Here is a 143464-nt window from a genome sequence, read left to right as displayed (position 1 = left end):
TCTGCAACATCAATAACCTCAACTGTTGGTACGACAACTGGAAGAGATCCAACTAAGACCACTGGAACCTCTGTGATTACTCCATTGGTCACTGCCACTCAACGACCATCTACTACTCAACATGTGACAACATCAGAAATGACTACAGATACACCACACGTGAGTCTGTCTACAGTTTTCGCCGAGATATCCTCTCTGTCTTCTGTACCTGCAACTGAGGATATGCATCCTACAATAACCACCATAGCTGCAGTCAACACAACGGAAATGCCTTCTGTTTCTCTCCCCGATGGTATGGTTTTTCATTATTCACTCATATTTTTATGTCCAGTCAAATTACTTGATTATACTAAGGATATATATATTTGATTTGAATGTATTTGCTTGTCAAATGAGTTGCTGTGACATAGTAACATGTTCGTGCTTCTTTCTTCCACAGGAGAACAATGGAAGATTCCTGTTATTGTTTTGGGTGTTTTCCTGGGCATCTCGATTTTAGCTCTTTCTGTTTTTATGGCAGTGAAGTTCTCATCTTCTATCTGCTCATCATATGATATTTATTGGACTGAACACAATAATAGAGACGTTTTGGGTCGAAGTCCTGGTCGGTATTTTGTTTTTGATGCCTAGTTTTTGACCTCCCCATTCATTGAAATACGTTACAATATTTTCATAGTGCTGCTGTATTCCCTCATTTCCTTCGCTCAACTGATTCAGGAGTATTTCATAGGCTTATTTCAGAGCTTTTTTTAAATTTCTGTGCAATTTTTGAGTTTTGCAATTTATTAAGAGGAAACTATTATTTTTAAAAGATATTTCTTATTTACAAATTGAATATATGTATTATTTCCTTTGAATATATCTTAAAATGAAACTCTTGGTAGTCGTAAGTTATTTATCATTTTACTTTGTTGCAGTGAAACTCTCACTTTCCATGATGAAATTGTCTGAAGCCACTCCCTGAGATAAAGGGTTTTCTTACCGTGGTTTGTTAATTTCCTGAAATATGCAATTTTTTTCCAATCACACCTTTTGTTTTAATTACTTCTGATGACGGTGTGTTCTGATCACTTCACAAAAAATGGAAACAGCTAAACTTACCATATCTGGATTACCAATTAATCTGCCCTTCCAGGTCCATGAAATTTTTGCTTGACGTATGCCGGGAACCCCTAAAATAGATCCATCTCACTTGTCATGGAATACAATAACACAATGGTTGATGTAAAGTAAAGAATGGTGATGTATTTTTTTTCTTTCTTTAAGGGAATTCTGAGGGAATCTGCTGTAATATTTGCAGGGTGCGGCTAGAGATCTTGGACCACAGAAATGCATATCCTACTGGGCCAACCAACCCAGAACAATCATATTATGCCACTTGTAATCATTCTGACTTCCCCCCTTTATTGTGCCCCTTGATGTTTGTCGTGCTAGATGCACTTAGAGTATTAAGAACTAAACAAGTTACTGATCATGGCAGAAGGCAATGCTTGGAAAGCAGTATAGTAGTTTGAATAAAAAATAATAGTTTTCTTTTGTATATGAATATCCAGATATTTTCACTGTTTACATACATAATGTTGTGTGTATTGTTTGTATGCACATGTATGTAAATAAAAACATCATTATTTTCCCAAAACTGCCTGTATTAACCTTTGTACACTAAATAGACAAAAGAATTGGGACACACCTCTTATTGTTCAGTTCAGGTGTTTCATTCAGACCCATTGCCACAGGTGTATAAAATCAATCACCTCGCCATGCAGTCAGGTCTACAGACATTTATGAAAGGATGGGTCATTCTGAACAGCTCAGTAAATTCAAGTGTCATACTGTCATAGGATGCCACCTTTGCAATGTCATGAAATTTCTTCCTTGCTAGATATTCAATGGTCAACTGTAAGTGCTATTATTGCAAAGTGGAAGTTTTTGGGAACAACCGAAACTCAGCCATGAAGTGGCAGACCGTGTAAAGTAACAGAGCTGGGTCACAGAATGCTGAGGCGCATAGTGTGTATGTCACCACTGCTCTGACTCAGTAACTGCAGAGATGCAAACGTCATCTTGGCCTTTACTGCAGCACAAACAATTGCGCACTGGGAGCTTCATGAAATGGGCTTCAGTGGCCGAGCAGCTACAGGCAAGCTGGATATAGCCAAGCGCAATGTCAAGCGTCAGATGGAGAGCTGCAAAGCACACCGCCACTGGATTCTGGAGCAGTGGAAATGAGAACTGTGGAGTGGTGAATCCGGCTTCTCTCGCTAGCAGTCTGATGGATGAGTCTGGGATGCCAGGAGAATGTTACCTGTCTGAATTGTGCCAACTGCGTTGTATATGTATTACAGAATTCCCTGTTTGTACTGTATCCAATTACTGACAGGCCTTTCAAAATCACATTCTACATGGGAAGTTACAACAAATGGCTGTTTGTTGACGATGTTCCTCATGGGACTGGGAGTGCCATCTGTGTGGGTTAGAGCCCCCATTAACAAATATCCATCCATCCACACCACCTGGGAGTAGATGCCATATCTCCATGGAAACAACACTGGACTCATAAACGTACTGTTGAAGATCTGGATCACATAATAATTTACAGATTAGTAGCAGGATAAACAAGAGAAAGCGAAATTATCTCCGTAACAACCGGTTATTTTAGTAAATAATTGCAAATTAGAATTCAAATGTAACATCCTGGTTTTCATTCTAGGAGTATTTTAAATACGGTTTTGACGGACATTGTGATGAAGATGCAACTTTTGCTACGGACATGGTATTTAAAAACATAGCCAACAATCTTTACCACGGATACTTATATCTGTGTACAGTTGATGATTCCTGTATTTCAGTGGCCATGCATCATACATAGGTTTCACTTTAGGAAGCACAGCTCAGTCAGTGGGGGTTGTGTCACATGATCCACCCCCCCCCCCCCTTCTGTGCCATGTGAATTGGCAAGAGTGGCACTTATCATGCTGAAACACCCAGGTCCTATAAAAACACCTCTGTTTATTCAGTTCATTGTTAATTTATGCTCCCATTCTCTTACTCTCCTTCCAGGCATCCTAAATTTATACGGCTCTCTGGTGTGTTTTTCGAGACCGTGTAAGTGCTGTGTCTCTGTCTGAGTCAAGAAACACAGATAGTTTACCTCATGTCACCGCAGCCCCTGGAGAGTCCAATTAGGCATCGTCGGCAATTAGAGCATTTGACAGTTTTTTTCAGGTATTTAATTTTTTTTTTTAAAAAGCAAAAAGGGCCACAGCCCTGGACAGCAGTCAAGCAATATTAATTATAATATCACAACATAAAGAGCCGAGGAACTTCAACCAGTCAAGAGCCGCAGACTGTAAATCATCCAAATGGCTGGCTTGAACACATGAAAGCACTATCAGTCAGAGATGTTACTGCAAGGGAAGTGAGGGCAAACTAACAGGGATTAATTCATTACTGACACTGCTCCTCAGCTACAGTTTGGAACCACGCTGGTGTTGCCCAAGGTTCTAACAGAGATTTTCCTTCAGTTAGGTTGCATGCGATTGGATTGGATTTTCTAATCAGATTACTGAAGACTTCCTGAAAAGCAAAACTAACCAAAACCACAGCGAACAATAATTTCACCCACTTTGTAAGAAGCATCAGACTCACACATTGAAGTTTCATTTTGTGTCATATGGTATCTTCTGCGAATATGGAAGCATGAAATATATGTAAATTATTTATTTTTAGAATAGTGAGGGCATCGTGGGAGAGTTATGCTTGCTCACTCTCCTGAGGTAATTCAGATGAAAGCCAAATGTAAATCATCTGAAAACTATCCCGTTGGCTAGTAAAAAAATTATTTGTCAGATTACATTTTTTACTGAACTAGCCCTGTTGGCCGGTAGCAAAAATTCTTGCGTTGGCCCAGTCTGTCACATTATTGCTTCACATCTCCAAGGTTGGGGCTTTGGGAATCGTGCCCCAGCTGCTGTTGCCTGGGTTTCCTCCTGTCACACAGAGGCATAATTACATGAGCTGCTGTCACTAAATTTGCATGCTTTGTGATATCAGTCAAGGGAGTTCCTCAATGCTGCCCCCTGGCTGGAAGTAGAACATAAAACAGATAGAACATAAAAAAGAACCTCCCAAGCATGTACAATACTCAGCCTAGATTTATTTGCAATTGCAGGTCGCGCTATACAGTATATAGTTAAAGAAGCACTTAATGGGTTTAGCGTTTGTAAAATGAACAATATAATGCATATATGTAGCTGATATGGATGCACGCATCATTAATGAAACATAGCACCTTTTCTCTTGGTAGTGGAGATTTCAAACCACTTCCTAATCCAGCTGAAGCATGCGTACGCGGGTTTGGTCGCATCCCTTTTCACGTATCTCAGTCTGTCAGCCCCCCCCCCTTGAGGAGCGCCTCTGTGTGCAGACATATTTACAAGCCACTTGTCCCGTGTTCCAGGCCCGCAGCGGAAGCGGTCGCCTGTTAGCGACCGAGGGGCAGGACGCCGGCGTGTTCCGTGGCGTGTTTCGCGGCGTGTCTATTTCACGTCAGGTGCAAAGCGCACGACTCCACCCCCCCGGCGTGGCTCGGCTCTCTCCACCAGTTGTTCTGGCTCTCCTCCAGAGGCACCCGGGGGATGATGACTGGATCCACAAGCCTCAACTTTGGGGTCTCTATAAAGCAGCCACAAAGTTAAATACAAAAGACAAAAGAGGCAGAAGGTGAAGCATCTTCACATTACTGCATGGTACCATACACAGCACGGCGGTCCGTGTTGAACACCCTGTGGCTTGTCTTCTTCTGCTTGGTGTCCTGAGACGGTGTCCCTCAAGGCCATGCACCGAAGCCATGCTGTCTTGCTCAGACATTTTCAAATCCAGTCATATTAATAAATACGCCTGCATGGGAATGTGAACCCGGTTGACAGATTAAACATGGATGGAATCAGAAAAAAAATGTATCTCAACCCATTCCTCGAGGATGCCCAAACAGTCCACACTTTAATTCCTTCCCAGCTCGCTGCACACCTGAACCAAATAAACAAGCAATGAAAAACAACAAATACCTGGTCATAGGTGCGCTAGGAGCTGGGAGGGAGCAAAAATGTGGACTGTCTGGGGGACCTCGAGGAATGGGCTGAGAAACACTGATCGAAATGAACAAATCTTCAGAGTCTTATTTTAAGTCGTAAATCATCAAAATTAAGTCTGGTTGCCGTGTAGCTGACAGTATTTAACAGGCACAAGGTGTTCAAGACAACACAACCAAATTTAAATGCAGGTGAATTTAACCTGAAATTAGTAACGTTATTGAAGGTAAGTCACCATAATCAAGAAATACCCACTACAAACTAGTCCCAAATATCACAAACAAAACACCGTCCCAACCCCAAACTGTCATCGCTGTTACATTCTCTTCAGCTTCCGTCGCTTTCACTCTCCACCTTATTCCTCCCCTTGGTGTTTTAAATGAATCACTGTCATTTTCAGATTACATTCACAATCTGCATTTATGCAGTACAATGGGCCATAAAACGGCTTGTGGCTCGTTAATATATAATTGAACATATGACAGTTAGTTTAAAAGAAAAAAGATTTATAATTCCCTGGGATGTTTGAAGTTCAGACAGATTTTACTTAATAAACCTGTCCCGAAAAAAAAAAAGAAAAACGATTATACATCCATGCTGCATATTCCTGTTATTTTAGTACAGTAATGAAAGGCATAATCTCTGAATTACACACACACACACACACACCCTGGGAGCGCAGCTATGCAGCAGGAGTTACACAACAGCAGTGCCAGTGTTCGTGTGAGGTCCTATCGCAAGCCCACCCACCCACCCGCATCCACGTTGACTGCTGCAGTAACTAAACCCAGCAGAAGTTCAATCCCGTGCCTCATTAGAGAGAGGGATTCTTCATGTATGTATAGCAAGTGCCCAAACTGCCATTTACCTCCCTTCAGTTTCCATATGGAAGAGAATTACATAATGTCAATGCATCTGCGAGATGTTCCTCTTTGTATATGTATGTGTTTGGGCGTAAGATGGACACACACACTCATAGACGTGACATTGCACAGGACGGGAAGGTCACATGTGGCGGGAGCCTGGAGGCTGTGATTACCTTGCTTTGGCTAGGGCACAACGCCACAGATGCTGGCTTAGCGTCTGAACCCAAACAATATCTTGGATTGGCTGACAGAGCTGTATGTAGTGGTACTGTTTTAGCACAAACCTTCAAAACGAATCAGAACGTCACTCATTAAAGAAAGGTCGATTCTCACGGCATTGTGCAAAAAAAATGAAGAAATCAAATCAAATAGGTGAAACAGTCAGATGCCAATTTATGCGGTAGAATTGACAAGAACCAAACGTCAAAACAGTTGCATCACAGATGTAGAAAATGTCTAGAAAGCGAAATCCTAGAAGTGCATCAGGTTATGGAAATGAGTTAAACCTCAACAGTCGCCTGACCAGTGCATTGACCTAGATTCTGTGTTTTAAATTTCCCCCAACATTGTGCAGTATGTGATAAATTATGGTGAATTCAGTAAATTTGCATGTAGCAGATGTAGCTCTCCATGAGTGCCCAAATAATTTAAATAATTTTGATATTATAGCACAAAGCACTGAATTCTGGAATCGACCCCCAAGCCTCCTTTAATGTTCATATTGCATCGCTCTCCAGTAAAAACATGAAATATATTTAAGACAGTGCAAACAATATATTTCTCTGCTCTCACTGAGAAACAATATGAACATTTCCAAAGGGCGTAAGGACGTATGCCAGAATGTTCCACCAGCAGACCATTCTAGATGTTCTCTTCCATGTGGACTTCCCAGCGTAGAAGACAAGGAGATTATACTCCCCACCAGGCATGAAGCATAGAAGTTATCTGCCTATTTTATTACCCCTCCTTAAAAAAATAACAAAGACAGTCTTTGTTCTGCGTTTGCATTTATTTAATAATTCCAATAAATACGAGCAAGCAGATAACACAAGCACGTCACAGTAAGTGTATCTGGATTACATGACTTTTTGTCGCTTTTTTTTTTCTTCTTCTCCCAACCCCATCCCCCCCCCCCCATCCCACCCCCCCTCCTTTGTGTTTGATCATCCTCAGGCCGGAAGCACGGTCTGGAGACAGCCGCCCAGGTATGCGGAGTGCGGTGGGCCCGCCAGCCCAGTGATACGCGGCAAGCTCAAGGCTGCAAAAATGGTAATGAGGCGGCCCTCACCCTCCCGGGGGGTCCATACCCGGTCAGGGGGGAGGGGGCGCACGGCGTGGCTGGGAGGGTTCGGATATACACCAGACAATGAGACACACACTCCTGAACTCAGCATGGAGAGGCTGCCTACCGAAGCGGATGGGATTAAGGGACAAGGAGGCGGAACCAGGGTTGCCGAGCAACTAGAACACAATAGGCTCTTCACAGGAAATTCTGCTGTTCTGTCCAATCGCGTTTCAGTTCCATGATAAAGGCTTTTTTTTTAACCCTAAGCAGCTGTTTCTTAAGCTGACCGGCCTCTAATGGCCTTTAGCAAAGTAAGAGTTGACTGTACAAATGTAGGCAATCTTAAGAGGACTTTAACCATAACTTCACTACACTTGATCTGATCTTCTGATTTTCTCCCCATATATAGGATATCATAAATATACACATAAGCCCTACAATTAATGCAATTTCAACAGCTACAGCTATCTTATACAGAGCATTATGAAGGACACCAAATTAGCTGTGTGTACAACAGGTATTAAACACATATGATGCCGTGCCAGTGAATCGTGTTAGTAAGCCAGAATTTAGGTGCCTCTCTTCTTATAGAGGTGAAATTGAAGCGCCATCTCATTGCACATGCGGTTCCAACAAGATTAAGAAGGATCTGACCCCTTCGAGACACAGAGACATAAGGAGCTAGCAAAACAAACACAAAAAAAAACAAGGTGATTAAACAGAGGAAAAATTCGTACCATACTGGCAAAAATGAACTTACCCCCTTACAATACCTTCACTGGTCTTGGTAAAGTATAACACAAAGCATTAAGAAAATCAATTCACAGTTTGCCATAAACAGTCTGAACAAAAAATAATAATAATAAATTATGCATAAGAAAAGTAAATCTGTACAACTCGAGAGCTTCCAGCCTTATTAATCTGATTTCTCATGGCACGGTCCCCTATCTGCCTGTCTCATCATGCCCCATGGGACGTTCACGTGATCTGGTTGGTGTAAGCCAATCTCTCCTTCCAATGTCTTCTGCTCATGACATGGTTTTCTACCATCAACCAACATCTAACTCAGATCTAATTTGTCTACCTTCTGAAATTTTTATCAAAATTTTGAGCTTGGATATGAAAAATGGATTAAGCTGTGCATTTTCAATATTTCCTCCTTCAAATATATTGCAACATATTTTATTATACCCATCCTAACTGCAAAGTACTCTTGAATTTCAAGTCATGCTCACATCAGCATCTACTGGCTTGCTTTGCCATCATCATCCAGAGGTAATCGCATTACCGAATCTCCATTGTTTCCCTAGCAACCAAATTGATGAAACCAGATATCCGCAATTACATCTAACCACAGAGCGACCTTCAGAAAAGTTAATTAAGCACTTGTCCTGCCAGGGGTAGCTATGTAACGGATGTTTGGATAAATGTCATTTGAGTACTTCGCATCTATACCTGACAATTTAATGGTGAACATTCTTCTCAAACAGCTCCACATACTTTTTAGTGATAACGCCCACCTCCCTCAAGTACAAGGCGTTTAGCAGAAGCAATTCAGGCCATACAACCAAACTGAGTTCAGTATGGTCTAAGACAGGGTTCCCCAATTCCGGTACTGGTGGGCCAGTATCCAACACAGTTTATGGATTTACAAAACACACCTACTAATGATGATGAAATTATCTGACTAAGATGTATTTGAGCAGGGAAATCTGCAAACTGTGTTGGATTCTGGCCCTCCAGGACTGGAATTGGGTAACTGTGGTCTTGGATAATGAGCTATCAAGGTTTTTCCGCTGTTGTTCACACACGGTTGACCAATCACAGACATACTAAAACATAACCAGCCAAGTTGGCTGCAGTGTTGGTTCAACTTTACTGCGAAAACCTTGATAAGCACAACAAAACCAATCTGAGCAGAGGCACTTCTCAGATTGATTTCTCTTTAGCTCCAAGCAACAAGACTCACACAGCAGGAGGAGCTGCAGGCTAAAAGAGCAGCCGCAAGCCATGGGTGGTATGATAGAGGCTGTGATGGGTACAGGAGCGAGCCGGTGTCATGGCGGACATATAGAGCCCCTCATTACACCTTCGTGGATATGTGGTCATGAACATTGAGCTCTAACGTTTATCGATACATACTCATCAATCCAAGTCGCGGCAATGGGATAGAAGGGGGGAGGGGGAAAGAGAGACAAAGGGACCAAGACACTGGACAAGGCGATGAGAACCCTCTAATCAATTTTGCAGCCTTCGTTCCCCCAACAAAGAAAAATAAAAGTTCAGTGATTTTACTCTTTCGCTTCAGCCAGTTTGTTGTTCAGCTCTTTACTTTTCTCCTTGCCCCCTTCCTCCGGTTTGGTCTCCGGCTCGTTCTCCGACGCCCGCTTTTTGGTCGCCCGCACACCTGACGCTGCTTGCTTCTCCTTGACCTTCTTCACTGGCTTCACGCCACCTGCCGGCGTCTTTTTCGGCTTCCGTGGCGGAGGGATAGGCTTCTCCACCTGCTGGGATTTGGGGGGGAGCGCCATGGACACTTTAATTATCATCATTATAAAAGCAGTTTTAAAAATCAAAATACGCGAATCCCATTAAAGATTCTGCTGATTCATCTTGCTGATTAATCAACTGACAGTGACAAAGTAAGCAATTTACTTTTAAAAAATGAAGCTCCAAACCTTATTTTACAGTTTTTCTCGATTGCTAAAACACGAAACCCTATTGTCTGAACCAAATTCTCAGTTGCCTGAACCCACTTATTGAATCAGTCACTCTTTTGGCAAAACCATAAGCACTTTTCACCTGTTTAGACACATCTTGTCAACACATTGTCATTGTGATGCACCTGTGTTGCATAATGGTGAGCACAGGTGGCAAAAGTCAAACACAATTAAAGCTCAGGTGTCACCGGTTGAACACAACAACTCAAAATTTATCACACTTGCGGCTAATGATGTGAGGTACATATAAGCCAGAGCACTGGTTTGTGCGGCACTACAATGGATAGGAATCTAAGAAGAGGAGTTCGTGTGAGAGAAGGTCGAGCAGGTGAAGGTGGTCGAGGTGGTCAGCGAGGACAAAGAACAGTAATATCTGATGAAATCAGAGCTACTGTGATTGACCATGTTCTTGTCCATGGTATGACAATGAAGGAGGCCGGACTAAGGGTACAACCAAACATCAGTAGATTCACTGTGTCCACCATAATCCGAAGATTTAGAGAAGAGAACAGGTAGTTACCTTTTTTGACATTATCGTATGTAAATGTTGACAACAATTACATATGTACTATATACTGTACCACAGTAAACATGTTTCAGTACATCACTGTGCCAGTGTACTGTAGTATTGTAATGGAGGGTTAGTCTGACTGTTTGTAGGCCTATTCCATGTGTGTATTTTTGTAAGTGCATGTTCTCTTTTTGTAGAATTGAAAGCCTTGGGGGTGGTAAGACATCTATGTTCTCCCCACACCAAGAGACCATAATTGTTGACATGGTCCGTGAGAACAACACCATTAAACTGCGTGAAATTCAGCTGAGGATCATTGAGGACCATGTGCATTTTGAGGGTATCGACAGTGTCAGCCTCTCTACTGTTGACCGTGTCCTCAAGCGCAACAGAAACAGTTGTACAGAGTGCCCTTTGAATGCAACTCTGATAGAGTCAAAGAGCAAAGATGCCAGTATGTACAGGTTGGTATATATCCAGACACATAAATGTTGGTTACTGTAAGTAGTGATTTACTGTAGTTGGACTACATCACTTACAAAAATATATATCTATTTCTACAGAGAGTTTTTGAACTGGATGCAATGGAAAAACTCCATGAATACATCTACATGGATGAAGCTGGGTTTAATCTCACAAAAAGGAGAAGGAGAGGCCGTAGTGTGATTGGCCAACGGGCCATTGTTGGTGTCCCTGGGCAGCGTGGTGGCAATGTCACATTGTGTGCTGCCATCAGCAATCATGGTGTTGTCCACCATCATGCCAACCTAGGGCCCTACAACACTCACCAGCTCCTCATTTTCCTCAGTCACATGCGAGATGCTCTGTTAGGGCAGCAGGATGAGCAGCTCATCTATGTTGTTGTTTGGGACAATGTGAGTTTTCACAGAGACCTCCAGGTTAGAGAGTGGTTCAATATGAATCTTTGCCTTCCACCGTACTCCCCTTTCATGAACCCCATTGAAGAATTCTTCTCCTCATGGCGGTGGAAGGTATATGAACGCCAACTTTACACCAGGGTAAATCTCCTGCAAGCCATGGAACTGGCCTGTGGTGACATGGGTGTGGAGGCATGTCAAGCCTGGATACAGCATGCCAGGGGTTTTTTCCCCCGTTGCCTGGCCAGAGAAAATGTGGCCTGTGATGTAGATGAAGTCCTGTGGCCTGACCCAGTACGGAGAAATGATGCTGTGGCGGAGTAACGCACTTCTTTTCTTTATACATCATTTGTATATTTTTGTGCTTTATTTTTACGTACAAGTCCTACATATAAATGCACAGGATTTTTGTTTTTTTGCAAATTCTTTTTTCTATGTACAAGTGTTAAAAATGCCCAGGTATTTAGTTTTGCAACATGCATTTAGCCTAAATAAACATTTATTTCTACCGCTTCATGTCCTGAGCATTGTGTTTTCCTTTTTTCTATGTAGTGTTTAGTGACTACTCAGTAAAGTATTTAATTTAGATTGATTTGAGGCATGATTTGACAGCATAGTTCAGTTTTGAGCACAGATTGAACTGTTTTGGGGTGAAAGCTTGGTTTTGCAAGAAGAGTCAGAGGTTTTGTGAATGTAGCTTGAAAATTGGGTTTTGTGTTCACAGTTTAGGGAAAAGGAGAGCAGCTTTCCAGGAATGTTTCTTAGCAATCGAGGAAAAACTGTAATGCCTGGTAGGGAAACTGAAAATATGCATATACTTGCTTATACCAGGTGATGTAGAAAACAAATAGTGGACTGATTGTCACCAATATAAAACATCACACTTATTTTTTAGTAAAACATTTTAGCAAATTATCAATGGAAAAAACTGGAAGAGGAAAAGGAAATTTATATCTTATACATTTGGAATTCATTGCTAAACTCTTTTGGTGATGCTGTGTGTGTTTTAACATATGATACAAATCTAACATGACAGGACTCCTTAGGTTGCCGTAGAAGAAGCTAGACTTAAATATTAATGCCAGTCGGATAATACAAGCTGACAAGGAATGAGTAAATGGATTAAACCAGCGTTTAACAATGAGGACACAAGCAAAACACATTTATGGATGATTAATTCTGCAGATTACTGAAGTCTTCCACATAATCAGCATTTGTATCTGACAGTTATTTCCTAATTGGAATAGGAAGCAGTTTTCATAGCTCTGACAGCATTTACTTCATGCAAACAGATGGTATGATTCTCAAGCCTTAACCCATCGTATTCCAGATTTATCTATATTACTATTACCAATGTTACGTGCCGCAAGTTTCCCGTTCCCTGCTTGTCTCGTCTTCCCCTCTCCCTCTCCTCTACCTTTCTGGCGATTCCCAACCCTAGACTGGGCATCGTAACACCAGCCACACTTGCATTCAGTCTGGTCTTCAGTTTCTTGTTCTGCCACGTTTTTTAAACCTGCTCTGTGTATCCAGAATCCAGGTGAAAGCCCTGCCATTCAAATCTGTCCCCGCATACCATCCTGTGAAATATTCCATTATTACTTTTTCCAATATATTTGCGAAGACCAGTGCAGTATTTGGGCTAACGACATTAGAGTTTCCTTGAATTTAGATTAGTTACGCACGACATTTGCGAACCAAATGTAAGAACTATGCATACTTACGTATTTCCATATCCATGACTAAACTACAACTGTAGCTGAGCGAGCAGTGAAGTACATTATGCTGTCCCAGCACAACTTAAATATAGCTATGTGAACAAATGTCCCATCAGAGTTATAAACAGATTAATACCACAAACACCAATGAAAGTCCAAGTGAAAGTCACAGGACGACTCAGACTGCAGTAAAACGAGGATCACAACAACATATCCAAGCATTTCGGTTCGGATTGTAAAAAAGTGAGAACTGACAGTTTTGCTGCCTCAGGGTGATATTTATGACTATTCAATTTCAGATGATGCGTACACATCTGTTGTGTGCCTGCATGGTGGGAACTATCTTCATTTTGATGGGGTTGTTCCAAAAAAACTGAAAATACTGTCAGCATTAGGATTCACAAGTTATCTCACAGTATTTTTATTTGTACAGCTAACTTTTTCCAAACTGCCTTTCAAAAAGCCACAAGAGTAATATTTCACCTACAGTACTAACACTCTCTGTTTAATTCTGTGATTAATATGAAATGAACATGAGCTTCACAGCATCTAATATGAATTTAGTCAGGATAAGGAATATATTTTTAGTCACTACCTGTGACTGGCGAGTCCATGTATCTTCTGAGGAAAATAGGTGAGACAGCATGTAGGCAGGAACTATGCATGAATACTGAATTACACTCTGAAGGTTGTTGGTTTAAGTCCCAAGAGGGTCTTGAGTTCCTGGGGCAACTCAGCTGCTCAGAAAAGTATCCAGCAGTATCAGCGAGCAAAACCACATATGCCTTTTGGGTAGAATCATCAGCTAAGAACAAATAACAACTGTTATCATATTAGAGGAAGTTGAACTTTCATATTGTTGTACCTGAGAGAAGAGGAATTTTGGTTTCCAGACTACAGAACGGTAACATTCTGAGTGCCTGAGGCAAGCATTTCTAAACCCAGTCCTCAGGGATCCACAGCCAGTCCATGTTTTTGCTCCCTCCCAGCTCCCAGCCCACCTCAGCCAACCAATCAGGAACACCGAATACCTGATAGAGGTGTGTTGGAGCTGGAAGGGAGCAAAAATGTGGACTGTCTAGGGTCCCTGAGAAATGCATTGAGAAACACTGTCCTGGGTTCAAACCAGCAGAAACGGTGGCACCAAAATCATGGCCTATCTTACCTTACTGGGCTCCCTGTAGGGTTCACTGTACAGACTACGTATCCTCCTGCGCTCCAGGGCCTTGTTGTCTGATGACTGGTATAGGCCTTGCTCACCCCTGTAGGTAGCACTATAGCTGGTCTCCAGGCTGGTCTTCTCATCAGGCGGTTGGTACTGGGACTTAGCTCGGATGGCCTTGACTGGCTTGACGTCTGTGTAGGCTTTGAATTCGTTCCTGCACCAAAAAATGATAAACAGCCACACAAGCTGTGTCAGAAAACTAACATTTTGTAAGCCCTGATGATCATCTTGCACCTTTAGCACAAATTTTTAACCATACAAGTATTCCCTCAAATGTCAACATCCATTTTCCAAGTGCTTACCCTGGTTGGGATCGTGGGGGAACGCCTGGAACCTATCCCAGGCAGTACAGTGCACAAGGCAATAGTTCAACCTGGATGATATACCAGTGCATTGAAGAAATATCGATATAATTTACAGATATGAACTAAATATCTAGAATGACTGTAGGTGGGTTGTAAATCATTAACTGTTGCAGCCAGTCTTGTTTGTAATTCGTTGGTTACTGTGTGAAGGCACTGGGTAACACTTTGCTGGTGAAGACTTGCACACCACATCTTATCGATTTAGAACTGAAGTCTGTGCTATGATGAGGCTGAGAGGGGTGGCGGGGGGGGGGGGCATACATGCTTGTGGGGTGCTCTAAACCTATTATTAGCAAAGTCATCTCCCCAGGAGTGCCCTGGTGTGTACAGGCACCTGAGCAGTTAAAATAGCATCAGATAAAAATGTTCAAGTTCCTCAAAAAGTTTAAAATGAAATCTTTCTAAAAAAAACACAATTTTGTTGGTATCAGCAATGATAACACTTCCCAGAATCCCTATGTTTACAATCTGCATAATTTATACCAAACTGGTAACGGAATTCATATGCTCATTTATGTCATTTTTGGCAATGTGTAAATCTCCTTTTCATGGCCTTGCCTCTCCTAGGTCAGATCAAATGGCAAGTTTTAGAAAATTCATTGAATGCTCTCTTCAAATGTGAATGGGGTCATGCAGTGTTTATGCAGGAATCAGCGGCCTTTTCTGTGTGTGAAGTTGATATGTACCATCACATGGTATTACACGGTTAGACAGAAGCCATTGCTGAAAAAGATCAACTCATTTTGGATAGACTTCCCAAGAAAACCCTACTATAAAGAAGTGATAAAATATTTTCTAGTTTGAAGCGATAAAATTGAGCCTTTTTTGGGGTAGAGACCCAAGACAACCCATCTTCTATAAGCTCAAGTAAGGTCTTGCGACACAACAAGAAAATAGATGTTAATATTGGCTCTGTGATCTATCATCCTGCCACAGACTGATTTTAACTGATTTCCCATTAATGAAGGGAAATGACCCAGCAGAACAGAGCGGAGGGACCTGCTGAATAATGTAATACGGAGCAGGCCCTGTCATCTGCAGGCCCTGTCAGGTAGAGCAAGGAAAATGCAATACTGTGCACATCGCACTTCACTGCCATATTACCCATTTAAGCAATTTCGTTAATTTGATATGTATTCCAATAAACAAGCACCTTGGCAGGTCCTAGTTACAGGGTATGGCTACTTTGATGTTCTGTGAGTGCCTTTGCTTTGCGTTATGGTGTCTAGTCTTGTTACATGTCACAAGTCTGCACTAAAACCTGTGATTAAGTATCATTTTTCTGTGCGTGTTGGTGCCCACAGCACATCCTTGTCAGCAGTCTGAAGGTAAATAAAGCCTTGGAGGTGATAGGACCAAAATAAAGGCTTTGGTTGGCAGCTACAATGCAACACCGACATTATAAACCCTATACAACTCTCGAGTTTTAGTGTCTATTTTTATTTTTACTGTCTCTTTTGCATTTTATTTTGATTGTTATTTTATTCTTATTTTTATTTTGTTTCCTTTTGTATTACATAGTTTCTTTAGCACAAGCAGGTGGGGAAGCATTTCACTACACAGTAGTACAGTGTATGCTTGTGTGTGTGAGAAAACTTGCAATGTGAAAGTATTGATATAAAACTTGAAATTTAATTTTATTACTCCAAAAAATTATGCATATCATAATTTTCCAAAACAAGTTAGGAGTGAGAAATATGAACATATTTAAAAGCAATTCACAAACTGAACGTACTGTTTACAGGTTACTAATTGATGCCTTTATATGGAAATGTATCCATTTAATCTTGGGGAGACATCTTGCTGGAGGAATGGAGGTTGAATGCCTTTCTGAAGAGTTCAACAATCAAACTGGCAACCTTCATATTACGAGTGCCTGTCTTTAACTGTCACGCCCCCTGCTGACTGTGAGTTTGTGGTACATGTGAATGCTATGGGGGGGAGGAGGGGGGTTAATGCTGGTGTTATATAATTTGACCAAAGTCTGGCAGTTAGCTGCAGCGCAGCGCATAGGCACAGCTCATCATACACATATATATGCAACCTTTAGTGTTAGTTACACACATGTTGAAATGAGCAACGGGACTGTGTTAATTCCCATCCATCTTCAGCCTGGCTCAGAGGAACTCTAATTACACTTTACATACATTCGAATAATTTCTAATTACTATGCTTTTTCAGTTGCAGGCTCTCAAAACTCAACAAGGGACTATAAAAAGAGAACAAAAATGACTGAAAATGCAAAGCAAACTGAATATGCCCTAAGAAGTACATGGGTACGCTTTTCCTTAAAGACTTGATCTACCAGAGGTCCTTTACAACCTTCACAAGCATCTACAACACCACATTTTCACAGAAAAGGATTCGTTGTGGAAATGGCCGGCTGGAAGGTTTCAGAGCTCTGATGAGCTCTGCTCCCAGATTACCGTTACTGTTGCATAACCAGGACCAGAGTGGAATGTACCATCTCGCTCAGAATTCAGGGGTGAGTGAACACACAAATCACTAAAGGACATCCCATTAGACTCCATTTCCTGTAGCTCAATGTGAGGCTTCTATTATAAAGAACAACTAAAGGTCAGACAACCAGAAGACAAATAGAATCACGAAGTGAATTAGACTGATAATCGATGTTAGTACAGTTCTGTAGCTTTTGGAACAGTGAGCGTTTTGTGTAGGAAACACCTTCATCTTCTCCTCTTAGAGAAAACAGGCTGGTTTCCAGTTTTATTATCATGTGTTTTCAGGGAATACAATGAGAATCTTGTGCTACAGAGTCCCCCCTAGTATAACAGTGTTGTTGGAAGAGGCCTGGGGGCAGGGCGGTGGTGCAGCTTGGGACAGTGCAGTACTGCAGCATCAAGGCAACACAACGCACATAAAAATGCAATACATTAGTATAAATGTAATTTATGTTCTATACTTTTTACTTATACCCTATGTCACTGTATATGACATTTCAATACAAAGCAATACATATACTCAGAAGTCAGGCTGTATTGGGTGTGAACCATTTCATTAGCTTGCATAAATGCTTCAAGGATAAAGGAAGTTGTTCCTTTATAAGAGTCTGCTCTTAAAATGAAGTTTTTGATTTGCACAAGTACAGTGTAACGTCTCTTTTCGCATGTCCCATCTTACTCTCCATTTTCTTTAAGGCATACACACATAAACAGAAGTGAAAAAACAAGGTCGGCCATTTGTCCAGCACCCCAGCAACATTTTTAGTCAGTTATGGGCTCAGCGGTGATGTAGCTACTCCGCCAAACACAGGTTTCAAACCAATCCGATCACAGGCACAATGACCTAACCAAGTGAACCACACAGCAACCACAGCACACTACTACTGACCCCGTCTGTGTGTCGTACGTATTCAGCTGCAGCCTCATGAGTTGCTGATTCCCCGTCTACGTTAAGGTGCAGGTTAAAAGACTGGCCCTGAGTGAATGGCTACATTTTAATAAATGAAATAGTTCACACATAGCCTAAAACAATGGTTCTCAACCTTTTTTGCACCGCAACCAAATTCTCACTATGCCAGCTCAGTCACGACCCTATACCACGTATAGGTTTGAGTTAAGGATATGATCAAGCACACAGTGCACTCTGCAATGTATGCCAATCAATGCCTATCACACAAATCTGATTGGATGTACCACAGAATTTTTAATTAAGCATCTGTGGTTTGGCTTCTTGGATTGGCTGAGTGTTCACTAATTCTGTGCTAAGCATTTGCAGTTCCGAGACCTGTTTATAGAGGTTAATTCGAGGATTTGAGCTGGGAAATCGGATCATGGATCAGCATATAAGCTTGCTGGTTTTAAAATGCTTACATTTCCAACTCTGCCTCAAAACCCTTTCAGAACTTGCCGTGTCCTGTGACCCTTGGGTTGAGAATCACTGGCCTAAAAGAAACCCTAATTAAAGCACATTGTTTCCATCCATTTTCCAAACCACTTATCCTTCTGGGTCACGGGGGGTCCAGAGCTTATCCTGGAAGCTACAGGCACGAGGCAGGGAACAACCCGGGATAGGGGGACCAGGCCAGCGCAGGTCATACTCACACACCATTCACTCACACATATGGCCAATTTAATAACCCCAATTATCCTCAGCATGTCTTTGGACTATGGGAGGGAAAATAGAGTACCCAGAGAAAACCCCCACGACAACATGGGGAGAACACGCAAACTCTACACACGTAACCCAGGCCGAGACTCGAACCTGGGTCCCGGAGGTGTGAGATAACAGTGCTAACCACTGCACCACCATGCCACCCCACACTACTTCCACTGGTAACATTTCTCGGAGGCGGACTACCATTTCAAAATCTTTGGCAACATGGCAAAAAAACATCTATTTGTCATATGGGGATCAGGAGGGGTTCAGGTATTGCGGGGTGAATGCTTACTTTTTCGTTCGTATCCTTGTGACTTTGTTGCGGGAGCCCGGACTACTGGGGATTTATTAATTGTCTTGGCAATGGCCGCACCTGAACTAGGTATTTCAAACTGTGTATGGAGTTAATTTTGTGCCAAAAGTATTAATCAAAAATTTGAAAACTGCAAGCAAATCATTAAGTATCAGAATGAAAATGTTTTCCAAATATCAAAAAAGTCGAATAAAATCATTTTTTCCCTTCTTCTTCTCTAATTTGTTTTGCTTCTGGAATGTTTTTCTTTGCTTTTGATGTTTTTTTTGCTTTTGGAATGCTTTTTTGTTTCTGACTTTTGGTACTGTTTTGACGGGTGGGCGGGCCTTAGCAGCTTACACGTCTATTGGTCAGCTGGAATTTGGAGTGAACATGCCTTTAACCATCTGAGCACGCCCACTCCATGACGCTTCAGAACATCGCAACATGGCGGGAAGCTCTGGAGGCAGTTTACAGCATGGAATTGCATCTTTGTAGTTCTATAATAGTGTACTTTTATTAGGAATCGGTGTATGCAACACATGTTTCGCGTTCATAAAATGTCACCAACCCATCCAGTTCAGTAATTTTCGCTATTCCACCAACGCGCTTACCAGGGAAGTTTCTAGCTAAAGCTTCTAGCTTCCAGTTGAAGTTTGCCTTGATCAGGGGAACCTGGGGGACAATGCACACCCCTTACATTTTCAGAATAACTTTCCCTCTAACAGTTATTAATTAGTATGCTGTATCCATATTACATGCTATTGTGGCAACACACTAAAGCTTAATGCTAATGTATTAAATGTGACGAAACACGTAATCAAGCAATTCAGCTGCGGTACATTTGCTTTGTCCCACGGTGCACTGCCTTAATCACACTTTACAACTTATTTATGGATTAATATGTGTTATCTCTATTATATCCATGGGCGTCAGAAGCATTTTGAATGTGGGGGGACACACTGGCATAAAACTAATATTTTATGTTAAATGTGGGGGGGAGTCCAAATGAATAATTATGGAATGTGAGGGGGACACGTCCCCTTCAGATTTAATGGCGGCGACGCCCATGATTATATCGGGTATCGACCATAGAGAAGGAAAAAATGATTTTATTCGACTTATTTGATATTTGGAAAACATATTTTCATTCTGATACTTAATGATTTGCTTGCGGTTTTTCAAAATTTTGATTAATACTTTTGGCACAAAATTAACTCCATATGTCATGGTGCCCTACTTTTACATCAGGTGGCGTAGTCGAGGCAGATGACGATTATCGGGGCAACGTGTCCTTCTTTTGGGGGGGGGTAACTAGTGTGTATATGTGTTTAGGTCGCATATTGGTTTAATAACGTCTTGTATTGCCCCTTTTCCTTACGTGTGACGTTCGTCACATACGTGATGTAGTCGTGACATATTCAACCAGTCAATCATATTATAATCCAACAGCTTGGTAACTCGCCCCCACCCTCTGTGCATGGGTTATGGAATATTGCTGGTTAACGACACTGATAAGTTACATTACATAGTCATTTTGTAGACGATCTTATAAATCTCCAACATAGGTCGGCATTTAGTTGGTGGGGGCAACGACGCATGTCTCTCCTTCCTCTCTTATTCCTTATTCACACACGCACGGAAACCCGCTTATATATCTCTATTTCCCCATTATGGCGTCATTTGAGAATGGGAACAAAACTCCAGTGTAAATGCGAAACCCAAACAGATTACCGTGTTTGACAAGAGAGGGGGGCTTCTCCTCCTTTATTCACCACATTGATATCAGCTGAGAGTACATGACACCTGTTACTCACTTCCCACAACAAACCCGCTAAATTAGACTGAGTCACATGCAGTTATGCTGTGTGCAGTGCACGTAGGCTGTGCTGACATTGTTGAGTGAAACACAAGAGACAGGCAAACTACAGAGGACCTAAGGCTACGTTCGCACTAATACGTTTTCGTTTAGAAAAGCAAAAGTTTTCTTCCGATTTAGCCTTCCGTAACACAGATCTTTTTCTCTCAGAAGCAGAGGACATTTTCAACGCTGTCCATCAATTGATCTTTCTATCAACGCATCAGTGCGGACGCTCCTAAACGTAAAAAAAATTGTTGCCTACAGTGAGCTCCGATTGGTGCATACGTAGTTCGTGACCCTTTCCTGATTTGCTCTTCGTTTTGAAGTCTTTTCCTGACTGGTTATTCTTCACAGGAATGAAGAATGTTTCCCCTTAGTTTTCACGTGGAGGACAGGACGTACAGGATTTTCGCTACCTGGCAAAGGTTCTTTTGCTTACTTAAATGCAGTTAAATCGTGTGTTTTGTACATCATATTCTGTTTACAAGCAAAGAAAACTAAGAATTTACCAATCGCTGCTTAATGCAATTAAGAGTAAGACAAGAGACTGAAGAGTGCAGTGAAACTGAGCGGAAGAAAGTGAGACGTGTAGTGACAAAATTTCTGGATCTATGATATATTTTACTGATTACTGTGTTGTTGCTGCTGTGATTTTGATAACCGACATGGATCCTTTTTTTTGTACGACTTTGTGTTTGCGAAGATATAGTATTGTGATATTTCGATTTTACTAAAATACGTGCATTTACTTTAAACACATGGATGTGTGTGAGTAATCAACAGCCAGAAACGGAAGTTTATTACAAATCAAAGTCAAAATAAATCATTCAAAATATACAGCTCGCCACTTCCAGGATTATAAAAAACAGCAACCGCTAAAAAACAGTTATATCTGTCACTGAATACCCTATATGCATTCATATAGTTATTAGGTGTTTAACCTGCATAGACAAAGAGCGAAAATAATGTTATTACACCCCCTCCACACACACACACATACACCCACCCACACACACACACACTGCCCCCACGCCAAACCTCTTGATCCATGGGAAATATGTAAAAGTATAGCAGATGTAATATAATAAAATGACAGCAAACAGTAGAGCCCCAAATGAGATGTAGTTATGTGAAATATGACGCATAATGCACTGGGCCAATGAAAAGGTATTAAGTGACATGTCACATCATACTCCACATCCTGTCTTTGTAGCAGTTCTCCTAAAGCCACCAGTGGGTGACAGTACCATTCCATCCTTTCCTCAGCTGGGAAATCCTTCTGTTTCCCTTCCTTTTCAGGAGTCGCAGAAACCACTCTGATGTAAACATGACTCTACTGCCTTTTAATTTCACTGTGAAAGATTTTGGCTGTTCACCTCTGAGACATCAATTCAGGATGGAGAGTCTCAAAGACATGTGAGCAGTCTATACTTAGAAAGTGAGAAATTAATTATGTGGCTGACTCTTCTTACTAGGTATATGCCAGGGAGATATTAAAGCATTTTATTTCGGATATGTTAGGGAGATGTTATACAGTGTCAGAAAAAAAGAGTACAGCCCTGGTACAGTTTTGTACCTCAATGTACAAACAACAATAAAGTACCCCCTGAGGTACAAAAATGTTCCTCAGGGTCCATTTCTCTACCTTAAAAGGTACATTTACCAACACCTAGGGTACAATTGGCAGACCATTGAGGGTACCCCCCAGTGAAAAATAACTGTCCTCTCAAAGGCAGAACTTAATACTTTTTTCTGATGGCATACCCTTCTTACTTGGAAGGTATTTTACAGTTCTTCTTAGGGATTTGAACTTGTGACCTTTAATCACATACCCCACATGCCAACCTGCTACACCACACACCACCCCTGTATTTACTAGCAACACAGTAAAGTTTGCAATGACATTAAAAAGGTCATTCCAAATTTGCATGTGTACCTAGCTGTCATTAGAAAGCTTGAATAGATATTTACAGATGTCTCTGTGTATTTGAGCTGTGGTGAGTCGTTGGTGAGATATTTGTTATGGTCCTACACTGTACGTAACATGAAATGACATACTTATTACTGTTATTATATATTTTTAATTCTCCATTTGATTTGGGAAAAGTCAAATGAGGACCAGTTAGCTTTTGCAATAAAAGTTAACCAGAATGGCCTTGGATGAAGTCCAAACTAACCCAAGAATATAATTTATGTTCTGGTCTGGTGTGGAAGAATTATGTAAAAAAAAATCAATGTGATTTAGAGGGATTACACCAGCCCCTTCACCTGCATGGCCAACACAAAATTGTTGAGATTAGAAATTGAGCTTCATTTTCTCCCTGCTAGCACTGGGAACTAAAGGGCCAATTAATATAATTGCAGTGAAATAAGAATGACAGAAAAACCATCACGTGATTTCAGCCTCAGAAATGCCGTATTTCCTCGAGACAATGCTTGCTTTATTCCTGCGTCAGACGCCATGGCTGGAACAATCACACTGCTCACTCAACGCAAACAATAGCCACAGAGACGCCGGTGCACGCATCTTCATGCAGGGCCTTTCTCACGATAAAGCAGTATCCAAAGAAACAAAGAGCAGAGGCGACAGATGTACGACAAGCCGTCAGGATGGCGGAGAAGCTTCCCTTGGGCTCACTGACTGGAGCGGGAGCAGATTTCAAAACCACGGTGTGCAAAAGGGGAGGAAGAACAACTAAAGCACAATAGTGAACAATCCTAATGATCACAACTGTGGTACGGTGTAAGCGAAGGAACTAAATCATCACAGCATACACAGATCATTCAAATTATCACCAATTCATACATATAATAAGGCTTATAATAATAATACTAATAATAATAATAATAACAGATATAATTATGCACCACATATTATTATAAATAATTTTCATCAATGTATGTAAAGACTTCTTTTTGCAGCATGTGTTTTTAGTGGTTTTAAGTTATTGATTTCGCAAAATAAATTTTGCATGAGGGTGAATCTCCACCTTTCTTTGTCCTGACTCAGTCCACCTTCTTTTACTGTCTTTCATTTCAGGAATTATTTCATGAATTTCTACAAGATTTATACAGGGGTCCTCCATCTTGAAAAGTTGCAAAACACGTGTTTCTGACTAAAAATCAGAACAACTGACACGTATCTCATCAGTGGAAATATCACATTTTCATGAATGATTTGACTCTTTAAGCAGTTCCTTTTGATACAAAACAAAGGCTTGATAACAATTAATAACAATTTTGTTGCTAGTAAAATTAAAATTAAAAATAAAAAAAATAAATATTTAACATTCTTTATGGGCAACCAGCTCATTGCTTCCCAGACCTTTGGAATGAGACTTCTTCTACAGTGGGTCTAACTGAAAACCAAGTAAAGCAACCTGCTATTTATTTAATATATTTCAAAACATTTTCCACTTGTAAAACTGTTGATTTGTATTTTATTTGCTTTTCATTTATTTTTGCAGTCAATTTGGTATTTTTATTTGTGTGTTTTCACAAAGGCTACTAAGAACATTACGTGAAATAAATTTCCCATTTAAAGTGACTGGACTTTTATTGGGTAGTAATATCATAACTATGATCAGTACATCACTGTAAAACAGCATATTATGTAGATATAATAGCAAGCCATATTCAACTCAAGAAATCAGTTTGTTCTACATCTATTTAATTTATTTTTGCACTTCATTTTTAAATAAAACCACACTGAACTGTTCTGATACTTACTAATACAACAACCAGAAGACAATCAGTTTAATATAAGTGAATGTGTCAGATGTGGGCCCTAATGAAACCTCATCTGGCACGATTGCTGGCGTAGATCCAATCAGAACATCAATCAGCATGTATTGTACTCATCTGCAGGGGCGCTGCTAGAGATTTTGGGCCTCCATGTCACACTGGACTCCCAACCCAGACCCATCCGATTATGTTCCAGTCCCCCCCCGCCCCTTCTTTCAGCATGAAAGAGTTCAATTTGGATTAGGCTATTTTCCATATATAGCCCATAATGTATTGTTTAATGTGGATTGTACATTATACTAGGAACATTTTTAAGTATCAAGCAGCTTCCACATCGGGCCACCAAAACGCTGGTCCAAACTGACTATAAACAATTCACTGTTAAACAGGGTCTCATAGAGACACCATATGAGACTTTACTTAGCAAAGAAAATGGAGGGGTTCTATGTTGTGGAAAAAACAGCATTCTTGAAAAAGACACAAGTATTTGACAAGCAGTAGGAATTGCCAGGGCGAGCGTTCGGCCCCTAAAGCAGGTAGCCATCATGGATGAAAAACAGCTGAGAGCAGGCTGGCGGAATACCTGCAGGGGAAACCTTGCATACATCAGCAGATACAGACGACTCCCGATGAAAGCCACGCTTGGATGAATGTCTAAGCATCTGCACAACAATTATCACTTCAGGGACACTGCAACATCTCAAGAACTAGTTACAGCAAATAAGGTGAAGATATACTGCCAAAGAGGAAAAGGATGTTGACTCCTTCGCACGATATGGCTCATTATTCATCTCTGTCTAGATGTTCAAGCCACATCTTCCGCTTTAATGTATGCTGGTTCACGATGCATAAAAGACTGTCTCCATTGTAGAGGTATTTCCTTGTGGTTTTCTTCTCTGTGCATGGGGTTCAAAGACTACAAAAACCACGAAAACCAAGCCCGTATTCCAATAAACTAAGAACATGTCATAATAGCATGCATGTCCACTCAGTGTTGTTTAACATTTAAAAATTTCTGCTTGTCTTCCCTTCCAGAATAATCACAAGAAATCATGACCTAAACGATGTTAATAACATTGTTGATAGCCCTGGTACTGGTCATGGGGCAAACAGGCTCAATCTCCACCACTGCCTGTAAGCTGAGACTGATGCTTGTCTCTGGCTATTCGGGGGTGAGTTATAAGGGCCTGGGAAATCCTCTGAATGTGGTCCTTTATCTGGACTGCAGGGGTGGAGCTGGGGCTGCCCCCCCTCCACACGCTCATGCACCCCAATCTGCACCATTTGCACAGAAGCCCTGTGCCAAGTGTCAAATGCTGAGAGGTATTAACCTACAGCTGACCTGCTTTCTCAGTCTCTGCATGTGGAGCACGACACAATGGTCTGCTCTCCATAGTCTCCAAGTGCATCGTGACAGCTGGATGGAACCTGTTGCCCCCCTCCCCCCAAAGGCTTAAAAGTTCTTTGAACGTGTGGCAAAAAACACGGCTAAAGTTTGGCTGCTCATTGGACGCATGAAAAGCCTTGAATCATGGCTGATGGATTCACTCAACTTGCGTCTTTGTCATAATTGTTAAACTTATCCGAGGAGCAGTCTACTGACGTGAATTCAGACCGGAACTGACATTCAACTTTTCTGACGGGAGAATTGTTAAGGCAATGATGTAGTAATGTTTGGTCATCACATTACTAAAGTTGAAGGGGGACTTGTACCTCATGAAGTTGTCTGGGTATTTGCTGAATCATTCCTTATTTTGGGGGCCAGTGATCCACATTGTATGTCTGAGATTTTACAGACACAGGCATGTATCAGAGTAAATTCTTACCATGAATGTATAGTACTGGTTCAACTTAAATGTGTTACAAAGGTCTCATGATTAGTAGTTACATATAGTGTATATATGATTATACAGAAAGTGTAATAAACACAATGTACAGCACACACATGTGACAATAGCACTCTTCTTCAAAACCCCAGCAAACAAATTACTGAGTTAATTAAACACATTATCAAACTTGTTTTATATCCATCCATCCATCTATCGAACAATCTTACAACTGCTTGGTCTGGATTGTGGAGTAAAGTTAGCTTTGCCAAATCCAATTTAGCTTAAAATAACGACTGAATTATTAATGTGACTGATGCTCTTCAACATCTGTCCTCATGTAATGTAGTCTCATATTTTGGGACTGGTCCACTGTCCCATACAAAATCTAAAAGCCTAATATGTTACACAGACTAATTCAGCACATATAGAGTATATAAATCATACCTTAAAGATCGATTCTAGCTTAACTTAAAAAAGGAAGCATTCAAATATTAAAATGCTTTTGCAGATGTTAAACATTTTTTTTGATGAGTAGTCCTGTCACATCTGTCTAGTGACTGCACTAGCCCTGACAGCAAATGAAAATGGCCCCTACCTATAGGAACTTCCGGTGACGACCTCCTGTCTGATCTGCCTGTTCAATGCATCCACGGCCGCCCTCCCTTTGTCCTCTGCGAAGACATCGCTTGTCCGTCCCTCTGGTTGGAGGCTTGCTTTTTTATCTGAAACTTTTTCTGACACTCTCTTCTTTTTCCTCTCGCTCAGCAGGATTTCCTTCTCTGTCACCTTGTCTGCAATTTCACTTTTTTCCACTCCACTTTCGACCTCTGTGGATGCATGGAGGTGCCTGGGACCGTTAGTGACTTGGCCCTCTGGCCCGGTGACTGTGGGGATCGGTTTGGGGATCCAGGGGTGATCTCCTCTCTTTGCGATAGGCCATGGTTTGAAATCCTTCTGGTACTGTGTCTCATTGTTAAACGGGGTGTCAGAGACTTGATACTCGTTCTTGGGCTTGCAGCTTGGCTCAGGACGCACTTTCCAGGGTTTGAAGTCCTGGCGCATTACAGATGCCCCTGAACTCTCCTCCGCTGCAGCAGCAGCTGATGCTGCGGTCGGCTGCTTGGCGACGGACTCCGGCTCGGGCTGCGTTTCTATGGCGACTGGATTCGCTCGCGACTGGAGACTGGCTTTTTGCTGGGGCTGAACATGGAGATGCTGCATTTCGGCCACGTCCGAATATTTGGTGAACACCAAAGGCACCGCAATGTCAGCTTTGTCCAGCTGATTCCAGAAGCGGGCCATGCAGCAAGCCCTGGAGATACAGGGCCATGCCATGATTATGGCGAGTACCGGACCAATTAACCGCAGACGCTCGTATGTATTTTATATGTGAATAACAGGCCTACGTGCCGCGTCCAACCTGTCAATTAAAAAAACTCAAATACCTTATCCGCGCTATTTCTCCAGGCATTGAATCCTCGCGAAAACTGGAAAAAATCCGTCCGTATGTATCTTCAAAACTGATGATTTTTGTGATGCTCCGCGACGATAGAGGACTAATCCATACTGCAGGAGACCGACGCTCCGTCCGCCTTTTACTAATTATAATGTATTCAGGGTTTCCGAACAGGCACTATGGTTCACCGATGTCTGATCTACACTGCGAGAAAAAGCAGACAGTACTGCTAAAAGCGACCCCGCCCGCTCCGCATCCCGTATGGAGCCGCTGTGGGTCTGACGGCTGGTCGATCACCTGGCTCCGTCATCGTAACGTAGATCCTGCAGAGGGAGGAGGCACCGCCAGCCTCTCAGTGCAACTCAACGACCTGATCGAGCAAAATGGCTTTATCGGACCAAAGTGCCCTTTAAAATCTCTTGCAATTGAAGAAAAAAAACATTCAAACCTCTTCATTTTAAGGGGATATTTAACGACTAGCAATATATAAGCTCTATCATTCTTACACTCTATAGACGTTTTATTGCGGCAAATATTGAATTTCTGTGTAAAACATTATATTTTGCAAATATTTTCTGTTTCCATCAGTTGCGTTGCCGTTGTACTGTAGATGGGGAGTCCATGATGCTCATAAGGGGAACAAACGTTTTCGCATCGTTTTATTAATACGGTATATTTTATATATTTTAACAGCATATTTTACCCGTTTACCGTTTTTCTCCGAATTGCCGCCCAGTAAATCTAGGATAATGTGCCTTTTAAATGAATGTCTCTAGGTCGGTCTGTGCTCGGAATGTGGTAAAATTGATCTTTCCCGTAGAGTCCTGCGGGAATTGTTTGGCCATTTGGACAGATGGAGGTCGGCTTTCTATTCCAAGAAGAGGAATGCATGAGCAGATGGGGTGAAGGAGAGATACTGTGAGCAAATCTAACATATTACTGTGCATGGGAACTGGGGTAAATTGTGCTGGATAGTTCTACGACCCTGACAAAGATGGATGGTTTTGAAAATTAAAATATAGAGGCAAAAAGAAACACTGTGCATTTGTTCCTAGTCCCATGTTTTGGTTTTTGACTATTAAATTTACACAGTTTTGGGGCTTGTTATGAAATCCTGAGTTAGATGCTTATTTGCTGAAAAACAGAGCATGGATTTGCTCATGGAAAATGTGCTGAGAAAATCACAACATATATAAACTGAAGACTTTTGAGTGGTTTAAACCATTAATCTTAAGGTTTTTGGACAGTGGACACTGGTTTGTGTCTTCAGTTGACAACCTTCACGTTACATGGGATACTACCTGTTATCCTGCCTACTGTGTAGTTATTTTGAATACATTCAATAACAATGTGGGTTCACTTAAATAGTAATTAGGGTCCCTCTGCTGGTTTAAGAAGATGGATTTATGAATATACACCCTGCGTCACACAGCTCACGTCCCTGCAGTGGATAAGCTTCTGGAAGATGGATGGATGGATAGATGGATGGATGTTCTCCTAAATTGAGGCTACAACTTTGCTCAAAAGCTGGTGTATAACACATTGTATTTAGTGTCAAATCGGCCTGCTGAACCAACATAAATTAGTTGCAGGGGTCCTTACAGGGGCGGGGCCAAAGGCACACTGGCCCAGCTGAAAGCTGATTGGTCCCTGGAGTGCCCCCTCCCCTGTCACTCACCAGTTCAATACATATTATTTGCTAATGATAAGGTTGCCCCTCTGTATGAATCATACACACTGTTAGGCCCCCAACCTTAAATTATCATAGAATTGCCCATGTTGAGTTCTAGCCATCCTGGAAAACGCATCAGGCCAGCATTCATCAGGCTAATAATAAAAATCAGCTTGAAATAATTGGTCAAAATCAAATCGATCGTGAAATGCAATACCTTACTTCAAGAGTTAAAATGAGAATATATATGTTTATATGTTTCTTACCAAGCCCTTCCTCAAGTAATCTCTGCAAAATAGTCAGAGGTGTCAAGGAAGTTCAAATCTTAGTCAACACTGAGGTGATAGCTTAAATACAGCAGGAAAAATAGGACCACATGCATTTTTCTCTTGACCTTAAATAGGAGAGGAGAGAGTGGTGACATTTTAATAAATGCTATTTCACTGGGGTGAAAGTCTGCCGGGTGATAAAGGTGCTCATGGGCAAGATCTCACGATAAGACGCTCAGAGGAGGACGGCCAGCAGACTTTGGACGGTGGACTCCGGCTCAGCTCACCATCTTGGTCCTCTGCTTTGCGTGACAATTTGCCATGAAGGTTGAGTTTGCTCCGTTGGACGTCCCCCTCACTCGGAGGCTGCAGACGGCATCTGTACTCTTCTGGGTGTTTTGCTTCCTTGGCCTGGGTGAGTGTTGCTGGCAGACACGCCTGGGGCTTGTCCGGGCTCTCTGCTGCAGCGCAGGCTCCTGTTCCGTAGCTCTCCAGGGGTGTGTCCTCCAGCACGGCTCCTGATGGATTGCAGCTCTGTCTTTCTCTTTACCTGGGTGATTTTTAAGTGTGATGTAGGGGTGTCTCGGGTTCCCCAGGTTTGGAACAGGTTTGCTTCAGGCCAGGACACAGCAAACAAGTCAGTTTGGGTGAAGAGGAAAAGCTTAAGGAAAAGAAAAAGAATTATTTCATGTTTTTTTTTTAAACTTGCCTTAGGTATGTGCAAAACATGGCCATGATACCATGAATAAGTAATTTCTAACAAATAAAAAAATGCCTTTACATATGGTGTTAGGAGATTTTATGCTTCAGCTTGCACTGGTCTTGTTAAACACACGAACCTGTTGAAATGTCTCTTTTCACCCGTAATGCTATGGGTCCCTGCACAGGAATTATGATTTTGACACAGAGAATAGAACTGAGGTATTAGCAGGGCTATCTCTCTCTCTCTCTATCTCTCTCTCTCTCGCCCTCTCTCTCTCTCTCTCTCTCTCTCTCCCTCTCTCTCTCTCTCCCTCTTTCTCCCCCCTTTGCTGCCAGGAACAGGCAGTGAGAGGGCCAGTGAGGGCACCATCTCGTTACCCTCTCACTGTGTCAGCAGGAAGGGAGGCATCTAAACTCCTAAACCTGCTTAGTCATCCTAGCCTCTAACCCCACCCCCCCACCCCTTTTGGAACTGATGACAATGGAAATGGAATTATATCTCATAAACTGTCTGAGAGAAAGACATCAATGGAAAGGGAATAGGTCTGTGCCACAGAATGAGCAGAAATAGATCTTGATTTTAGGGGTACAGATTTCGTTTGTGACTAACGGCAGATATTGCCCATGTACGGCACTGTGGGCCCCCTGTCCTCCTTGTGGTTTCCATGGCTCTCCTGGGTGATGCCGGTGCTTGTCCTTGCAGCGCCGGGCAGTGCCGTACTTTTCTTTGTCCTCCTTTTCACTCGCTGCTGGCTGATCAGCGTGCTCTACGCCTGCTGGTGGTTCGTCGACTGGAGGACGCCGGCTCATGGCGGCAGGAGGATTAAGCTCATCTGCAGGCTGCCCCTATGGAGACACATGCGAGACTACTTTCCCATCCGGGTGAGTGATTGCAACACCCAGTCCCCAACGTCGTGAGCAACAGCGGAAATTTCATCATGCTTCCCTGCACAGGGCAATTCAGGATACATATGGGTTATGAGGCTTCATGCATGTGCTGTTGTTTAGATGCAGCTTTTATGCAAAGTATGTATCAATTTCTAGTCATACGGCTGGATATTTTACAAAAGATATTCGAGATAAGCTTGTATGCCTCCAGGGGACTTGAACTAATAACCTCTGGGTTATTACTCAATGCTCGCCACATTATCCACCACCCAACATGCAGCACACAAAATACATCCATTTTGCATACCCCCCTGCTGATAAAAACAGTACAGACTGGCATAACTGGTTACCAGCATGACCAGCATAAAGCGTGCTTGGCATGCTAGCATATGTTGTTTTTTGCTGCTGGTGGGCTATAGCTTCATGTGCAGGTAGACTAGTACAGTTCCAGGTACAGTGTTTACCAGCTACACCAGCATGGAAATCATGCTGGTCTGTGCTGTTTTTTTTTCAGAAAGGCCCATATCCTATGCTGGGTCACAGAGGTCTGGAGCTTATCCCAGAAGCTACAGGCAGGGAAAAATGCAGGAGGGGGTGCCAACACATTATAGAGCATACTCACACCCCATTCACTCACACCCCATTCACTCACACCCCATTCACACCGACTGACAAAACTCCGGTTCACCTCAACATGTTTTTGGACTATGTGGGGAAACCGGAGTACCCGGAGGAACATGCAAACTCCACACACATGGAACCCTGGTGGAGGCTTAAGCCCTGGTCTCCGGTGGTATGAGGCGACTGTGCTAGGTATGGTGCCATCCCCAGCATACAACATGAATTAGCAATGTTTTTCTGCTACAGACATATATACCAAGATAGGCTGGGCAAGTCTTCTTATATGTCCTTCTGGGTTTTATTGGTGGTATGTGGGAAATATCCCCAGGGGGAATTGTTCTTGAATGTATCATATCATTCAAAGCTGCAGAGAGAATAATCAATTTCTGCATATAAAAGCTTATATAAAGATGTTAGGCATGAGCTGATTTATTTTATTATTTGCTAAGGTTCCCTGCATTCTGGATAACTACATCAGGGGAAATGTGGTTTTATCCTCAGGGATTTGTTGTCACGTGGTCTTGCAGTTCTCTGCCGAGTTCATTGGGTGCACTGATGCTGTGTCTCCTCCGCGGGATTTGCATCCGACATTTTTGTCCTCGCGCTTCTGCTGTGTCATGCTCCCCGGCTCCGGGAGGTGTGGCTCGCGGCTCTTCTTCATTGCGAACATGAACAAAAATACCGAAAATATCGGCGAAAATCGCCTTAAAATAAATAATCTGCATATATATTATATTTAACGACTGCTGATAACTGCTGATAAACGCTAAAACTAAGCTGAAATAATTTATTTAATGTCCTCATTATTTTTAAAATGATTGACTATTGTGTGCTATAGTGCATTGTGCTCTTTGCTGTAAAAAACGTCTACAGTGGGGATTGTTAACTTGTGAGTATTTCTCTGAGGCTGCCTGAGGTCAAGGTCAGCTTGGCACGGGCGATATCGCGCCAGATGGTAAATATTCTCTCGGTGGAACATCAGGGACCTTTGTAGTTTGGACTGTACTGCAGACTTTGGGTGTGTCTGGGTCTTTTTTTCAGTGGCTCCCCAGCTGTGCCTGATGTGTTTGTGTCTGTGAATGTGCCACTGACCAAACAGCAAAGAAGGACACTGAACGCTGTGAAACGACACTGCTCTATATACTTATTTATTCTATACTTGCTTTATATATTTGACTACTTTTGGTTCCCACAATGTGGTAAATACAACCCCCACCGCCATAGTCCAAGTTTTCATATCTTTATGGGGACTCTCCATTCCATTTCTATGGGCATAAACCTAATCCCAACCATGACAACTTTAACCCCTACCCAGCCCCAACTTAACCATAAGTGACCAAACAAAATACAAGACTTTTGGCATTTTTTAAAATTACATTTACAGTTTTTTTTATATATATATTAAATCGATGTTATCCATGTGGGGACTGAAAGAATGTCAAGATAAAAAGTTTTTATCACATTGTGGGGAAATCTATTCCCCACAATATAACAATTACGAAAACGCACACACTCACTAGTAGAACATTTATACTTTTATATAATTAAATATGACATTTTGAGCGGCTTTACATTTTACTAACTTTACTAACCAGAGAATGGTTTTCGGTCCGATGTGCCTTTGCGCTGTAGCACAATACTACCCTCTAGTGGTCATAATAATAATTGCTAGTGTAATAAGATAAATCCTCTTCAGGTCTCGCTTTGAATGACTTGCGGGGTTTTCTTGCGATCTGTTTTCCCTGTATGATCCGTTTTGCTCCTGAAAGGAAATGGCGAATCACAATGTGCGAACTTGAATGTTTTTTTTTACGTGTTTTGCGTGTCGTACGATGAATAGGTGTGTTTTCTAGCGAACACTTTGTCGCGTACCTTGTACTTACAGTATGAATGTCGTTATACCCTTAACGAGATTAATTAATACTATCAAAAGATGGATGCATTTTAAGATATGTTTTTTTTTTATTTATGTGAAAATGTAAGTGGTGTTTCAGCTGTATTACATAAACAATCAGTGTCTTATGAAAGGAAATATTTCGGTTTATCTCATTTTTAGTAGTTTAGATCAATGCATAACATTTACCCACAATACACTGAGCTCGATAATTGTTCTTGGGGGAGAAACTGCTTTGAAGCCAGAGATATGTAGAGTTATGACGAAATGTAAAATATGGGGTACATTTAACGTGGAATTATGTGTGTTGGAGACAAGACATGATGAGAAATGTATCATATCATTCAATCACTTGGGGAAATCAGCAAAGTTAAAATAATGCGTGGCTTTACCTGTTCTGTTGGCTGTCAACCAGTAAAGGAAATAATTTATCCCTTTGTGATTTATGTTTAGTGAGGGGGAAGCAGGCGTGATATTGTTGGCACTGATCGATACTTACTTAACTTCCATAAGATGGCCTTCAATTGCAGGTACTTTTAAAAACATTTTAAAGGCTTAACCTTTTAACATATCCAGCCACTGAAATGATATGTTGGTATGTTGCTTCTGGCAAAGTAATAATTCCAAATTTGAAATTTGTTTGAAAATTAGATTTCACTTTTTCTTCATGCTCAGTTCAGTATTAGTCAAAAACGTAAAGCCTGGATCTTATCTCAGGCAACATCAGGCACAACTTGGTGGTACAGCCTGGATGGGAAGTCAGTGTTTATGTTCCTGGATGAGTATTTTAATTGGTAGAACTGTGATATTTTGGGACTGGGAGACAGAGCTAAGTTTGATGCATCACTGGGCACACCACAGCAATGCAGGCTGTTTGCACACCAGACTGCAGTGTACCTCATCCAAGATGACTCTTATTTTGACATAATTCAGGAGTAAGTCAAACACGAGGCACAGTTATATTGAGCCCCACAGAGTTCAATGACTTTAGGCTCTTCCACCCATTTTCCAAAAAAAAAAATTCAATTACAACTTTTTTTTTGTCGAGAGTTTCTTTCTAATTCAGCACGTTTATATACATGGCATCTATGTATTGTACACACGACATCAATATAACAGTAAAATATTAATCTATCTGAATTGTGTTTCAAAGCTGAATTGCAGGATGGATTAAAAGCTGTATACAACACCTGCATACAATGTTTCAGCACCAGTACAAAAGGAGGATAAATTTTAGTTGTGACTCAGTTTCACCTGGCCATTTAAAAATATTTTACCCCTTGGCAGGGAGAAGTCCCAGGAATCATTGTAAATAACATGGTAAATAATATGGAAAGAAAGTGACCAAAGGACTCAAACATGAATTTCTTCTGAGTGCTCATCCCAGTACGAGGTGCAGCATTTTTGCTGACCTGTCTTAAAAATTACATGCTTTTTCTAGTGATTAGTATGAACTATATTTCTTATAGCGACGTTTCCCAATCCGGTCCTTGGGGACTCACAGTCGGTCCACGTTTTTTGCTCCCTCTCAGCTCCCACAAAAACATGGACTGTACGTGGGTCCCCAAACACCGGATAGGGAAACACATGTGGGTAATTCTGGTTACAGCCAGCTGATATGAAAGCAGCTGCGGAAGAGGAGACCCGCACTGTGTTTGCAAACACTGGGCTCCAACCTGTGGAAAAACAGCAGAGAATAATTAACTTGGGACATTTGGGCTGTGGGGTGGGGGGACGTGAAGACAAGTGCCATCTGTAACAGTTGCTGCTCGATCTCTGTCATTCGTGGAAGTCTTAAGCTGGGTGTCACTTTCCTCCACTCAGTCAGGGGGGGCTATAATATATTATCTAAATGGTGGCTGTAAGGGAATGTAGGTCAGCGGTAGAGCACATGCTTTGCATGTACAGTATTAAGTCCTGGGTTACAATCCTTGGCATCTCTAACGTGACATGCTCCTCAATATGCCACCCCCCAATCAGCCTGACTGATTGGGGGGTGGCGTGTACCTCAGCTGGTTAGGTCTTTGTGAGCAGAAGGTTGCTGGTTCAAATCCTGTTCTTTGCAGAGTTGTGTCCTTGAGCAAAGCCCTTAACCTCTCAAAAAATGCTTCAATGGACGGCTGACCCTGCGATCAGACCCCCGGCATCGCTCTCACCTCACAGAGGAGTCAATGTCAGGGCAGGAGCAGCTTCAGAAGGCTGTTCAGATATAGTGACATGGCAGCTAACAGCTATCATATGAATGATAGAGATTTGGGCCTTTTTTGCTGCTTGGGATGTCAGGACCAGGGTGATGGCTGGGAGGAATTGGGATATAAGAAATAAGTATGTAATCGGGGCTCTGTGTTTTGAATCAGTTGCAGTTGTCTGTCAGCACGTGCAGGAAGGCTGACAAAAAGAGCTTTATCACCCTCGAACAACAACACCAAACAAACACGCTTTATTTTCCATTTGCACAAGTGTGGGTAAATCGAGATGCTTCTATGCTTCTCCTTGCTGACCCCATCTTGCTCTCTGTAGCTTGGGGGTCACAGCGCAGGGTCAGCTAACATGCAGCCCCCCTGGTGCTGGGGGTTAATGGCCTTGCTCAGTGGCCCGTGGACGTGTGAGTGTTCTGCTGAGGCTGGGGCTTGAACTGGCCATCTTCTGGTCGCAGGCACTGAACCACCCACTGGCCCTTTTAATTGGTTAAATGTTTACGAGTTGGGTAGGTATTGTCAGGTTTTTATACCCAAACATATGAGGATGTGCCCAGGTACTCATGTACAGTAAGACACATAACGTACACATTCCCCATGGGAGCGGAACTCAGCGTCCTGCTCCGACCCCCAACTCCATTGTTTATCATCATCCTGTTCCATTAAACGCCATATAAGGAACACTGAAAAACAACATGGGGGGAGGGGGGACAGAAAAGCAGAAAACTCTGCAGACTTTTCATTGGACACCTGCCCAGGGGGTGGAGATCCACAATGTTGTGTGGCTTTTTTTAACTGTGGAAATGGTTCACCTGCAGGGGGCGTGTGGCTGCTGCGGCTGCGGTACTGATTGCTCTTTACTGGCCCCTCCCCCCTCCAGCTGATAAAGACGGCCGATTTTGACCCCAAGCAGAACTACGTGCTCGGCTTCCACCCGCACGGCATCATGGTGGCCGGTGCCTTCACCAGCTTCTCCAGCTGCACCACGGGATTCTGGGAGCTCTACCCCGGGCTGAGGCCACACCTCCTCATGCTGCCCCTCTGGTTCCGGATCCCCTTCTTCCGGGACCTGCTCCTGTCTGGAGGTGGGGGGTGGAGGGGATTTGCATCACGGTTAACATATCCAGCCACAGTTCAGGATCAGACCCGGAATCACTTATTTCACGCATATATGTCAGAGGAATTTGTTTTGGTGCACATGAAACCGAGAAAAACTGACATATAATAAAATAAAAAAATAAAAAAAATTATATATATATATATATATATATATATATATGCAGATATTTACACGATAAACACATAACCTGTCCAGCAACAGACAACAAAAAAGTGAGCCAATACCTTTGAAGTTACACCATAATCTAAGTCCATCCCAGAAGCCAAAAGACACTATAGTATAACTTACTTATGTACACCCAATACACACAAAGATGTTCGGCTACACTGTAATATTTAGAAGTTTTATATTTCGACGTGCCAAAACTATACCGTAGGTCTGGTCTCCTCGCACAAGGACAGCGCGAGGTACTTGCTGCAGCAGCCAGGGGGCGGTAATGTGCTGGTAATCGCGGTGGGAGGAGCCCCAGAGGCCTTGGATGCACATCCTGGCTCCTACACCGTGCAGCTAGCCAATAAGAAGGGTTTCATCAAACTGGCAATGGAGAATGGGTAAGGACAGATGGGCTGGGCCTTAGGGTTAAGCACTGGGTTAGGGTTAGGTCTTGTCCAAGCTTATATCTCTCTATTCTGTGCCCTTCCACCATCTTTTTTGACCTTTCTTGCATCTCGGTCTGTCGGCTGACCGTTTCCCCTACAGGGCTCATCTGGTGCCTGTCTTCTCCTTTGGGGAGAACGAGGTTTACGATCAGGTGGAGAACCAGAGGGGGACCTGGCTTCGCTCATTGCAGGAGTGCCTACAGAGGGTGATGGGAATTTCCCTGCCCCTCTTCCACGCCCGCGGAATCTTCCAGTACAGCTTTGGTGTCATTCCGTACAGGAGACCAATCAACACTGTGGGTGAGCAAAAACGTGGACTGTCTGGCATTGAGCTGGGAGGGAGCAAAAACGTGGAACGGCTGTGGGTCTCAGAGGACCGAATTTGGAAACACTGCTCTAGGTCACTCCCTGCTAAGCTCCATAAATGTTTTTTTTTTTTAAATATTCAAAATGAGATGTCGCTTCACTTAGAGTAAGACTATTTGAGTATATTCTTTGTATGTGCTGGTTTTGAAAGAAGACTTTTGCCACAAGGTGGCTCAGCACGCTAAGTTTCTGTGTCTGACTTCAGAAGGTCACCGGGTCGAGCCTCAGTCTTGGCAGTAGTCACATGTCTGTGTGCCCTTCAACAAAGGCCCTTAACCCCCAGCTCCAGGGGTGCTGCACATTGGCTGACCCTGTGCTGTGAGCCCCCCCCCCCCCAAAGCTTGCTCTCACCCATATATGTGTCTCATGCAGAACAAGCTGGGGGAGGCAAAAAGACAATTTTCCCCACATGGTCTAATAAAGTATCTCTATTCTGTAACTCCTTCATTTTGATATAATTGCAAAGCTCCATCTGTGAGTAAAGCAGTCTGCAGAATCACAACATTTTCATTATAGCAAACAGTAGAGAGGGTGATGACTTACCAGGAACCAAGTTTACCTTGGAACAGCTTTCTCATGCACGTCTTATCACTTTAAATGTTTCAGAACACAGCTGAATCTGCAGTACCTTTTAGCAGCAAATATATCTGTTGCCACTTATAAAACCATAACAGTTTTTCTGACATTTTGCATATACGTCATACAACAGGAGATGTTGCTTTACAGAAAGATCTGATCCTCAGATGATGATCAAGAGTGGCATGAAATAGTTTAACATAGTGTTTCCCAATCTGGTCCTTGGGAAGCCACAGTTGGTCCATGTTTTTGCTCCCTGCCAGACAGTCTATATTTTTGCTGCCTCCTGCTAGCAAAAATGTGGACTGTTTGTGGGTCCCCAAGCACCAGATTGGGAAACACTGGTTTAACACATAGTCCCTTGAATGTGAGTGTTACGTACAAAATTATCTCAGATTTTAGATCAGAGTGGTGTGGCTGTGTAGGTCCTGTGCTCAAGGCTGGCGGAGTGTTAGGCTGGTGGGGAAGACCCTTAACCCCAACCACTCCTGGAACCGACTGACCCTGCTGTCTGAATTGTACATTGCTCTGAATGCCAAGCTCTAGCTAAATAAGTAAATGTAAATGTAACGCGAACATCCTTCGCAAGCTGCTAAAGACGATCTTCTGCTGTGCCGGTGTGAACAAAAAGTGACCACATGTTCCATCCGCAGTCGGGAAGCCGATAAAGGTGGAGAAGAACCTCAGGCCCACGGATGAGGAGCTGGAAGGCCTGCATGAGCTCTACACCGAACAGTTGTACCAGCTGTTTGAGGACCACAAGGAAAAGTATGGAATTCCTAAGGAGAAGCACCTCACTATCATCTGAGTGGGGCCCTCCTTGAGCCGCAAGGGGCGGGGTCAGACTCTTACTGCACCCCTGTTGTTGTATCAATGGCTAATTATTTCAATTTAGGCCAATCCGGTCCTTGGGGACTCACAGTCGGCCCACGTTTTTGCTCCCTCCCAGCTCCCTGCCAGGCTACAGAGGGAGCGAAAACGTGGACTGTCTGTGGGTCCAGATTGGGAAATGCTGATTTAAGCAACACCAGCATCTTTTAAATATCAAGGCTGGACACCACACGCCAGCTTTACATTGTTTTGTGTTAAAACCTTTGTCCATTTTTATATGTATGAAACGTATCTCAGGAAGAATGACATATGTGATTAGCAGTGCGGCCATAATGAACGTGACTCTTTGCATGGCTGATACGTGTGAAATTTAACCTGGAATACAAGGACATTCACATGGGTTTAAAGACGTAAAAAGTGACACGAGGGTTATGTGTGACTCATGGCCCCAGTTTCTTAACAGAATCTTTCGGAAGGAGCCATCTTGGGGACAAGGTCTTGCAAAATGATATTAAAGTACTGAAAAAAATTAAGCCTCATCTCATCATGCACTCGAATGATTGTAAAATTCCATCTACCCGCCTTACGTCAGCGCTAACCCAATATAGGGTAATGGTGAGCCTACAGCCTGTCTCTGGAAGCACGGCAGACAGAATCATAATCATTATCTGAATCCTTTTATTTGCCATGTAGAAAAAGTACAAGGCTCAGGTTCTGGTGTGAGTGTACAACTAAAACATACTGTCAAGACAAAAATACAAAATAATACAATAACAATAAATTGAATAGAAATAAAATTAGAGATAGAGAAATAAAAAATGTGCTATTAATAAATAAAGTAATAAACATGCAGACGTGTAAATAAGGGTGAGACAACTAGGTGCAGCCTACAACCACTTAAAGGTATATGACAGTATTCCTATAGGGTCAATAGGAGTACAACACAGGAGTGTCGGCCATGGCATCACAGGTGACACAATCCCACATGCTATGTGTCACAAAGTCACGTTGCTGCAAGTTATTGGATTTTTGTATGAAAGCAGCACAAACACACAGATAAAACTGGACAGGAAGCCCCAGCCATAAAGGTTTAAGGTGACAGTGCTACCAGCTCAGCCTCCTGACCACCCTGTTCAGAAAATTATTAATTATAATGTTCTCAAACCAGATAGTTTGGCTACAAACCAATTCAGCTTGGAGATACTTCAGTGATTTGTTTGAAAGGCAAACAAGTGTCAGTGTACACTGGCTATCTTCTGTTTGTACGTTTTAAATGAAATATTTTAATATCGATTTATTTTTGGCATCAGAAATGCTGTCTAATGTTTGTTCTCACTGTAGTTATTTCACATCTGACACATGCATGAAACTAAGTAAAACCATAGAGTAAATAGGCAATACACTCCAGCGGATGTGTCGATAAATGTATCGTTTGCCTGTTCCTGAGAAAAACGTTGTTATTATATGTAAAATATGTATATATATGTGTGTGTATGTATATATACAGTATATATAACAATATATATACAGTGTATATATATATATATATAAAATACATACATAATACACACACACATACACACAGTCTTTTTGTAGCAAGATTAACTTTGCTAAGTTGTCAGTTTAGGACAGTAGCCTTTTGTCACGTCCTTCGTAGTTTTGTAACACTACTTTCTGCATGATTGCAGGGGTGAGATGTTTCCAAATGACAACTCATGTCCCAGCTGCCAAATAAAAAAAAAACCCTCTGGATTGCGCCCAGTGCCAGGATTTCAACAGAGTGACACTGGACGGAGCTCCAAGGGGGTCTTGGACCAAGGGTCCGTCCAGTGTCCTTGTCAAAGGGGTGACAGCATCAATCCAGAGCATGCAAGCTAAAGTCTCAGATGAGGGGAGTGTAAATACTTAACTAAAAACCTTTGGGGTTTGGCTCCGGGTTCAGAGTGACACTGACATTCTCTCTGGTAGCTATCGAGTCCGTACTGGCACAAATAAAGACCTAATGCTTAGAGAGGATAACAGATTAATTTCATTCTCACCTGGCGACTGTTTGTCAAACATATCGTTTGGTTAATTATTTCACCATCTCTTTTGGAATATGAAACATGAGTGGATCAGAGATGTTTAATGACTCGTCTAAATTAGAAAACAACTCTAATTAATTTAATTAATTAAATCTAATATGAAAATATAACTGGCAGGAAACACCCCTTTTTCATTCGTGTTATCCCATTTCATAATCTCATTATGCAAGCTACTCATTAGGTTGAAAAATGAATTATTTGCATAAATGTTGGGTTTGTTGTTGCTGGGGCCATGCTGAAAAAGTCACTATCCCTAGGTCTGTTGTGTCTGGGGTCCCTGCAAAAACGAAACAAGTGACTAGCAAATGAAGTCAGGAGATTGTGGCTAGTTAGCGGGTTAGCAAAACATGCTGCTTCTGTATCTCCTAAATAAGTAATGTTTGTATTTAACATTTAGTGTAGTGGCTGTTTGTGGCCAACAGGGGGCCCCACAAAAACGAATGGTTTGATTGGTTGTAAACACTGCCGCTGTTTGTATGGGTATGTACAGCAAGTCCTACATGGTAGCAGAAATAACAATGGCAGACAGGTCTGGCAGAATCACGAAAATGTATGCATCTGTGAATAGTTAATGTCTTGCTAGGCTTGGAGCAGCTTCACTGTTTTATCATGTAGTCAACCACTAACCAGGATCTTGCAGGAAGTGAGAAACACAGAAGGTGCAAACTCACAGTGACGTCCGGCTACATGGAGCAGAGCCCATGAGAGTCTGTGCAGGAAGCCCGTGGGTTTTCACTGGGGGCAACAATGTAACAGCTTGTGCAATAAACGCACGGAAGATCTCAGGATGCGATAGGAACTCTGAGGGTCCAATCTCCCTCATGGCGGTTTCCCATCCTGTTCTATCACCTTCTCATTTGTATCTTGACGCCAAAGCAACACTATTGGTTTCCGGCCTCCACGTGTTGTGTACTTTCAGCCAACCAGAGATACAGATGGTAGAGGAAAAGGTAAAGGCGGCAAAAAAGTCATCAAAGCACATTAATTAACCCCCCCACCACCGCTGGGGTTTCTGTGTATGTCCTCCATTGATGGAATGATGTCAAAAACAACCACTGGGGAACATCTCACATAGTTAGACCCAACTTCACATTGGGCAAAATGCTCATAAGGCAAAAACCAGGACTTCCTACATTTAATATATATCACAATGCTGATTCTGTATCAATCACAAACAGACAAATAGATGTATTATACCCTTCAGATCTATACTAGCATTTCCCTTTTACTACATTGATTTGTATGAAGTTATCTTCATACCAAAAATGCTTACCAACTTCTTCACTTCGGCAGTCAATGTATTCTTGTTATTCTCTGTGTTCCTGCAAAACAGCAAAAAAAAAGCAGTACAAATCATTAACAGTGCTGACTGTCACACAGCTGCTTTTGCCACGTTTACATCATTATTTCCTTCAGCAAGAAAATAACCGACAAGTTGTACAGAGAAGTAAAATTAAAAAGTACATGCTTGAGATGAATACGAGTCATTCAGGAAGACCTCACGGTCCAAGGGAGCATTGCCGCGTGGAACCTGTGTGTGTGTGTGTGTGTGGGGGGGGGTGGTTGGGATTCCTGCATGGAGGCCAAGCTGGTCCCCTGACACCAAGATCACAAAGGTCTTCTGCTATCCAAGGACTGGTGTTATTGCAGCAATGATCAAGTGGACAGAGACACAATGAAAAAGACTGAAAATTCACCTGGCTGAAGGAATTCCTACAGCAGATTACACTGGTCAAAGCAAGAGTTCCTGTTAAAATAAATAAAACAGCTACCATAATGAAATTCATAATGAATTCATAATGGAGACACAGGATGCTTGTTAGCCTTGAAAAAAAATCACTGTTCAAAGTTTACAAATTGCCAAGTATTTTCATAAATTGTAGCAATCAGCCTTTTCCAAAAGCTGTTAGCCTCTGCATTTAATCACACTGGCTTTTGTGCCGCAAGTCACAGATTGATTCTCACCATAGGCCACCTTGGAAAATGGTATGAAGAACACCTTAATAAACACACAGAGCCCTCATGTATAAATGCATCATTTTACCAGCAAGGCTAATGCTCAAAGCTAACACCGACCTGTTTACACCCCATCAATATGAGCAGAAACCCAGTTTACATCAGATAGCAGCATGAAAGAAGCCAGTGGATTACCACCATGTTCATGCACATACATTGAGAGATTTCACATCCCTCCATGTGTCTCCAAACTATTTGTGAATTGCTGTAGGTTTATTCTAAAGGGCATTGACCTGAATCTTTTTTTCTCTCCCAGTCAACACACAACACCCCATAATGACAACTTTATCAAAAACCGAAAAACATCCCATTTATAACAGTACTCAGTCCCTCCTCCAAAGTTGGGATGGTGTTACTCGGGTGATAAGCAGCGCCTGGTCCTTGTCAGATACTCAAGACCTGTTCCTTACATTTACTCTTTCCTTTAAGTGCACCAGGTTGCCTGTCACATGCCATTATCTCAGGAATGTATCTGCAGTGCTGCAAAGCTTTTTCCAACTAGAAGGTTCTCCTACCTTTACACAGGAACGCTGGGACTGTTAGAGTGACCATTAGGCTCTTGTTCACTAATCAAGGATCTTGTTTCCCTAATTTGCACCATGGTTGATGCACCAGCAACTGGGAAACTTAAATGCATTTTTTTTTCAAAACACACTTTTCCAGAAATATGCCCTACAAAGTGAGAGATTTCAATTATTTACTTTTAATAAGGCTTAATTTCCTAAAAGCCTGTTGTCATTTGGTCATTACTGGATATTTTGTGACAAATGATGGAAAAAAATCAGTTCAACCCTAAACAAGAGCATTTTTAGAAAAAGTGGGTCTGATAACTTTCTCGAGGCTCATAATCTATGTATAGCAAATGCTATATTAAGTACCTAGTAAATACTGTAAAAATACTGTATAGTACTCAGCACCAATTACAAAATGCATCTCCGTGTCTTTTGAGGAAAAGGTTACTGAAATGCATTGCACAACAGACTATTGCAACAAACTGTTAGAGCAGGTGCCATGCTGAGGGTGCGTCGGGGGTCTGGCAGGGCGACACATTCTCTAATACGGTCGTAATGCATCCAGTATTCTGAAGCCGTAAGCAACTTCTTTTCCATTTTCAGCTTTTCTTCGGACAGTTCAGCCCAATAAAATACATATTTTTGGATTTTGTTATTTATATCAGGCCTTGACTAATGATGAAAATTAATTTTTGTCTTCCCTTCACTGGGTACTAAAATGCAAGATATCACAAATATCGAACTTCTTTTGGTCTGGGTACAAAGTACAAAAGAGAGTGATCGATATTTTGATTCTTCAGAAAAGATTATACTTTATTAGTTCTAAAGTAAGGCTTTACTGCTATCATTTGTTTTTTATAATAAGCATGCAAAAAATATTAAACAGAAATTGTAAGCAATTTGTTCAGCACACTCTATGGGAAAATTGTCTGGGATGCGATCATGCGAGTAGGCATTTGGAAAAACACCTTCTGTGACACTCCTGAGGAAACGACTTAATCTTATCTCACCCAGTAAAGTATACAGCTGCATAAATGCGCAAAGCTGGGGGACAAGACAACAAAAAAGCACAATGTAGCTGTAGATCTAAAGGTTTTGTCAGTTTTTGGAGATCTCAGCTTTAATAGGATGCTAGAGAAATCACATCAAATTACCATAATTACTGCATGACAATGATATCCAGGGTGGTTCATTTATAGGTTTCGTCAGTTTTTTTAAATCAATAACTGTACATGATTTCTAAATGGACCAAAGGTCCTTGACCGGACCCATCTGGCAGTTGTCCATTTTGGGCCTTGAATTTCAATCAAACTAATTTCAGCAACACTCTGTCTAGACTTCAACTCTTTCTTCATCTGTATTTGCGCTGCCTCTCTGGCCTTCTGGACCACCGTCAAACTGGTGATACTATGGGCATCAATCCACCTTTCGGAGGCCCGTCGGGGAGGATACGGATTTACAGAGAAAGGTGTCAATGTATCATCATTGTGTGACAGGGCACAATATGATGTGAAGAGAAATGTAAAAAAAAATAATGAAATGGCAGCCTGTCATGCTCATTGTGCATACTGGTCAGAAACGAGACATTCTTAATGGGGACCATTTCACCACTGGAACCTGGGCATCTGGTGCAAAGTTAAACAAAGGTACAGTTTGCGACTGGTGCTCATCAAGCAGAGATGTGGGCTGGCACAGTCCACAAAGCAATCACCGTATATCCCTCATATTACTGGGAGACAGATGGAATCAAACTTCTCCACTGCAAAATCAACGCCCAACCAATATCTTTACGTGTAGTCAGTCATGTTCATTTGGATAATCTGACATTTCTTTAAATAGATACCATCCATCATTGATTTTGATAAGTGCCCATTCTTGACTCTGTAGAACTTCCCAGAACGATAACCTTTCGCAAACCTGTCAGGAACCAAGCTTACACTGGTCATTTTGAAAAGCATCCTTTTTTACTTTCACCATTTGCAGATGACTTTACACAAGGAACAATATTTCAGAAAGGGGATAAAAGTAAAAACAAATCAAGTGATTTTCCACGCATAAACTGCAAAAGTGTTACACATGTAAAAGCGGTTCTTAACCTGCAATGGTGAGAAATAATCAGATTTTAAGTACTAAACGTAATAAAAGATCATTGACATCGAGTGCCACACAACGCTTTCCACTATTTATGACTGAATAACCAAAATCAGTAGTTCACCGTTAACCTGAGCTGCACTATAATACTAGGTAACAAAAAGTTACTTTAATTTACAGGTTTCTCTTTCCCATACTTTACTTCTTTAGGGCCATGAGCTATGGGTAGTGACCAAAATGGGTTTCCTCTGCAGGGTGGCTGGGCTCTCCCTTAGGCAGGGGTGGCCAATCTTATCCGCAAAGGGCCGGTGTGTATGCGGGTTTTCGCTGCAACTCCCTAATTAGATTACTAATTAGAGGAGTGATTGCCTGAAGAGTCCTCACACCTGAGTTTGAACAGCTGACCTACAGGTTATCCCAAAAACCTGCATACACACCGGCTCTTTGCGGATAAGATTGGCCACCCCTGCCCTTAGGGATAGGGTGAGAAGCTCGGCTATTTGAGAGGGACTCAGAGTAGAGCCGTTACTCCTCCGCATCGAGAGGAGCCAGATGAGGTGGTTCGGGCATCTGGTCAGGATGCCTCCTGGACGCCTCCTTGGTGAGCTGTTCCGGGCATGTCCCACTGGGAGGACACACTGGAGAGACCGTTTCCCGGCTGGGCACGGAACGCCTCGGGATTCCCCCAGAGGAGCTGGATGAAGCGGCCAGGGAGAGGGAAGGGTTTCCCTACTTAGACTGCTGCCCCTGTGACCCAACCTGGAAAAGCGGTAGATGATGGATGGAAGATATGCAATTGCACAATTTTACTTTTAAGCATGACATGCCCCGTCACAGTAATGAAGATTTGCAACCACCAGCATAAGACAACGCTGGCCAAGTACTCATGTTCATGTTAGAGCAAAACTTCTCATGGAACTCGAAACAACCTTATACATTCTTACATCTTATCACAAAACTACCATCTAGATACATTATTTGGATAGTGTGCAACAGACACAGATATATAATAACGTTCGCAAGACTTTTCCCCAAATAAAAATCACAGCCCTCCTAGCTGCCGTTTGCAATCCCTTATTTGCTCTGAAATGCGTCGAGAACCGAGGGAAAATCGATCAAACAAATGTTAGCATAGAAAAGTATTGGCTCCCTCGGGACGATGCCCAGTGTTGCTGGCGCTCAAACCTTTACCAAACATTTCACCGTTTACAGTTTTAATAAGAACATAAAACGCAGTGCAAACAAGTGTTAGCAGGTAGCACCAGGGCTCGGCTGGGTCAAAAAAAAAAATCGGACCCTGGACTTTCGAGTCTTCTGCGGTAAATTTTGCCGAAGGGGGGAGATCTGACCACATACCTATCCGCGCACTGGGAAAATGCCCGGTACACCGAATGTCCAGCCCTGACCCGCGTTCACTTTCCTTTATCTGTCGAAGTTGCAGCAGCTTTACTTCCACCTTTATCACTACTGCAATCGATGAAAGGTTTGGCAGCTCTCCCCGGGAAACAGCCCTCCCAGCCCGGGCTATATAGCTCCTCCCAGCTCATTTAAACCTCAGTTCGTAAAGTGGCTGCGATCAGTCGTCGGTAGTTATTCTGGAGGGGCAGTGAGGATAACTCAGCCTTAGGAAACAGCAAGTCTTTTTGTGTCATTTTATTTTCGTTAGTGTCCTGTGTCTCCATAATGAAGACGATACTTGCTGCTTATTCCGGTGTCTTGCGAGGTAAGATAATCGGCCACTCAAACCCGTGTACTGTACGTAATATCTTGCTCTGATTAATGATTTTAAACAATTGGGAAATCCCGTTGGCGGCTAATTGAACTTGCATTATTTAAAACATGTTGCCCATCTATACCTCAAAACAATGATGTATTATTACTTATGGTGTGACAGTGGTGTTGATCTTTATTTATTGTGGGTTAGTTCTTCAATAGTCAATCACATAAACACAGAAGGCTTCTATCAGAGAATTTAGAACAGTATTGTCTTAGCACTACTTATATTAAACGCATAGTTACGTAAACATCGGCATGTCACCTTTAAATTAAGTCTTGGTTACCGGCACTCTGTCACAGAAATGCATTTTTTGCACCTAATAGCAGCTGCATGTGCGAAGAAGTATTTCATTTAATGCTACTTAATTTCTTTCTTGGTCGGTTTGTTTTTGAACAGCGTTATTTAACAGATAGATGTCACTGCTTGGGTTAGACATACACGCCTTACATATGTTGCTTGTTGCCTGTAATGTTTGACAGGAGTTATTTTAAGATTTAAGCCGTGATTTAAAACGTGTTACGGAAACATCAGTTTATTTTTTATTTTATTGCATGTAGTTCTTTTGTACTTCGTGGCCAGGCTGCCTGTTGCTGTATGCTTGTGGGGAATGTAGCGCTGTACATGATGGTCTTTATACATGGTGTGCCCCCCCCCCCCGCATTCCCATCCTCAGGCACTGGTTCCAGCATCCTCTCTGTCCTTCAGGATCTGAGCAGCACATCCTGGCTGTCCCACTCCAAGGTCATCAAGCAGCTGCAGGCCATCTCTGTGATCCAGTGGATCCTCACTTTCCTCTTTGTAGGTGAGCAGTGCACTTTCTCCAGTTCGTCACTAGTTCAGCAGGAGGGGGCGCTCTAGGCCCTCAGGCTGACCCTGGGTGCTCTTGCTTTCTGATTACATAAAATAAGCATTTCAGGCCAGACACCCCGTCTGAGATCTATCTCACATTTAAAATAATGTCTTTCCACATTTTATCCAACTTAATTGCTCAAACTTGATGTAAAATAAGGTCCTGTTTCCTAATGCTGTTATTTCGGTCTCATTTGGGCACTATTCCAGTTTTATATAACACTTAAAATACAGGGAAAATGCCAGAACATGAACAAAGAAAAATGAAATGGAAACATGGTGTGTAGTTTTGTAAACTGGAAAGAAAGTGGGATTATCTAATTTGCTTCGCATTTAAGCTGTTGCGCTAAACCTTGTTTGGCTGAATTGTCGGTGTAGCTTGAGTCTGATGCCGGAGCAGATTTGCCAGTTGCGTCATGGCGGACAGACCCCGTAAGTGTAAGGAAATGGCCTCTGTCTCCCCACAGGTGCATCCTGCACGATGGTGCTCATCTACCTGTTCTGCACTGACTGCTGGCTGATTGCGGTGTTGTACACTTGCTGGCTCATCTTTGACTGGGACACCCCAAACGAAGGCAGGATTCGGGACTGGGGGGAGGGGATGCAACCTGTTCAGAAATCCCTAACTCTGACTCTCACCCTGGTTGCATTGTAGAGTTCTAGGATTCCAGTCTGGTAGCTAAATCTCTTAACTTTGTGTGCGTTCAGGTGGGCGGCGGTCGTCCTGGGTGCGGAACTGGACCATGTGGACCTATTTCAGAGATTTCTTCCCTATCAGGGTAAGTGTCTTTTCATCACAATCAGTTTGATTAAGTCTGGGCCATCCGTAGGCTGGGAAATATCAGAGCTGGTCATAACTTGTTTTCAATAGTTTCAGGATCTGTTATCTCAGTGTTGCCATATCCTCCGTCAAACATGCCTGGCACATATTGAACAAGACTGGGTATTTGCAACTATTTCATCTGAGAAAGCCATTGATTATTTTGCTAAATGTGTCTTTTGAAGTTCAGAGATAGACAAAATCCAATACCCGTCCCCAGAGCCTCTGTTTTTCTCCCTCCTCTTTCTTTACCTTGACTCTACCCCTGAGAGTCTGGTCGTTAATTGCAAGCCGGCAGACTTTGCCCCACTGATAGACTGATGGCTTATTGCTGAGGTAGTATTTTCAATCCTCTTCGCTGATGCCCAGAGTCAGAGTTCAATCCCAGATTAGGCAGAACGGTCTGGATAGCAAAATCCTCCATGATGGTGTCACCGCCGCTGTTTGATTAGAAGTAGTTTGCCAAAGCTAAGACCAACGCGTATATATATATATATTTTATGGGCTATTCTGACATGTCATGATTTGACAGAGGAAGCTGCATCTTAACCCTTTGATAGTCAGAAATATCCAGCATGGTTCAGTACATGTCTCTGTGCTCTAGATTCATTTCTCAACCCAGTCTTCAGGGACCCCAAGACAGTCCACATTTTTACTCCTTCCCAGGTCCCAGCACACCTGAACCAAACAATCAAGAACACTCAATACCTGGTACAGGTGTTCTGGGAGCTGGGAGGACTTTTTTGAGGAACACTGTCTTAGATCAGGTGTGTCGAACTCCAGTCCTGGGGGGCCAGAGCCCTGTGTAGTTTAGTTCTTTCCCTGTTCAACCATAAATGATTCAGCTCAAGAGCTGTGTGGTAATTAGCACAAGGAGTTGAATCAGGTGTGTTAAATGAGGGGAAACCCAAAAACGTGTAGGGCTCCGGCCCTCCAGGACTGCCCTAGATGATTCTACTGTGGTAACAGTTAGATGTGAAATTGTGTGTCTGTCAGGAATAGACAATGTGAGGCTGTACGAAGTTTATTATTGGTGCAGTGAAGCTGTCATAATTTGGTCATTGTAAATTCCAGTTACTCTATTTGTCAGTTCCTCAGCACCACGATGTTTTGGCTCAAGACTTTAATTCCAAAGTAGGGGAAAAGTCATGCGCAATAGCTGTGATTAACGTGCCATAAAATCTTTCCCTGAGCGTTGTCTCCAGAGTTTGAACTTTGGTTGTGTGACACTCTACGTGTCTGGTACTTGGATGTACAATTCCACCTTTTGGCTGTTTTGATGGCTGGTAAGTCCCTGCTTGAGGGTTTGTGACCAGTGGGTGATGGGAAGCTCGTGGTGGGGCTGCTTCAATTATGTCCTGTGTGGCTCTCTCCTTAGTGAAGCTTTCCAATCAGGAACTTCATGGTAGTGGCTGCGCAAGTGCTCCTTGGAACCATGGCCTAAATCTATCACAGAATCTCCTTGGAAACATCAGTCTGAACTAATAATAATGTGTGTCGCTTGTTTGATTAGCTGCTGGGAATAGCATGCACAGCTCATCTTGTGTATGTTCAGAATTAATTCCATTTGAGTTCTTTTGTTGCTATACTCAACGGAGTACTTTTTCCCCAAATGACCTGCTGTTTGTAGTATTTTTTTAAAATTTTCGATTATATTCTCTGGAATTGTATTAAATTAATCTACAGACACATATTTTCACCCAGACTAATAACAGAACAATGATTATGATTAACAATGTTATTTTATTACTTGACTACTTGGATGTAGCTTATCGGGACTGATAACTCCAAGCTAAATAATTTATGAAAGCATGTACATCACTCCTATGCTATAAGACTCGCGTACAACAGTTCAGTTTTGGCTACTTTTACAAGTAGATTAGACTGATGTATTTCTAAAAGAACACAAGCCCTACAAGTTGCCCATTTTCAAGTCGTATGATATTTGAGGGATTTGTACAAATTTTGCTTTAAGTAAGTCCAATCTTTCACACAGATGGACTATTTGTAATGCAGGGGACTTGCAGTGCACTTGCCTATATCAATAATGCTATTCCAAAGACCCCCAAAGGTGAATCTGTTCCATGTAAGACATACACAATAAATGAGGCCCTTATTGAACCCAATGAAAATGACCAAGATTTTCTTGGCTCATCCAAGACGATTATGTAGGCAGTAAAAGAATCATGTAAGTCTTTCCTTACTATTGAAACATTAGTGTCAGAAATAATATTTTCTGTTGACTATGAGTTGTGTGGATGGTGCAATGTCCTTCACTGAAATGTTGACATGGTGGACGTCCTGTTGCCTTTCAGCTTGTTAAGACATGCGACCTTCTGCCAAGTCGGAATTACATCTTTGGCTACCATCCCCATGGGATCTTCTGCTTCGGTGCATTCTGCAACTTTTCAACCGAGGCCACAGGCTTCTCCAAAAAATTCCCTGGCATTAGACCTTCTCTGGCCACCCTTGCTGGGAACTTCCGCATGCCGTTGCTGAGGGACTACTTGATGAGTGGAGGTAGGCAGTTTTCAGTAAATATCGATGCATACTGTGTAGCGTTCATTAAAAAAGATCCATGGGTATCCATCCAACCATCCATTTTTGGAAACTTCTTGTCTGATTTAGGGTCACAGGGGTTCTAGAGCCTATCCTGGATGTTACAGGCATGATCCATGAACAGTGTTTTGTAATTTATTGAACCCTGAGCTTTGTTCTCTGGCACGACCTTAACAGAACATGTGCTGAAGTCAATATTGTGCTGCAGCTGTTGGAATTTGGTTTGTTTGCCCATTGATCTGCGTTTTGCATAGGACACCCAATTCTTTCTGTAAAGCCCTCTGCTGGCTTTTTGAAACTCTATGGCTTTTTTGGCTTAAGATTGTCAAGATTTGCAAAAGGTACGGAAAGAATAGTTCACGTTTGTGATGCTTGTTTCAGGTATCTGTCCTGTGAACCGTAACTCAATCGACCACCTTCTATCACACAACGGGACGGGTAATGCTGTCATAATCGTTGTTGGGGGTGCTGCTGAGTCCCTGGACTGTGCTCCTGGCATGAATTCTGTCACCCTGAAGAACCGCAAGGGCTTTGTGAAGCTGGCACTGCAGAAGGGGTAAGGGTTAGGCGGAAGTAGAAAATGCCTCTTGGAGTTGGTAGGGCCCATTTGTGTGATCTGCCAGATTCTGGCAGACACAAAAGGCAAGACATGAATTCAAGATTAAACATATAAGTCTAATATTAATCATTATATTTTTGTGTGGGACACTATACTAGAGATGAATGTCTTAGGCTAATCCTGCGCACTAGTGCTTTCCGTGTACCTCCCTACTGCTTATCAGGATTAGGGTCACGGGGCGAATTCTGTTTTATGCCAGAATACTACTTTCACCTTGAAAAAGAATGATCAGCCCATCAATCATGCACCGGTAGAGGTTTGGGGCAGAATCCTGCATGTACCGGGAGTAAGTGCTTCCTGTGGAACTGTTTGTCTCAGGGCCGACTTGGTGCCTGTGTATTCCTTCGGAGAGAACGAGGTGTACAAGCAGGTGATCTTCGAGGAGGGGTCCTTCTGGAGACTGGCCCAGAAGAAGCTCCAGAAGCTCTTTGGCTTTGCCCCATGCCTGTTCCACGGCTGTAGCATTTTCTCAGAAGAGTCCTGGGGCTTTGTGCCTTATGCCAAGCCCATCACCACTATCAGTGAGTTCGTTTTTTTCATTTTCAGGGTCATGGGTGGGTAAGACCTGGAGCCTTTCTCAGGTAGTGTAGGGTGTAAGACAGGAGTAGACTGTGGATGGGATGTCAGTCCAGCACAAGACACATGCACATGCTTTCATACACAATCATAGATTATGGGCAGTTTGGAAACATGTCTATCTGCATGCCTTTAGACTGGGGGGGGATCCCACACAATACAGGTAGAGGTAGGATTCGAACTCCCAACCTTGGAGGTTTGAGACAATAGTGCAACCCTTTTTTAAACAGCAGATGCTAAAACTAAACAAAATGTAAAATCCGCCTTAAGGCCTGTGACAATTGCTGTTAAGGCACTGGACAGCTGTTCAATGTTGGTCCACCTTGTGGTCAGTAACTAAATAGTGAATGAGGATAAAGGGCATATTAATGTTTAACATCTTTGCCTGTAGTGCCTAGCTCTTAACAATGAAGGCTGTATTTATTTTTTGCCTGCATCTTTGAAATTATGGCGAGATTGTAATTGACTGCTAAATAGCTGCTAATGGTTACATATTTCAGTGGGAGAACCAATCACAGTACCCAAGATCGAAGACCCCAGTCAGGAAGTGCTTGATCAGTACCACGCCATGTATATAACCTCACTCAGAAAACTCTTTGACAAGCACAAGGTCCGGTTTGGGCTGAAGGAGAGCGACATCCTGTACATCCAGTGACTGCCCCGGAGCCCATAGGCTATGTTCTTTCGAATGGTCTTTGGTGATCGCTGGTCCTTCGCTCTTGAACTATTCCAACTAGACAGCATGTCACGCCAAAAGGCCACATTCAGGTAGTATTTATGACAGGGAGCTGCCCTGGAATTCTCTGAATGCATCTCATGTTTATTTCTTTGTTAGTAAATGTTGTTGCTTTTTCCCCTTTCTGTCATCCAACCAACAACGTTTAAATTTTCTTAGCAAAAATTTTGGCCCCCTAGCCATAAACTACGGCACATGCTATAGATCAGGTCTGCCACAAGGGGCCGCCATATAACTAAAGCATGGTTTCACATGATCTAGTCATCCAATGAAGTTGCAGTTTTTGAGGCTTAGGATTGTCAAGTAAAGTGTTCTGTGCGTTCTGGGGGTATAATATTAAGGTCTTTATTTCAAAAGAGGCACAAAAATAGTGGACCCTTGTTCTCCTGATGTCCTTTGAGCTGTTATCTGCTACATTGTTTTCCCTGTCATATAGTTTCGTACAGTTCAGACCACCAGGCATCTTTGCAGAACACTATTCTGTGTGTGAGAGATGGGGGATGGAGACTTACCTTGTCCAAAGGCCATTAAATGTTAGGCTAATGTTCTGTTTGACTCATGGGATTTGTGTTATATGCACAAACAATGCAATTTAAAATATTTCCTCATGAAATGTAGCGGTCTTAGCGTCTGTCAAACCAAACATACGGGGGCTGGGTTCTTTTTGACTAAATGAAAGCAAAAGACCTACACTGTTTAATATTTCTCTCTAATTACTAGTCCTTGGTGCACCTCTAATGTTCTCGGATCTCCAGTGAGGGTCTCTGGTGTAATTCTGTTTAAAATGAAGTGAAGCGTAATTGGGCAGAATTTAACAGGCTGTGGTGTAACTTAAGACATAGACAGTGGAATTTGATGTGATACTATGATGTAATACTGTGAAAGAATCAAGTAATCTGAACGTACAGCAGTTTTCTTGCACTTTCTTGGTTCTTGGCACTCTTTGCACTCTCTCCATTGGAAATTCACCTATTTACAAAGACACAATTTTAAAACTGTTGAGCCCATTTTTTCTGTTTAATTGGCTTCATTTCAGTTTCAAATTTCTTTGTGTTGTTAACTTAACACTGATCATTAAGAGAAGTGAAGTTTGGTTTGACCCCATTTAAATTGTTTTATTTCATCCAATGAATATCTTTCCATAATTTTCATTGGTCTGGATAAAGGTGATCAGTCAGATTTTGGGAATTGTGATGTGCCTATGGTCTTGTGAAGGTAGGGAAGAGATTTCAGACTGAAACATTAAGTAGGGCCAGAGGGACACTCACATGCGGCATACTGTAACAGGTTCTGAAACCAGCTCAAAAATGGACCCCCTTAAGGGTGCCGGCCCAGACCCTCTAGCCCTTCAACGACGGAGTTCAACGAACTGTAAATGGAACACTTCTTGAATGAATCTCTGTTGTATTCTACATGTTTTGACTGTGTTGTAAGCTCTCAGGATGATATGAAATGAAAATCAGTGATTGTATAATAAGAACATCATTTGGATTGCCTATCTGCTGGGTTCATCACTGTGACTTGCTGCAGAGTGGAGTGTTTCACATTCTCTAATTTTAAGTGCAATATATATATACAGCAAAGATAATATACTTTTAATGGTATGTATGCTTTTTACTGGCTGCTTAAATTGTCATTATTTTATATGTGTTTTTGAATAAATACCTTTATGAATCTCCTGTTTGTCTTTTTTTTTGGGGGGGGAGCACATTGTCATCTGAATTCAAATTCTGCTTTACAGGATCTTCAAATTAATCTAGGCCAACTAATTAGTTGCCTTGCTGAAAGGCTATGTTACATTTTACAGACATGACACATTTTTAATACATAGGGATACTCCGTTATTCCTTTAATGACGTGGCTTTGAGAAAATAACTCAGTCCGGTGATTTGCACATCCATCATTTTAATCTCTAAAACATTAAAAGTAAATAAACCAAGAGCCTCTGTTGCTAAACAGGGAGGAGATGGTAGAGCTGTCAAAAGGGATACGGCATACCGGTGCGCTTGGAAAGAGCCGATTGTGGACTGCTACTAGCAACGAAACTTCCCTGGACTCCAGTGCATTCGGACGAAAACGACATAACAGGAGTTGTTTTTTTTTTGTGCAGCTCCCGGTTATCCTTAAGCAGATGTGAAGGACAGCTATTGGCCAAATATACACATGGACGGGTGCGACTAATGACAGCACATCCTTTTGCCGTTTCAGATAGGAGCAGCAGCTTCTCCAGCGATTAAATCAGTTTATTTGGTAGCTTAATTAGATCGAGAACAAAATACGTACATACAGTATACATAAACAGCAATTTTCAACCGTATAGGTCTACACGTTTTATAGAATATGCACGAGGATATTGTTACACAACATACAGATGTACCAATAAAACGATGCTGATCGCAACAAATTTCTGTCGTCAAAATATATTTCTGCTATTCTGCAGTAAGGTGTAATACCTATACACAAGCATTTCGCTTAAAAAGACTACTAACCATTTATGTAGAATGACAACTTCCCCCAGGACCGTGATATCAAACTACAGTTACCAGCGGGTCATGTTACCCGCAAATTTAACCCCCAACTTCCTAATAATGGAAGGGAAACATGACAGGAGCTACTTCCTGTTGTGTACATATCCCCGCCCCTTACAGGGTGATTGGCGGAATTCTAGCCAATGATTTTTAAATATGCACCGTCCATTAAGGCTTTTAAAAGATTGACAAGAGTCTGAGCCAATCAGAGATCTACCGGGGATTGAGTATGAAATACGGATAATGGCCTCCTGAGCAAGTCTCACTTTGTTTATGTCGCGCTACGGACAGCTGCGTGATCATCTGTTTTATGAAGCGGATACCCACGCCGGCACGCATTGTTCTCGTTTTAATAGCTCTCCCACTTAGTCCGTACCAAGTTGAGGCGGTTTCACGGGAAGGATGAGTCGTTTTGTTGAATGAAACCGCCTGCTGCCGTCAGGAGGATGAGTGCCGTCAACGTCCTGGACATCGCGGTCTCCACTTCGGTCAGCAACTCCGGAGCTGCATCGTCCCGGGCCTTGCACGTTGAACTCACGTCGCAGCAGGTTAGGGGATAAAGGGGAGAGCAATCGGCATATGCATAAGGGGTATTATCTCGGGGAAACATGGCATGTAGATGCGGTGACAGCTCTGCAGCCGCACATGTCAGGGCAGCACAGACGACGGGCCTGCGTTTGCGGTGTTGATCAGCACCATGGATTGTGTCAGAGACCGAGCTGTGTCCTCTGTTTGATTGCATGAACATAAATAACCTGGAGGCTATATGGACATGCGCCTGATGATTGCAGTCAGCGCCTAATCAGCCTGTTTGGTGCTGGCATGTACTAAGTTAGCCTGTCTTGGGTTTTCCGGTTCAGCAGAAGTTTTTAAATTATGTAGGAAATTGCATTCGTAGAAGTCTTTATAATTATTTGAATTATAATGAGATGTAAGTCATCACCAGAGCTTCAATAGCATTAAGAAAGTTTCACGCTTGCATTGCCCTGACGAATAAAAGTTAAGAGGTTAACCAAGAAGAAGAATCAGTTTTTTAGGTCCAATAGCTGCAATATTCATTATTTACTTTTTAAGTGGTGGTCAGTAAAATGTTAGTAATTTGTATAAAGGCACATTATGAACTGTACTGTACAAGTGGTCACTTAAACATTCCAGTAGATGCTGCTTTTCTGCATTAGTATTGTACTACATGGTTTCCAGTTTTGGACATTGATTGATTTTGTACGTTTGGCATGCAACTCTCTCCATCTGCTTAAATCAGCAGCAGCGCGCAGGATTAATAGCAGGGGTTATGCAGCCAAAGGCTGAAAAGTGTTTTAATTAGTTATTTTTTTTAACCGTGTATCTTGTGGAACAGAATGTGCTGTTTTTCATTAACTTTTCAGGAGGAAGTTGACAGGAAACATGGACTTTCAGTGCTACTTCTGTCCATTTCCCCCCGAAAGTCTTTTAAAGCCACGCTGACGTCACCCCTCCCCAGTTAGCGGCGGTTTCCATTAAATCGACGTTACTACGGCTATTTTTTCATTGTCGGTTTTTGAGACTTCTGTGCACCATTAACTGATGTCCAGGACTGTTCTCTGATTGACGACTGGAAGCCATGACTCCTTGCAATGATAAACTGCTGTTTCCTGCGGTTAGTTATATCCACAGCTTACCTGTTAGTTGGACTTGCACTTTCAGAATCGGACCTTTCCTGAATGGCTGTTCGTTGGTTTAATAATGCTGACTTGTCAGATACTGGATTTGGCAGTCTCGCATAGAATAATTTCGGTTTACTGCAAAACTGGGTGTAACCTCATATCTCAGTCTCTAACGGTTTTCGTAACAACTAGTACAATATTAATTTAGCGTTTTAATATGGAAGATTGAGAACCAAATAAATTGTTTAGTTTGTAGATGGTAGCGTCTTATTTAGACTGTTTTAATGCTTATTTGGAACACTTCTGTTGGAGCTGCTTACCCCAAATGCATGCTGATCTTTATGACGCTAAGTAATGTTCTTGTTTAGTGATCAGACTGTTCGGGACAGAGACGCTCACATTTCTGACTTGCTGGATGTTCATTTTGTAGAACAAAGTGCTGTTTTGTGCGGAGCTTAAATACCACAGGGGACCCCATGACTTAGATTTATCTTAATGCCTGCTGTAATTCTTCCAGTCCCAGGTCAGGTGAGCATGCGGTGGCCTGGAGAGAGCCCTTTCACAGGCACTGCCTTAGAAATGCCAAACTCATTCCTGTCACATGACTCCAGGTCATGTGACTGCTGTAGAAGGCAGCTCCATATATATTCATTTAAAAAAAAAAACAGCCCTTATTATGATGCATTTTTTGATCCTTGAAAATTTCTGTAGTGAATGAAATTGAATATTATTGAGAGGAGATTTAGGCCTTTCGTTATATATGTCCTACAATGTCCATTAGGAGTTACTGCCGTAACCTGTGTCACTGTGTCTTATCGCTGTCACCAATGACACGCTGTCTCGCCCCCCCAGAGACGCCTACGCCACCTAAGGAGCATCGCCGCCCGTAACATCGTCAACAAGAACGGCTCTCCGCTGCTTGACACCTTCTTCACCTTGCATCTCTGCCAAGAGGACAGAATATCCCGAGGTGAGGACACATTCGCACCCAACAGCTGTCATGGCTGCCTGGTTCTTTTTTTAGGGTCTCATGTACCGTATGAAACAGGAAGGAAATGCGAATTTGGCCTCTGTCTCAGAAAAGCATGTTAAAACCATAGCTGTGTTTTAATTGGAGAGGCGCAGTATAAGGCATGCAGTTTTTAAACTGCAGCAGTGTATCCTGATCGAAACGGATTGTAATGGAAATGCTGAAAAGTCCTCTGACTTCATCTTCCTTTCTCCCCCCCCCCCAGGATTTTACAAGAGTGAGGTCATTAGGGACTCCTTGGTAAGTCTTAGCTCATGAAAATGAAAGTGCGTGTGTGTGTACGCGCACGGCTGCGCCAAAGTGGGTGTGGGGTCTTGGTGATGTGCCAGTTTCCTGTCTGAAAGCAGAGATGGAGTGACCATTACGAAGAAGTAGGGGCCTGTGTCTCTTTCCTCCTCTCCATGGGTGGCCCAGGTACCTGAGACTCAGAGTATTTGGGCTTCTGGTCTGAGTGAGAGGGACAGGTGCGGCATTTAAAGTGACCGCCACCTGGGAGGATGACATGATGGTGGCACACAGTCCCACAGTCACAGATGGTGCCCCGGGCATGGGGGTAAACTCCAGTTTTCTGTGACATCATTGTCAGGTGGGCTAGCAGCTCGGCAACAGTTGCCAGGCCCGGTGCCTCTCCCTGCTGCCCTTGCAGCACCTGTTTTGTATGTGGCCCTCTGATTGGTTGGCTTTGCCAACAGTGACATTCTGAAGATGCTCTGTTTGGTTAGCCCAGGGTGGCAGTGACTAATATGCTATTGTCACGTGACTGTGGTCATCAGTCTGGGATGGGATTTGGTCACATGGGTCATGTGTGACAACCAATGGCATGCTTGCATTACTAGGGGCAAAGGAAAACAAATCAGACCTGCCCCTTCTGCTTCATAAGCAATCCATAGGCTGTGGTTTATCCCATTTGGTTAATATGATGAACATTAAAATTAGCCAAGGTGTCTATATTTATAAATCTGAAATGTAACTGATGCCGGTTTGATGTGAGTACAATATGTATGTTTCCTGCACTTCTTGGCATATTTGTAATTGTATTGCGTGCTGGTCGATTTGTAAAACAAATAAACTTACAGTGACGTGATTATGTGCATGTGTGGCTGTAGCCTCCATGATAGGCTCTGGACCCCTGTGACCATGAGTAACACAAGTGGTTATAGAAAATGGATGGCTGGATGGAATGCGTATATGTGTGTATGAGAGCATATATAATATATAAAATATAGGTTCCCTGCGGCCCACTGTGGACCGGCTGCAAGTTTATGCTGAGCCGGCCAGTATGAAGTCTGCAGGCAGTCAGTGCGCTGGAGAGCAGCACACTATATGTCCCTAGTTGGTCTCCGTCTTTATGCCAGGGCAGACATTTCAGCTGGAGAGGCTTCTTATGCTACAAGACAGGAAGGTGAACAAGGTCACATGACATGGGTTTGCGAGGCACTAATGCTGGAGATGGGTTTCATTAAAAGTCTTGCTGTTTGCCCTGCAGCAGGAGGAAATCCTGTCTGTTGTCGGGTGCTGGGAAGGGGCTACAGGGATTGGGGCCTCAGATTTTAGGGTATGTTCTGTTTGGTGATTGGGAGAGATGGCATGGTCGTTCAATGGGCTGAGCTTTGACATCATACATTCAGGGTTGTGGGTTAGAAACTCATCCTTGTGGATGTTTGGCTTGTGTTTGCCTGGCTCTGCTCCTACAGTTAAGCTAAAAGCATATAGGAGAAATATTGTCTGTAAGTGGCCATTTTGTGTGATCCAGGGTATATCCCAGCCTTGGAGCCTGAGCTTCCTTAGATTGGATCCAGGCTCTCAGGAATCCCTGTATTATGGCTGTAGGAAAGGGATGGATGAATGGATGGATGGATTTGATTGATTGTTGGATTGTACCTGGACAGATGTGAAGTGAATGAATGTACTAGTCACCTGTTTTCAGCCCTCCCCTGAAGGTCCTTGCTGGCTATTGTATTCGGTATGGTATTTTTGGTATATTATTTTTTGGTATATTTAGTATATTATGGACTGGGAAGAATCTTGCAATGTACTGACATGCCGTACCCATGGCAACATGGTCAGCCTGTGTCTTTGAAAAGTCTTTTATGTAATGGAATTGAATGCAGTGCAAGCTAGAGGGCTGCCTTTTCTGACTTGTTTGTAAGTGCATTTATGTGCATTTTTATGTGAGACTTTGATCGGCTTAGAAACTGGAGCATTATAGGTATTGTAGAATTAAAGTAGTATATCTATTGTGTGGTCAGAATATTGTGGCATGATCTTTAGGTCCTGTTACACTCTCCAAGCCCTAAAGGAAGTTGGTAAATCGTCCCAGTGAAGATTGCATGGGTTTGTTTGTGTGTCGTTGCCCCTAAATAAAAATTTAATCCTCCACAGGAGCAACCCTGTGTCCTACCAACTGTTTTTTATTTTTAATGCTCTGGCCAGTTTCGTTTTATGGTTGCGGACACCTGGAGAACCGATGCGTGGCGAGAGCGCCCCCTGTGGTCCTGGATGCGTCCTCTCGCCGGGGAAGGACAGTTAGGTGCTGTGCATCTACCTTCCTGTTTGCAGTTCACCAGGGGACTCTGGAGTGGGCATGGCGCTGGTTTATGAATGTACTGGCTCGGTGACATTCTCACCCCCCGTGAACTTCCTGTCAGGCAGTTTCCTGTCACACAGCTGACCTCCTCTCCTAGATGCTCTGTCGTTACTCATCACAGCTCATGCTGCAGTTTAGCCTGAGTCCGCAGTGCCCCTACCATTGCGGCCTCCAGTCACCCCGACCACCGTGCCCCCTTCCTGGGCCAGGCTGGTGCTGGTCTCGCGCCTTTTATTCAGTGTGCACGGTGTGGTGTTTTACGTTACACAAATTATTAAAATACGTTACATATCACTGCAGCCATTTCCCCTTGGGGATTAATTAGGCCTGTCTTTGTATCTGTTAATCTGTCTATTGGTCTGTCTGTGCCTATTTATCTATCTATCCATCTGTCTGTTTAAATGCTTTGTTTTCTTACCTTTTAGGAATTGTATGAAGAAATGAGTGTTATTTGTAATTATCTGATAGTTAGACCCCTAACGGAAGCAGGAGCAGCAACACACACACTCAGCCTTGTACGTTGTTACGTTGCATTTTGAGCCGTTGCGTTTTGGGGCGTCGTGTTTCGGGGCAGACGCAGCTGGGTCACGTGACACGCTGTGCAGGGTGTCTTACTAGTGAGTTCACCTTTTGTGGGAAGTTCCCTAAGATCTCATCTTCTGAATTTCCCTCGTTCTCTTTCGAAAGGTGCGCTTCCCTTCCCCACACACTGGGAGTCTGTTTCTGCCATTTTTGTTCTGTTGGGTAAATGGGACGAGTCTGTCAGCCATACAGTAGGTATCACTCAAGGTGGGGATGGGTGTGACACACCCCACTCACTCAATATTCACAACAGTGGTGTTCGTCCCACCCAGGATTTATCTTTTAAAATTATGAATAAATATGTTGGGAGAATTTGGTTCTCCTTTAATCTACTAGCTGAGGGGAATCACTAATGATTTCAGTTGCTTGCATATAAATGTCTATGGCATTTGTGTCTCTGAAAACATTATCTAATGTGTAAATTTGAGCTGTGGATTTTGAATGTGGTTGACTGCTCTACGAAGCCATCTTCCCTGCCTTTGGTTATGGGGCAAGTTCCTTCATATTACTAACTCTAACCTGATCCTAACCTTTATGATTAGCACAGATGGTGGGAGTTAGCATGGTGTATATAATTATCTGTGTTCTGTAGTAGGCACAGTAGTAGTGATGGCCAAATGAAGCCGTATTTTCTGACCCCCAATTGATGGTGCTCTCTGTTAAAAAAAATGGGCTCAAAGCATGCCCCAAAGCAAACCAATACCGCCATCTAGTGGAGTCTGAAATACAGCAAATGGTTTATGAAGCTTCATACACAGCACCACTCAGTATATATCCAAAGCGTATGGAAAGTATTAAATGACTCCATCCATCCATCCATCTATCAGTCCATTCAGCCAGCCAACCATCTTCTGTATTTATCATTTTCCTGGCTGTTTAACTGAGGTGTTTAATAAAGTCAATAGTCTCAAACATCTTATTTTGATTGTTTTGACTGTATCAATTTCTAATTATTTATCACGTTTTAACGTTCTTAATAGTTCTGTTTCACTGTCCATTTGCTCAATATGAATGTAACCCTGGTTGCTGGTATGGCTTTAAAAGCCAACATAACTAACTGATCGACTAATTCCATCCAGCCATCTTCTAACTGCTTGTCCCCCTGGTTGTGGGGGGGTCTGGAGCCTATCCCAGGTAGCACAGGGCACAAGGCGGGGGGGTGGGGTTCAGGGTGGATGGGATGGCAGATCTAAGTATATAATGCTTATGTCAATTAAAATTCCACCTGTAGCTGCTTTTCCTGGTGCTTCTAAGAAAGGTAGCTAACATGCTTGACTTGTAGATTAATGCACCATAGTTGTAGCACTTCCAGTGGTCAGCACACAGTCTTAGCTGAATGGCCCCTCCACATATAAATAATGGGGGGGGGGGAAATGCACTCAAGCACTTGAGCAAGCTCCCATATCAGCTTATGCAGCATAATAGGATTGTACATTTAGCATGTAAACAGCCTAGATTGGAGCTAAAGTACATCAATTTTACATTGTGCAGACCAGATTCCCACACATTGTGATGCAAACCTGTAACTCTTTACCTTGTGGTGGGCACAAATATCTTATAATTTGAGACTGCAATCAAAAAACTAAAAATGCCAAAAGTCTCGTATTTTGTTTGATTATTTATTGTTAAGGGTAGGGCTACCATAGCTGAGATTAAGATTATGTCCATAGAATGAATGGCGAGTCCCCATAAAGATGTGAATGTGTGTGTGTGTGTGTGTGTGTGTCTGAAAACTGAGTCTGAAATCAGAAGCAGTAGTAAGAGTTGAATGAATTTAAATTGCTAAAACCTAAATGATAACAGGTACTGGAATTTACCAAATTTACCTTGATAACCATTGTGAGGATATCATTTAATATTATGTTGATATCAAACTGAAGTTGAATTCTGGAGCATGGAAATATAATTTGACATTATTAATTAAAAATTTGGTTATGCCCCCTCCTTGGCTGCTCCCAGAACCCCACATGGAGAAGCCTGGACTTCGGCATGCTTCCCGACCTCCTGGACACGTCTGTGTCCTGCTTCGTGGTCCGGATCTGGGGCGGCCGGGAAGAGCAGTACCAGCTGCTCATCGAGTGGAAGGTGAACCTGGACGGGCTCCGGTACACGGGCCAGCAGGTCAGGCTCTCCCCCCCTCCTGTACCTCGTCTCCTCGTCCCCGGTATGTCCACATCCCAACATCAACACTGACCCTCTCTGCGTTCCCCAGATCCGGTCCAGGAATCCAAATGAGATTATCTTTGGATTAAACGATGGCTACTATGCAGCTGACTTTGACAATAAGGTGCATTTCTCTGCTGTTTTCATTCCATACTTCAATATCTGCTCAAGTGTCCTTCACATCTGACTGATACACATTCGTACTTCCTAGGATCATTCGGAAAGAAAGAAGAGCAGTTTGCTTCAGGTGGACCAGAGTTCAGTGCGTAACTCTTACAGTGTTTTTTCCTTGCTGAGGTAAGACGCCATCTTGCCTGTTTTTTTTGTCTTAATCCCAACACAATGCCCACCCATTACTTTACAGCGTGATTCCTCAAAATTTCCCATTGTCTTATTTTGCAGTACTCTTTGTTTAAGGAACAGACGGATGTTAAAAGGCATTTTACCCCAATTCACACACGTTCTCAGAGCACGAATGCTTTGAAAGCTCAGGGATCCTGCAGATTTTCCATTCAGATTTTGTTCCCTAGAATATCCACTAGGTGGCGCTTGGACCAAGTTTTTGACTTGGTTCTAAGATGGAGTTCTTTTTATGTAGAATTACTCTCGCATGTAACATATATATTAGGATTTGCATAAGTGTGCACCCGGAACCAAAAATGGCCGTTCATATTAGACATTCAGGCATTCATCGTGGTAAAAGTTCTGGGTGTGTTAAATGAACTGCTGACTTGAATAGTGTCTGCAGTATTTGAATGGGAGTATCCCATTTTAATTTTAGTCATTTTTGACTTTTTCTTATTCATCAAAGGGAAATAATGTTTAATAGAAAACTGTCTCTTTGTTTTTCCAAATAGTTTTCCCAGATATTTCAGCAGTTATTTTGGGTTAGGTTTTGTTTTTCAAGTCTAAGAATGGGATTGATGTGGTCTGTTAATGGCACCATATTTCAACTCTGTCAGCACCTGTCACGTGCCCCTGAACGCTTCGAATGTGCGGTCAATCTTAAAGCAACGTTTTTATTGTGGAATTGGCATTAAAAGGAGAGATTTATTGCTGTAATAAAATTATCTGTCTGTTTGGCACTTGGTTTTTCTCAAAGGGAACATTTTTTAAAATTTGGTGGCAGTAAGAAACAGAGTTTAGCATTCATTTTAGATCTTGGCTGTCCAACACTTTGGACAGTTTTAGTAACTGGTTACTAATCAGCAACCTCAATGCAAAAAAAAAAAAAAAAAAGAGTTGTGTAGCTCCTGCCACCATTGGAATGAGTGGCCACCAGGGGGAGACAATTTACCACGTTTTGAACAGATTTAGCGTTCACTACTTGTGGAGTGCTTTACACTGCACACTCTTTGTAATCGAAGTTCCATTGATATCAAAATCCAATTCATAAGGATTATTTCCAGTTCCAAACAAGCTTTTCCTATGTCACAGAATGGCAAAGATTTAAAGAAGCTGAACTTGTTGATGTTGTCATGCGGAGCCTGTTAACCGGCTTGTTTGATAGGAGTCCGGTTTAGGTGTGGTGCCTCGGAGGGTGAGAGGAGTCATGCTTAATGTCAGCCCTCCGACTCTACCCGAGCTGGGGGCAGTCACGTTCCACCCGTCTGTACAGGAAGACGTGGGGCCTGCCTGTTGTTGAGGGATTTCCCATTGGCGTGGACGGTGTTGGGCTCCCCCCCCCCCTCGTGACATGAGGTGAACGCTTGGATTTCAGGCCAGCTCTGAGGAAACCCCTGCTGCTGCTGCTGCAACACCCAGGGCAAACTGGCTGTGCCTGCGTGTCAAGGTGACCGACTGTGTTTTTCGTGAGGCCTTTCCGTTTCCCTGGGCATCTGGGGCCTGCACAATATCTCAGCTCCAGACTATGATTTGTAATTTTCAGCCCTGGGCAGGACCACAAACACAAGCCCCCCCCCCCCCCCCGGCATGATCCAGGATTCCTTTCTGCAGACTTGGAGAAAGCATTCAGATTGGCTGACTCCTGGAAGACTCATGCTGAGAGTTTTATAGTAGTGCCGGGATGCGCACAGACGTACGGGAGGTCAGCTGTCTTGGAACAGCGTGTCTTCGACGTTTCCGATTCTAGTAATCCTTATTCTGAGTGCAGTTCCCTCGTCTTGCTGGATGCGGCGCATTGATGCCAGCTTCGCGGTTCGGGAGACCGCAGAGGTCCCGCCGGTTAGCGCTTTGTTTGGCTCGGTCAGCTTCGAACACTCAGTCTCGCAAGCTTTGTCGTCGAGCTGCATCGTGCAGGGAGTCGGCTCGCCAAAGCTTCAGGCAACGCCACGCCGGTTCCTGAAGGGGGCGACAGGGAGTGTTCAGGCCGGGGATGGACCCTTCCGGAGGGTGGGGGGGGGGGGGTCTCAGAAATTTCATTACTCACTGCAATGTAAGCGGAGCTGACACAGCGCTGACGGAGAGGCGGCGAGGCCGGGAGGCGCCCGAGGGTTTGAGTTATTGCGATGTAGAGAGGTATGTGGGCCGTGCGAGGTCTGCTACTGAACCCGATTATGGGGGGGTCACACGGGAAGCGGCCCTGTTTACGTTCTGCTTATTATGTCCTCCAGTTTGACTGTCCTCGGTCTGACGCTGGAACGCTCGAATGGGGCCCTCGAGGCCTCAGTTGTGGTGTGTTTGTTGTCTTTGCCAGTGCTGTCATTGGTTTTTGTCGCCGTCCTTGTGGTCGTCGTCAGACGCGGCTTCTGGGGCAGCGTGACGAGCGGCATTGTAGCGCGATGCTGTAGGAGTATATTGCTGGGCTTTTGAGGTGAGCGGGGGCTGGCTTTTGAAACCGCTGGTAATGGTCGTCGTCGGTCATTGGAATTGGCAGTAGATCAGCGCTTTGTGGGAACACAGAGTGGCTCTTTCTGAGGAAACGGCCGACAGATGAGCCCGACCGTGGGACCTTCGTGAAGGAAAATGGCCGAGGCCCTTTGGGGAGTACGGGACCAGACTTCGGGAGGGATCAGTGACGGGTCACATGCTCTGGGTGCCGCTCCGATAAAGATGGGAGGCTCGTTAATGGATTTGCAAGAGAAAGAGTCCGTCCGTTAGACGCAGCTGGGAATCTGCTTTCGCAAAGCTAATTAATCGTCCTGGTTCACGATTCACTGGTAACTCATAAGTGCAACAGCAACCGGCCCAATTGGGCCTTCGACGCCTCTGAAGACCCTACCAGATCCATACCCAAGGAGCTACTTATTTCCTTATTTTCACTCGGCAGTGGTATTTTCCGTGATTTCGGGTTCTCATTTATGGATTTTTCTGGACTGCTGCCAGACCTTTAAGTCAGCCACGATGACGAGCGGTGTCAAAGATAATCAAAAAGACCCTTAAAATTTTCAGCCCCCCTGGGGGAAAAAAATGTGTGCAATTTGTATTACGAGAGAGAGACATGTTCAGGGCTTTTCCTCACAAACTGCCAAAGTGCACTAGGGAGGCCCGCAGTTCTGCACGTTGAATGCAGAGCCCCCAGAATTTATGGCATTGCTGTAATTAGGACACGGTGGCCTGACCACGGCACCATATTACGTTAAAGACTTTTAATTAGTCTCTTTCAATCATTCCTCCATGGCACCTGGAAACCAGGCGGTTGCAAAGGCAGTAACTTTTCGTCGCTTATGAAAATAAAAGTATGCTTTATAGCTGAAGGATCAGGGTATGGGGAGACGCGTGTTGTAAATTTTTTGATTAATGAGGTCTGGGCATTAGCTATGGAGTCGGACCTGGTGGTTCCTTCATCTGCATTATAAATAGTTGTACTCTCCCCACTGTCTGAAACGCTGCGGTTTTTTGTGCTGATATAGGTAACCCCCTCGATTTTAAGGATAGGTCTTCTGTTTTATTATTTTTTTTTCTACCTTTTATTTTTTTCCCCCCTATCTTCTGTGAGACTGTTGTTTCAGCAGCATGAGAGAAAACAAAACCTGTCGCCCCTCCACGTGAGGATGCGGGGCTTGGGGGGGAGGGGTCACCGTGGAGGAGGCCCAACCTCAACCGCAGTGGATGTGATAAGCACTTCCTCCGCCTCACAAAGCCCGGCTGCGTTCCTAGGCACTGTGCCGAACCTTGTTCTGGACTCTAGTGTGACCCGACAACCTACATTGAAACAATTGTCATGGTGACCTAGGCAGGGCTTAGAGGAGTTTATTGCCAGTGTTTACTTCCCATGCACCTCTGAAGGAGAGTTTTGACGCCTCTGAGGAGGTGGCCTCTCCACACTCGTTCTTCTCCGCTCTTTGCCGTCTCTAGGTTTTCCCCCGTCCCTTCTGCATATTTAAACCATCCCCTCAGCTGTTCATCCCATAGTCCATCTCCTAGATGCCCTAATGGGGCAGTTGATTCTCTCCTCATCCTTTCTGTTGTCTATCTGCCCATCATCTTTTACCTGCTTATCCAGGTCAGGATTATGGGTATTTTCCATTGTGTCCATCCATCCCTTCATTTTCTCTAACTGCGTGTCCTATTGAGGGTCGTGGGGGGGGGGGGGGTCTGGAGCCTATCCCGGAGGCTATGGATGTAAGGCAGGGAACAACCCAGGATGGGGGGGGGGCAACCCATCGCAGGACATACTCATACACCAGTCACTCACACATGCACACCTATGGACAATTTGGTAACTCCAGTTCACCTCAGCATGTTTTTGAACTGTTGGGGGAAGCCCCAGTTCCTGGGGGAAGCCCCACGATGACATCGGGGGAACATGCATACTCAACACACGTGATACCCTGGTGGAGACTCGAACCCAAATCCCTGTGATGTGAGGCGACAGTACGCATTGTGCCCCCCGCCAGAAAATATCTCCTAAGATGTTTTGATTTTTTTTTGTCAGTTTATGATTTTTTTCAGGGCAAATACTTTCAGTCATAAAATATTTATCATGGAACATTCTGACTGTTTCTCTGCAGATGGGGAGTCATGTTTGGCCTCTTTCCCAGTGTCTTCCTGAGTTATATTTTATTTTCTAGATATTCTTCCATATAATTCCTGCTTGGTCAACCAGTTTGTCTGCAGGAGTAGCAGCAGGTAGAGAAGGTTGGCTGCAGTAGCCAAGAACTCGGTCATTGTATTTTAATTGGTTGGGCACCGGTCTTATCAGTGTCGTAATTTCAGCCACAGGGGGTGTTGACATTCTCTTGAGAGGAACTGGGATGTTTAGCTAATGGCCGATGTTTGTTTTCCTCCGTATCAGTAGTTTTCTGTTTTAGAGTCAGGGTGACTAAATAGAGATTTTTAGTGTGTGTTTTGACTGGGTCATGTAGCAGCTATTCTGCCTATTGAATTAACCATGAATATCTTTGCGCTTCTCTCTCTTTGTGTCACTCACTGTTTTACAAGGCGTGTTGTAAGTGCTTCAGACACTTAAGATCACCCAAAAGTTGCAAATGAAAATTAGACTCTTCAGTCAGTCTGAAACAGTCATTTAATGCTTTTTTTTATGTCGGTTCTGGTGCTTTAGCCGGGAGAAAATGTTCCCGACCTGTGGGAGGCACTTCAGCAGCTCGTCGCAGCCGGTGTTCCCTTTGTTATGCGCTTAATGGAGATTCTGCACTCTGTGAGGTCTGTTTTGTACACTTTCCCCCTGGATAGGTTGTAATAACTGGCCCTTTTATGAGTCAGCCAATTCTCTGAAGTCTAAATGCTCCCCGTTCCATCTCGTTAACACACTTGTGTTTGTCCGCTGCTTAAAGTGTGAGGGAAAACAGAAATGTGGTCCCTGTGGGGGTGGGAAGTTTTTTTCCCTTGAGTTTTGGTTATTATTTTATAAGACGGTCCTTATGTTAAAAACTAATTAAAGAGCTGAACAGCTGTTCTCCATATTAAAGCGAGAGCATGATCACTTTTCAGCTGCCCCACACAGTCTGCCGGCCAGATCGGCTGAAATTCTCGCCTGCTTCATTTAAACACTTGGAGTCTTCATAGGATGAATGCGAGCTGTAACATTTGAGCTGTAAATGTCTTTTCCCCCGTTAATATGACCAAAGTTATAAAAAATAAACAAAGAGACCACCTCATACTACAATTTGTCATTTACTGCAACGAAAATGCTTTAGTTTTGATTTTGTTTTTGGATTTGACATGCCATTTGTCTTTCACTTCCTTGCTTTCATTTTTCGGACTGAAATAGAGAATCCAGAATTTCCTAGTTCGTTTAAGATTCTTTGAATTTTTCATCTCAATGTAGCACATTAATGCTTTTTGGGGAATACAGTATATGCCGCTGGGGGGGTGGAGCGGGGGTCAGTTGGCGTTTTCCCGCGTGGTATAGCTAGAGCCAAGACCTCGCACCAAAAGCGTGCCTTCCGCTCACCCGAGCGTGCCGGTTAGCACATCTGTCCATGCCGTGGTCTGGATTGATTGCATCAGGCACCGGGCCGACTTTCTCTGAACGAAAACAGCCCCGAATATTTATTTGGAGATCATCAATACGATGTATAAAGCCGGCTGAGCTTTGAGGAGATGGGGGCGATTTTTCAGCCTCGCCGCTTATCATGTGGTCTTTCAGGCCTCTGGAAGGCATTAATCTTCCGGAATGCTGCTATTTCTGTTTATTCTGATGTTCGGGTTTTTCTGCTCTCTCCTCCCCCCTTCATCCATCAGTCAGAGACATTCTTGGCCCCCTCGTCCTTTTGACAGTCATTCTTTGTGCCTCCAGAGAGAGTCCCAGAGGCACATTTTCGGAAAGGTTGCCGGCCTTCTACCTCTTCCTGGGAGGATGCCCCTCAGCGAGGGTATTGCCCCAGTGTGATAAGTCTCTGTGATCCAGGGAGTGAGATTGCCCCAAACCCCGCCCCCCCGCCTCAGACTGGCTGTTTGATAAGGTTGCAGACGTACGTAGGGGCCAGAGGAGATAACCGCCACTCATCAGAGGGAGGCCCTGTTATCTGATCCCACCATTGCAATCGTTGCGACCGATAAACCCGCTGAATCAATCCGTTCGGCCTTTTCAAAGGGCCGTCGCTATTGGCTGCTATGTTCCAGTCGGCTTAGAACCAAAAAAAAAAAAAAAGTAAAAATGGATGGTTCTGGCAGAGATGCTTCTCAACCCGCTGTGTTGGATATTATTAGCAGAGCTCTGCTTGCACTCGGATGATTTATATGGGTTTAGTTCACATACTGCTTTGGTGGGGAGGTGGGGGGGCACACTATTAAACACCGATGGGGGGCACTTTACGCTGTTTCACAGAGGATGTGTCCCATGGAGCCGAGGCTCGGAGGCCTTGTTAAATACATCCGGGGGGGTGGCGTGGGGGTGTGTTACCAGCACCTGCAGGAAATGTACAAGACAAACGACGGGTGCTTTCATCATGGCTCCGTCATGCCCGCCCATAATGGTGCGTTTTTTTCCGCAGCGCAGCCAGCAGGTCCGGGGCACTAATCCGGACCACAGTGGTCGGCGTCTAGGTGGCCCTGGGGACAGTGGACTCCTGGGGCCCCGTCATGAGGCTCTGACGCGGGGTGATTGCTTCCACGGATCTGTCCAATTACCTCGTTTGAGCAAATGGGAGAGTTGGGCTGGAGGGGGGGCAAATAGGCAGAGACGCATGTTTCCCTGCTTAACCCCTTTTAGGGATTGAGCTCAAGTTGGAAGGGTGGGTCGGTGGGTGGGTTCTGTATTCAGATCCGAATGGGCCCCCCCACAACGGCTCCTTGGATGGTAAGGCCAGCACAGTCCGACGTAAAAGATGGCAAAATCACCCCCCCCCCCCCCCTACAGCCCACAGCTGCCATAGAAGAAAAAGCACATCTTTGGAGGGCTTTGGGGAGGGACCAACATGGAAAACACAGGGAGAACTGTTTTTTGAGATGGTCATTAGGAGCACCCATCCTGGATGTTCTGCAGAAACAGGAGTGGGAGCCCCCCCCCCCACTCCCCTCGTTTGTACCTGGCTTGCGTTGGAGATGAAAGGCCAGAGAGAGGATAAGAGACAAAGCAGAGCAGCTCGACGAGCTCCATCACCACCATAAAATGATTTGCAGACCCGAGGGGTAATATGCTCACTGTGGTTTGTCATGCTCACTGATTCGGCCAAAAAGGGGCTCAGAACGCCACATTCTGGACCCATTTGTTACAGAAGGATGTGCTTTGGCAGTTCATGGGGCAGAATTTGGTGGAAAGGCGGCTTGGATGGATTTAGCAGGGATCTTGGTTGCATTATCTTGATGCAGAATGCAGAGAGATACGGTTTTCTAAAATATGGGCCACCTGTATTTTGTACCGTTTAAACGTGGCCCTTTTGGGAGCCAGTGAGAATGTGATAATCCATGCGGTTTTGCAGCTGTGGACGGCATGGGGAGAGCGAGGTGGGGACAAGCTGAGGCTCGCCATCAAAGGCGGCGTGATTACGCTTGGCTCAAAGTTCTTCCCGACTGCGAAAACGCAGCGAAGGGGAATTGGTTAACGAGAAAAGCAAGCTACCCTCAACTGAAGTCAGCCAAAAATTCTTATGATGCTCCCGAACCTGAGAGGCATCTAATGGCCATTTTCCCTGGGGGGCGCTGTGTAGCTTAGTGGGGTAATGATGCTGTGGTTATCAGAAGGTTGCTGGCTCAAATCCCTGTCTCACCCTGCTTTCTCCGTTATACTGTATGTTGCTTTGGGTAGTGTCTGTTAAATCAATATAATATAGTCTTATATTCTAATAGTCTTATAGTTTTGTATTCTGTTCATAAAAATTTAGTTATTTAGTTATCAAAACATATGTATGTGTATATATATATATGTATGTGTATATATATGTATATGTTTTTTATCTTTATAACGCACTATGGGGGACCTGTGTGGAACGACATTTCAATACACTGTATACTGTGTATATTATTGTACTGACGATAAACAGATCTTGAATCTTTAGGTGTAAAAATGCGTGTAGCTACTTAAAGTTTGATTGTACTCTACATAATTGGCATAAAGCACTTATAGATTTAAAAACATCATAGATGTTCCTAGATAACAGAAGCTATCCAGTGTTAAATGTCTGACTGATTAAAAATAAAGGCAGAAGATAATGGAGGAGAATAAAACTTCTGGTGTATTTGTAGACGGTGAAGCTTGGAGTTGATAGTAAACTGGTTCCCTATCCCACTCCAAAGTGCCAATAAGGTGTATTTGTGGAGCTGGAACAGTATTTAGGAGAGTATTGGCCATCTTCTGCTGAACCATGTGGAGGTTAGACTGGTGTTGTCGAGTCCCTGAGTCGAGGTGACTCTGGAGCTTAAGTTCCCTCGATTGTGGAGTCTGGGTGCCAGAGAACCCAGGCAAGGAGGAGAGGGAAGTCTTGAATGAAGTCGGCGCCGATTTGGAGATTTGGGATACATGTACGGAGACACCACAGAGTTATTTATGGTCGACCATGTTAAAAATAACCTAAGCATAAGCAAGACTGAAATATTAAGCTTTCCGTCGTGATTTAAATTGTGCGAACGACAGAGGCATCCCTAACACTGGCTGGCGGGCCGTTCCATAAACAGCCGAAGGCTTTCCCACCGGGAGTTTATTTATTTGAAGAATTACAAGAAGTTCCACATCCTGGGATATGTCAGTACCTTCTGGAAGGCACACATTAATCAGGTCATTTAGATAAGCAGGGCCTGACCTATTCAGTGCCTTATAAGTGAGAAGAATTCCGAAGTCCATCCCGAGGCGAGCAAGATTCAAGATTTAAAGCGTTTGTCATATGTACAGTAGAAAAGTGCCTTAAAAAAAAGTGCACCACGCGCTGATGCAGCTGGTCAGTGTGCTCTCCACGATGCAGCTGTAGAAGTTGCTGAGGATCTTGGTTGACATACCAAACTTCCTCAGCCTCCTCAGGAATTACAGCCGCTGTTGAGCCTTCTTGACAAGCTGTGTGGTGTTCAGTGACCAGGTGAGGTCCTCACTGATGTGGACGCCCAGGTATTTAAAGCTCTTCACCCCTTCCACTTCGTCCCCTCCAGTGATGTGACCGATCACTGCGGTGTCATCCGCGAACTTCAGGAAGATGTTGTCTTTGTGGGAGGCGACACAGTCGTGGGTGAACAGGGTGTAGAGGATGGGGCTGAGGACACAACCCTGTGGGATGCCAGTGTTTGTGGTGATGCTGGCTGAAGTCCTGTTGCCGATCCTGACAGACTGAGGTCTGCCAGGCAAAAAGTCCAGCAGCCAGTCACAGAGGGTGGGGTGTAGGCCGAGTGTGGTCAGTTTGTGGGAGAGTTTGTGGGGGATGACCATGTTGAAGGTGGAGCTGTAATCAACAAAAAGCATCCTGATGTAGGAGTCTTTGTTTTCCAGGTGGGAGAGGGAATAGTGAAGGGCAGCAGCGGTGGCATCTGATGTGGACCTATTGGGCTGGTAGGCAAACTGCAGGGGGTCCAGTGTCTGGGATGTTGCTCTGGATGTGGGCCAGCACCACTCTCTCAAAACACTTTGCGATGATTGGAGTGAGTGCTACTGGTCTGCAGTCATTCATGCTGGTGGCTGTGCTTTTCTTGGGGAGGGGGACAATGGTTTATGGTCTTGAAGCAGGTGGGAACAGTGCTCTGGCTGAGGGAAAGGTTGAAGATTGCGGTGAGAACATCAGCCAGCTCGTTAGCACATGCTTTGAGGGCCCGCCCTGGGATGTTGTCTGGTCCTGCTGCCTTGTGGGGGTTGATCTTCCTCAGTGAGCAGGTGGTTTAAGAGCAGGTGTGCTGCCATCCTATTCTGTATTTACTCTGGATGCCTTTCTTGCTGTGTGGTTACTACTCCCTGCCAGTCACACTCTATAGTACTCAGATTTCTATGAGCAATCAAATGATTTTTTTCCCCCCTGTGTTGAATAGCTGGTCTTGGTTTTGCAGTGTTTCTGAGCAGTAGGAAGTAACCTTCGATAAGGTTGACATGAGTGGTCAAAGCCCATGCGGCGCCCTAGGCAAACGTCACTGCTGGCGCCCCCCGTCTGAGACAAAGGGAAACTGGTTTGCTAAGTCTGTGCCCTCCTCAGAAGACGGCACCATAGGCGGCCGCCTATGCTGCCTAATTGACTGTCTGGCACTGGTGCTACAGGCTTTGTCTGTTTCAGATGACGGCTGTATTTTCTGCTGCCTTGGAGAGGAAATTAAAGGCAGACATCCAGATGCTCTTATTTTGTGTTGTTACGTCAAGGTATTGGGTGTTTTTTGCATTCTCAGTCTTTGGAGAGAGAATTTTCACTTTTATTTAAACAGCTAAGCCGAGGAGACCATGAGCTCACTGTCATTATGTGTGATTGAAAGGTGCATTTGTGTGTGAACAGCCTATGAATGAAAATTTAATCATCTGCCCTTATACTGTGCCGTATAATCTTCCCACGTGGGAACATATAGAACAACAATATTACTGGATCTGAATTTGATCCCTGTGGGACTCCGTATTTCACTGCTGATAATTGTGATTGAGTGGAGTTCTTACATTTCTGAGCCACTTAAATACAAGTCCAGTCAGACTGTCATAAGTGTAGCCAGTAATACAAAAAGTGCATTGAAATTTAGGGCATTGTATTGTGAGTATGGTTGCGTTTTCTGTGTCAGAGGATAACGAGACATTGTTTATGATTCTGGTTAGAAAGTTTCTGCGCTGTGGGCACGACAGAAGCCGCCCATGACATTTTTCAAGTACATTATGGGCCTAAGTATGTTTGTATTTTGGAGATGACTCTTTTTTTCCCTAAGAATGTTTAGAAATGAGGATGTTCGGGATATTGCAGTAATTGCTAAGTGCATGAAGATTTAAGTCTGGTTTCCCAAGCAGATGTCTGGCTACAGCCATCTTGAATAAGTCTGAAAGGCTTAAGTATAAAGATATGTTCATGATTTTAAGCATAGGCCCAACTTGTACTGCCTGGGGGACCTATATGTGGTTTAAGAATGTGATCTGGTGGACAGGTTGCTCTGTGTGCAAATTCTACATGTTTAGCAGTTCTTCATTGAATAGATACAAATTGTATAAAGTAGGGTGCCCAGATAATCCATGTCAAGGAGGACACTTTGAGCTACTTCGGGTTTTACAAACTAATTTCAAATTGAAAGGCTCCTGTGCTCGGCTAAATAGTTCAGCTCTTCTTGCGCTTTGACTGGTTTGTTTCCTTGACTGAAAGACTCATCCAGCTGTTTCACATTAACATTAGTGACACATGCATGATTATAGGAGACTGGCCAATCAGCACACAGCAAGAACTCAGTGCTCAAGTGAAATCCAGGTCCTTTTAATTGAAATGGTAATTTACAATTCCTGTCCTAGCTCAGAGTGTCCACTCTGACATGGATTTTCTGGTCACCCTATATAAAGGCTATTCGCAAAGCATCCAAGCTCCTTGCTAAGGTGATAGGTATCCTCTGAATCTGAAGTATGGTTTTATCCATTTCACAATTGGAGGAGAACTTCTGCGTTTATGGTCCAGGACAAGTCCATTCAGTTTGGAATTCAGATGCTACTTCAGTTTTTGTAGGAGCTGTTTCATTTAGAGGTCGTCCACGTAATTTAATTATGGAACGGAGTAAGAGGTCATTGGTAACTAATGGCCACTAAAGGGTTCATTTACTGGAGAAGGAGATCAAATTGTGGTGAGCATCTCCTGATGCGTGACTGGGAAGGTATGCTGGTCCCAGTCACTTGTCGGTGGCCTCCTGGAGAGCTCAGGAGGCGTATAAAACTTTCAACAAGCGCTAAAGCTGCTCCTCTGAATAAGCCCTAGTTGTTTGAATAATATTTCTACAAACGTCTTTCATGTCTTGCTGTTGCTCTTAGCAGCACCCGTGGTGAGATGGCTGCTCATTTACTGAGAAGCTGCTCCTCCCCCAATCTTACTTGCCGTGTTTGTTGTCAGCAGCACTCTCAGAAAGCAAGGAAGCACATGGCCCTCTGATATATGATCCTGGGACTGAGTGATCGGTTTATCGAATGATTTTAAAAAATGTCAAAAGACCTTCTTCTAATGTACAGCTTTGGCGTGATCAAACACACATTCAGAGTGTGAAATGCCTACATCTTAGGCTCTATTTATTTATAAACTTGTAATGGATTGGTAAGTGTTTATAGTAGCCTAACTGGCACTTTCAAAGCTTTTGAGGGGTTTCCGTCATTCACCGAGAGCCCGGGCTTTGATATTTATCGTCATGATTTTTCAGCCTATCATCTTCCCTCAAGAGTTCTTGCTTTAGGCTAGAAGCTCCAGTTCAGTTTTCAGAATCATTGTCATGTCTTTGGGGCTGAGAGTGCAGTTATGATGCCACAGAAGCTCCCAAATGAAAAGAAAGACGCCTTTATGACGCATTATGTCTGAAAGCCGTTCTCTGAATGACCCCCCCCCCCCCCCCGAGTTCCGGAGTGAATTAATGGATGAAATGCCTCGGCTTTGAGAGCACTGGTGTTGTATGGCTTTCTTATTCTTCTGTTTGTTTCGTTCCTTCTTTATTTATTTAGGTTGCTTTGTGTGCCGCAGTAATAAATCTCTCTGCATCATACACGAGCATCTTCTGTTATTTGTGTCCGTTCATGTATTTGTTTTCCCAAAGGGCTTCCCCTTTGCTTTGAAGTGCTGGTCAATAATGGGAAAAAGGCCGTGTGATTGAATTAGCGTAAATGAGAAGCGGGTGGACCCAGACTCTGCCTTGTCCTCATGTTGAACCAGTGGACGATGCCCGCTCTCCCCCCTTCTGTTGGGTAGGACATTAGCCTTGGTCTTGGCTGTGGGGCCTGACAAGTTTTTGACGGTTGACTTTTCAACCTGATTTGAAGGTTTCAGGGGGGCTGCTAACCTTCCTACGGAAAACTAGCTAGCTTGGGGAGGGTGATTCATTAGGTCCACCAAATTTGGCCCAGACAGACTAGATCTTTCAACCAAATTTAAGTCTGACTTGCATTTTCCATGCGATTTCAGCTAGTGATCTTCGAGCTGATTTCAGTCTTAGAGTTATGCTCTCTTTTAGTAATAAGATTGACATATTAATTAGATTGCTAATCCTGGGATCCATGATTCCAAACTGGATAGGGTGATGGAGGTGCTTATTGCTCCTCATTGCAGGCTCCACACTGCTCAGAGGGCCATCAAGCAGACCCAGGTGACTGTGCAGAGGATCGGCAAGGAGATTGAGGAGAAGCTGAGGACGACAGCGGCCTGCACTGAGCGGGTGAGTCATTGCCTCTCGCAATCCTCTGTTGGAAGAGCCAGTCTTATTCCCCTAACTACTTTCGCAATTTGGTTTTGAAGCCAGAGACCATTTAAAATTGTAGGATTAAATGTACTTTGCTAAATGCTTCAGCTTGGATAGCTACAAAGCAAACTCATTATAAATATTCTATTAATCATTTATTTACTTCATGTTTAAATGGTGTCTGAGGGCCCAAGATGGAAATAAATAAGTAAAACTGACACTTTTGTTTTTGTTTTGAACAAATTTTTGTGTTCTCACATTTTCAGTTCTCCTTACTGGAATCTAGACGGCATAAAAGCATTTTCAGCTGTGAAAACCTAATCCTAGGTTTTAATGCTGTGTTTACAGTCAACATAAAGTTCAAAAGTCTTTCAATCTTCGTGGGGTAACAGCTATGACATGTCTCTGAGGAACCCTTTCCTCTCTGTAGTTTTTTGTCCCGCTGCGTTTTTGCACGTTTTCAGTCGAACCCATGTCAACACTTTATGCGGACACCAGATCCCAAGGAAATGACTGTTTGGGATGGGGGGGGGGCGGATGGATTGCCCCCGCTGCCACTTGCTTCAAAGGCCCCCGCTCCTCCATGGGCTGCAGCTGTCCGATTCACGGCTCCATCATTTCGGCGGACGGGCTTTTGTTTTGATGAAGGTTTCGGTTTTGGAAGCTCTAACTCGAACCCTTGGGTTGGCCTTCAGCTTTGGGGAGGGTGGGGGTGGCGCGACATGTATGCCTCCTCGTTCAGTGAACGTGGAAGACGATAATATTTTTGGTGAGTGGGGCAAGTGTTACTGCACATCTGATCGACTTGCTTGGCTGAGATTCACCTGGCTGGCGGGTGTATAGGATAACGCTGCCCTCTCTGACTCCCCTCTCCCCTTATTTATTTTTGTTCGTGGGGGGAGGGCCGGATACTGCTGTGTCTGGGTGTCGACAGAGCGGCAGTCTGCCTGTCTTGTTTTAAATCCCTCTCTTGAAGGGTTTCTGGGTCACGTGAAAGCATGCAGTATTCTCAGACCCGTCCAGCAGGAGGTGATGTTGCGCAGTGAGGCTCGGCGCTCTTGGAACGGCCCTTGACCCCTCATTCGTGCAAACGCCAGCAGCGATTAACACGCAAAGCAAGCATTCCTCAAGTATATGGGCCTTAACACTTAGGGGATGTTGGCTCTATCTGCCTCTCCTCACTAACTGACACCCTCTATTTTTGTATGAAGGACTTAGAATACCTTGATAACCCCTTATCAGTGTTTACTGCGATATAGGCTGTGATTGCTATCGAGGGATCTGTATGTGTGTATGTGTGTATGTGTGTGCACATGTGAGTGAGGCACTGACTAAGGCTACAGGCAACTGTGAAAATACAGGTTTCACAAATATTATGGTTCAGATCCTGGCTGGGATTGGAGAGGATATGACCGAGGCTACCAAATACCTTGGAGATCCATTGCCAACTTTGATATTTATTAAACCTCCACGCAAAAGGTTACAATGTACATCAAAGCTTATGCCAGTGTAGAAAGGCAAATCTTCATGATCTTTTTCTGAATACCACAAATGCTTAGGCCAATGAGTATCGATTCTGCCAAGCAGCTTAAAAAAAAACACCCCTAGAAATATGATGGCCTCGAATATGCTCACGGTACACTTAGGAGGAACTGCGAGACGGAGACTGATGACCTGCATGAGGATATTTCTATTGGAGCCACTTTGGATGCGGTGAGCCGGATGTTGGTTGATGTCTGCACTCCCTCAACACTCCTGTCATCTGGTGTTAATGTTTTTGGTGCGGCTGCTCTGTGGTGGGAAACCCGAAAGGTCGCGCATGTTTAGTGAGCGACTGACAGCAGAAAGACTGGTTATTTTAACGGGCCTGTTTGGCCATCCCTCTCTCTCTCGTTCTTCCTTTCTTCTCTTGCATTCCCTGGTGTTTCGGGAGGTGGGTTGTCTGGCCAAGTCCATGTCCCTCACAGCCTGGCTGGAGATCGATAGGGTTTCCTAAGGGTTGCTGCATTACGTAACCCTAGCCAGGTCTTGGTCCCTCCTGCATCCCCCAAACCTTGAGCGTAACATGACCGTTTCTCCTCTGACCCATTCTTAGATGGGCCTGCACTGCAGCTGTCAAACATCTGCACGCACATCTGTGCTGTAATGTCGGGCATTGCCGGGGGTCAGGAAGGGAGCATGCCGTTAAATCGCGCACTCACTGATGCCACCCTGATCAGAAGGTCCTCTTCCTATTGCCCAAGTCTGCTCAGATTCTCCATCTGTTCTTATGCGCCACCAACACTCCTCCAATGTCACTCGAGGTTGCCGATCGGACTGAAGGAGGGACACAAGCTTCTCCATTATACTTTTTTTGTCCAAATCCCGCTACACTCTCAGAAAAAAGGGTAAAAATTTGTACCTTTGCTTGTAACTGGGGCTGTACCCTTGTGATTGTACTTTTTAAAATACAGAAATGTAATCTGCGCCTTTGGGATGTTCCTCAATCAGCATTAATGTTCCATAAATGGTACAGAAATGTTCAATGCATTTCTGTACCTTAAAAGGTACAGTTACATGCAGCTAAGGGTACAGTTGGCATCTTTGAGGGTGCAGTCCCAGTGACAAGCAAAGGTACAAATTTGTACCCTTTTTTCTGAGAGTGTATGGACCAATGAGCCACACTGTGTAAGATAGGCCAGCAGGGTAGAGGAAATTCTGTCTGTGCCCTGCTGGGCGACGTGTAAACACGGGACCTGAAGAACAAGCTGTCTTGAACTCTGGCTTGCCGGCTTTTCCTCTTTTCCCTTCACGCGTTTTCAGAACGGGTCACTTTAGTGTTCCCCACGGGGTCTCAAAGACCCCAGGACTCCCCATGAGTGATGGTGGTGAGTTTAAATCAGCCCTCCTCCCAATTACTACAAAAACAAATCGTCAAGTTGATTGCCTCTAACGAGCCATGATTTTTCTGTCTGCTGGGGAATAATGACCTGCACAGGCTCATGAGTAGCTGCCTAATGGTCCATTGGCTCAAGATGATGTTCTCAGTAACCTCAAGTCACTTTGTCCCTAGTCCCCAGTTGGTGTTCTATTATTGTAATTTAAAGTAGATCATTAATAAATGACAACCCTATAATCTTATGAAGTTAGAACCCCTTGATGGGCAATTTACTGAACAGTGGGCCTTGAGACTGGAGATCACCTGTGATTAAGGGTTATAAGTAATGAGTATATGGGTATGGGCAGTAAGTAGCACAATGGGTAATGACTATTGGTAATGAGTAGCACAATGGGTAATGAGTATTTGGGTAATGAGTATGGGTAATAAGTAGCACAAGCAACTCTGCTGTGAGTCATGCGTGGGTTGGTCGGGGAATATCTTTTCTAGAAGAAGGAGCGGGAATGCATGCAGCTGCGGATCAGCATCCTGCGTAGTGAGTTGGAGCGGCAGAGGAAGGCCCTGGGTCGAGAGGTGGACGTGCGGCAGAAGGAGAAGGCGCAGCTTCAGAGGAAAGGTAACCCTGCTCGTCTCCCCCCACACTCACCATCCAGAGAGATGCTTCTTCCGAGGTTCAAATTGCTACCCTTGTGCCTTGAACTCTTGCGCCATCACGGTAAATCGACATTTGTTGCATATGGTGATTGAGCTGGTCAATGAGTAAAGGTCCTTCACTCTTTCTTGACATTGCCCATGGGATGTGGGCTGTCAGATGCGAGTCCTGCTTTCAACAGCAAGGTTTAACGTTTCTGCATCACACCGTGCGATTTACAGCTTTAGACGAGTAAGAAGGTTGGCAGGAACGCAAGACAGAGGCTCCCGTGCCACTTGACATCTTTTTCCTGGCAAGCATGTTGCTGTTGTGAAGAGTCCAGTCCGCGACGGGGGTTCGGAAGTGGATAAAAACTTCCAAACGGAGGGTGATGTTGGATCTCGAGTGACTGTTTGTGTTCGGAAGAGGTCGCGCTCTTGCCTTCCCACATCACACCTCCCCTCAGACGAGCGACATGTCCGCGGAACGCTCACCTGGCCCCTGGCAGGCGAGAGGCAGCTGAGGAGCCATTTGCCCAGGATGAAACATGGGGGTGAAAGATAAGGATGTTCAAAAGGATTCTTCATTTGACCCAGGCTCCAGGTTGTTCCAAAATCAACAAATAGGCACTGAAACCCGTTTGATGTAATGTTTTCCAAAAAGAATGTGGGAGAGGAAAGCGCTTGGGGCAACTGGACATCCCTATCGACGCCCCTCCCTCCAGCTCGACAGCTAGCGATCACAAACAGGCTGGTGGCCTGCTTTTAGTGGTACGCCATGCTTCTGTTAAAGCGACAGCCGCTCACTGAGTGACACTCTGCTCTCGCACGTATTTGTTAGCTAGTTACTCCATGGCACCCTGGTTTTTCTTCGACTCCAAAACCCCATAGCAGCTCCTTCAGTAGTCTGACCACACTGTGATTTATTTGTTGTGCTTCTGCAGTATCAAACGCTGCGTTTTTCCCTGCTATTGCGGTCTTACTGATCAACGTGTTATGACATCAAAGGTACCCCCGGTTGTACGTGTCACTTGTTTATACTAACAGTAAGCAGAGTTGGATGTTCGGCTGTAAAACTTCATGGGAAAACACCCCCCACCCCCCGTATTTACGTAGACTTCTTACCCCGAGTACAGCTCTGTGTAGCTAATGGCATAATGGAAGCAAGGTGTTTGGATGTCAGTAGGCCTCTGCCCCCCGTCCCCTAACCCATAACACGGATGTGCCCTTCATCGTCCCTTTTTTTGCACCCTGTGGGCTGATGCTCGCTGGAATAGAGTTTCACATCGTCGCCGCCGCCCACCTTGTGTGTGAACCCGGCGCCGGAGCACAGTTCAGACGCTCTCACGTTGCGCTCGCTCCCCACCCTGGTCCTCAGTGCCTCTCTGCCCCCCCAGTGGCTTTAGCGATATGCGCACGTGCCGTTTATGACGTCTGCGTCATTAAGCTGCAAGCTGTGAGTATTAGCCCCCCCCCCCAACAACACTGACGTCCCTTCATTTCTCCATTCTGAAGTCATAAATAAGAGTTTTATGCCTCCGAAGTCCTCCGTCCGTACCGGCAGAATTGCATTTTACGGTGCAATTTAGCAAATTATATGTAGTTAAAGAACCCAGCCCCTGTCATGGGGAGATGGATGGGTCTGCTTTATTAGTCAGGTTAGTGCCACGTCCTCCTCAGGTCCGGGGGGGGGATAAAAAGTTCAGCGGGGCGAGTTCCTATTTTATGCCAGCAGGATCGCAACACGCCTCGTTTTCCACACTTTCCGAAGCGTTACTTTTACAGGCTGGCCGCTCTACTTTTTGGGGCAGCGAAACAATCGGCGAGTGTTGATTGGTGCCGGTGGTAGATGACGGACTGGACCCTGGCTCTCTCTGCCAGACCCCAGTGCCCTGTGTGTCCTTTTCATGTCTATTTTTTGCCCTGAATTTCTGACGGACAGCAGAAATTAGCGGGCTGCCCTGGAAATCTCCCGTGGCTGGGAACGGTAACGGAAAGTTATGCGTGGGGAACAGGGCTAGAGGCTTTAGCACTGCATGGGTAAAATGGATGGATGTTAAGGACGTACTGGGACGGAATGCTCCATCTTGTTAGCTCTGGTCACTCTCCTGACCGGCTATATTAAGCTGCGTATTAGTGTTTTTCAGTTCTGAGGCCTTGGTTAATCTCCCCCTGCTGTCTATGACGGCTGCAGCCATCGTGGACACAGGCGTATCTGATTCAGGCTCCGCCTTCAGCTGAATAAGGGTTCTAATGTCCTGTTTTTGTTTCCTCCTGAGGGGCGTCCAGGTACCGACTTAACGTCAGCGATTCTGTGTGTATTGTGATGACCTTCCTGCCCAAGATTTTGTAAATAAGCAGTTTCAGTTTGAGATGAAGGTGTTGTCTGTGATTTAATCCACTCCCTTGTTTACTTCGCATTGCTGACAGGATTTCAGCATTTCTTGGTTTTGGGGGTTATCCCAGTTATTTTAATGATATATTTTTTATGCTCTTTTTTTTTTTTTACTACAGTTGAGTCAATTCCAATTAGTTCTTCTTTCACATGACTCCATGGCAGCTCCTGTTACTCAGATGCTGGGTGTTGCTGGGAATTTTACCATGTGAACCCCACAGCCTCCCAGGGATGATTGTCAGCCAGGCTGCCTTCGTTAGCTTGGTCAACCTGCAGGATGCCTGTGCAGATTCTACCGTCACGTGCCAGTAAAAATGGTTGTAGTTCAGTTGCAGACCTCGAGGGGGCAGAGCATTCGGCCCCTATTCAGGAGGAGCTCACCGTCGCATGTATCTCACCTGACCTTGCGTTCGCCGAACACTCATCCCTGTTCCTCTGCTCGGTCACATTCATCTTCCTTCGACGAGCTTTGCGTCAGACTTTCAGTCGTGTGTCCAGTATCATGGGTCAAGAGAAAATGTTGGATCTCACTTTGCACCCTTTTAGGGTTTTTGTCTCAGTATTGCTCAAAGTTCAACCTCCAGCTGCCCAATCCATCTTTTACTAAGAGTCATGCTGAGGAGCACAGACCTAGACATAAAGAAGTGGCAGAAATGCAGACCTAACCGTGGATGGTCTGAGTAACTGCGATAACCCCAGGGGGGGCGGGGGCTCCATGGAGTCACCCAAAACCCATGGTCTCAGTTAAGCGCAGGTATAGATCAGTCTGGCTGTGGATTCATGGCTGGTAGGTTAATCCTGAGCTTCTGGTAACGAGTCCCATTAAAACGCCTAATTCCAGAAACCTCCAGAAAAATGGCTGCCTGTTCATTTTTTTTTTTTTTTTTTTTTTTTATAATTTTGCTAATGACATCAGCATTTAAACTTTTTTATTTCTTTAACAGATTGCTTTTAAACTTTCCCCCCCTACCTGCAGATGCAGAAATGAATCCTGTTAGACTGTGACCTTTGTCCATATGTCTAGGAACGACCTTCTGCAAAACTTCAACATCGTCATTCAAATCGGTGTAATTACGGACGTCAAGCTCGATATCGTTACTTATTTTCGCTCGCACCTGTGTTATAATGCCTGACGACCAATAAATGTCAGTCTTAAAGTTACAATAGAAAGAGTGGGGATTTATAAAAGCGGGTGGAGTGAGATCTTGGGCCAGGCACCTTTGACGCGTGCGTCAGCGCAGGGACGCGTTCCGGGGAGAGCGCAGCACTTCCCGTCAGAGCGACTTCCATCTTCACCGCGGGCCCCAGTTGCAGAGTTTTAAAGGAAATTAGCTTTTTCTCGCAAACTCCGAATTAATAATGCGCAACTAATATGGCAGCCATTTTGACATGATTGGACACAAAACAGAGATGCTCTGGAGAGGATGAAGAAGCTGAGGAAAGTGGCAGATGGGGAATCCGGCCCCCCTCCTGAGTCAGAATGGCTTCCGCATTCATGCTGGTCTTGGCTTTTTTAATCAGGAGTGTATAGGGAGAAACAGGAGATCTTGGAAATGTAGAAAAAGTAACTTTGGTAATAAAATTGAAATGTACTATTCCTGAAATGTTATTTTAACAATGCAAACATTTATTTCATAATCACAATCCTCGGTCCTTTGAGAGTTTTTTTTTCTTTTTTATTTATATATATATTTCAGCTGGGGGGTTGGGGACACGAAGGTGGAAATTATTTTGTCTGAAAGCATCTCGGAACACTAAGGCGAGACATCTCGGGTGGGTGTGACGTTTCCGGAACATTCCTGGTGGGTCATCCCTAGCCCTCCCTCACCCCCCCGTTGCATGTTGTTGTTTTTCGGCCTCTGCTTTGATGCGCCAGAGACGGGCTGAGTGGCATCGCATAAAAGCCCCCGGCACACAGGGACCATGCAGGTACGACCGGGGAATCGCCTTTCAAACCCCCCCCCCCGCCCCCACATCTGTACCGACAGTATCTTCACAAAACTAATCTGATGAAGATTCCCACCTTTGACAGTGGGCATGCGAGGTGAGGGGGCGGGGGGGCGGGGCCTCTGGGGCCACCTGTCCGTCTGAGTGTGAAAGATCGGACACGTTTTCTGTAATCAGAATTCAGTGTTATCTGATAGGGCATCCCATTTCCTCCTGTTTACACTGTTTTTCTTTCCTTTAAACACCATACCGCTTTCACCGTCATGAGATTACACTCCTTAAACCACTAGCAAAACACGCTCCCTGTTTCTTTGCCATAGTTCTATTGTGAGCTGACAAAGGCCTGTTTACCATCGACTACAAGCGTTTACTGTCCGGCGCGAGCCACAGAATTCTAGAGAAGGTTCATTAGCATGCATATACGAACAAACAATATTTACCGTCCAGGCTGGATGTCCAAGGTATGTGTTTTGGAGCCTTGAATTGTAGCGTGGAGTGGTTACCCAGGATTCCCTGTGCAACGAGTGAGGTGAAAGGTCACTCTAATGCTGGGTTCCCCTCCTAAATGAAAGAAAAATCATGATTATAATAGAACCTCTTCTCAGTTCCCGTAGACTGCATGCACGAGGGGTATGGAAAATCGTGGAGAGCTACTCCCCCCCCCCCCCCCCCCCAAACCTCTCTGTGGCTCTTTCTGTACACAAAAGCATTTGGACTTCAATATAAAATAAACAAGAGCCAAGGAAATGAAATCATGACGTTCGTTGTTTCTTTTAATTCAAAATGCATTGAGCGTCCTTTGGCCATTTGGGAGGAACATCTACATTAGTTAGCAATCTTGGCATGTTCCTTGGCCCATCGTTTTGAGGGATGGGTTGCGTCTGCGTTTGTTCTGCTCGCTGAGTGCCGTGGATGTTTTTCGTCATGGAGCGGGATGCTTTGTCCTGATCTCCCAGACAAAGCCGGCTGGTCTTCTTGGCAAAACGAGTCTCGTGTTGTAAACTGAGTAACGAATGGGGTCTGCCTTCATTCGCGGATGGTGCTGTTTATATAATCAGGCTGTAGTGTGTGCTATGTTATCACCAGTCATAGGGTGCACATCCAGAACGTGGTAAAATTCCCCCTCCCCCAACACACCCCCGCCCCCTTGGAGGTTTTCATGATCACTACTTATAAGTTATGTCAAGAGGAAATAACATTTCATGATGAAAAACGCCTTTTGATGTCTGCGTCGGATTTAATAAGACCCCGTCAAATAAAAATATACCCTGTGTGCAGATTTAACACAACGTGCCTGGTAATTTTCTGTTCTTTGTGTCATCTTTATTTATTTATTTTCCCCTCTTTTTTTATTTATTTTTTTAACAAAGAGGAGGCGTTCTCCAGCAAGCGTCAGAGTTTGGAGATGGAGAAGGACTCATTAAAAGAGCAACAGAAAGAATGTACCTCCAAAAGGTAACGTTTTAAAGCTGTAATTTAACATTTGCTGCTACCCCAGTTAAATTCTTGAGGCATCAGAGATAAATTACACACGTGCACTTGGACGGCGTGCACGTTTTCGCTGCTCGAGTGATCCGGCTGCGTCTGTGTGTGGCTGATTTGCTTGGCCTCTCGTTCATATTTGTATATTTACTCAGTGCTAGTAAGCAGATTGCCATCCGAGTGGGCTTGTGTTGTGTTTTGGTTGGCCTGTGGATTTAAGCAGCGCGGCCGGCGTCGGGTGTGTGTATACCGATAAAAGGCCTGGCAGAGACATTACGGGCATGTGACAATTCCGTGACCTTTTTTTTGGGGTGAGCGTACCTTTGACACACATGCGGCAGGAGGATCTACATGGGGTTTCTTGAAATGCCTGAAGCACAATGTACGACCAGCTAGGTTTATGAGAGATCCTCCTGAGATCATGCACTTTTGTTTTTGTCCTCTGTAGGGAACATTATGTACAGACCATTCGGTTAAGTCCTTTCGTTCCTGAAAGAGGACAGATAGAGCTTTAAGATCACGTGTGGCGGTGTGACCTTGCCAACTTCCTCTTCCTGTCAAATCAAGATTTAATCAGTATTAAATACTTGTTTTTTCTCAGGATATACTCTGACACAAAAGCCTGCCATTTTTTTTTTAAACTCTGTTATGCTGTTTAAATGAAGTGCAAGAAATATGTAGTCTGAGATTTGGGTTCCGATTTCGAGGGAGAATCTGACATTGGTAACTGTAACCCTAACCCCAATACCAAGGTCTCTGAAGCAGTTATCTGAAACTGAAGCTGGCGGAGACCAGGGGGAAAATATTTGATAGAACATGTGAAAGTTGTTGAATGAGGAGAGGCATCAAATCGGGCTGAGCAGTCGTTTGCAGGCACTCAAAAGTGTTGACTCAAGTGTAGGTCATTTTCTTTGCTATCTCATCTCCCTGCGTGTGATTAAACGGAGCCAGGGAATGTGAGAAGGCAAACATTTTTCCAGGTCTTTCTGCTCCACTCGTCCCGGCATGGGTCAAGGTTCCTCACGGTTTTCAATGCCACGTGCAATAAGGAAGCGGCCAGAGGTGGCGATTTTTATTTATTTATTTATTTATTTATTTAAATCCATCCATCCCTCGGGGGGCGGGGCGTGGGGGAGGGGGAAGTGGCTGGTAATTTGGTAGTTATGATAATTGAGTTGCTTTTACAATTACTGGAGGGGGTACATAGTGCCTGTGGTCAGACCATTAGCATTCTCACTCGTTCCAACATAAACGGGCTGCGTTCGGGGCTCCACCCGCCCCCAGGTCTGCTCTGACACCCTGATTGTGACCCCCCCGACTCTCTCTCTGTCCTGTCTGCCCTCCCAGAGAGCTCTTCTTGAAGACCAACGCCCAGCTCACGTTCCGGTGTCGTCAACTGTTGTCGGAACTGTCCTACATTTATCCCATCGATATGGTGAGCAGCATGCAAACGCCCTGATAACTTTAATCTTTGAAAATACTTACGTGTAGGTTAGGATGCATACAGTCGTGAAAACACAATTCCTGTGTTTCGTGAGAAACAAGATACATAAACACAAAGTCAACTTTGCTGCAGTTGAAAAGTAACTATTGTATGCAAGATATAATTTTTGTTGTCATGTCTTTGTCATCATCTCATTGTCTCATTGTCTGTTGTCATTGTCAGCATCTCTTAAATAATGAAAGTTTTTTTAAATTTTTAAATATTTAGTGCAGTGACTCTTTGTGACCAACAGGGGGCCCTGTGCAAATACGCGGCTTTAGTGGTGACAGACCCCACCGCTGCCCCCCCCCCCCCCCCAATTTTCTGCTCCGAAGATGGGGTGTCTCTCACTTTGCCACATCGTAACATCACATTTCATTCCTGCAGCATTTGTCACTGAAGCACCTACCAATGATGCAGCCCGATGAACCGAAGTCTTTATCTTCCCTAAATCGGCCCGGCTGTCCATCTTTGGGCCACGGCTGGTTATTTATGCCAGGAGGGGGGGATCACCTGCGCTTTGCCCAAGCTGCATTAATTCAGCATCGTCGTGATTCATTTTTCTTATTTCTGTATTTCTCACAGAACAGTCAGAATGATTTTGTCATCTGCGGGGTCAAGCTACCGAACTCAGAAGACTTTCAAGGTACAGGTCTTGTGCCATGATGTGACACACATCTTGCTTGTGTTTTGTGATTGTTTTGGGGGGGTCATTTGTGTGATCACATGACGAGTATAACTAGTCCCTGGAATTGTGGGAAAGGTTAGGTTAGCTGCTTAGTGTCTGGGACAAAGGAAATCTGACCTTTGGTTTGCTTAGTGTTTCTTTTTTCTATCTGATCTGGTTTTTAATAGATCTTCACATTTTAAAATTTGCTTCCCATTTTGTATAGGGCACAGATTCCTAAGTAAAATTTTTACTAATCCCACTGAAAATATCTATACAAAACTTTAGAAATGCCCAAACATATAAATCTGAACATTAAAGAGTGAAACATACCAGTCTAAAAGTGTCATGAGACTATTGCTTTTTTTTTTTTTTACTTCTTTGAGAGAGCAGCTGATTCGTTAATCCTGTCATGTGACCCTGGTCCTGAATGGCAGGCCCAGGCTGAAATCCTAGCGGGTGGGACATCTGTGCTGTGGTAAACGGGGGGCTTGTTTCATCGGCGGCATCCCCGATCTCCAGCAGCTCCTCTCCCATGCGGTGCTTAACCTTTCTCTAATGAAGTCGAGTCTCAGCCTCCTAAGAATCCCGCCTGTAATTCTGGAATTCAGAAATTGCTTCCTGTCCATTTTAAGTGGGAGTTTGTAATTTTCTACCTTGCTACTTTATTAGGACTATAGGGAGGGCAGGCAGGAGGGGGGCAGTTCCTTTTTTTTCTCCCTCATCTCTCTTTTCTTCTCCACACCTCTCTCTCTGTCACTGATTCTCTTAGTCGTCTCCTATAAATTTGTCGTAGCAGATTAAATAGTGAAACGTGGCCCAGGTTTGATGGCTGCGTTTCACTGCCAGTCCTGTGAAAAACTTTTCAAACTTTATTTTGGTGCCTAATTTTAGTGGGTTTTATATAGGCTTTTATGAGTAAATCGAGAGTGAAATTGACCAATATTTTAACAGAAGAATGCTGAAAGATTGTTGCATTTCAGTGGATAATTTCAGTGCGGTTTTGCAGAAGTAACAAAAAGGCACAGGTTTGCAAAAACAGTGAGATATGTCATTTATTTTCATGGAAAAAAAATATTTAAATGTGGATAGAGAAATGAGAAACCAGGAACCTTTCTGATTTACCTTTTCCTCCAGTCAGTGTGTGTACCTGCCGGTTCCTAATGTAAAGACTAAAGGTTAAAAACAACAGGTTGAAAATGTACGTTTCATGGCTACAAATCAGCATGTTGTTTGGATTAACTCAATCACACACAACTACTGTGACGCCTCCCAGTGGAGGGTCTTAGGAGGGGGAGAGGTCTCGCCTCAGACGTCTGCTCCCTGCCTGCGCCGTGGGGGCCCAGATTCTCTTGATGGTGTCCCGCTCTCAGATCAGCGCTGTGCGTCTTGCGTGTAACGGTGGCTGCTCGTGGGCAGTAGGTCAGCCCCCCAGTGTGTTGGATGCACATAAATACAGATGCGTGTATGTTTGAGTGTGAAACAGGAATGAGATGATGAATCATCGTCGTACATTTGGAACATGTTATTCAGCTCATATCCTGCATGTCACCCTGCGTGTGCTGTGGAAAATCAGATTTGGCTTTTCTGGCCAAGTCAAGCGTGACTTTAAAACGGGGAGAGGGATAATGAGAGGCAGGCTTGCGTGCCCCGATCCCCCCCCCCCCCCCCCCAACAAAACAACACATAATATACCCCCTCCTCTCCCCACACCTGCCCCGGTCGTGACGATTCACTATTTTTGTTTCAGCTTTGAGCCACTCTCCCGTGGATTTCTGTCACTGTTATGGTTCGACAAACCTATTTTCGTGCAAGCATAGTGAGTAACCCCCCCCCCCCAACCGCATCACTTCCTGCCGCATGTAGCGTGCCCAGCCTGCCAGGGATGCTAGTGTCTCTAACCACTGCACACCATCGCGTCTTCCCTGCCAGAGGGGGGAGTTCTGACCGCTGTTTGACCCTCACCCCCACCTAACCCCATGAGAGCAGGAGGTGCCAGGTTGGCTTCCCCTGAGCAGATCAGGTCTGGAGCTGCCTTACTTGCTGCGTTTGGCCTGTTCGAATGATGTCAGACGTGGCAAATGTATAATAATGTGTAATCATTATCTTTTCGTGCCTCGTTTTAAATGGAAAGGTCAGATGTGGGTGAGAAGCCTTTATATACAAAAGAGAAAGGGATAAAAGTTAAATTGCATGTCAGTTTGCTAGTGAGGGGTTATTTGAAAATAGCTTTTTGTGGTTTTTTTTTTCCTCTTTACTGATGTTCGTTTTTTGTTTAAGGCTTATATTTCTTAATCCCCTTCTTAAGCAGGCGCTCCGGGGAGAGCGTTAGTCTGACACACTGTAAGTGTAGCACTCCTTATGGATCCGTGGAAATGTGTGACTTTGAAACTCGCGCTACCAAGGTTCCACAGGTTGGGGAGAAGATGTGAAAGTCAGTTACTTTCCTTTCTTGTGAAATAAGAAGTACTTCTGTTTTTAATGTTTCCGAATCAATTTACGGCTTCTTTAAAACAAGATTAAAATAATATCTGATGTAAGAGTTCCTTTTGTCCTCTGGATTTCTTTGAATTGTTGTTTTTCCTAAGCTCACATCTTTTTTGTTTATGGAAGTTTTGGAATAGATGCGTCTCGGAAAACCCCATACAGCAGTCTGTCAGGTAGTTAATCTTTCAAATGTTTTAATCCTCGTTTAAAGGCCTTATTAAACACCACGGGCTTCGTTGCGGCATTGAAAGGGAAAAAAAATGCATGTCCCTTTTTAGACCCAATTACACGAAAACATTTCATGCATATTCGTCCTCTGAACCAAACCAGGCATTATGCATCACTGCGAGATTATAATGCACGTCACATTCTTCTGGTTTCTTAGGATTTGTGGAACATGGTCAGGACATTACTAACGTTTTCTTTGGTAACATCCTGCACACATATGTGTTTCACTAAGAAAGAAAAAAAAAACAGACTTGTTTTTCCACTACAGGAAGAACTCGTGACTGTATATTAAAACATATGGAGCGGCCTGTTGTCAGACCAGCTGTGTCAGATACACCCTCTCCTACAGTACGTCTGTCAGCCTTCTTAGGTACTCTGAAGGATTTTTTTTTTTTCCATCAAGTTAAAAATGAGAGAAACTAACAGCGGAGCCTGGCTCCTGAGCAGAATTACCCAGGTCTCGACATGGGGACCCCCTCAGCAGGTTAGGATGCCATGCCCATTATTGGAAGGTTGCTAGTTCAAATCCTGGGGTCTTCAGGGTGGTTCCATTTTAGGGCCCTTGAGCTAGACCCTTTATCCCAAGGATTGTCTGACTCTGCTCTTTCAATTTTGTGTTGTTTTAGATTAAAGTGTCTGCTGTATAAATAAATGTACAGTATGTAAGTATAAATGAGAGTTTGGCGTGTTTAACAGCTCGGCGTGGAGTTTACGGTCTTTACTTCACCCTAATGTGAGACATGTAAGCGGAAAGTGACTTGCAGTTTATCCCTTCTCCTTGCCCTCCCCCCCCCTCGCCCCTTTATGTTCTGCAGCAAAGGATGACGGGAGTGTAGCGGTTGCCCTTGGTTACACGGCACACCTGGTCCTGATGATTTCGTGCTTCCTGCAGATTCCGCTCAGGTATCCAGTGATCCACAAGGGATCTCGCTCGTCCATAAAGGATACCATCACTGACAAGCTGACGGAGAAGGAGAGAGAGTAAGAACTTTTCGTCATAATTGCTTTACCTTAATTTTGGCATTAGTATGTTATCTGATAGATACTCTTGTAGATGATTTTATTGGAATTCATGTGGCCTTGGCGACTCTGCTCCCTGCTGGGTGGGATTTATTCGCACTGGGGTTGCTGGGGAGCTTTAGTGGCTTAAAACAGTAACGCATTTGTTCTGGCATTTTTGTGGCTTTAAATGCAGTGCATTTTTATTATCGCAGTGCAGTGAGCAGCCTGGTTCAAAGCGGGACGCATGCGGATTGCTAGTTAACTAGCGTGCTGAGGGTCGGCCATTATGGGGGAGTTTTTTTTTAGGCACATCCAACCTGCTCTGTCTTCTCCTGCAAGCTGCAGACCCTCACGCAGTTAATGTGAAGTCATTAACCTGAGTGAAGCACTCGACACCTTTGTGAGGTCTGGGCCGGTTTTCTGATTCATCTGTGGTCCGACTTGAGCCTGAGCGCATGGCACCTGCAACCGCGACTCCCCGGTTCACGTTGGCCCATGTGCATCGGGGTGGCATATCCTGAGAACCCCCCCCCCCCCCCCCCCAAGTGAGACCGTTTGGGCCCCAGAGCTCTTCCTCTTTGTTGCCTTCATCTTGCTTTTCCTGACAATCACGTTGCGTCTGCACTAGCTTCTCTTTTCTGGCATCTTCCATGGCAAACGGATTCCGCAGGGCGATATTTCTTTCAGTGTGACCCATTGCCTGCCAAGTCGAACCTCTCCTCACACCTGTCGCTTTAGGGGGGTAAGCAAAATCTTCAAAGGACTAATAATTGTGGCCCTTTTTTATACTTTTTAATGGAGTAATTGGCATATGTTTGTCTAGTCATCATTGGCTGGTTTCCACCACTAACAAAAGCTGAATGCCATCGCGGCATCTTTCTTTGTAAAGTTTAATAAATCGTTTCTTTGTGTGTGAGATGAGGATGTTGCCGCTGAAGATACACACACGTGTGCGCCGGTCCTGGCTGTAAACTAATCCCGTCTGGTGCTTGCCGGCTGGGAATGCGCTCGGTTGTGGTTCGGCGCATGATGCATCGCTGCTGCTGCCCGGCAAAGACCCCAGATTTATTTGGGAAACTTTCAAGCCCACGTGTGTGAATCTGTGTGTCTGTGTGTGTGGTCCTGGAATACATTACATGGTGGGGACATTTGTGATAACTTATTTTGACGTTGTGGGGACCCTTTTTCAGTCCTCACAAGGGAAAAATACATTTTATAAAAATCTGTGATTGCAATAAAAAAAAAACTATAAATGACAAAAGACGTGGATGTTGTTTGGTTACTTATGTTTGGTTAGAGCTGGGTTGGGGTTAAGGTTGCCATTGTTTGGATTGGGGTTTTGCCCATAGAAATCAATGGATGATCCCCACAAAGATATGAACACTGGTGTGTGTGTGTGTGTGTGTGTGTGTGTGTGTGTGTGTGTGTGTTTGTGTGTGTGTTTGTGTGTGTATTTGTGTGTGTTTGTGTGTGTTTGTGTGTGTGTGTGTGTGTGTGTAACGCCTATAAGTCATGAGAAAGATGGCAGACTTCCAGCCTGTTACTGGCTCCCCGCAGCTTCTGGTCAGCAGACACCCTGCTTCGGCCCAGGCTGGCTGAGCGATCTTTACCGCGCGATTTCCCACAAAAAGCAACGGTATGATGTGAAGGAACTCCTCAAAGAGGCAGGCGTCGGTGTGCGGCTCAGCAGGTCACCTTTTCAGATCCTGTGGATGGACTCGTATCGCCGCCTGGCCCATGTGGAAAGACCTCAATGCTCCTGGCTGACCCCCCCACTTTCTCAGAATGTATGTCGCTTTGGATAAAAGCTTCTGCTAGATAAATAAAAAATGTAAGAGGCGTGGAAGGGGGGCAGTAAATCACCCACAGACAGGATGCTCTTTTCTCTATGAATTTGCAAGGTGGGTATTAATTGACTTCAATGTCATAGTTGTATTTTTTATTTTTTTATGGTGCGGATGCTTGTGAAGACTTATCCAATCATTTCAGAGAATCTGGACGGGTCAGAACACGTCCCCAGGCGTATCTGATAAGTCCCCGTATGCAGTGTGCATACAAAGAGGCGGGCAGCTTCTGAATCGCAAATAACCTTGTCAGCGTGAGCTTGTTTCTTTTTCGTGGGGCGTCTGTACTGCAAACCTGTACTTCTCTGTGATTTTCAAAGAGGATGTCTGAGGAGGAGAGCATTCTTGCGTGCCAATCGATCTGTTTACCACTCTTACTCACTATCTCCAGCCTGAAGGTGTGAGCTGTACCTGGTGTTTAGTGTTTACCCAAAAAGGATGGCTACCTGCAGATGACTCCACAATGTGAGGATGATATAGTAACCATGGCGACGAAAGATGCAGACTCAGGGTTCTCTTACATGAGAGTCTCGTAATTTTTGAATCGTTGGGTCTTCAATTATAGTGCTGGCTACTCCAGTGTAACTGTTATTTTCATCTGTTTTGCATCGTAACCAAGCATCACTGCAAGAAGTAACGCAACTTTGGGCTAATTATACGGGAGGTATGAGTGGTTTCGGTCGCCGAATCCGCATTCCGATTTCTTGTACTTGGGAAGCACTAATAAAAAAATTTACTTTGAAATCTAATTGTTGTAATCAGAATTTGACAGACGAGGACGTGCTTGAGTGTTTTCTCCCCTCCTGCCGTTTGATGCTGAATTAATAAGTGGAACTCCGGTGACGATAAGAGAAATCGTCTAGTCTGCCTCCTCCCTCTGACACGGCACCTTTGGGGCCCTCGTGGTTTACATTGGCCCAGGACCTCACAGCTGGCTTGGATTAATCCCCCCTTTTGTTTGCAAATGGCCTGCTTTTTTCGGTCGGTGTATTTCTCAGGTTTTGAAATGTTTGCAGGAAGGATTTCTTCTTTCAGCTCCATTTAAATAAATGTATTATTTCTGCTCGTACCCCACCTCCCCCCCATCTTGGACAAGGTTGACTTACCTTCCTCTGGGATGGGTGTTGTTATGAGATGTTTTTGAAATAGAGTTTAACCACACCACAAAACCGCTCAACCTAAATAAGGTAGGAGGCTGCGGTTCTCATTAAAACCCCCCCTCTGTGTCTCGATTTAATGCAAGCCCCCCATTGGAAACAGATGCTGAGAAAAGGGCAAGTCACCTGGTCGTTCTCATGTGTTAGTGACCTTTCTTATAAGCGAATCAGGTAGATCGATGACAATGCTTTACCTTGGGTGTCAACTGGGCTATCGTGAACGCACGTGTCGACGTCCACCCATCAGCCTCTCCAGGGTTTTAGGGAAAGAGAGAAAAGAAGCGCACAACCTTCTTCTCGAACGAGTGGAAGACTTGGAGAGGGTTATGTCTGGAAGGGCCAAATGGTTTGCTCTGTGGGACACCCAAAGCCTGGCTTCCCCAGTTTTTTTGTGCCAGTCTGTTATGAAATCAAGCATTTTGCATATTTTTTCGCTCAAGTGATAAAGGCCCTTGTTACGGTTACCCTGGGGATTACCACTCCTGGGTCTTAAAAGTGGTCATCTTTTGGTTACTGGTGCCAGTTGTTGAGCGTCAGAGGGATCATCTGTGGTCGCTATTCCTTGCGGACAGATTCCTTACACGTCAAATGCGGCTGATCTCGACCCATGGTTGTTTGCTATAACCGCTGGAAGTAGCCTGGTGAGTTAACACGTTATCCGAGACGGCGAGAAATCCTGGGCTTGGGGAGCCCGCAGTGGTTGAGCCCATCCATCTTGCGCCAAGAGTTATGGGTGGATGGAGTGGCTGCAGCTGGAAGACGGCTAAGCCTGAGCCCTGAGCTCTTCCTGGGGTACTGAATAACCCCGCCACCGTCCCATGGAGAGCCTAGATTTATACCCTCCCAACCAATAAAGCAGGATATTTACATGAACCGGATCATCTAAAATAAACCAGAAGGCCTATTACCCGGGTGTTTGCTGTGCCCCGACCAACGGCTCTCAGGTGTTAGTGAAGAGGACTGAATGTTCGAAGACCCCGTCTGCCCTACCTTCTAGTTTATTCTTTCCCAGTGTTATATCTCTGTTGTCAAATGATGTGCGTGAGACACAAGGCCATACGTCACCGGGAATGGTGGCGAGGATGAGAATCACGCTAATAAGCTACAGGCTGACGCATAGACGTGTCAAGTGGATGGAGGTGAAGATTTGTAGGGTGGCGTGGGAGGGAAGCATTGGTTGGTTTGCATTAGGGGGCATCTCATGTCGATTTGTCATCCAGACACCCTTAAGCAAATGGCCAACGAATGGACCCTACATGAGAGTAAAGGTATGGCCCATTGTCTCTATTTACAGATGTTACTTCTCTGATTGCTTCCTGAGCGCTTGTACAGTGATTCCCAAAAATGGGGGTACAGAAGTTTTAGCCAAATTATTCTGAAGTCGTTCTGTTTTTGTCTCATTTTGTTAATTAGAAGTGGAGGGGCATAATTCTGTGTGTATTGATTGGAGTGGCAGAAATCAAGCCATCCAGTAGACTAAGTAACACTCGTTGCCCTAGTGGGTTAATGCATCCCTGCTATTTTGCCTCCATCTGATGATTCTGAGGTGAGGTAATGAATGTCCTCATTATGAAGCAGGCATCATGGAAGAGAGAGTTCAAAGTCCCTCCACCTGGGACACATTATCTGCACCGAAGGTGCTCAAGGAAGGACGGCCCGCTGCTGGGGGGGGGGGGCCTCCGCCCTGCATCGTCGCGGCGAGCCCTGGGGGACCCCCGCCAGCCAGAACAAATTCCTTGGATGCAACGGTTCTTCACAACAGGTTGCACCCACATTTGGCTGGCCAGCTTCGGTCGAGGGTCTGATCACAGCTGGGCCCGCGATGTAATCCAGATGTACTGTGTGATCGAGAGCAGAGGAGGGCTGTTAAACCAAGATTTGCCTTTTTTTTTTTATTAGATGGCAGATTGAAGACATTGATTTGAAAGATGAAAAAAATATAAGGAGAGATTGACACACCATGACCATGGGGACTGAAAAATCTTAGCAGCAATGTGGTATTCTAGACTTCTGTTGGAATTGGAGAGTGCAGTGAGTTGGGGGGGGGGGGTGGTGGAGTTGGGGGGGGAGTGGGTGGGGGGGCAGGAGGCTTGTTACGGGGCTTAGAGCTCTGTTCCCATTGCTTAACGTTTGCCATGTGAATAGGGGTGTTGGGGCAGCCCCCCCACCCCCCAGGGTCACACACCAGGCACTGGGGCTATTGGCTGCTTTCTGACATGACACAGGCAGCAGCCTGATGCAGACTCGCTCGCTGTCAGGGTGGCGGGTCGGCCCGTAGGGGGAGCTGATCCCATAAGCCCCCAGATCGGGCCACGCCAGTTCGCTTGAGCGTGGAGCCGGATGTTCTCATCCCTTCGGCACGCTCCCTTGATCATTTTCATCGTTCGGGAATAATACTTTGCAGGCTCGCAGCTAAACTGGACATCCCGCATTCCCAGATTTAAGACGATGTGACGGGGGTGTGGAGTGTCATTATTCTTTTATTATTAAGGTTATAAAGGATGTTGGCAATTTGTATATTTTGTACCAGTCACACTCTAATTTTCAATAGATAGATAGGTAGGTGGATACATACTTTATTAATTTTAGAAGGAAATTGCTTATTTACAGCAGAACATACATTTAGACGGTAATAAACAGCGACAGTAAACAGTAAGTGACAATAAAAGTGTAAATGTCACAAAGTATTGCATGTAATTCCATAGTAAAGAAAAAAAACAAATAGCATTGCACAGTGGGTTGTCAACAAACGAATGTTCTGTGAATGTTTTATAGCTACGGTTTTAAGTATAATATCTTTCTCACTTTTAAGTAGTTAGTTCTGGTCACAAAAATAACCTGCTTTCTCCATTCCTGAGATTATGATCTGTGTTTGATTTCGATAAACACCTGAAAATGTTTTTTTTCTGAGGGTACAAATTAAAATTACGACCAAAAAGTGGGTCCCCACATATCATTATCGGATGTTTATTGTAACCTCAAGGACGGCACTGTACACCTCAGTGCAACACCTGTCATTACAGAAGGTGTTTGTGACAGATGCCGACCACGTTTTTTTGTCAGCCGTCGGTAATTACAGCCCCCGTGATTTAGATGGTTGCTGCCATCAGGTGTCACGCTTGATTCTGAACCTCAGCCCTTTAATTTTCACTCCTGAGCAGCTTAAATCACACATTAAAGTCATTCAAAGCTTTCTGGGAATTTCCTCTGCCCGGTGTGAGTGTAGGTTGAGGCTGGAATGAAGGTATGTCTGCGATGAGCAAAAACAACACTATCCCGTCCGATGTTATGTTAATTGTGATGTTTCGCAGTTTTTCAAATAGAAGAGGCGATGACACGTGAATGCTGCTCATATTTAAGAATTGTTCGGAAATTGTTCCGTGTTTTTGTGTTTTCAAAATGCTGTTGTAGAACCACGTTTGGAGTTACATGTGACGGTCATTATTCGATGTAAACCACACTCTCATTGGTTGGTTGTCCATACCATGAGCATCTGAGAACCTGAGAATCTACCTTTTGTCAAAAGACGAGGTTTGTTAGCCTGAATGGATGTTGAGTGGTGATGAAGGCTGCTCCTTTCATTAGGACAATGGGTCACTTCTAGTAACCGCACCCCCACCCCCCCTTCCAGTAACACATATCCAGAACTATGGGAGCCCAGTTCAACCTCTCTGATGGCTCTGGTCTGTAGAACTACATAGTGATCGCTCACTGAGAATCAAGGTGCTTGTCGTAATGAGCGCTATTGGCGGATGCTGTAAAAGCCTCACCTTAATGAAAGGCTCCAAGTCGTCCTCGACAGAGCTGAGATTTCTTGCAGGGGAGAGCAATCGCACAACCTTTCAGAGCGAAAGTTTTACATCAGTGCAATTTGAGGCCCATCCCAGAAGTTTAGAAATAACTCCACATCTCCCTGCTATCAAATTTTACTGCAGCCTGAAAAGAACTTCCCTCTAAATCATCAGTGGCATGAATCAGCCGATGTGTAAATATCCCATTTCACAAAAGCCATTTTCTCTAGAAACCACGTTTGAAAGAGCCACTCGACATTTTCCTCATTAACTATAGATTTATGCTCCTGCGGCAGTCTCGGTACGCGTGATGGGAGAAGTTTGGCATGACAAGGATGAGGAACGCCACTGGAGAGATCACGAGGACATCACGTTGGATTGTCACGTTGCATTTCACCTCGCGTCCTGCACATCGTACAAACCAAGATGAGTCTTAAGTGGAAACACCCGGTACAGGGACCTCAGCATCCATACTGATCTTACATCTCGTCAGATGTAATTTGCGATGTTCGTCGTCATGGACTCAGAGATGTTCCCCGTAATGTTAAATCCAAAAATGGTCCTGAGAAAGTGCCCTGATGAACTCCGGTTTTGGGGGAAAGAGACAGAAAAGGCTGGCTCCCCTTTCTCAATGGGCCCCCATGTGCTTTGAGCAGAAGGTAATTGAACACAGGAGCGACGTGACTCCAGACCGGAGGATGGGGGGGGGGGCACCGCCCAGCTGAAGGCGGCCCGTGCCCCGAGGAGTGATGGAGCGCCGCTGAAGCCCGGAAGGCTGATTGTAATCCGCTTTATCCTCGTTGTGTAACAGATTGTTTCACCACACCAGCCAAGCTCAGTCGAGTGATAAAAAGACAGGAGAAGAAAACAAGTGTTCTCCATCTCCGATCAGCCCAGAGGCCTCCTCGGCCCTGTAATATAAGTTTTAATAAATAACGTAATAATACGTTTTACTTGATGTCCCGCGAGGAATTCCCGGTGCTTGGTGAACTGGGGACTCTGATCACAGCAGTCTGAAGTTAATTACGGAAGTTAATGCGGAAATGAAAATGTGTGGATGCTGGTTCGGATCTGCTGGATCTTTCGATCGCTCATTCACGAGATACATATCGAATTCTATTCCCCTCATGCTGCAAGTGTGGATAGTTTGAAGGTTTTCTTTCCTTGCACTTTCTGTTGGCGAGTGTGATCCATTTCCCCCAAAAAACAGGCCTCCTCTTCTTTCTGGACCCACGTCTGTTCCGGATTGTTCCACCAGGGTGCTGCCTGCATCCCATTATGCTGATCACCTTTCCCTCAGGCCCAGTAATCACTTTGGTCTCATTTGCTCGTCCCACAGTGTCCCTCTATACCCGGAGGCATCCTTTCTGTTGTGTTCGGCACTCTGAGTTACCTCACTCCAATCTATTCCATCCTTCTTCGATTAGCTAACACCACCCCCCCCCCCCCCCCAACATCCAGTGCCATCTCATGCTCCATCTCCTACGAAAGGGCTTTTGCTTTACTTCAAGGTCAAGAAGGCAGCTGGCTTTTAACAGAAATACAGAAGTAGTCTTGTTAGGTTGTTGCTTTGTTTGGTAGGTGTGTAGCCCTCGCTGTGGTTCTGCTTACCCTTGTACCGGGCCATTCGCTTGAAGCTCAGCCAGCACTTGTGCTTATTCGACTTCTTGACAATTGTACATTTGTAATGTGCTGTTCGCCTCACTTGTAAGTCGCTTTGGATACAAGCGCATGCTAAATAAATATAAAATAAGTACGCAGGAGGAGGCCCGGGAAGGTCTGTGAAGGCGATGAGTTGGGCCCGCTATGACCGGTGGGCGATTGCCACATGCCTTCCACACACGTGTAACACGGAGATTTACATGCAGCCATGGCTGTTTCGCTGGGGACGGGTGGCGGGCCGGCCGTCCTGCTCGGGGCAGCACTGTTCCGAGCCACACGTCCTCCAGCAAAGTGCTAATGACAGCCCTCTTTTATTGGGAAAGGCGGTCGTCCTGGAAGGCGGGAACCGGATAGACCAGGGGCCATCCGTCCACCTGGCGCTCTGGAGTGCTGGAACATTCCGCTGTCGCTGGGAAAGTTGGAATTTCCCAAGCTAGAGTTTTTATGCTGGTGGAACGGAAGGACAAGCTATGAATTCTGGGTCAAGAGGAGTTTTGGTCATGGATTAAAGGGTTGCGGAATTTTATTGTTGCATATTCTTTTTAATATATATCCTGGGGTGCACAGCACTGGTTTGATTGGCTTTGTACTTGACTTACAATTGGCTTTTGTGTTTTTTGAGCCCTTGAATACCCACAGCTCTCTATAAATAATGATGCTGTAAGGCCTTGTCAGCACAGGAGATCAGACTGGGTATTCATTGTATGCTGCTGTTTTGTAGATCACTCTTACTACAGCAATACATTTAAGGTTCCACACCAAGCTTGTCCTTCATTGAGCTGGAACGTCACAACCCAGACAGTCTGGAAGCGAAGGGGAAGTCCGAGATCGGTGGCGTTTCTGATGTCTGTGCTGCAGATATGGATACGGTTTCCTAAACCCACCCGTCTCTCCATATCTCTCAGGTTTCCTCTGTATCCGAGAGGAGAGCGCTTTCAGTTTGAGTACGGCGTCTACCTTCTCAACAAGAATATCGCACAGGTGAGCACTCTTCCTCATTCACTTTTCACACTTGAAATGTGTTACATCCATCCAACAATCCATCCATTTTGTAAAAAGAAAAAAAAAGCCAGTTGAGGATGAATGTTGCCTTATTTTGACTGAATAAATAAAAAGGCATTGATATGAACTTCCTAAACAGAAATCACATCAGCTTTTCTACTCATATATTTTTGTAATCCTCCCAGTTCTTATCTTGTGCCTCTGGAACTGGTGAGTGTGTGTCTGTACGCTTGTGTGTGTCTGTAAATGTATGTGAAGGTGCAAACACAGGCTGAAGGTCTTGAGCTGTAATTTTCACTGATTTTTCTGGAAGCCCAGGTTTGGCCACATTCAGACTGTAGGAACTGTAGCTGAAAATGACGGCCTGGTGATCTTTGCCCCAAAATCATTAAGCACCGCATTTAAGTCAGCATTCCATCCTAGTGCTTTAAACCTAACACCTGATCACTGAAGGCTAGGAGGTCGCGTGTTTGAGAATGTTAACCCCCCTCGCACCCCCAAACCCTCTTCAGAAGACTAACTATTTGCTGATTTTATGGTTCAGACAGTTTTTGATAAACATTCAAAGTTGTCGAAATAAGACAGATTTAATGTCCCTAGGACAGAATGCTTCTTTTTTTAAAATTTGCAATTTTTGTAGCTATTTAGTTTTGACTAAATGCTGTCTAAAGTCGAAGGTGCCCTGGTATTTTGGTGAATGTGAAGTTACGCTGCTCATTCAGAGGTTTCGCCCGCTGAGTTTGACGCTTTACAGATGGGCTGCGTGTTATAATGGGAGGAAGGGGGCAGTGTCTTCCTTACCATTGACGTGCACTGTACCCGGAAGGCGATCTCGGTGCCATTTTCCGCAGGCTGTTAATCAGCAGCTGGTGTGAGAGGCCTGCTAAGGAATGACTCACAGCGGATGTTTCCTCCTCGCTGTCCGAGGGTGTCGAGAGGGACGCAGGCGTCTTGGAGTTCAGTGTGTGGCCTTTAATGGGAACTGGTGCTGTGCACCTGAGGCTATGAGGTTTATTAGCAGCGACGGGCTAATGGCTGCCGCTCTCGCTCATCTGCGTTTCTCATGCTGAAGGTTCCTCACATGTGAAAGCGTTTGAGAGCCCCTTCGGGCCGCTCCGGGGCCGCCGCTGTGTGGCAAGGCGCGCTGTTTGTCTATCGCAAATTAATGGGCCAAACATGAAGGCCGCTCGGGGGAGAGGGTAGGGTGCAGATGCTCAGCCAGAACCCCCGCACAGCGAGTAGAAGCAGGACCGTGTCGACTCGACCACGTCTTTCCCAGTCACATGATCATGCCGGACAAAGCTCGGTATGAAATGGACTTTGGATCTATGTGTGAGACCAGGATTCCGTTCTGCAAAGCATAGGGTGTGTGAAAACACATTAGATGTACTTTTTTTTTTTTTTAAAACCAAGAGAGTACAAGTTGCAGATGCACCTCGAAGCAAGTCAAACCTGCTTTCTTCCTTATTTCCTGTTTTCCTGTTTTTGTTTTGTTTGTCTTTAGTGGATTTCCACCCTAACCCTGTTGTGCCGGTTGCCACGACAATTCTGAACATGTGTGCCGTGGGCATCAAAGGCAGTGAGGAAGTTCCTCACCTGGGCTGCCAACTGCCCCCCCGATAAGATCTGCTTTCCCTCAAAGCAGGCCTGCCATCCGTAACGTTCTCATAGGTGCCACGGCAATCCGAGAGTGCTTGGGACTTCATTACCAAAAAAACACATTTTTATTCACGTATTTATTCATTTATGTTATGGCTGGCTGTTCTGTCTGTTTCCCTGGAGATGAAAGGCGACACTGACCAGGCGCCTCATAGCTGCTAAAACGAACGTCCGTTTGAAGGGCTTGCCTGATGTTAGCCAGGTCTGATGTTCCGATTCATTGCAGACCTGACAGACACGTCGTCCTCCTATAAAAGTCCTGAATTTTAATTTATTCCCAGCCACGTGTAGAGCTTTAACTAGCAGAGTAAGCTGTAAGTTAAAGGGTAAATTTTTTGCTTTGGACAAATAAATATGCAGTCAGTTGAATGTACTTAAAACAGCTAAAGCAGTGTTTCTTAACCCAGTCCTTGGGGACAGTCCACATTTTGCTCAAGCACACCTGAATCAAACAATGAACCACCAAAAAGCTGGTTCAGGAGTGTTGTGAGCTGGGAGGGAGCGAGAATGTGGACTGTCTGGGGGATCCCGTGGACCGGGTTCAGCAACGCTGGGTTATGATTGGACAATTGTGTGTGATGACGATGTATTATATGTATCAGTGTGCTATATATGTTTGGGGCACCCCCAGCATCCCTCGTCTGCGATCTGGGAAAGTTACTTACGGCGTAGTTTTGAGTTACAGTTGAGAGTGTCTACCGGCTCCCTGCTTAATCCCGAAGTTTTCGCCTGCTTTCATTTTGACCGAGTTTGACATTCTTCTGTGGGGTTACTGTATGGGTCCACTTAATTCCAGTGGGTTTATTAGGAAATAGCCGCCTTATTGACCCCATATATTTAAGAACCGGTATCTGTTTCCGATGTAATGCAATTTATTAATAGGCCAGTTTGAGGGCTGGTTGTCATTATTCTGTTTTGAGAGTCATAATATGCTCCTGAATTAGCCTGCCATGGATCTGTGTGCCGGCCTGTTGAAAAAAGCCAGAGATCTGGTTTCACTGCAGTTTCTGTCATGGATGTGATAGAGTAAACATATATCTTTTATTAAATTGCTCTGCATGCTCCGTTTGAAACTGATACAGGGTCATTGGCAAAGAGCGGCGCAGCGGGGGGGGGGCCTTTGAAGTGCTGGCCACCTGAATATGTTGTGTTTATTTGTGCTGTATCGCGTATCAGGGGTAACCGGACACTGTAAGTCAGGTGTAAGTAGCTCCTACAGTATGTTGTTTTTGGTATCGTTCAGGTAATGAGCCCCGTTTGTTTGTTTGTTTGTTTGTTTGTTTTTGTTTGTATGTACTTTCTCCTCAGTCTCTCCATCTCTTCCACAGACCTTTTATTCCAGATGGAGGCGCTAGAGTGCACACCTGCTTCCTTTTATGATAACATGCCACTGAATTACATTTAATTCACTGAATTTGAAAGCGAAACAGGCCCAGGTGCCTTTTGGTTTGACGCATGGTGTTTCCTCCTCAAACTGGTGTGTGCTTGTGAGTCCGTTTTCCCCCTTCTGGGGGGGATAATTGCATGTGCGCAGACTTCTGGCCCAGCCGTTGTCACCAGACAGACTTGCTTTGCCCAGCCTCGGTCCTCTGGTATGGAGTATGAAACAAGATGAGTTGAAAATAAATCAGCTGAACCAATGCAGACAAATTACACATATTGGTGAATTTATCCAGAAATGTAACACTCTGGAATGGCTTCACGTGTAGCTTTGGCCCTGTTATTATTTATAAGCCAGCATGTGGAATGTATTATATATGACTACAACATACATGAATACCAACGCGTTGGTAATTGGCGCCTGTCACTGAAATCCCAGGGTATCGCTTTCCTGGGAGAGGGAACAACACGGATTGTTGAGACTTGGCGCCGTTCTTTGAATAAGATGCGTGATGACCCTTGGATGGCAGCGGTCAAGGAGCTCCACAGGAATGGGATCCACAGCCTTGAGACCTCACCATATTAGTAGTGGTCTCCATCATGATCTGAAGATGCACACCTCTCCCTTGAGACTTACCTGTGATTAAATAAGAGCCATAATACTTTGGGGGATCCTGTGTCACCACTTGGAATTTTTCATCAGTTATTGTATTGGATCGAGGGGGATGTTGGGTGCAGAAATTGGGCCTTGACGTATTTACTGTATCAAGGCCCAATTTGTCAGCGTTCACCCTTCTGTGATGCAAGGCTAACCTTGACAAGGCTCACACAGACCCATTCGCTGAGGGCTACCTGCACTTGGTCTAACTTTAACCTTAGCGGTGCGTTGGCCTGCTGGCTCAGAGGACCTCTCCCTCAGAAAGTCAAGCATGGACTCGTGGCCGGGGAAAGCTGTGAGATTCTTGGCACGAGAGGGGTCCGTGGTCATTATCTCACCTGATTGCACTCGGATAGAAACCGTATGAACCAGCCATGAGTGTGAGCAGGAATGGAACATGGACCTCCATATCTTGCTTTCTTTGGAACATACCACTAAATAATATGAGAATTGGCTAAATTCTGGAATGTTCTAATGCCCTTAAATTATTTTCAGCTATTACCTTATTTCCTTTTCATGTATTTACCTTAATAAGGACTTCATCGGGGACACAACACCGCCTTGTGACAGGAATAGACTAACAGCCATTTACTGTCGGCACTAATTTTCTGCCTTTTTTATGTGCTTGATGGAAGCCTTTCCCAATGTTATATCATGTACTTAACCAACAGAGACTGAATTGAATTGAGTGCCTCTGAGTTAACGCTTTGCCTTTGGTTTGCTTGCATCCCCTTCCTGACCGTTGGGACAGACCGTTTCTGATACAGTTGTCAATCAGCTTTATATGCCAGGTGGTGAAATATCGGCATGGTGCTGAATGAGTTTGTTGTGATTAGCGTCATGGGGTCACTTCCGGACACATCAAAGTGTGGCCAAGTTTATGGATCCGGTCTGGTATGCACAAATATAGCCCTCTGCCTAAGATGAGCTCAATTCCCAGAATGCACTCTATTCATTATTCAAATGTGCATTGAAAGCCTGGCATTCAGTGAAAGGGCCGAGTCTTGTCTGTTTACCTTGTTGTCTGTAATTAAAGTCAGGCAGGTAAATAAGAGGCAGAAAATGTCCCGTGTGATTTTTCAGTTAAATGCACCGAACGTTGGCATAATATTTAGAAGTAGCTATTCTAGTTCCTAGCCCTCCTGTCCGGCGGAGACTTGTGGTCCGTGACTCACCCCGACGTGGTGCGAGCAGCTTCCCAAAAGTAGACTGTTGCCTCCGCGTGTTCCCCAGCCTACCCGCCCAAGAAAAGCCTCGTGCACAAACAGCCTGTGTCCCAGGTCCTCATGTGGTGGAGGCTGTGTTCATCTTCCCCATCCCGTCGACCAGCAAATGGTCTCCACTGAACAGGTCCAGGCCAACCTATTTCCATTTCCTGTTCTAACACTGACCCTTGAATTTGGCATTTGAAAGTCTAAATTTTCTGTTTATTTATTTGGGACACTGGAGTTTGCTTTTTTCTTTAGATGTTTTGCATTAGTACACTTAGAGCAATCAGTCTGGATGGACCAAATCTGCCTTTCAGCATTTATACGTCTGGCTTTATGTAGTTGTTTATTAATTTCTTGCTAGAATATTCAGGAACAAATTTGATAGGTAAATTATTTTACATCCTAGGTGTTAAAAACCTCTTTGCATTTTCCAGAAAATGTTTGCCTTTTAATATAAAGTTTTAGGCAGTAAAATATTTTTGGCATTGCATGACAGGATTAACGGAAGCCACGGAAAAGGATGCCTGGTATTTATAACAGATCTTAAAATAACGGTTTGAAATAACGGAACGTTCCGGTGTTAAAGGAGTGTCCCTTGGGCGGTTTGTACGTCGGAAGGTGGTGGCATCCATAAATATTGTACATTATACATGAAATATCTTTATATTGGTTGCCCACCAGGCCCTAAAATAATCTGGTGTCCTTCCACTGACTGTGACTGTAAACAGAACTGGAAATTCACAGTGCTCCACTAAAACCAGAAATACAGTTTTAAAGCAGAATTCACAGGTATGGTGAAATCTATATGCACCTTATAGACATTGGTCTGAGACACTAGTGTTTTCACTCTCCCTGAAATAAGCAAAGCGTAAAATGCAGCTGGAGGATAAATGATTGCATGTTATGTTTCTGTTCTTAATATGAACTTTTTGCTTTATTGTCAAAGCAAGTTGAAACTGGTGGTAATTAATGACATGGTGCATGTCAGGCTTTTGGCCCAAAGGCTTGATCGGTGGTTTCTTTCTGTTTTTTTTTTTTTTCCTGTATTCGTCAAACACAGCCAAGGTTAATGCGCACCATCGCGGAGAGACGTCCGGTCTGGCTACTGAACTCATGTTCGCTAAACAAACTAGTCAGCTTGACTCCTATGGGATGTGTGCTAATGAGCCAAGGCGAGGGCCTCATCTGAAACGTCGAGGAGCCGCTGTGATTGGCTGCTTGTGGCCACCGGTCCCCAAAGCAGCCTGTTATCGCACATAAATACTTACCCGCATGCTTTATACTGTTAGTCACTTTGTCTGTTCTTGCCAGATGCCTTTCAGATTTGACTGCGGGTTCCATCCTGGCTGTGCGTATACGTCAGGTAGAGCTGGGATGTTAAACTTACCGTGGAGACACTCAGCCATCCCCCAGGAACGACCGGTACCTCAGGCTAGTGGATCTCAGAGCCTGATGGGAAACGTCAGCTGACCTTTCCCCAGCTACCAATTGTGTCTGGCACATCAGACCATGTGACCCACATTATGCAGCCATCCTGGGGGTGGCAACCAAGGCCCATTCGCCTACCAGCAGCGCAGAGAATTGACGACTTTGCATAGAGGCTGTTTCCATCTGCGCAGCTAGAGCAGCTGGCCCTGGCAGAGGTCCCAAGCCAAGCCGGTGATTTATGCACATATCTGGGGCTGCAGTTTATATGTCACCGGCCTGCGGTTTCCAGTTTAATGTCTCTAAGCCGAAATGTGGCCCTTGCAACTCTGCGATTATGTCTCTTCTGAGTTTTATTGGAATTCCTCTGTACAGCCACCTATTGCTGCTTTATGAAACACTTAAATTGTCTTAATTGAATTTCCACGGTTTTGAGGTTGGAGGAAAAGGTTTGCTTATCACAGAAGAAGTGCCAAATGAACCTAGTTCACAAAACATCCGCTCAGAAGGAAAGGACATTCCTCCCAACGGCGCGCACGGCCAGCAAGGAAGCTGATGGTGCATCGGTGAGCCAGAGTGCGACCTGCAGTGATTTGCATGTGTCTTTATAAACCACAGTTTTATATGCAGTTCATCCCTTCCAAACTCGGCACCTTCCCAGCACATATCAGTCATTTGGCAAGCTTTGGGAGATCCTGACTTCTCACAAGGCTCAAATCATGTCCCATATATCGTACGCTATAAAGATTTACTCCCAAAATATGGCTAATGGATTAAAATGGTTTATAATGCTTAACGACTTGTTTAAAATGATGAATGGGCTGGTCAGATTTTTTTCAACATAGTGACCACTGTATTATGGTATTATTTTGTAATAATACTATTGTATTACAATGGATTTCTCCCAGAAAACAGTTTTAATGTTTTTCTCTTCTTGCATGAAAAATTCATATGCTTCAGCAGTTGAAACAACCTCACGACCAGATTATTTTCATTCTACCCTGCAGACAGAACGTTTTTGAGGAAAACTGAGCTTAGAGCATCAGGAAAGTGTTGGCTGTAATATGGAGTCATTTACTTAATAGCTTGGCTGGTGTTTACATCTGTTTGGAATTTGTAGCTAACCAGCATGTTAAAAGTGTCTGGTCTGGTCTTTGTTTTCCCTTGCTGTGATGTTTTCAAGCCAATTTCTGTAAAACCCTCTTCAGTATCAATAACCTCAAGTCTTTCCCTGTCCAACTACGGGAAGAGAGATGGGTTATATAGCATCTGAGCAGTGTTGAAGGAAAACAAATATGGCTACATAAAGGTTGGATAAGATTAAAAGGCCTTGCATGCTTTGTGGCAGATTATTAAGTTCTTGTGTTTTCTGAGGCATGCTTGAGATTTGTCAGATCGCGGCTGAGATCTTTAAAATCAACTCTCAAATCAGCATGTCTTGGCTGGGGCTGTATTTCTTGTACATGTGCAAGGAAACTGAGACCTTTAACAAAAGAAAATAATCCCGTGTAGAAGTTCAACCTGCCAACCAAAGATCTTTTCGTTCCTTCTCAAATTTCATAAAATCAAATGGAAGAACACCACGTTATTTAATATCTCAGACCAAGATGGCCACCCTTTCTGTTCAATAAGGCTAACCTTGTATCAGGCTACAAAGGCAGACATAACACCGCTGCCTTTCTTGTCACTTGACGTGGCTACCTGCCTGTCACAGCGAAACGCCGCTCATCTGCTTGATATTTGAATGGTGTCAGCAGTCCTACAGCGTGCATGTCGGGATTTCGTGCCATGAGGTACTTGTTAGCGCTACTCTGAACGTTAAGTCTCCCTCTGACACGTGAATCTACTTTTTTTATGCAGAGGAAAGTAAAATAAAATGAGTAAATATGCCTATTTATGTGCCAGCAGTTACATTCCTCAAATCCCCTGTGCCTCAGACTCTCGAGGTGTGGATGAAATCCCACCAAGCCACTGAAGAGGTATCCTACCTCTCCTCAAGAACGATTGTTCCTTCTCTGGAAAGCAAGGATTATGGATTACAACAGAGCCCTTATGACATACTGTCCTTGGGTGGTAAACTCTTGGAATCCTCTCTAGTGAAGAGATTGGCAAGCTTCATTACCATTCACCATCTCTTGTTTTTTGAGCCTGTGTAAACAACCTTGTGTTGGCAATGCAGGCAGCAAACGCTGGCCATTAAGCAGACATCTAACGCTTGTTATACGACTCGGCCGTTTCATTGGGCTGAAGTGAGGGAAACTTGCTTTCTATTAATCGGAGTAAGCTGCCGATGTGCCTGTCTCCCTTCGATTCGGGGTGTGCCTGTGGCCAATTATCATATTGATGTGTTAAGCTGGCTCTGTTACCCACTTGGCTGCCCGAATCTACATTATCTCCTGTATTCTAGTGCCAGAGCTTGTTCTGGCCTATCGACTTGGCATGGATAATTTTACTGTGCATATCTGAGGTTTCTGGTTAAGAACCTACATGAATGGTTCACTAAATCATTATGATGGCTCTTCTACTATCAGAACTCCACACGTAGCCTGGCCCACAATTGCGTACTCCATTGGCTTGCTGTGAATTAAGGCCTGCTTATTTGCAACAGGTTTCCTTGGCTGAACTAGCCTGAGTCCTATAGCCCAATTTAGTGAGGGTGAGATGAGCCAGATAAGCCTGGGAACGGGGGTGTAATGGGTGAGCTATGTGGCATTCTGGAAAGGTCAATGCAAAGGTGTCTGAGATGGGTGTGAAAACACCGTGACCTCACTTATGGTGCAGGGTGGCAACAACTTAATCAGATAGCGGTGCATTGCAAGCCAGATACTATGGATTCTGCTTGTATTGAGCTCTTGGCTTATCTTCCAGTCATGATTTGATATAAGAACTGGTGCGTGTACTGGACTTCTGTCTTGTGTATGCATGGTTTAAGCTCTTTGGATCCCTACCATCTTTGGAACAGTGTTTCTACAAGTTAGATCAAGATAGGTAGCAATATGTTTTTCTTCCGGTCGATCTTAGAGGTGTGCTGTTCGATAGGTATTCGACAAAAAATACATTACTACTTTTAATATCGCAAAAATGAGAAGATGAACAAGAAATGGCCTTTAACACACAAAACTTTTATGTTTGAGCTACAGGCCAGTCACAAAATTCCATTAGAACTTTGTTACTTGGCTTTTTGCAGTTAACACGCAGTCGATTTTGGCCTGAGAAGTGGCTAAAAAAGGTGTGGGTTGCTGTTTTCCTTCCTTGAATCTAATGACCTAACTTGCGTCCCCAGTATGAGTTCTCTGCCAGTAGGTTTGTCAATAGCTGCCTTGACTGAAAAGGTATTGAGTAAAATAGAAGATGGAGCACTTCATCTCCAGATTTGCAGTACAGTTGCTTTCAGAGCCTAGGGGTTTCCTACTTTGCTTTACAACAAAGTGACATAGTGATCTTTTGGATAGACAGAATAGTTGTACTTTCAGTGATTTATTTATTTTTTTCTTGGTGGCTCATTCGTGCGACGATGAAGAAGTTTGACAAGAATTCAATAAAGTCATTACGTCATGCTAAACTTAAACAGCTCCCTGTGGCACTAGGAATGCTATTTCGTGCAGGTATGACTTGGTACAGATAGAAAGTGGATAAGATTACTAGATGATTTGGGCTTGTTGAGTGAGCAGTACGTAAATAAAGTAAAGTGGACAGAAAAAGTTCATGCTTAATGAACGCATTCTTCTTCACAGTTGACTGTGATATTGTGTATTTGAGATTGTGAAACTTTGTTAAACACCATTTTGTAGACCAGTCTGATTCCTTTCGTTAATCCATTTACAGTAATCATGGAGATGACATCAGGCTGCGTAGCTAAATCTCATTAAAGAGAGTTTTGTACCTTCACTATTTTTATTTTATTTTATTTTATTTATTTATTTTTTGCTGCAACTAGGCAAATCACTGCAACCTCGCGAAATGTCCTGCACCCTCCAAAGCTGACAGGACACTGGCTCACTGAAGGCCGTGGGCAGTACTGTTCAAACCCCAAATGATGCCCTTAGGCAGATGTCACCACCGAAACCCCCATTCCGTAGAAGATGGTGGCTAACTGTGGTGCCTGGAGGGTTGACAGGCACTGGCCGTGGGTCGGGGATCGGCTCTTTCCGGCAACGTGGACACCCTACTCTAGGCCCCCTTGCTTTCGGCAGGAGGCCATATTCTGTTTGTGAGCTTACTGGAGCGAGGGATTGTTGGCTCACTTTCTCCCACTGTTGCCGTAACAAGTCCTCGCCGTGTGCTGTAATGAGCTGGAGCTCCTCTGTAGCCAAGCCCCGGGATGCCCATCTCCCTCAGGCTCCATGTCCTTCCATCAGACTCTCCTTCTCTCTCGAGTTTCTTTTCTTATTCTTAACGCCCTTCGCGTCCTGATTGCAGTGGGGCCTTTGAAACAAGAGCATATAATTGCAGCGGATTCTTTAGCATTTATCTGCTCAGCTCTGTCTCCTGCCTATGGACACTGCCAGCTTCAGCCACATGGTCATTTGTCAAGGTCCCCCTCCTCCAAAGGTATGTTGGGAATAAGGTCTGGAAACCTTCTTGCACCCCTTGGTCATTCTCCCACATGTTTAGAATTAAATGTCACCGGGCTCAGCATCCGGGTCTAACATCTTACTGAGGCGGCATGCTCTTCTCAGAGTTTGAGAGGATAGGCGTTCTCTTGGTGGCACACGTAATATCACGTGGCAAGTGCCCCGACTCTGAATTGTCGAATAGGCTATTTATCCAAGAAAAACATTTAGGATGACATCCCCCCCCTCCCTTTGTACTACTGATATGAAAACTTCTGGTTCCATGTTATTCTTTCCAAGGATAATATGCAGTTTGTTTCTACTACTCTAAAAGCAGACTGCAATCTCGGAGCTTTATGATACTTGAGCTCAGGGTGGCTTATCTGAACGTGTGCTTAAGGTCTGTTGATGTTTAATACATCTCATACCCTCCCTCTCTTCTGCTGCGTCAACTTGTAAGTAGACAAATGAAAGGCCGCCTTGTTCCTTGAGCGATTGCACCCAGGGCAGAATGTCACAGAGTAGCAAAGAGCAGTTTGATACTGGCGAGAGGAATGAAGAGAGGACCCCCTTCTCTGATATGAAAACCTGGAACATGGCTGTACCAAAGGATTTTTGGTGCTCGGCGGATATGACTGCGCTGGAATCTTGTTAAAGGAGTTTTAAGAGTCAACCACCTTGGTTTTTGTTTATTTTTCCTTTCCTCATCTTTGAGTCTAGTCTTTACACAGTTTGGCTTTTTAAGTGTAAGACTCTGTTCACCTTGTGTTGGCTACAGGGGGAGGATGGGAAGCTGCTTGAACGGGCCGCCAGTTCATCGCCGCAGTATTACCATGTGACCCAAAATGGCAAAAGTAATTACACATGAGTGGTTTTTATTGGTGCTTAGACATGGAAAGCAAACATTCCTGGCTACCGAGGGATCCTGCCGAAATATGTTCCGTCCTCCGCCTGTGGTTCTGGCTGTGACCTTTGACCTTTGCGGCCTGAGTTTTCGGTGCACGTACTGCTTGCTAGCCCTCAAGAGGAAGGCTGCCACGTTTTGGAAAGCAAGCCATCCGTCAAAAACTGTAACCTGCCAGAACTCAAAGGGGAGCCACGTCGAGCAAACAGAACCTGCCTGTGTGTCACTCACTCTGCCTCATGGCCTCACTTCCCAGTGGCCGTTCCCTGTAGCTACAGGCTCGCTGTTTACGTAAAAGCCCTGTGGAAATACGGCGTGTCTGACGGACTTTCTAAAATACCACATAATTTTTTTCCAAATAATAAAATTACCAAATTTTTCTTTAAAAATAAAAAGTTTTTAATAGTTATATTTGGCAGGGCTGCTTAAAAGAATGTTTTGAAGAGGGGTAAGGTTTGTTTTGTTTTCGTGAAATAATTTCCGCCATTAATATATCTTTCCATGCATTGCGCTGAGCTGTAGTACCTTGTAAACGACTTAAGCACTGAGCGGCTTTACTTGCTGCTTTAATGATACTTAGCCTGACTTTATATTCACCTCAGCCTGACATCCCACAGACAATTTAGTGCAGTCAGTGTCTTTTTGAAATAACGGCATTGAGTACAGCCCCAATTAAATCGGCACACCTCAGGGGGAGAGAAATTCAAAGGAAAGAAAGTTGATGAGTGTAAATTTATTTCACGTAATCTGCCAGATGCGTCACTTATTTGGACGGTAGATGTTTGTTTTTAATCTCTGCTGTTATATTGATGTCCTGTTATTATTGTTAAGTTCAGTAAAGAAGCAAACATTGTATTTTATTGGCTTGGGCTGTTTCGGCAGATATCAAAGTAGTGTAAAGTTGGACTGTGTTTTGCCGTAAAAATAGGCTTATATTATTACAGAATAACCACCGACACATGCTAACCACATACAATAGTAACAAAATAAAGAAATGTATTCCGATTATATATCTATCATGTATAGAGGGACTTCAAAGAAAAATCACATCCAAAATTGGTCTCTTGTCACCAGTGGTCTTGTAATTAAATTTCCCTTTTTTTCCCTGACAGATGTCTCTTGATTACATAAAAATGTTGCCTGAATTTGCAGCAACGTGATACCCAATAAAATGTTAACGACATATAATCCGATCAAGGTGTTTCAAGTTAGGGTTTGATGACGGCGAGCATCGTACGCTGGTCTGCACCTGTGATGCATTATCGCCACGGAAGGAAAAATGACAATGAAAATTTTGAGCGGGGGGGGGGGGGGTGGGATTTGGAGGAGAGACCCCCGGTAACATCAACAGCTGCCAGTCTTACTTATGCTATGGAAGACAGAGGCATTGGTATTTGTTTTCGCTAATTTGAGAGATTAGTATCTTCAACAATGCTTTAGTGAGGCTGAGAGCTATACTCGGAAGTTTTTACGGAATTTAATTACACCTAATTCCTTTCCATCTCTCTTATGTAAATAAACTGGCCAACTACTAGGTGTCCACACTGTGTAGTTTCTATGGGCAACCCCAGAGAACCTCCTGGAATAAAGAGCTTTGGTTTGCAGGTTGACATCTGCCTGAAACTCTAACTATTATTTCTGTCCGACATTTCCTTGTAATGAGCTCCAAATTACAATGACCTCAGGATTCTGCTCATGCCACATTGCTCCATTTCAGGATAAGTCTTGGTACAGCAGATGTGGTGCTTATTTGATATATTGTGCTGTTCCACTGTAATAACAGCACATAGTGTAAAGTCATTTTTCCATATATTAGAAAATTAGTGTTTGAGCTGAAAATCTCTCAGGTTGAATATTTTATAACAGAAGTCAGATTTTCCCCTTGATTATAATTGCATCATTACAAGAATTTTTGGTCCTCAAAAATGTGACCTGGAACAACTTGGCAAATCATAGGTCAGATTGAGGTTAACTGAACTGCAGTAGTGTGGCTGCGATGATGACGGTAGTGTGGCTGCGATGATGACGGTAGTGTGGCTGCGATGATGACGGTAGTGTGGCTGCGATGATGACACGGTAGTGTGGCTGCGATGATGACTCGGTAGTGTGGCTGCGATGATGACGGTAGTGTGGCTGCGATGATGACTCGGTAGTGTGGCTGCGATGATGACGCGGTAGTGTGGCTGCGATGATGACTCGGTAGTGTGGCTGCGATGATGACTCGGTAGTGTGGCTGCGATGATGACGGTAGTGTGGCTGCGATGATGACGGTAGTGTGGCTGCGATGATGACGGTAGTGTGGCTGCGATGATGACTCTGTAGTGTGGCTGCGATGATGACTCTGTAGTGTGGCTGCGATGATGACGGTAGTGTGGCTGCGATGATGACGGTAGTGTGGCTGCGATGATGACTCTGTAGTGTGGCTGCGATGATGACGGTAGTGTGGCTGCGATGATGACTCGGTAGTGTGGCTGCGATGATGACTCGGTAGTGTGGCTGCGATGATGACTCGGTAGTGTGGCTGCGATGATGACTCTGTAGTGTGGCTGCGATGATGACTCGGTAGTGTGGCTGCGATGATGACTCGGTAGTGTGGCTGCGATGATGACTCGGTAGTGTGGCAGGTTGAATGTGTGTCCATTCTGACTGACTTTCCATTGCAGAGCATGGCCCATGGGCGTCACCTTGGCAACAGGCATGATGGCCTCTTGCGCTTAATTAAGTTAGCATTTTGTCAAGAGGGTTATTGATTTCTGATCGCCGTTCATGTGAAATAACTGGTTCTACACCTTTGAAGTGAAGTATGTGCCCTAGATTTCCCAAAATAACTATGAAATCGGGGATATTAAAGCTTCGCTTAGCAAATTACAGATTCTTTGGGGGATTGTATAACATGTTACCATTGATTGGGTTTTCTGTGTAATTTTGTATTGGTGTGACTTTTCTTTTAATAAATAAGATAGATTTTCAAATTGAATATATTAGAGGTGAATATAATGTTAATCTCATTTTTATTCAAGTGGAAAATTTAAGATTTGTTACTTATGAAAAGGAAGACAAAACTCGCTTTATTTTATTTTGTATTGCTGACTATGGTTTGTATACAGTACGCTCTAAGCAGAGGAATTATAGTTCATATAGTTATAAGACTAAAAGGAGCCAGTGTAGGATAGTCAGGAATCCCACATTGACAGAATTGACCACACAGTATCTGGGATAGGGCATGTAGGGAAATGTTGGATGTTTGTTTATTTTCCTGTGTGTTCAGTCTATTAAAAGCACCTTTTCCTTTTGGCCTCTGGTCCTTGGTCGCACCTGCATTTTCCCCGTCTTCTGTAAGGTGATGGTGGTCAGCCGGCCTGCCCACACTCCTGGGCTCTCTGGCTCCATCTTAGACTGAACCAGCCATGAACCAACAGCCCTACTCAGTCCTGCCAACGCCTTTGCAATGTGCTGCTAATCTACAGTGATGTTAATAGTCTTTAAATTGCTTCAAAGAGGAAATGTATGTCCTGGCAAGATTTAAAAGAATGACAGGAAATAGCCTAAACGATTATTTAAGCGTTTCGTGTAACTAGCAAATCAGTGTGGAATGTCTTATTGCAGTACGGTTTCAGTGAAGGAGCTGTTACATCAGATGCCTAAAACTTTATAGTTTTACCTTTCGATAAAATATGTGTTGTTTCTGTGTAGCTAAAGTTCAGGAAGGTGGGAAGGTGTTTTAGCTCTAATTAATTGTATGTGCTGTTTCGGATGCTGTGTATAAGATGATACGGTGTTCAGTGCACCCAGTGGGGGTGCGATCTACACTAATAGCTCTCTTTCCTTCTTGGGTTCAGGCAAGTGCTTGGACTCCAGCTTGTCAGTTCTTGTTCAGTTTCCAGTCTCTCAGTTTCAGGGTCACATGTAGCCCTTGGCCAGGGTTTTGAGTCTGAGCCAAACCCTCAAGTTGACTAAGCCCCTTAAATAAGAGTGAATTCACATCGGCTTTTTTCAGAGCAGATCTGGATGTTTTCAGAACCCTAGGGTGCTACTTGTCAATTTTTCGGTCAGCAGCATTTGTAAACGGAGCATAATAAATGTTACTAATATGTTGGGCTGCTTTGTGACGTTTGGTTCTGCTTTCCCCAGTGTCGTTACTCTGATTTTTGTTTCGGTGACCGATGTGCTAAGTAGTACATTTTCTTCTTTAAAAATGGTTTGGAATTCCTGTAATTATTGACAGTCTTGGTCTAACTGTGCTGAATTTTCCACAGGAAGAGCAGCGTCATTGAGTGTAACAATTCATCATTAATGACACTTTCTCTTGAAAGTTGGACTTTCTCGACGTTCGTTAACGGGTGTCAGTGAGAGGCTGTGGAGCAGCCGTGAGTGTAATTTATGGGGCGTGGGCACGACCGCCAGCTAACCTTCTCCAGAACCTTGGAACGCACTGATTCTGGGCCATCCAGGACCTCATCCACCACTAGTTAAGCAGTTGGATAGTTTGTCTCCCTGATGCCTTCTGGAAACTTTAAAAATTGGACATATAAGGCCAGGTTATATATTTGATCACACAGTCCTGTAACATTTGGCTTTTATATTCTAATTTTTTATGAATTAGAGTCCGTGTAGTTTGATGTTGTAGCCTATGTGTTAGAATTAATTTTTTGCACATAGTCGCAAAAGCTAATTTTAAGGTGACAGGCTCTATGCAACACCTGAGTGACTGTTAAAGGAAAAACAAGAACAGCATGTATAATATATAATGTTCTGCCTTATATTACATGCTGCCTTCTCATAATGAGCTTGTAATGAGTTCAGATTCAGAGCAGATGACAGTGTTATGAGTTTCTGATGGCAATCAAAGGGGAGAGGGGGCAGTTCTCAGATGCTGGAGAAGCTTAATTTAGCTGCAAAAACAAACCCTGCCACGGTGAAAACGCTCAGGCAAACAAAAGTCATGGCCCCCCGCTTCCCCACCAGTCTGACATGCTGGGGTGGGATTCCTCTGTTGTGGCGGGTACATCCGGCACTAAGAGAACAGGCGTGGCATTGAAGCGTTATCATATGTTCTGGCATCTTTGTGTGGCATTAAAGGCGGTGAAGCACTTCGGTAAGCTGCCAAGTTACAGGGAGACGGGCCAGAAGGGGGCGCTTTTATATCTGTCATAGCCGAGGATCACATCTGGCCGGCTAGGAATGCCCTAGGTGTGGTTCATCCAAGCTTCTCAGTTTCCGGAAGGGTTAATGGGCCTGGAGTTTGCTCAAAACGGGGGCTTGGGGGGGGTAACTTTCAGGAGGGAGATGGGAGCTGGAGGGTGAGAATCTGCGCATAGCGGGTGCTGAAAGATCTCCGTGGAGTTTACACGATTAAGAACAACTTCTCTGTAAAGTTATTACAGCTTAATCTTCATTTTCCTTAACGTGCTGAAATGTCGGACAAACGCGATGGCATGTGCTTTGTTTTTGTTCGCCTGCTTGCCGACTCGCTGTGCCATCAGCTCCATCAGGGTCGGCCAGATGGCGAGGGCGCGAACGTTGACATTCCCCAAATGAAGTTAAAGTTTTTCACTCAACATCTTGTCAATGGTGACATTTTCACAGGTGACAATGTTGGCCTTTGTCTTGCGGGGTTCTCTTCGTGTTTTGTGTCAATTTGTGGAAACGTAGAGCTAATTGACAGTAATGTCTAGTTTGGGGAGCGGAATGTGGCTCAGAGGGTTAGGACATTGTGCCTATGATCAGAAAGTCGCTGCTTCACATGCAGCACTTTGGTTTCACCATTGGGTCCCTAAGCAGACCGTTAACCTCCATTTGCTGCAGGGACTGTCTGACCTTGCTTCCTCCAAAAATGTATGTCACTTTGGATAAAAGTGCCTACTAAATAAATTATGTATAAATGAAGTTTTACATGTGTGAGGCCTGACTCTCCCCAGGTTTGCTGTATTTTTGGGCGTTTTAGGGGCGCTCATATATTTAAATGATCGGCCTTCAGGCAGACGGGGTAGCATTTGCTCATGAATAGGCCGTGTTCCGGGCCTAAATCCAGCGGTGTCCTCTGCCAAGAGCAATTCGCACTCTGCTCGGTCAGAGGAGCGGCTTCATGCAAACCAGCCAGGGAGATTTCCACGTGAATATTTATCCAGTCTGCGAGCAAACCCGCGTCTCTGTCCCCGCGATAAGGCACCGTCCCTCGCCAGGGCAGCAGGCACATTCTCCCTAACGGGCAACGCCCCCTCTCACCTGGGAGGGTGTCGGCCTCTGATGCTGACCTGCTGAAGGGACCATCAGATGCACGGTTGGGGGGGGACAGCTGAATTGCTAGCCCTATTTCAGCAATTAAGATTGGTGCTGCCTCTCCCCCATTAGTAAATCACATGCTGTCCAGTACAGGCTCTTTGAGCAGGTCCCAGACTGAACAAAAGCGTCAGCTTTGCCGTCGAGTGTTTTGTAGCAGAATGAACAGAGCAGAGCTTGTAGGTGGAACACGCACACACTGATTGGAACGGAGTTTGTTTGTTTATTTAGCATTTTCATCTGAAAATGAATCACAGAGTTATTCTGGAAAAGATCAGGGATATCACGCCAACCGGGCTTTGAACTGTTCGACCTTGGGTTCGAGGAATCCACAATTCCTCGTTGAGTAAGCGCCCGTCAAAACCTGACCTCAGAATAAACTGTTCCAGGTTTTTAAAATGTCTATATATGTATGTGGTTAAAACGATTATATATATACACACACACACACACACATAATTCCCTGACGCAGGCTTTAGTGGACGTGTCATCAGTCTAGCTTTAAAGGGATCATCAGAGAATATTAAAGTCCTGTCAGTAAGGCCCACAAAAAAAAGAGGAATGTGAGTGCGGGAGTTCTTTGTGATACCAGGGTAATTTTTCACCAAGTACAGCCATTAAACCTTTTCCTGTGCCTGCAGTCTATGGATGCTTTTATTCTCAGTAATACCAGTATTGTTTAGGAGGCAAATAATAGTGAATATAACATTTGTTTGCTCAGAGACATGCAGTGAGCTTGTGTATGACTCCGTCACATTTCATCTGCTCTGTTTTTATTTCACATAAAAGCGAATTAATCCAGTTACTTAAAAAGAGTTGCACGCCGTGGGCGGAAAAACACAGATGTTCCTGTCCAGGAGCCGACGGGTGGTGTCGGCACAGTGATGTTCCTCTGCAACCGAAGGACAAGAAATGAAAAACATGTATAATGGTTTCGTTTTCCAGCCGCTGCCAGGAAGTGTGTTTGTATTATGGATGATACTGTTAGATCACTCTATTTCCCATTCGCCCACCACCCAAGTGTAATACCCCTCCTGTCTCTCATGGAGAAGGCAAGGAAGATGGTAAAGCCCCCTCCAAACTGTAAAAAAAAATTTGTTCAAGGTTCCTGCCGTCTGCAGTGGGTTTTTATTTTTTATTTTTTTGGTACCGTTAGAAATCCAACATGGGCCAGTTTTTAAGGTTGGGACCAAGGTCAGTACACTGATCCTAAAGCTACATCTTCCCAGAACCGGACCATAGCAATCTGAACACGGTTTACTTTCATGCAAATAAGATAATATGCAAATAGGAGAGTATTTGGCAATGCTTTACATTAACTACACCTTCGTAATGCAATTATATTGCACTCATAGAACATTCAGTACACCTTCATAATGCATTCATAAGCACTCATAAGAAGCATATAAGTATACCTTAACATCCTAGAATACCTTAACAGTTTTAATATACATCAATCACAAACATTATATGAAATAACAAACATGATAATCTTATAATATGGGTTATTAATCCATAATAATGCTGTTAAGGTATGTTGATGTTAATGCAATCTTACCTGCTGTTTATGAATGTTCTATGGATGCATTATGAAGGTACAATTTTTGTAAAGCGTTGCCCAATATTTTTCAGCTTCAAGCAGAATAATTTCAGGGTTAATGTCAATTTTAAAGTATTTAGCTTTTTATTTCATTTTATTATTCTTACATTTTTTACATTTTTATATTTTTTCCTCTTGTAAATATTCCCCTGCTCATGAAGCATGCTGTAGCTAAGAAAATAATTAATGGTTCTTTTTGGAAAGTGGATGCAGGTTTTTGGTCAAGTAAAAAAGTGACCCCTACTGTTTTATACAGTAAAGGTTGTTCAGCTCTGTATTAATTTTATTTAAATGGTTTTTATGATCGAAATGGTCAGGGTGTCAAAATATAACTGCAAATAAGAACATTAGTCATCATTTACAGCATTTCTGTAATTCTCTGCCGCTGTGAGCTAATGAGATTGGGGTCCTTAGCAAGTAGAGTCTGTAACTGTAGTTAGCTGGGTTTGAAGGGAAGGCACCTCTTGTTTTTGCCTTGGTGGGAATGAAAGTGGTTCGGAAGTCTCAGGAGTCTTGTCCAGTTGTCCAAAACCAGGCTCCGGCTGAAAGCTTTAGGGACTCATGGTGGTCTTCCAGAAGCTGATAATGTAGTCATGATGGGCATCCAGGGTCTTGGCACATCCAACACCTCGAGTGGCATATTGATAAACCCCTAACCCCCCCCAGCATGTTTCATAACGTTTTTCCTGGTTCTCCCTCCAGTTAAGGTACCAGCATGGCCTTTCTACACCGGACCTGCGGCAGACCCTGCCCAACCTGAAGAACTTCCTGGAACATGGGCTGCTCGTCCGTTGGTGAGTACCTCGCCCCCACCCCTCCCCTCCCAGTCCAAGTGTCCACTCAGGATTAGCTATCACCACAGGGCTATCTTCCCTGCTTTAAAAAAAAAAATCCTGAAGACTGGGATCTGGGGTCTCCTCAAATTAGTGTGGCTCTCGAATGAGTGACAGCCGTACCAGCAGGAATCTCAGAGCACTCAGATAATGTGCGATAATAGAGTGGACTCGGGTGCAGGCGCTGCTTTATGAGTTCCAGCTGCAGGTTGGTTCCTTCGGAGATGCTCGGTTTCATCTGAGCCGGCCTGTGATAGCCCATCCATAACCCGACAGCAGTATTAGAATCAGCCCGTCCCTTGTCGTCCTAACGACACCCTGAAGGCAATATCTCCAAATTTTGGCCCGGTTTTTCCAATAGCCTCCTTGGATCAGCCGCAGGAACGCCATACTTAACGTCTACTAACTGTATTGTTCATGGGCAATGTTTTGGCAGGAAGGAGACTCTGCAAAAGAGGCAAATCTTTGAGTTTATCTCACATTTGCAAGGCTGTAACGTCAACCAGATGATATTTGGCCTGTGACTCCTCTTGCAGCACAAACCCTTTTTCCACGGTGGAAGCATGCAGTTCAGTGGCTGCACGGCTTTCAGGCTCCTCCAGATAGCTGCAGCCTTGAAGGCTTTCATCTGATGTTCCTGGTGGTTTCATGAGGAAAATGGTGACCATGGAAGTTTGGTTTTGACATGTTCAGTTGGTTTTGCCCATATTTCAATATACATCCTGTGTTAACATCTACTGTTCGTGCCCTTCCACTTGGGGGCTGAGGTTGCAGGTCATAATGAGTGGTTACCACCATAAACAGCAGCTTATATTATACTGTAATACGTTAAAGTATTGGGAAACTACACCCCCACCCAGATAGGACTTCTAGTACGTTCCATCCTGATGTACTCAGCGTGGGAGTCAAGCACACGATCTTTAGTACAGTAAAATCTTAGGGATATTCATGTTTTATTTTCTTTTCTGAAGGATTTAGGTTTTCCCCCCTCTGAAAGGTAGCCCCCCCTTGAAAAAAGGTTAAATTCAGATAGCGTTTCTACAAGTGGCCAGAGGCATGAATTATGGGTAGTTTTGCCGCACAGCAGCTCCTGGGAGAGAACCTCCAGGTAACGCTGAGAGGGATCGGAGCTCCGGTTCCGCCATGCCGGGATGTGCCGCGTGTCCAGGGAGCCGTTCACCGTCTCAGGATCGCAGACATTTCCTCCATATGGGAGAGTAAGTCGTGTTTTTAGAGCGAGAGAACGGGGCCGGGATTTCGCTGGCGTTTCACGTGCTGGTTACCATGAACCTTTAACATTTACTTCTCTGTCATCTCCCAGGAGTGTTCAGCAGGCCCTTGAGTGGATCTGCCGGCTGACTTTGCAATAAACAAATTAATCTTGTTCTTGCACTAACCCCTCCTCGGGGGGAGTCCACAGGCCACTGCCCCGCAGCTGCACACTCGATGGCCCCCCCCCCCACACCTCCTAGCTTGGTCTGTGGATGGCGCTCGACAGCCTGTGAGCTTATATATCCTACCCCATCCCTGCTGTGTTTTATTTGTTTGGTATGGTGCAGTGGATCTGTCTAGCTCTTAGGGATAGGAGCGTAGCCCAGAGTTCAGGAAAAGAGCACAGGGGGGCTGGTTTGGGACGGTGGACGGTCAGTTGGGACTGGTTTGGGGCGGTGGGCGGGGGTTGCGGTTGGGGCTGGACATATTTATGTACCTTTTCCCGACGAGTGATATGGGAAGCAGAACGAGGGGACAGATAAGTTCAGAATGAATGACAGGCCGTAATGTGGAAGCTTCTCCGGATTAGCAGTCAGAGTTCACAGCGGGATGCGAGCTGATAGCAGCATCTGACCCAATGCGAAACATCCCCGTAGATAAAGGGCCAAAGAGATAGGAGACGCATCAGTCAGTCTCTGAATTCCTGCAGAGTGTGGAGTCAGGCCTCCTGTACGGATCTGAGAAATGGACGCCTAGGTTCAGGTGGGGTGGCCAAGCCCTAAGCTTGAGATCCGGTAAAATGAAACGGATGCTTCCAGAACGTTGGGAATGCAGAAACTTTCTGTGTAATTGTTGAGATTGAAATTGGTGGCCGTGAATCATCTACTTTGGAGGATGTGGGGGGGTGGAAGCTGACAGAGCCTCATGGCTTCTGAGTGGTCCTCTGAATATCGTCAGGGGTGAGGGGTAGGGATGCGTTCTGAAGAAGCTGGAGGTAGCGTAGAAGCATCATTACAGGCGGCTGTAAAAGTGTCGGGGGGGGGGGGGGGGGATAAATCACCCTCCTCACTGCTTCAGGGATGTGGGATGTGTTTGTATCTTGACCCACTCTGGCAAGGAGACAAGCAGGTCACCTCCAGTATCAGTTCAACTGCCCCCCACGTTCTCCAGTCTGGGGCTACTACCTCAAAATCTCCTGTCTGTCTGTCTGTCTGTCTGTCTGTCTGTCTGTCTGTCTGTCTGTCTGTCTGTCTGTCTGTCTGTCTGTCTGTCTGTCTGTCTGTCTGTCTGTCTGTCTGTGCGTCTGTCTGTCTGTCTGTCTGTCTGTCTGTCTGTCTGTCTGTCTGTCTGTGCGTCTGTGTGTGTGTGTGTCGGGGGGGAGGGGCTCGGCTCTGATCCCCAGTGTATACCAACATGCGCTGACATATTTATTTATTTACTTACCGGGAAACAAGGGTCCATTGTGCTGTCTATCGCCGGACCCCCCCAGCAAACAAATGTATGTTTCATAGACCTCATTATACCTCCCCCCACCACCACCCTCCCCGCTCCTCTATTAATTCCAACTGAGCTGTTAGGCATCTGGGGACCTGCATACGCACGGCCTCACACCATGTGGACAAAGTGCTTGGACTGATGCCGGTGATTTCAAACATTTTTGCCCCCCGGCATTTGGGGGTGGGGTGGCGGGGGCAATGGGGTGAATGCTAATTGTCCCAAATGAAAAGCAGCGTCAAGAGTCATACAGCAAAAATATTATGACAGCATAGGAGACTGAGCCGGTCTACTGATCCGCCCCCCCCTCCTTACCCCGTGCCCACCCCTCCATACCAATCCATGTTCATGATTAAGCGACTTAATTTGACGCACGTTTAAAGGAGCGGGTTAGAGCCGAAAGTGCCATGACAGGCGAGGAGCGGAAAACCCCACAGGTGTGTGACAGCGCGTACTGCTGAGGTGGGTGTGACAGCGCGTACTGCTGAGGTGGGTGTGACAGCGCGTACTGCTGAGGTGGGGATGACAGCGCGTACTGCTGAGGTGGAGGTGACAGCGCGTACTGCTGAGGTGGGGGTGACAGCGCGTACTGCTGAGGTGGGGGTGACAGCGCGTACTGCTGAGGTGGGGGTGACAGCGCGTTTATATTAGCCGACCCATTAAACAGGATCACATTTTAATCGAAGGCAGACGTGTTTGAGTTTTTAAGCTCGTCTTTCAAGTGGCTCAAAGGAATCCGAACGTTTCCCGACGTGCAGTTTTTGTGTTTTCGTAGCCCTTTCCGGCGTGATGTTCGGCTTGGGCGTCAGTCAGTAGATTCGCAACCCGTCCCTCTTCCTTTGCTCTTGGAATTGGATCGATTTTCGTCCCAGAATGCCGAGAGAGGGATTGTGTGCTGGAGTTAGTCATGCGGCCAGCAGACCGGCAGCCACCGCGTCTGGCGCGATGCGCAGCGGCAGATGCTTTTATTTACCTTTTATTGTCGCTGTTTTTCTCTATGAATGTTTGACCCCAGCATGTCGCTCAGTGAATGGCGAACATCTGATGGTAGCCAGTTTTTTTGGGGAGGCTGAAATAACACGACGCGTGATAAAGGATCCGCTGGAGCGCCCTCCGCTGGCCACTTTTAGTAGCGTTTGGAGGCGGAGCACCCTGCCTTATCGGGTTTATGTCCCCACTGTGCTTCCCCTGGTCTGCTGTAGGAAACGTGAGAGAGAGAGACCTGGCAGCCTGCCACTGAAATCCCTCACTTTCTATTGGTTGCGGGGGAAGGGGGGGGGGGTTCATTGCAGCAGAACTACAACCACAATTACAACAATGGTCAAACCAACTCGTGTGGGAAGCTCTATCCTGAATGCCCCCCCGACAGCCCGAAGTAGGCGACGGCAGGCAAACGGTCAAAGTGGGGGGTTGGGGGGGTGAGCGTGCCAAACACACCACAGTCCCTCAGTATTTGCAATGCAGCCGGGGGGGGGGGGCAGCCCTACCAGGCCGTGCCCCCCACAGCTATGCACAAGCCCACAGGCAGCTCCGTCGCCCGCCAAGCCCCCTGTCTTGTTCTTACTGTTTCACTTTACTAATTGGCGGGGTACCTCTCCCCCTTTTTTTTTCTTTTTTAAACCTCTGTCACCCCCCCCCCTTTATGGTGCTTGTCAGCACCTCATCTCCTGGCCAAGCTGTAACACACCCTGCTACAGCCACCTTGTTGCCCCAGGGGGCTTGTGGTCCATATTGGTTCCGTTTGCCCAGACCCATGTCGCGCCGTAGTTGACATGTAGGGGGCAGCGTGATGTTTATCGGCAGCGAAATCCAATTTAGCCTTGCTTTTTTCTTGTCGGGTTTTCCCTCTGAAGATGGTATATCTCGGGTCCGCCATGGCTTATCTGATGTGTCTTGAATGCTTCTGAAAGTGCAACTTGGACACGGGCTTCCTGCCCCCCGTCTCTCGCTCCGGTGATCTCCGATGTCCCGAGCAAAGCGATTTACTTAAAACAGCTGTTCTCAGCCGGGCCATTGCATGACGTGCCGGAACGGTGTCTGTCAGTCTCATGGCCGTGAGGCAGTAACCAGAGCGCTCTCCCCTCTCCCCCAGCGACCGGCACGGTGTCTCTGGCTCCATTCCCGTCCCATCAAAATCGCAGCTCAGCCCCACGATGGCATCCGAGCTGGCCCACCCGAATAGATCCAGCTCTCCGGACCAAGGTGTGCGCAAGCGAGCCAGCTCAGAGGCCGACAAGCAGAAATACAAGACGCCGCCTGGCGGGTACAGCACCCCCGGCAGCCAGCCCATCGCCACGTCGCTGCCCACCGACTCGCCCAGGAACCTGTCCTCCTCCCTCGATACTAGCATCGATCTGTCCAAGGAAATGGAGGCTCTAGAGGACCCGGCATCTGGCGCCATGGTGGGGTCTGACCAGGTGGAACCCGCAGAGCCACACTCTGGCGCCGTGAATGGTGCGGCGTTGCCTCCGCATGCCCTCAGCGACGGCCTCCCCATGCCCGCGGAGCTCTGCTGCCCGGTGGAGCGGGCCGAGGAGATCATCGGCACCGAGGCCACGGGCTTCGGCGGCACCGAGCACCCCGAGGAATACCCCTGCATCCCCGTGGACCGCGCCGTCGCCGTGGAGTGTGACGAGCAGGTGTTGGGCGAGCTGGACGCCGCCGGCTTCGAGGAATTCTCCCGCCGCATCTATGCACTGAACGAGAACACGTCCAGCTTCCGGAGGCCGCGCAAAAACTCAGACAAGTGAGGTCGGGACCCGGGGGGCCGGGGCAGAGTGGGGGGGAGAAGCTGTCTTGTTGTCGTTTCTTTGTTTTCCTCTGTAGTGACATGGAGACAGTGGAGATATGCATTGTTTGTTTGTTTGTTTTCCTGGCGTAATGACCGATTTGCACTTCTCTAAGCATTTCTATTATCCTTTAAATGAAATAAAAGAGAGAGTTGTGGCTGAAGCGTTTCATGGCCTCCTTTGGAGTGTGTCAGGGTACTTGGGAGGGCAGCACTTGCTCTGCACAGCACTTAGGCCACCAGTGTGACGGGGCACCCATCCAGAGGGTCATAGCGTGTGGGGATTCCCCAGGTTCTGTACCTGCCTGTGCAGGAGTGGGGGGGGGGGGGGCAGCACTGAGCCCCACCCTGCGAGGTGGGTGAGCGCGGGATGTCGTGCCTTTCCAGAAGTTTCAGAGGAGCTGTGTCTGTTGCCAGCATCGGTCTCCCTCCCCAGCGGCGTTCAGGGTCGTGGAAACACCGACATGTGGAAGGATAAAGCGGGCGTCTGCCGGTGTGCCATGCGGTAGGCCCGTCTCACCAGAGAGCTGACATCACTTCCTGTTACCCCCCCCATGCCACCATTGCTCGCACTGATAACATGCACATTTATCTGGCAGTACAATAACTAACATACTAACAGCTGACCAAATGATAAAAAAGAAAACACATGTTTACTGTGAACAACTAGCATTTAAGCATTTCATACCAATCCTATTTACTCAGTTAATCATCCTGATATCATTTCCAGCCATTTAAATCACCGCAGACACACACGTTTTATTCATTTCTTTTTTTTTTCCCCTGAGTCCCTGTGTCACTGTTCGTTTCCAGTTGTCAGTGGCCATGCTGGCCGTGTACAGTATTCATAAAACAGAGAATTATAACTAATTTAAATGTGCAGGGCCGAGCTGTGCTACTGAAAAACAATGTAGATCACCATCTCGACCAAATGAAGGTATTACATTTTATGAAACAATTGTGTGTTTATTTTTTATTTTTTAAATGTATTTCTGGCGTGTCAGGCTCATCTTGCAATAAGGGAGGTTAGCCGGATGTTCTGATTGTGTTTTTTTTTTTCTTTCCTCCTGTGTGTCGTCATGGATGCTAATTGGACTGGAAGCTCTGGTTGGCTCACAGCCCCAGCATCACCTGGGCCGACTCTAACATGGTAGCCAGTGAACACATGCCCTGTACTGAAATTACAGACCCATGAACTACACCCCCCCCCCCCAGCCCCTCCCATTACAATTACCAAGAAGTGTGGGTATCATGCTGACGTAATGCATTGTATTTAAAAATAAATAAATAAGTAAATACGGAAAACAAAGCATTTTCCTTTAACTGCAGTGTTTTCTGACATTGTTTGGACAAATGGTTTGATTGTACATATCATTTTGTATGGAGGGCCTTTTATTATTAAAGACCATGTTCAATCACGTGAATGTCTTTCGGGTCTTTTTACTCGTGTGTGCATGTGAGTACCTGTGTGTGTGTGCATGCCTGTGTGTGTGTGTGTGTGTGTGTGTGTGTGTGCGTGTGTGTGTGTGTGTGTGTGCATGTGTGCACGCATGCATGCCTGCCTGCCTGTGTGTGTGTGCGTGCATTTGTGTGTGCATGTGTGTGTGTGTGTGTGTGTGTGTGTGTGTGTGTGTGTGTGCCACAGCTGGGGGGGTTAGACCCTCTTCCCTCCCACCCTCACAGCGGAAGGACACACACTTCATTAAGTGGAAATTGAGCTGCTAACAGCTACCATATTTTAGATTCATGCTTTTTTTTTTTGCTCCCAAAATCCATAAGGTATTTTCATTCCTTTACATCTGACGTAGTTTCTTTCTTAGGCAGGGGTAGGGAGGATGTGTGTGATTCTCTTTCAGTTTTGGGAACAGGAGTGTAAATTCAATAAAATTTACAGTCCAGGATCAAACCATGAAGACTGATGGTTCTGATTGGTGCCTCGTGCAACATCACCTGAATCAGGATGGAGAAACAAGAGGCTTCAAACTATAGATTCAGAGAAACTTGTTGGCTGACATGATGCCAAAAAGCGCAGCATGAGAGCAATCGCAATATCTGTCCATGACGTGTACCGATAGCTGGGTATGCATTCAGTGAAGGTCAAAAGGATTAAGGCTGGAAACTGGCGGCGTCATGGCACACTAGCGTGTGCCCATCCCATAATTACCCGGTTACCGTGTCTCTCATCGCAGCGGATGTGGGATTTCAGAGTTTGACCAAAATCTTGATCCGCTCACGATGAAAGACCCTGCAGCGTTCAGCGGTTTTCATGTGCATCTCGACTCCCCTCCGGTGTGTTGAAAACCGTGTGCCGGTGCCGTCGTCCCTCTTAAAAGTGTCAGATTTCCTGTTCTGGGAAGCTTAGGGTAAATCACACAAAACAAAATCTGTTGACGGATGTTAAGGGAGGACAGTCTCGGGTGTCTTTCCAAGGCTGAATGCCGTCGCCTTGTAGCAGGATGATGTTCTTCATCATTCACATTAAATAATATATGTTTGAATTGGTAATATCGCCATTTCCTTCACAAATCCTTTGGAGCATAATCACAGCCTGTTCCTCCCTCATTAGTCAAAAGCATAATGACAATGTAACAGCAGTGGTAGTTGTTTCCGGGGTGTCTTCAAAGAATTGCATTGCATCTGAGTAACAGGGGACAAAGAAGGAAAAGTGAGGAAAGCAGTTTTCTTGGAACATTTCCTGTGATATGGCTGTAGATTAAGACCATCTTAACTCACGTGATCCATCTTGATTTCTCTACAGCGGCACAGAGCTATAGACAGACTGGGCACGACGGAGGGCGGAGCTTAGAATCCTCTCTCGGCTTATCATGCCAAAAATCCCAAGATCCATCCCATAATAACCGTCCTCTGACTTGCTTGCGGAGACTGCCTCTGTGTAAAGGGCTTGGTTGGCAGCACTCAGGATTAATGGCAAACTGCAAGGGAACAATTTACTGCTAAAAAAAAAGAGAAAGAACGCCAAATCACATTCTGACATCTGTTCTCTCTCCAGACGCCCGCTTCATGAATTTCAGCGGTGGAAGTTTATTTATTTATTTACCTCCCTTCCCCGGAAAGATTCTGTGCGACAGTTTATGAAGTGTTGATGCAAAGACTTGCTCTAAACATTTGCAGTCTAGTGTGTTATGTGTGGTTTTAGTGGACCCTTTGGAACTATGGGTAAAACAAAAAAGAATTGGCCTAGCACCATGTTGCGGATTGTCTGGTACTTAACAAAGCTAATAAAGACACGCCTTGTCTTCTCCCTTTACCACAGAGTGCACAGCATGTGTCCATAGAATCGCGTAAGTTCCTTCTACTTTCATCATTAATTGCTGTCTTATATAATTAATTTTGCAGGTGCCAGCACACTTAGAATTGGGAAGATCATGACCTCTGCAAGTGTGGCACATCCTATCCCCGGAACAAAACAGGTGACCTTGTGACATAAGGAAATAAATTACTGAAGTGGTCAATCCTTTTAAATATCCGTGGAATGTGCTGCAAGGCCTTGATTATACGATGGTATTAGAAGATTTAGTCGCGTCGAATTGTAAGACCATGTTCATGGTGGAGAAAATGCCAATTTCCAACTGAGATTGCTTGCATATGCTAAAAGAAAGGAGTTCTTTTATTCCATTCAAATAAAGGTGTCAGTAGCTTATCTGTGGATAAGCTACATTTAAGTGCATCTTTCCTAGCTAACATTCCAAGTATCACTATGTCACATTCAAATGGAGATTTGTGACCAAAGAAAGCTAAAAGCTTCCCTGTGGGAGAAATATATTACATAGTCTATAGAAGGAAAAAAAATAAATATATATATATATATATATATATGTGTGTGTGTGTGTGTGTGTGTATAGGCTTGTCTGTAGACATTCTTTAGGAATTTTTCTGGCCCAACGAGACCGTCACTGCAAGTTTGTTTTTTTGCCAAACAGGAAAACAAACCATAATAAACATTGGCTTCCACTACGATTCGTACACTCTCATGTTCTAAAATTTCACTTGATTTTCCCTTTCTGGTCAAAGGCAATAAAAATAACATAAAAACAACTGAGCTTGTGCTAATTAATGCTTCACAATTCTAATCAGTGGTGAATTGGGGCATTCACTTCTAAAAGCTCTCAGCCTGGACTTTGCTACTCACTCTGTAACGACATTAATTCATAAAAACAAAAAAAAAGCATAATCAAAAGCAGTGGGGTAGTTCATACCTTATAATTGGCTAAATTAGATGGAAATCCTTTTTTGGTGCAGTTAATAAGGCCTGGTGCGTGTGGCTTGACACTAAGAAGCTAGCATGCTAAACTTGCCTAGCTCTGTAAACAGTCGCTGGAGGACGCAACATTACCTCGCTAGGAACAAGAAGCCGGCAGAGGACCTCACAGAGAAATAGGTAAAAGACCATTCCTGGCATGCGTTGATATTTCTCCAAGTATTCTTATGATATGGTAGAATTCAATGGTTAAAACACAGTGTAATAAGGTGACTTTTTTGTAGCGAAGATAAGTATGGTCCGGTCACATTCATGCGAGCACAAGTGCATTAGGGAAAATGAGTTCAGTTGTCGAGATATATGCCTTATCACTATAATGGGCATCTGACAGCTCCGTGTCAGGAATTTTCACTGTATTTACTATTCGCTTTCAAAATATTAGACATTTTTGGCCTTTTCGTTATCATCTGGGTGAGTGCTTTGAATGTCTTTTGTGTGTCTTTTACATCATGAAGTCAGAGCTTATTCACGCGTGAGAAGCTTTCTGACCAAAGACCACCAACTGGCGCTTAAGGGCTAAAACAAGGGAGGGTCCCACATCTGGGGGGGGGGGGGTGGTGTATCTGTGACTAATCCTCAGCTGTTTTGTCTTGAGGTTTGTTATTTTCGTGCTTGACTGACATTTGCTACCCAAAAACCTGTGTTCTGTGTATACAGTGGATGTTGTATGTTAACTGCTCTCTTTATTACCTTGTTTTAACCCTCTGATGACATTGAACCCTATCAGGTAACAAATCCTGTGTAATTGATGATATTTCTGCTCTTCTGTTCCTATTTATGTTACCTATTGAATCTACAGCTCGTCAATCCATAGCACACGTTACGCCAACACACGTTTGCCAATGAGAAATCGCACGGAGAGTTTCCACCAATGTTAGACCAACAGCAGGCATAATTCAAACCATCGCCGCTCCGTGGGATCCGCGCCATGCTTGTATGGATGGCCAACTCCGAGGAAAAACCTGCAGATTCATCATACGGAGCCATCCGACACAGACCGCTCGCCCAAGTTGCAGCGGCGTGAAATTCAAAACAGAGAGATCCGCATTTCACTCCTTTGCCCAAAATCCAGACAGTAATTGTGATGAGCCGTTTCCCTAAATGTCCAAACCTGATGAAAGGTTTACTTGATTATAGGGCCATAACAAAAATACCAAATGCTGTGGCATGGGTGTGGGTGGTATAAACCGTTTGTTCTCTGTACATATTGGTGGTCAGCACAAACTTTTCAGGGGGGTCAGAGTGGAGAGTGATTCTCCAAGCTGATGATGTTCCTGGGGCACAACAGGAAGTGTGCATGCAACAGGAAGTGTGCCCTTTGACCTGACTGAATGGTGGCTGTCACAATGAATAGAGGACAGGTTGTGGACAGATTGTGTCCCTCATGCTACCCTAATGATACATGCTATAAACATTTTTCTGATCCACGGTCCCTGAGAGCCTGAAGCCTATTACAGGAAGCACAGGACATAAGGCAGGGCTCCCCCTGCCCAGGACGCCAGTCTATTGGAGTTTACACACTCATGCACTATGGGCAATTCAGGGCTGCTGATTTACCGAATCACATGAACATGAAGAGAACATGCAAACTCCACGTGCACGGAGCCAGGCTGAGATTCTGACCTGGGACCCTGAAGGAATGAGGCTGCTGTGTTGCCCATCATGTTCCCCCCTTTGTCGGGGCGACCCCTGTGTGCAGCCCCCTGTTTTGCACTGTCCTGTGAAACCCCCCCATCACTTGGTGTCTGTATGTCACACCACAGTCCTGGGGGAACATAATTTCATGCCTCTGAAATTAGCGGTAATTAATTTAGATTCAATAATGCATATGCTTTGAGTTCCTCAAAAATATTTCTTTAAACATTTACAGTTTCCCTTTTTTTCTGGCACTTTCTAGCTTATATTAAACATTAATTTGGAGCCGACTCTTATCAGACTGAAATGTTTGGCATGCACAAGTACATATTTATTGCAGCATTTCAGATTCAGTAACAGCGGCTCGATTTGAGTCAACGGTCACTTCGTCATTCCCACTGGGTTGTTTTTTCATCCAGTGCACGTCTCCAGCTCGCACAGCAGCTGCCGTCGCCTTCCATCTTCATGCCACCATATCTGGAAACAAACCTGAAATACCAGAGTCTTCCATGAGTGGCCTTCATCCAAAAACAATTCCTCTAATGTGCAATTTCATGGTGGTTCATGCCTTGTGAAATGTATTTATGTCGTAATGCTTTATTGGATTAATATTGAGATTGGACCCGTTTAGCTAGGTAAACAAAGCCAGAGGACCGTATCCACGACTTCTGACACCGTAACCTTTCAGCATCCATCATAAAATATCATTGCCTGGGACCACTGCATGAATTCTTCCCCACAGTTACACTTCCTGTAATTATTTAACAAAAAAACCAAACTCTTTTCTTCAGGTATACTATGAATGAGGTAACTGATATTCCATGTAAGTGCACTCCCAGACACGGAGTTGTCTTACTTGTGACTCGTGGACAATGGGCACCAATAAAACCTTCTCAAAACTTGAAAAGCAGCGTCATGTTTTCTCCGGGGAAGTTATTTCGCTCGTTAACATGGCCGTTGTATTTCCGCATGTCACATTGTCTGCCTGTCAACGCTGGCGACACGGAGATGTAACCTCAGAGTCTGCTGACAAAGATCTAGATGGTCACCTTGCTTCTGGGGTACCCTCTCCATCTTTCCCACTCTGCCAGTTCCCCATGGGGGCGCGTTCTGTGTCAGCAGATCTTTAAACCCTTACAATCAGCATGATGGGTCATCACCAACCCACAATGGCTAGGAACAGATAGGAAATTGCCAAGGGCAGTCTGTGTACGTCTTTTGGGAGTGTTGGTGAGGGTGAACCCCACCATTATCTTCTCAAAAGGCAGGAACCCAGACGCTGCTGGTCCTTGGATCATCTACTGGGAGAAGAACAAAGACCTGTGATATGAAAGGCATCACTGCCACACTTTCACTCTCGGGGGACTCTCATCGCCACCTTAACCAGTTTCACCTCTTCATCCTTTGCCACTGATTGCCGGTTAAAGCACATCGCAGTTTCGAGAGCTGTCCAGCAGCCGAGAATGTCACACTGTCACTAGGTGGCCTAACCAAAATTCCTCATAGTTTGAGGCTTCTTCAGTAATGTCTGAAAGAAACATGCAAGAAACTAAAGGCAGAGAGGCGACGGCTCTGAGACCTAGACGGTGCTCGTGATGCTGGTTTCAGTCTGGAAATGACTGCTATGCGTCTGAGTCCTCATATGTGAGACATTGGGACTCACATATGGAAGAATCATGTTGCTTGTGCCAGGAAGGTGAGGACTTTCTGGTCTGAATATTAACTGCTTCTAACTACAGATAGAGGTGGAAGAGATTAATGGAAATCATAAAAAGTGGAAAAACAGACATATCATGTTTACCCCTCTAGAAATGTTCGTCATTTGGCCCAGACAGTTATTTTGGTCTAGTTCTGCATTTTCTGCACTACTGATAAATTTGTTGTGACATTCAAAAGCGAGATTCCCATAACTATGCATATATTCGAATTACAATGGACCAGACAGCAAGACCTCAAAATTTTTTTTTTAACTGACTCAGAAATGACTTTCCCTTCTTGGCAAGCACTGGTGGGTATTATCGGTTTGTGATCTTTTCATATCGAATACCTTATAGTAAGGAAATGGAAAGCAGGCAGGTCGGTCCTTCGCACTTACGGTGGTCACTCTGCATGTGCCCAGCGAAGCGTTCAGCTTACTCTACAGGCTGCAGTTTGCACACATAATAATGCGCTTACTTTATTTAGCGAACACTTATGTCTGGAGCCGATGACACATTACAAACATACGGCTGTCAGGAGCAGCTGTACTGAGCCTCCAGTGAAGGCCCAGGCGCAGGTTGTCAGGAGCAGCTGTACTGAGCCTCCAGTGAAGGCGCAGATTGTCAGGAGCAGCTGTACTGAGCCTCCAGTGAAGGCGCAGGTTGTCAGGAGCAGCTGTACTGAGCCTCCAGTGAAGGCCCAGGCGCAGGTTGTCAGGAGCAGCTGTACTGAGCCTCCAGTGAAGGCCCAGGCGCAGGTTGTCAGGAGCAGCTGTACTGAGCCTCCAGTGAAGGCCCAGGCGCAGGTTGTCAGGAGCAGCTGTACTGAGCCTCCAGTGAAGGCCCAGGCGCAGGTTGTCAGGAGCAGCTGTACTGAGCCTCCAGTGAAGGCGCAGGTTGTCAGGAGCAGCTGTACTGAGCCTCCAGTGAAGGTCCAGGCGCAGGTTGTCAGGAGCAGCTGTACTGAGCCTCCAGTGAAGACCCAGGCGCAGGTTGTCAGGAGCAGCTGTACTGAGCCTCCAGTGAAGGCCCAGGCGCAGGTTGTCAGGAGCAGCTGTACTGAGCCTCCAGTGAAGGCGCAGGTTGTCAGGAGCAGCTGTACTGAGCCTCCAGTGAAGGCCCAGGCGCAGGTTGTCAGGAGCAGCTGTACTGAGCCTCCAGTGAAGGCCCAGGCGCAGGTTGTCAGGAGCAGCTGTACTGAGCCTCCAGTGAAGGCACAGGCACAGGTGTAAGTAGTACTAGACCAGGAGCAACACAGCGTCCTCCAAACAAAACAAGAACCTGACAAGGAAAGTGTTCAAATCACCGGAAAGTGTTACATTAAGAACATTATATAATAATAATAATAATAATAATAATAATTTTGTGTCATTTTGTGCACACGATCAAGCCTAACATGCCCACATAATAATAAAGCTCAACATAACCTTAGAATGTGTGCACAACTTACTTTTTAGCGTGCTGTCAGTTTGCAGTCTCAAATCAGTTAAGTTGTGCTCACGTTTTGATCATTTCTGCCTGCAAGGCCAGGAGCTGCAGTCTTGGGACCGTGGCCAAGTTATACACGCATAGTTTGCAAGTACACAAATACTATGGCATTGCAGTAAGAAGAGTATTCACTGAAATCTTTGTAATATGGCACAATATGTCTCCCATTCCAGTTGTAGAATGTCTTGGCCTTATTCTGCTAGATTCGTCACATATTCACACAAAGACAAACTGATGGTGGGAATTTTTGATTACGGTTGTCTAGATATTAATACTACACGTGTAATAACAATATCCATACATGGCTGAGCCTTTATAATAATGCAAAATATCTCCTGTATTTCTTACTGGACAAAATCTGCACTTCGTGGTTATATATGTACCATTTACATATTTCCGTATCAGATTACTGAAACAGCACAGATAACCAAAACGTGAGCGCAACTTAATTCCAGAGCTTGACATAGCAAATCAAAAGCAAGAAAAAAAAGTACATTGTTTGTACATTTTTAGGATTTTGTGAGCTCAATTTAGTATCTTATGGGCACATTAAGCTAAGTTGTGCGCATGATTTAGTATATTGTAGTATATTGTACACACAAAATAAAAAAACAACAGTTTGTGGCCCTGCAGGGCCCCATAGTATATGTTTGTGTTTATTTGTGGCTCATTACACTCCAAGGGGCCGAGATTAAAGTGCAGCTGATATCCCCCATGACCATGAAGCTGTGTCCCCACTGCCATAGAGTTCCCACCCATGCCACCCAGAGCTTACCGAACCCAGCGCCCTGTCCACATGCCACCCAGAGCTTACCGAACCCAGCGCCCTGTCCACATGCCACCCAGAGCTTACCGAACCCAGCGCCCTGTCCACATCCCGCCCATGCCACCCAGAGCTTACCGAACCCAGCGCCCTGTCCACATCCTGCCCATGCCACCCAGAGCTTACCGAACCCAGCGCCCTGTCCACATCCCGCCCATGCCACCCAGAGCTTACCGAACCCAGCGCCCTGTCCACATCCCGCCCATGCCACCCAGAGCTTACCGAACCCAGCGCCCTGTCCACATCCCGCCCATGCCACCCAGAGCTTACCGAACCCAGCGCCCTGTCCACATCCCGCCCATGCCACCCAGAGCTTACCGAACCCAGCGCCCTGTCCACATCCCGCCCATGCCACCCAGAGCTCCTTGCGGTTTCGGTTACTCTGACGGACCATCATTCCTTTGTCTCACTATGAGTAATTGCCTGTCGGGGATTTCTACTTTACTCTCCACTGGCGATTGATGATGGTCCACGCTTATCCAGCCGCCGACTTACTGTGTGACTCTCTCAACCAAGCGAGAAGCTTTTCCACGCTGTACGAGGGTAATGGCAAGTGACGGATACTATAATGGATATGGTCCTGTAGGCTTACCATGTAGGACCATTCCGGAACTTCCTCGGAGAAGCCATCTTTCTGGTTACGGAACCATAAATAAGATTCTCCATAATATTTACAAAACACTCATTTTCATGGACACACCCATGATAAGAATTGTTTGTTTATTAAAATGTTTCATTATGTCGTTATCAAAATTCAGACAAATACTAAACCAAACAGCATAAAGTCCGAGACTCTTTTAAAATGAGCATGTGCTGGATAGCTGAAGTGGTTATGGATCAGCGGCCAGTGTGCTGAAAAATCCGGATTTGAATCTCAGATTGACCAGATCTACTAGTGACCATCTTGGATGAACCAAATTAGTTTTCAGGAATTTCCCCCTGGGATCAATGAGCTTTATCTTATCTCAGTCATCAGCTTTGTATTTACTGGTGACTCACATGAACTACAACTTGAAACCAGCTATGAACTGGGAAGTTTGTTCTTCTTGATGTTCATTTGGTGTTTAGGAAAATTGACTTATTCACACAGACCAAGAAAAAGGGAAAAAGTTCATCTCTGCACCTGAGGCCATATCAACAGGGAAGTAATTGCTGAGATGTATGGAGGAGGTCAGGTTTACGGAAACCCGGGGAGCCGATATCATTTTGCTTCAAATTGGCGGCTTGGTTTTGTTCTGAGGTGCCTTTCAATGTGCTCATTATGCACATGATATAAACAGCTGGCATGCGATTGGGGCTCAGTCGTGGAGGGTGGGGGCGTGGGGCCCCGCCTGGTCCCGGGGTGTTTCGAGGGGCACTACCGAAAACCACGACCAACTGAATGAGAGAAAGCAGAGAATCCCCCCCCCCCATTCCTCACTCTCAGAAACACATTTGACAGTATCAAAGAGAGGACCCCCAACAAATCGTCCTCATTTGAATTGCTATGAAATGTCCCATTACATTGGGGGAGTTGGGGCAAGGATAAATGGGGGTCCTATGATGAGCTGTCCTTAGCTCCCAAGTGGGGGGGGGGGGGGGGGCTGGCTGGCAGAGGAAAGGAGCATTTCAGTTTTCAGCTAACCCCTGTGAAAGATTTGTTGCTCCTGCCGCCATGCAAATTGCAGGTCTTAGACACATCCTGGACGTGCAAGGAGCCTTAGTGTAGATTTCCACAGTCATTTGGCACGATAGTCTTTTCTGCGCTGTTTACGTCATGCCAATGAGCGTGAAGTCAACAGCTGAGGCTTTCCCTGGTGTCTCCTCACCATTCAGACAAACCTGGAGAGAAACAGCCCCTTGCACTTTGATTAACTCTAACTGATGAGCTTGGCGGCACTGAAACTCCAGCAGATGTTTGCTATGACTCGCTGTGACTCTGTGCTGATTTGGCACAGTGGCCAGCACACTCATCAGTTTTCGCATGTCTGTTTTGAGAATGCGTATGTTTAAATTTCTAGTATTTAAAAATTAAAACATACAGTGATTGTCTTTGTTGTTGATTTCCATAACATTGTTTTTAGTGATATTAATTGGCAAAGATCCCCCCTGCCTCTGTACGTCCTGGGATGGACTGACCACGACCTTGTACTGAATGAGTGATTGGGGAAGATGGATGGATGGATAATTGTTAAATGTATTTAATTGACAAGGATGCTATGGTAACAAAAAACCTATTACTGTACATAAAACAATAAAACAGCAAGACAAATGGGGCACTTATTGTAGCTTTTTTGCAGGAATTTGCAGGAAAAATACACCATTTTATCACAATAAACTGGAATACTCTCTAATGCTATAGAGGTGGCTTGGCTCTCATTCTATCAGCTGTCCTTGGAATCCTCTGCATGAGTTACTGAGGCATAGCTCACTAATTGGAAAAAGCCAGTCCGTTGCCGCATTATGCACAGCAATACAGTCCATCTGAAGTTTGAAGAATTAACATCTTGCTGACTGACAAACCGCAGAAATACCACGAGCACCAAGTGAACTGGGGATAGTTTGTAAAGTCAGGGTATTACTGCTTCTAACGGGGTAAGAAATAATGTGGTCAGGTGATCAAAGGAGAAATTCCGGTGCTAATCTCCCCAATTGGACAAGCTGTTGTTGTTGTACTGTTTATGTTTGTGTGGCATCGGAATCCACCACAGCAGATGTTTCCAGAATGCCAGCATCTTTCCACCCTCTGCCAGAGTGCTCTCACATCCTTTCGGCTTTGCAATCCCTCCCGTGTGCAGTAAACAATCATCTGTTCTGCTAGGCACATCAAGAGACACACCAACACACACACAAACACAGAAACACAGAGGGTCATCTTGTTTGCATTTCTTGCAGGGTATGACAGACCACCAGCTCACTTTCCCGGCTGTCACATCTTGGTGTGGGCATCTGGCAGCTGGGACCTGCTTGCCAGTGTGGGTCCTCAGAGGCAGATGACAGAAGTACGCTGTTTTGGGGGGTATGTATCAAACCAGGGGCTTAACTGGTTAGTACCTGAGATTGGAAGGTTGCTGGTTTGAATTCTTTGCTCAGCAGAGTAGCCACATCTCCATTGGGTTCTTGAGAAAGGCCCTTAATCCCCAAAAAATCCTCCAGGGGCACTAGATGAACGGCTGACCCTGTATGCAGACCACAAGCTTCATTCTCAGCTCATTTATATGTGTGTGTGCTTCATCCAAGATCAAGCCCAAGCAAAAGGAAGCTTTCCAATGTACCTGTATTAATATAAAGGCAAACAAAGCATCACATTTGCTTCTCCCGCCAGATAGGTTCCTAGTGGGGGCGCTGTCCTCTCACTGGGATACTGGCTTTAAGGCTAATGTATGGCTCTTACTGACTTATCATAGTCCAACAGATAATGTGCCAAAACAGTAGAGCACTTCTGAATGGGGGGGGGGTCTACATTTATAGTGCCAGGGGGAGGGGGGGTTGTACCCTGGTGCATCTGAGATAAGCAATGGCTTGAGGAAAGATGTAGGACTATGTATAAGCATATTAAGGCAGGACGGTTCTTGTTAATGATATGTGTAACTACTATTGCAATGACAAATAGATGGATCTGTGCTGTGTTCTGCAGTCCGATAACCCTGCAGCTGAAAGGGACTGTTTCGTATGCTTTAATGCGTCTGGCGGCCACACTGGTCTGTGTGCACTTAACGTCCCTACGCTGGAGACAGAGGCAGGTGCCAAGCCTAACGCCGGACTGCCGGCTCAATCATGGGGCTCTGTTGACGTCAGAGGTGGTTATCTGTCTTCACGGAATGTGTTCAGGAAGCGCCTGGCCTCTGTTTTATTAGTTGGCGAAAGATGAGACTGATAGGTGCTATCAAA

The 143464-nt window shown here is 44.6% G+C and overlaps 5 protein-coding genes and 1 long non-coding RNA gene across 14 annotated transcripts in view; 4 read left to right on the top strand and 2 right to left on the bottom strand.

Moving 5' to 3' along the window:
- LOC140591738 (uncharacterized) overlaps positions 1-737 on the top strand; it is a 1215-nt gene extending 478 nt beyond the window's left edge. The window contains exons 1-2 of the mRNA XM_072713221.1: positions 1-292; positions 440-737. The exon at positions 1-292 is cut by the window's left edge and continues 478 nt beyond it. Of these exons, the coding sequence (XP_072569322.1) occupies positions 1-292; positions 440-630 (483 nt within the window). The 3' untranslated portion in view covers positions 631-737. The remainder of the gene's footprint in view (positions 293-439) is intronic.
- Positions 738-4136: 3399 nt separating this feature from the next.
- On the bottom strand, positions 4137-28771 carry map6a (microtubule-associated protein 6a). 2 transcript variants are annotated; one of them, XM_023840232.2, is made up of 4 exons: positions 27099-28771; positions 14234-14447; positions 9537-9745; positions 4137-4674 (listed from the first exon to the last, which is right to left on the bottom strand). In XM_023840232.2, exons 1-4 carry the CDS (start codon positions 27836-27838, stop codon positions 4539-4541), a joined length of 1299 nt encoding a protein of 432 aa, XP_023696000.2. In that variant the 5' UTR covers positions 27839-28771; the 3' UTR covers positions 4137-4538. The 2 variants fall into 2 exon arrangements, with proteins under 2 accessions (XP_023696000.2, XP_023695999.2); XM_023840231.2 differs by lacking the exon at positions 4137-4674 and having other exon boundaries at positions 7108-9748; positions 27099-28754.
- A 1330-nt stretch (positions 28772-30101) lies between these two features.
- On the top strand, positions 30102-40228 carry mogat2 (monoacylglycerol O-acyltransferase 2). 2 transcript variants are annotated; one of them, XM_023840203.2, is made up of 6 exons: positions 30102-30315; positions 31306-31484; positions 37084-37288; positions 37700-37874; positions 38023-38222; positions 39518-40228. In XM_023840203.2, the coding sequence occupies exons 1-6, from the start codon at positions 30222-30224 to the stop codon at positions 39670-39672; spliced, it is 1008 nt and encodes a 335-aa protein (XP_023695971.1). In that variant the 5' UTR covers positions 30102-30221; the 3' UTR covers positions 39673-40228. The 2 variants fall into 2 exon arrangements, with proteins under 2 accessions (XP_023695971.1, XP_023695972.1); XM_023840204.2 differs by having other exon boundaries at positions 30173-30315; positions 31364-31484.
- Positions 40229-46249: 6021 nt separating this feature from the next.
- Positions 46250-47904, bottom strand: LOC140591876 (uncharacterized). The gene is made up of 2 exons (XR_011992180.1): positions 47755-47904; positions 46250-47157 (listed from the first exon to the last, which is right to left on the bottom strand). It is a non-coding gene; the product is annotated as an uncharacterized lncRNA (long non-coding RNA).
- Positions 47905-47965: 61 nt separating this feature from the next.
- On the top strand, positions 47966-56008 carry dgat2 (diacylglycerol O-acyltransferase 2). Its single transcript, XM_023840235.2, has 8 exons — positions 47966-48121; positions 48849-48977; positions 49492-49599; positions 49733-49803; positions 52160-52364; positions 52785-52959; positions 53341-53543; positions 54099-56008. The coding sequence occupies exons 1-8, from the start codon at positions 48082-48084 to the stop codon at positions 54251-54253; spliced, it is 1086 nt and encodes a 361-aa protein (XP_023696003.2). The 5' UTR covers positions 47966-48081; the 3' UTR covers positions 54254-56008.
- A 979-nt stretch (positions 56009-56987) lies between these two features.
- Positions 56988-131091, top strand: uvrag (UV radiation resistance associated gene). Of its 7 annotated transcripts, XR_011992179.1 has the most exons (18): positions 56990-57410; positions 59358-59475; positions 59741-59775; positions 64664-64825; positions 64917-64991; positions 65079-65164; positions 78892-78997; positions 82389-82515; positions 88242-88326; positions 89701-89788; positions 90422-90482; positions 92254-92322; positions 94034-94199; positions 103580-103655; positions 124048-124139; positions 128977-130177; positions 130556-130609; positions 130775-131091. XR_011992179.1 is itself a non-coding variant. In XM_023840196.2 (16 exons), exons 1-16 carry the CDS (start codon positions 57282-57284, stop codon positions 129632-129634), a joined length of 2073 nt encoding a protein of 690 aa, XP_023695964.1. In that variant the 5' UTR covers positions 56988-57281; the 3' UTR covers positions 129635-131091. The 7 variants fall into 7 exon arrangements, 4 of the variants coding, with proteins under 4 accessions (XP_023695964.1, XP_023695963.1, XP_023695965.1 ...); XR_011992178.1 differs by having other exon boundaries at positions 130556-131091; XR_011992177.1 differs by having other exon boundaries at positions 128977-130609.
- The last annotated feature ends 12373 nt before the right edge of the window (positions 131092-143464 follow it).

Source organism: Paramormyrops kingsleyae, chromosome 6 (genome assembly GCF_048594095.1).
Source record: "Paramormyrops kingsleyae isolate MSU_618 chromosome 6, PKINGS_0.4, whole genome shotgun sequence".
Lineage (NCBI taxonomy): Eukaryota > Metazoa > Chordata > Actinopteri > Osteoglossiformes > Mormyridae > Paramormyrops > Paramormyrops kingsleyae.
This window is presented reverse-complemented; position numbering and strand designations above follow the sequence as displayed.

Bases quoted from the DNA above. Each gene is read 5' to 3' on its own strand.
- map6a (XM_023840232.2), bottom strand. From the start codon at position 27,838: ATGGCATGGCCCTGTATCTCCAGGGCTTGCTGCATGGCCCGCTTCTGG. The intron at 9,746-14,233 runs GTAAGATAGGCC...AAATCCCAGCAG, and splicing joins CCTACAGGGAGCCCAGTAAG to GTGGAGAAGCCTATCCCTCC. The intron at 4,675-9,536 runs GTAAAATCACTG...GCTGCTTTATAG, and splicing joins AAACTGGCTGAAGCGAAAGA to AGACCCCAAAGTTGAGGCTT.
- mogat2 (XM_023840203.2), top strand. From the start codon at position 30,222: ATGAAGGTTGAGTTTGCTCCGTTGGACGTCCCCCTCACTCGGAGGCTG. The intron at 30,316-31,305 runs GTGAGTGTTGCT...TTGTCCTTGCAG, and splicing joins GTTTTGCTTCCTTGGCCTGG to CGCCGGGCAGTGCCGTACTT. The intron at 31,485-37,083 runs GTGAGTGATTGC...TCCCCCCTCCAG, and splicing joins GAGACTACTTTCCCATCCGG to CTGATAAAGACGGCCGATTT.
- dgat2 (XM_023840235.2), top strand. From the start codon at position 48,082: ATGAAGACGATACTTGCTGCTTATTCCGGTGTCTTGCGAG. The intron at 48,978-49,491 runs GTGAGCAGTGCA...GTCTCCCCACAG, and splicing joins CCTCACTTTCCTCTTTGTAG to GTGCATCCTGCACGATGGTG. The intron at 49,600-49,732 runs GCAGGATTCGGG...GTGTGCGTTCAG, and splicing joins CTGGGACACCCCAAACGAAG to GTGGGCGGCGGTCGTCCTGG.
- uvrag (XM_023840195.2), top strand. From the start codon at position 57,282: ATGAAACCGCCTGCTGCCGTCAGGAGGATGAGTGCCGTCAACGTCCTG. The intron at 57,411-59,357 runs GTTAGGGGATAA...TCGCCCCCCCAG, and splicing joins TTGAACTCACGTCGCAGCAG to AGACGCCTACGCCACCTAAG. The intron at 59,776-64,663 runs GTAAGTCTTAGC...GGCTGCTCCCAG, and splicing joins AGGTCATTAGGGACTCCTTG to AACCCCACATGGAGAAGCCT.